The sequence below is a fragment of the Pangasianodon hypophthalmus genome, chromosome 16 (assembly GCF_027358585.1).
Source record: "Pangasianodon hypophthalmus isolate fPanHyp1 chromosome 16, fPanHyp1.pri, whole genome shotgun sequence".
NCBI lineage: Eukaryota > Metazoa > Chordata > Actinopteri > Siluriformes > Pangasiidae > Pangasianodon > Pangasianodon hypophthalmus.
This window is the reverse complement of record NC_069725.1, coordinates 19,466,442-19,610,620: the sequence shown is the minus strand read 5'-3', so window position 1 is coordinate 19,610,620 and position 144,179 is coordinate 19,466,442. Positions and strand designations below refer to the sequence as shown.

Below are 144,179 nucleotides of genomic sequence, written 5' to 3'. Positions count from 1 at the left end.
GACAGTAGGCTTATAGCTAAAGAAATAGGGTTAGTTAAATATTACACTATACTTGTTAAAATGATATTACTTTCACTGATGGAAAAACCCTGACGGTGTGTAAAGACAGATTCTCAGTTAGTTTGAGGTACCAAGACACTCCACGACTGAACAGCTCCAAGTTGGAGTAACAGAGTAAAACTCTTGTCCAAAAAGTGCATGTCACATAACCGCCAACTTTCATAAATTTTTCAGAACTGCAGCTATTTTTTTATTTATTTTTTTTTCAAAACATGATATGGTTAGAAAAGGGAATTGTGTGTGAGAAATCGCACAGCCAGAAACACACAGATGAACCATGTTCGTTGCTAACGATCTGCTATTGCAGAGAGAGAGGAACACCTAGGGGGCGGGACATATATGTTCTAGAGAGTGTGTAATTGGATGAGCGTAAATCTAGTACAGAATTAGTCATCAAAAAACTATTGTTTTCGTAGAAGTGAGGAAATATAGTTTAAACAAGACTTATAAGACTTAATTATTCTCAGTATAATATTTTTGATTTTTTTTTTCCATATACACTGTTGTACTGGCGTCCATAACACAAAGGGAAAGGTATGCATTAAACACTCATTTTAAATTTTAGGCACACTCTAAGGAAATACAAAAAAATATTTTATAAATTAATTTTTGAAATAAAATTATACCTCAGTGGTTTTAAGCTCAAAATATCACTTACTGCATGTGACAATCATGCTTGACTCATCCTAGCTATATTTAGTGTCTTACCTCTTTAACATTAAGAGAATGCTTCATTTCCATGCGCCATGCACTGCCATTAGCAGTCGCCTACTGTACAGCGCGTGCCTGCAGGAAGCCCCGCCCACCTAAAAATCCCAGTTACACGGTGACGTCAGCTACTGAACAACGCGCGTGCAGCAGCGCACGCATCTCTTCAAGCGAGCCAGCGCGGAATACTACAGCTCCCAGAAACCAGCTCGAAGTGCGCGTGCGCATTGTAGCAAGTGAGCCAGAAAGACTACAAATGAGAGGCTTGTGATAGGACGCGCGTGTTAAGGACTACATATCCCAGGTAGCACAAATCCCCCTCTTGCTGCCCCCCCCAAAAAAAAAAAAAAAAAAAAAAAGACATGCGCCGTTGACTTTTCAAAGGCTTTTAAATTTGCGTGCAAAATGGCTGCGCAGGTCGACTTGGTGCGTGTTAAAGTGGAGGAAAAGCCGAGGGACGGTGTGGAGCGAGCGAGCAAAGATAAGAAGAAGAAGAAGAAGAAACGAGAGCACTCGCCGTGCACGGAGAAGCATTCGAGGCCGGAGAAGGAGGCGAAAAAGATTAAGCTACATCACATCCAACATCAACACCACCATCACCAACATGCTGAACAACAGCGAGTACCTCAGCAGCAGCAGCAGCAGCAACAACAACAACAGCAGCAACCACCACAGCAGCAGCAGCAGAAGAAGACTTCTCACGGGATAAACTTCAGCAGCAAAGAGCTAGCGCCTGTGCAGCACCGCAACCACCACCATCACAACCACCACCACGGCCCGAAGAAGGACGCGGCTATGGTCTGGCCGCCTCGAAAGGCGACACCTCTGCCTCACAAGCTCGCTCCTGCTCCCGCTCCTGCTCCTGCTCCTTCTTCTCCCGCTCCTCTCTTCACTTTCACTCCGCTTAAAGTAGCGAAGGCCGAGAGCCGCCACAGCACCAAGCCCCAGAAACAGCCCGAGAAGGAGGTGAAGCTGAAACCTAAGAAGGAAAACGCGGAGGTTAACGTGAAAGTCGACTCCTGTAAGAAGCAGACAGGTAATACAACTCTAAACCTTAAACTCTGTCGGTGAAACTTAGTTGTATTTACACGTACAAGCCCAAGTAGCCGTGTGTGTGTGTGAACGCCCACCCGTGCGCGCGACTCGGTTAGCTTTACTTCAGCTTGTTTTCATAAACAGCACTCTTCTCTACAGCTTTATTGTTTTTTTGCAGTTAGCTGGTTGGAGTTAACTTCACAGAGGAGCAAACTGAATCACCTCAGGAAGCTAATAAACTATAATTCCTTGCTCTGAAATGTAGAAATATCACCGACCAGTGTAAACTTTGCCATGTTTTACATTTCCGTTTTAATTTTCTGTGGCTGGAAGGGATACCAAAGAAACCAGCGATAAGGATGCGTTCACAAGCACCTTCTGTTTTCTGTAAAAATAAATAAATAAACAAATCATTAATTCATATGTGTAGCTGGTACATAAGATGTTGACATGACTGACCTATACACTCACCGTCCACTTTATCAGGAACACATTCATGCAGTTATCCAGGCAGTCAGTCATGTGACAGCAGTGCAGTGGATAAAATAATGTAAAACAGATAACGAGATTCAGTTACTTTTCACATCAAACATCAGTGTTGAGGGGAAAGTGTGATTATTGACTATAGGGCTACAACAGCAGAAGACCACATCAGATTCTGCTCCTGTCAGCCAAGAACAGAAACCTGATGCTACAGTAGGCAAAGACTCATCGAATCCTAACAGTTGCTTTTCTGCTCACGGCGGTTGTAAAGAGTGGTTATTTGAGTTATTCGAGCCTTCCTGTCAGCTCGAACCAGTCTAACTGTTCTCCTCTGACGTCTGTCACATGACAATCCTCAGAGCTGCTGCTGACGGGATGCTTTTTTCGCTCCTTTCTGTGTAAACTCTAGAGATTATTGTGTGTGAAAATCCCAAGAGATTCTTACAAGTTTCTGAAATACTCATCAGCCCATCTGAAACCAACAACCATGTGATGGTCAAAGTCACTGAGCTCACGTTTCCCCCATTCTGACATTTTATGTGAGCATTAACTAAGCTCTTGACCTGTATCTGCATGATTGTATGCACTGCCACATGATTAGATATTTGTATAAATGTGCAAATGTGCAGGTGTTCCTAATAAAGTGGTCAGTGAGTGTAGATATTTTGTGCTATCAGGTTCATTTTGAGTGTTCTGAAGATTTTTAACAGCTGACGGAATGCAATTTTTCATGCTTGTGAAGACAGTGCTAGTCTCAATATATCAGAAGACCTTGCAGCTTTCCTAAAAAAGTGCAGAACCGATACACAGTTACAGCTCTTCTAGACACCTCACCAAGAGGCTTGACCAAAATCACCTTTATATTTATTTCTTTGTTAGATGAGTGGAATGTAGTCTAAGCAGAAAGCTCTAAAAGAAGTGATGTGGCAAAGCTCACCTGATTTCCCAGAAACGAGTGTGTGTCTTGGGTTGGGATGACCCGATAACACTCACGATACGATACCAAAATCTGTACGCAACCAAGTACTTGATACTGGTATTGATTTATGTGAAACATCAGTGGGGCATTTGTGCTCACTGTTCACAAGCTCTGTAACATGCCAGTCAACAAAACACATGTTCACAATAAAACACAGTGATTCACATTAGAAAATATGTCAAATCCGAGCCAGAGTTTTTGTGAAGTTGTCAGCTCTGTACCAAAACTCGCTATATTTCTAGTGCAAATAAGAACAGAGAACATCGCAGCTAAACATGATGGATGTAATAAGAGGGCTGATGCAACACTTATGGCTGCTACAAACATATTGTAGACTTGTCCCTAAGAACTGCTGCTATAACTGTAAAGGCTATTATGTTCGCACTGAACGTCCTTTTATTAACAAACTGCAAGTGATAGTTTTCTTTGATTGGTAAGACTATCTAGATAGGGTAAAACACATGATAAATGTCATTACTTACCACACATGTAACTGGAGAAATGCACTGATATATTGATTTCCTGACTCCTTTAACATCACCCCATCCAACATTTGACTTTTTCCCAGAGCCCAATAATGAGAATGGAAAGCCTCAGACCTTGGAGGAGTACCTGCTGAAAAAGAAGAAGAAAAAGAAGAGGCACCGGGAAGACGAGCAGCGTAGCAAGCGATTGCGGACGTCTGACAAGGAGATCCAGACCGATGAATGCTCTTTGTCCACCGAGTCTGACAAGACTGTCGTCGCCAACATCAAAGAGGAAAAACTCGGTCACGCTGGCTCAAACGAGGGTCCAGTCTTTCCTTTCCTCTCACATCAGGACCACTCTATTCGCAGCTCATGCCTGAAGACAAGCTCACGTTTTAGCAGGCTCATGCACGAGGAGGTGCAGCCCAATGGTGGAGCATCCATTCTGCACGCGTATGCCGATGAAATCTCTCTCTTGCAGCCTGGGGAGAAGGAGAGGTTTGCATGCGAGTTCCTCGACCTGGCTTTTAGCGAAATTTCCAAAGGAGCAGCAAGGTATGCACTTTCGGTGGTCCATGGCGCTGCTGCCTACCTCCCCGACTTCCTGGACTACTTTGCCTTCAACTTCCCCAACACGCCGGTCAAGATGGAGATTCTCGGAAAGAAGGACATCGAGACCACCACTATCTCCAAGTTTCATTCCCAGGTAAGGAGAAAGATTTTTCTTTGATGGCTGACTCTTTGCTGGGTGATTATTTGTGAAACTGTACCACTGAACTACATCTCAAATTAGAATACGGTCTAGGAATTTTGCCCTTACCCTATTTAAATGCACCACACAGAATCATTCTACTTATAGTCAGGTCTTGTATTTAGTTTGGAACAAGAATCATGCAGAAAAGACTTTCCAGGAGGATAGATGCAGAGCATCTTGTACTCAGAGACTGCCATGCTGGAAAATCTAGCTTATTCTGACCAGCTGCCAAAACAATGCTAGATGAAAACAGTTTGTGAAATGCCACTATTAATGGAACATCATAGACATTTTTAAGAAAAGAACATAACGGCATGGCAGTTAGAAAATTGCACATTTGAACAATCTAGTCAGTAATAAAGAAGCTGGAAAATAACTTACCAGTTGGTCTGCCAGCTCAGTCTGTTTTTTTTGGGAGCTGATAACTGATCCGACCAAGCTGCGTTCTTCAGGAGGGTAGGAAAAGTGCCTATAAAGAAACGGAATATCAGAAAACAAACAGAGCTAAAGCATTTTGAACCCACTAGCTAGAGGGTGAAGACTAGCACATGCTTCTTCAGTGACTCTTGACATCAGAACATCTTTTGAAACTGCTGCTCACTGCTGCTACATCACAGAGCAACTGATGAAAGTGCTGTTTGCCCTCTTCCACATACATGAGCTCATGGACCCCCGCAACTGGCTAATGTCACTGTGGATGACATGAGAGAGAGCGTATGTCATCCCTCCCACACAGAGATCAAGGCCAGTTTTGCTGTCTTCGACTCCTAGTCGTGGACGATGACCTCTGTTTTCAATATGATACCAATTACGGGTGTGAACGGGTATTTCCGGTTAATCATTTGAAGCATTTTCGAATACTGAAATCACTATTCGGTACTCCTTATACGTAATGTCTGCATGAAGTCAGAGAAACTATGAAAAAGAAAAGCCAGATCTGACAGTATACTGATGCAGAGAGCGGCACTTTCATGTTGTGGAAGTTAGATGTGTACATCTGGACTGTAAAAAGTCTCTTTTACTCTCATGCTGGTGGGAGAGGGAGGGCAGATACACTGTATGGCCAAACGTATGTGGACACCTGACCATCACACCCATATGTGGTCCTGTTGCCACAAAGTTGGGAACACAATTGTTTAGTTGTCTTTGTATGCTGTAGCATTAAAGATTTCCTTTCACTGGAGCTAAGAGGCCCAAACCTGTTCCAGCATCACAGTGCCCCTGTGCACAAAGTGAAGTCCATGGTTCTCCAAGGTTGGTTTGGAAGAACTCGATTGGCCTGCACAAAACCCTGACCCCAAAACCCTGACCCCAACCCCACTGAACACCTTTGCGATAAACTGGAACACCAACTTCATACCTGGCCTTCTTATTGGGCATCAGTGCCCAACTTCATGTGCTATTGTGGCTGAATGAGCACAAATCCCCACAGCCATGCTCCAAAATCTGCTGGAAAGCCTTTCCAGAAGGGTGGAGCCTTTTACAGCAGCAAAGGGGTAACAATTCAATATTAATGCCCATGGGTTTGGGAGTGGGGCGTCCAATACTCAGGTGTCCACCATGTTTTTGGCCATATAGTCTATGAAGCTTGTTGGATAAAAGAGATGACATTTACAACAAAGTTCAATACTACGCTATTAAAGTTATTAAACAGTATTAAAATACCTGTAACAGGCATTTACAGATGATGGAAATGATTTTGTTTTTACTGTGCTGGACTGTACCACACTGGTGTGAAAAGTACTGTAACTGTACACCATTACAGTGGACAAACACATTAGGTGTGTTTAGACAGTGCTTTAAAAACCCCAGCACACTGCTGTACAGACATGTTTTAGTTGAAGTGGTTGAGGCAGCATAGCAGAGGTTTCACATCCATCAAGTGTAATATTCCTCTCCTGCTCACTACATCACACTAGGTGCTTTTATTATTTACTTTAGTCTGGCATCCAGTGCAGTCCAAAGTGCATTAACCATCTACGGAAGTGCACAGTGCCAAATTCGCCTGCGCTGTTTGGAAGCCACACATTTTTTCCATGACGTTCTGGGCTAGACACTTAAATATTAACAAACCAGTGTTTTGAACTCCAAGTAGTGGGTCATTTGATATTTGATACTGAACATGGAAACAGCTGAGGATTTGCTGTCAGTCTGTCTAGTTTTAGCTACTTGAATTGCTGAAACAAATCCATGAGAGGGCTTGTAGAAAATCACCAACAGCACACAGCGAATTCCAGTCTCTGCCTGAGATTTTAGTGTTACACATAGATAGTTCCAGTGTCTTCTCTTCTTTGAACTCGTATGACCCGAACTTTATTTGCATTATTTGAATATGAGTTCTGACCACAGGCCGAGTTTTAAATGTGTGTGCGTGCTTGCAGGTGAGTCGAACATACTGCTCTGGGACATATCGTGCTGGCCCCATGAGACAGATCAGCCTGGTGGGGGCCGTGGATGAGGAAGTAGGGGATTATTTCCCGGAGTTCCTGGACATGCTGGAGGAGTCGCCGTTCCTCAAGGTCGGCAAACTTCCTGTTGTCAAAATACAGATCAAAGTCTTGATAAATCTACTGAATGAATCTTGCTGTTGAAGTTTGCCTCTTATGGAAGCCCTGAACCACAAGTAGTGCATGCAGATGTTAAAGCCCTTTGTCATGATTTAGAGATAATATCTTATTATTTTGACTTAACTTATTTCAAGATATTATGATTATTTCAAGTCAGTATCTTGTTATTTTAAAACATGTCATTACTTCCTCTTAATACAGTACACTGTAAATCTTTTAATGAGACTAATTTTGTGAATATTATCTTGTATTAATAATAATTTTCTAGTTTCCTAGATAGTAAATAAACTAGATGTTGCTTTAGTGGAATTCATTTGACACACACAAATCTATTGATGTATTAAGGGTTGTATTAATGGCCGTAGCTCTCATTTTTATTATTTGAGGTACTTATTTATACAATACCCGAATAAATGCAAAGGTAAAAATTGTTAGGATACTTTGTTAAAAAAGAAAAAAAAAAAAGGTCAACACAACAAATAAAATTCTGTGTTTTGATGAACATAATTAACACTGATTATCCTGATAGATGGTTAACACAATGCAGTTCTTCATACTTTGCATAGAGTATAGAATAGGAAAACTAAGATTTTATTTGATTAAAAATTGGTCTCTTTTAATGTAACGTCAAAAGCAACACAGTTCCCTCAGTAGTACTGCAGTGTTCTGAAAGAATAAGTGCCGGAAGGTTGAATTTTGTGTGTGTGTGTTTGTGTGCCTGTGCAGATGACCTTGCCATGGGGCAGCCTGTCCAGTCTGAAGCTGGACTGCCGCTCTCAGAGTGACGACGGGCCCATCATGTGGGTTAGACCAGGAGAGCAGATGGTTCCCACAGCGGATATGCCCAAATCTCCATTTAAGAGGCGCAGGTAGGCCTGTATAACTGTAGCTTCACTTTGTAGCTGTTTTTACTTACTTTAGTACAGGGGTTCTGAAAGCTTTTGTAGTAGGTGACTGTAAAATAAATTCAACAGACCCACTGATTTATATAATTATTTAAATATTCTATAAATATTTGTTAGATCCATTGAGTTTTTATTCCTGAACTTTCCACTGACAGAACACAGTAGGTCAGAGTTGTTTTTTGAGTTACTGAGGTTTGGATATAAACCTGGAAGCCCATTCAATTCAAGTGACCTGTCAAACAGGCTAATAACTATTAACTCAATAATAAATACACTATATGGCCACAGGTATGTGAACACCTGATCATCACAACCAGAAGTGCTATGAAGCTAGTTCCCCCTTTGCTGCTGTAACAGACTCTACTATTCTGTTGAGGCTTTTAACTAGATTTTGGAGTGTGGCTCTGGGGATTTGTGTCCAGTGAGCCACAAGAGCATTAGTGAGGTCAGGCACTGATGTCAGGTGGAGGCCTGGCATGCAGTCTACGTTCCAGTTCATACCAAACGTGTTCAGTGGGGTTCAGATCAGGGCTTTGTGCAGCTGATTCAAGTTCTTCCACACTAACATCAGCAAACCACGTCTTAATGGACCTCGCTTTGTGCGCAGTGGTGTTGTCGTGCTGGAATAGGTTCGGGCTAGGCCTGTTAGTTCCACTGAAGGGAAATCATGATGCTACAAAGGCAACCTATACAATTGTGTGCTTCCAAGTTTGTGGCAACAGTTTGGGGAAGACCCACATAGGGGTGTAATGGTCAGGTGTCCACAAACTTTTGGCCTTATAGTTTGCTGGTTTGTGTTTTTTTTTTTTACAACTATAACTACATTTAAAAAAAAAAAAAAAAAAGAATCACCGCCTCCCTAGCTAGGCTTCACAGATCCCTGGAGGTCCTCGGACCCCATTTGAAGAACCATTGCTTCAGTAAATGTTTATTATAACTTAGCCCATGATTTCAGAGTGAGACTGAGCAGCTCCATTTATGTAAGGTCAGATTACTGGACAGCTTTTCTGTTTAAACTGCTCTCACACGCCTTATTCATCTCCTCTCATTTTAAAGCCTTTGGTCTGTTCAGTCTTGTGTGTTATAGCAAGGTTAAAATTTAAAGCAGAACAGTTGTAGCTCAGCAGTTAAGGTTAAACTCTGTACAATGCAAGTGAGGTTAATAAAATTTGGAATAAAATCTGCCTCCATGCGGTATGTGTGTAGAACTGTACTTTAGTGAAGTTATATAAACAGACATCCCGTTTATAAGCAGCTTACGTTCTGCCTACAGGTCCATGAACGAGATCAAGAACCTGCACTACCTGCCGAGGACGAGTGAGCCACGTGAGGTTCTGTTTGAGGACCGGACGAGAGCGCACGCCGATCATGTGGGCCAGAGTTTTGACTGGCAGAGCACGGCCGCTGTAGGGGTCCTCAAAGCCGTGCAGTTTGGAGAGTGGTGAGTTTGGTTACCTGTTTGAAAATAAATTCATAGATATTTAAAAAAAGAAAGAAACCTGTTGCTTGGACCCTAGTGTAGTGGACAAATACATTTTTGGTTCTTGTCCTGATGTTGCAATAAATGACAAATTAATTTAAAAAGTAAATTAAACAAGAAAAATCAGATCAGAATCTTAAATATATACATAATAAATAGGTATAGGCAGGTCTTTTTTTATTAAGTTGCTTAGATCATGCTTGCACTATAATCCTTATAACTAGCTATCGCAAACCATTTTATACACATTCAAATCATGTAGTTATCCTTCTCGTCCTATTTACAGACTGACATTTCGCCATTCAGATGTCTTCTGGTTGTTGGATAATTCAGTAAAACCTGAAATGCAAGCAGTGTTAATTTGATCTATTTTTACATGGTGCCTGAGTGCGTAGTATTTGCTGAATGTTTCAAGGCCAGCGCTTTGGCCAGTGTGGCGCATCTGGTCAGGACTTTGTGAAAATGTCCAGGAAAAACTGGCATTGTGGTTGAGACAAAAACATTTTCCACAATAAAGTTTTTTTTGCTCTTTTTGTATATCAGATGCCTTTTGATGGGACACTGTTTAATTGGAAAACTGAGCGTTTTCTGTCATTTTTACTGGGCTGATATTAAAATCATTCTTGCTATAGGTTATTCTTAATAGTAGCATTTTTGGTCATATTATTACAGTAGACTGATTTTGCTTGAATGATATCTTGACTCGGTTGTCTGGTGTAAGCTGCTGCCAGTGCCGATGGAGAAGTTATCTGTGTGTGCTGCTTCAGTGGAAAGTGTAAAATTGAAATGAAAGCTTATCAGGTTCCAGTAAGCAAGAGAGAGTTCCAGTAAGAGGGTGAGTGTGTGTAGGCCTAGGGGCATTTTGTATTTGTATTGTAAGTGATTGTGCCTTTTTTTTTATTATTATTTTATTAAGTAGAGCTGCCACATCAAGCAATTTATTATTCAATATAGGGGGAGAAAAAAAACATATGATCTTCAAAACACCTATGGCAGGCTTATATGGTTAACTCACCGTGTAGCACTGACCCTAAATAAACCAACCCTTTTCCTCTTTATATGTCTGTTCTGTCTCACAGGAGTGAACGGCCAAGGATAACCAAAGATGTTGTGTGTTTTCATGCAGAGGATTTTAATGACGTTGTGCAGAGGCTTCAGCTCGACCTGTATGAACCTCCTGTATCTCAGGTAAGAGCAGTGTTTCTGTTCTCTATAGATGACCGCACAGTCCAGTAGCTAGTAGTGTAAATGGCTCAAAGCCTGATTTTCAGTAGTCTGAGGGCAGTGAGATAGCTGACCTGATGTAAGAAGGAGACTTGTTTTTGACTTTGCAGCTGGTTCGAGGGCCTCAGGAGGGTTCATATCTGGGTCACTGTGTCAAAATCTCTAGACTATATGTGTAGCAGTCTGGGAAAACCCATCGGATGTGCCTGTGGCTGAATTCTAGAAACCAGCCAAGATGACCAAAAAAAAAAAAGGAGCTTTGGCCAAAATTGTGTTTTTCCACCAATAATATACTTTGCCATTTTATTTTAAGAGACCATAAATACAGTATATTTAACCAAAATGACATGTTTTTGGTCAGGCTACTTTCTATGACGCCTTGGCATCTGTCTGTAAAGATCACATTGGGTTAGGAGCCAGTTTAACAAATGTAGTCATTGTGCCTAAAGAGGTCTTGCTAGCTAAGTGTGCTTTCTTCATGATTTGATGTTGTTGCATAGTTGTGGGTTGGAGTGGCAGAATGGACATATCCCTAATCAGATGCTGGCTGTCAAAACATCTGAGATGCTCCTGCACCACCACCACATCATCACCAAAACAGAAACAAGCGCTTACACGCTGTGTACTGATGACAGTTGACCACGTTTTAAAATGTTAAGTGACCAAATGAACCGATATTAATAGCAAGAATTTAGGCAGAACAAAAGTGACTGAATGAATCAGGTGGTGAGACGGAGTTTGATGACTGACTGATTTGATTCCATTGTAAACTTTATTTCTTTAAAAATTGATGGTAATGTTCTTTAGTTTAGAGCTATATATAGTAGAAAATGTGAATGATTTTTCCAGACTGACACAAGTATTGGTGTCTGTTTTATTTATATGCTTATTGGCATTGTTGCACAGATGCATTTTTTTTCCCTCTTCGTAGAAGTATTAGTCATGAGGCACGACAGAGTAGCAGAATACTATATCCTTCTGGCGCAGTTAAATAAGAGGATGGCTCACCTCTGAATTTGTTGGATAATGAGACAGTGGACTTTATCGTATGTATAATGTCATTAGAGCATTCAGAAGGTCGTAGCAGTACAAATCGCAATAGTAGCTCACCTCATTATTCATATTGCAATATTGGAATACCCATAATGCCCCCGTGCCCTACAGTGTGTGCAGTGGGTGGACGATGCGAAGCTGAACCAGCTGCGGCGCGAGGGCATCCGGTACGCGCGCTTACATCTGTGCGATGACGACATCTACTTCATCCCACGCAACGTCATCCACCAGTTTAAGACCGTGTCGGCTGTGTGCAGCTTGGCGTGGCACATCCGCCTCCAGCAGTACCATCCGGAGAAAGAGCAAAAAGAAGAAGAAGAGGAAGTACGCAAACCCAGCTCGCCCACGCCGGACAAGCCTGTTAACCAGAAGTCAGCCACGTTGCACCCATCTCACGCGGACACTTTGCACCCAGAGAGTGCGCCTTCACTTAACACCACTCCTCAAGCTCCTACAGGTCCTCAGGCTTCCCTCCACCCAGCTCCAGGTGACTCTCTGAGCAGCAGCAGCAGCAGCAGCAGCCTTCACTGATTTCTCCCAATGACCTGCAGGTGACTGAAATCAGTTTCACTTTAATCAATTTAACAAACTTGACTGACATTCCAGGAAAGGATTTGGACCGTCTGACTAAAGCAAGACTCTAAAAGTCTGACGATTATATATATATATATATATTTTTTTCTTTTTAAAAGAAAAACATTTTGTTCAAGAAACGACCCCTGTAAGTACTTTTTAATTTTTTTCACTCAGCCAAAGTATTTAATTTTAATAATATTTTTTGCTGATTGTTCAGTATTGTTTTATATTCATTTATATCTGAAATGGAGCTCTTTCGAGAGGAAATTCTTCATTATTGTCTACCAAACTGTGCATCATGTGGATCAGTTAATTGGTTTTTGCAAAAAGGAAAAAAAAAAAGTGCCTAACAGCAATCATGTCTCTAAAGAAGGAAAAAAAGGTCCTGTTCATTTCTGTGGTTATTTGTTTGAAATTTGTGTTTTATCCCAGCTGGAGAATCAATATTAGTGATTTACTTTTCATCACAGAGCAGGATTGATTTCTGATTTTGTTTTATTCTGTCTGGCATGGAAAGTAAATTTGTATCCAAATAAGTAATAAAATAACAACTGTTCCCAAAGAGTTCCCAAAGGCTGTGCAAAGCTGGATCTTGAGATGTTTAATTGACTAATTTCCTAGCAATGGCTTCTCTCTCTGGACTTTTCTTTAATATGAATTTCTCAGGGTCCCTTTTCATTTGAGGGTTTTTTTTTTTGTTTTTTTTTTAAATTGGACGTTATGGGTAAATTTGTTACAGTGCCACAACTGGATCATGTTTATGGCAGGAATACAGGTGTACTGCACAAGTCTTTCACTAAATCTTCCTCTGAATTTACTTTCAGATGCAGATCACAAGCTCGAATACATGTTAAAAAAATTTTTGTGTTTCCTCAGAAAGTTTCTAACAGTTGACTGTTTTGTGAGTTACTAGGAGATATTTTTCAGTGCAGATAAAATTCAGGCACAACATGCCTGATTAATTTACTTGATTTCTTAACTTGGAGTGTACTAATTAAATGACTTTCATGTGGTAAATCATTAAAGGGGTAATCAGGGGTGGAGAAATCACTAGCCCGGACACCTGAGACAAGCAGGTTTATTTATTGTAAGTAGCCCACGATAAGTTGAACAAGATTCAACAACCAAAAAGAAAAAAACTCTCTACTCCTCCTCCTCTTTCTTTGGTATGTAGGCTTTGTTTAAGCTTAATGTGCTTCACAGTGGTGCACCAGCATGCTTCCGAATCGCATCATCCGCACTACACACGTCACACGAGACGCGATCTGGCTGACGGTAGAAAGCCGTTTATGGATGACAGACGATCTTTTGAGAATCAGGAACATTGCTGCACACACACCTAATCATATTAGGTGTAAATATCTTTATTTTTATGTGTGTTGACAGACAGAACAAAGGACCGAACAAATCTTAATGCCCAAATGCAGGCCAGCGACTTGCTGTCTTTTCTCGTTTCCCTTCGTCTACATTAGCGATGTAAACCTCAGGCTTCCAAACGATACGGTATTTTGATTCAATATTTGACTATCAGTAATCTGCTACGATCTGACTGATATGTGAAGAACTTTTGTGCAGAACCTGGGGTAGGCCTACTGTTAATTCACGAGCGATGGTGTCGTAGAGAAGGCCAGACTTATGCGCAAATCAGTGCTAGCTAATTATATTATTTACACAAAATATGAATTAATTTTATACACCATTTGTCTGTCCTTTTTTTGAATCGATTTGTATTCAATTTGTGATTGCCTTTTAAATTGGTGTATCGATCCAAATAATCCGATTGTTCCATCATTAGTATGTATCAATGCACTTAACTAGCATAATTTTATTACCTTAGTTTAGCTACCACTTTTTGTTTGTTTGTTTGTTTGGTTGTTTGTTTGTTTGTTTTTAATAGCCTAGTCAGTTTCCAGGCAACCAGAACATAGGACTGGGCAGCACACCGGGCTAGCTAATAAGTGTATGATCTTTCCACCCCTGCATAATACTGGATCCTCATTATTGTCAGTCAGTCTGGTTACAGAGCAACAGCTCAAATTATACAAACGTGAATCTTTTTAAAACAGAGCTTCCTCACTGGCCGGTAGATTTGCCTTTTTGGTCACTGGCCAGTTTCCTATTTGTCAGAACTGATTTTCAGTGTTTCAATGTTTGCTCTATTTTTTCCAAATCATTATTTGACACGGCACTCAATTACCTCTTTGGAAACTAGCCTGAGTTTCTACAAAACGTCATATGATCAGGTGAAATTCATGAAGGAAATGATGACGAGTCTTTTAATGACAAAACATTTTGCTGTGTACTGTTTTCATCAAGACTGCTTCTGTTCTAAATCCCCTCATTTCCTAAAATGTTTTATCTTATTTATATATGTTAATAGGAGATACAGGAGGGGGAATATTATGTTTCTTCTGTGAATCTAAAGTTAGAACTGAACATTTTTAGGAAGTGTAGATTCCGAGAGCAAATAGTCGGTGCTGTTTTTTACCATTTCTGTGTTGCACATGTCGCTAAGGTCATCATATGCCTCAAAGCAGTTAGATTGGCTTTTTTTTTCTTTTCTTTTTTTTTTTAAAAACACTGAAATGACCTTTATGACTGTACAGTAAATTTTTTTGTTATCTTATATTTTAGTTTTTAAATTAAACCTAACCGTGCGTCATCTGTCAACATCCAGATTGGAATGTAATTTATTTTTACACCAGCAAGACAAATCATTAACGCTCGCTGCATCGGTCACTTACAGATACACATTTTATACATTGCTATAACTTTCTAACCTTTTCTCATAGTCTAGGAAATCAAAATGTAGGTTTTCCAAAAAGTGTACCTACACCTGGCTCATGGTTGGCATTTAAAAAAAGAAAAATCCATGTGCTTATAAACGCTAGCAAGTTCCATATGCAATATATTAAGAAGAATAATTCTCAGTCCTGAACTGAATGGAACACAGGGGTAGTGAGTTTTAAAGTTTGCACAGTAATGTGTTTTTTGAGCATTGTGATATCGTATAACTGATGATCGGTTAAACATCTGTCTTTCTCTGATGCAGTAATCACCTCCTAGATCCAAATGAGTGCCTTTTTACACGTCTAACACTCGGTGTGTGTTCTTACTCGGAGGTGTCGAACACTGCAGAGCTGCACAGAGTCGAGTCTAGCAATAATTTAATCTACTCATGGTTTAGCTAGACCTTAGTACATCAGTACCAACAGCAACTTACTTAATCTAAAAACAATGAAGGCCATTTTGTACATTATCACAAAAAGGTTGCAGGTGAGAAATGTAACTCTTGGCTGTTTAAAACGTTTCAGGCCTTTCAGGGCTTTTGGTCTCTCATGAATTCAGGCACTGAGGCGAATTTAATAATCACTTTCTATGGTGCATTTTCTGGAAATAATTCAATTCAAACCTGGCAATTTTAGCAGCCTGCCTTTTTCAATAAACCCTTCCCCTGCAAATTAGTTACATCACATGTATACATAATGTGTTACTTCTGACTACTGGCAGCTATTTTATTATTTTTTTTTGTCATTGTTGATCAAGATTCTTAACTTTTTTTTTTTTTTTTAATAATTCTTTGCACTATAGGAAAATCCGCTATGGAATCAAGGCATGCTTTGTGTGAATTACATTTAGCATCACTAATTGCTGTTGTTAATGTTTGTTTTTTAGAAGGTCTCAGTTTTCCATATTTGTTAAAGGACGTAATGTAAATAATCAGCAACGTTTTAATAGAACTGTTCTGTGTACATTCTTAATCATGTGTATAAAGACATACAATGGAATGCATAGACCTTTTTCTGTATTTTTTTAAATAAATCATTTTATGAGTGCACAAAAGTTTGATTTTTTTTTTTTTTTTTTGAAATACATTATACACATTATAAAACTCAGTGGAGGGTTTAGCGCTCTGGCTGAAAACTCACCAACCTTTCATCACCAGCACAGGAAAAAAAAAACAACAAAAAAAACAGAGCAACAAAGTTTTGTTGTAATCCAGGTACCATTTTTTTGTGCCATAAATCATGCCTTGGGATCAAAGACCCTCCAGTGTTTTTTTTTTTTTAAAATTACAATTTCTTTTCAAACATCATGATGTTCTGATATAACATTTAGTCATCATTGCATCAAGTAGTTCTGTTTATTAACTACAGATTGTAAACTTTTAATGCACAAATCTAATAGAGACCAAAATGTGCAAATTTGTTTCAGTTACTCATATTAGTCATTACTGAAAGTACAATTGTCTTGATTAGGGATACACTGATATCGATACTGATATGGAGGTCCGATTTCCCTGCTCATTTACCCGGATGTATGTACGCTGTCACGCTGTACAGCGATCTGGACGTATTTCGCATCATGGCAATAAAGGCAACGCAGACTGCACACTGTACTCGTTGAAAATATAAAGAGGAGCTTCTACAGCATCTTTCCACAATACAAGTAACCTGATTAAACATGTTATGGCATTTAAACAGTTTGTTTAACAGAGTGCGAGGGCACAGAGCATTGTCAGCGAGCGTGGTCATTAAAATGAGTGCTATGAATTGTGTACACACAAAATTTCAACAATATGCAAAGAAACTGTTGCACTCGTTTTTAATGACCATGCTCACTCTGCTATACTGTTTAAACCCGACGCCATTTTAAACATAAAACAGGTTTACTAGCAGCACACAACAGCAGCCAACATAAACAGAGCTAAATAAAATGCTTAAGGTTACGTATAGTTGCTCGTTTTGATTCGGTAATGAAGAGTACCCAAAAAAACAACAGTCTGGAAAAAAAAAATGGTCTTGATGCATCTCTAGTCTTGATCTTTAAAAAAAAAAAAAAAAAAAAAAAAAAAACCTCTACTGTAATTTCTGACCAATGTTCACTTCATACAATACTTACGTTGATGTTATCCAGAACGACAAAATACTTTCCACTGAGGATGGGAGGACATGCCTGTATAACAGCATACCGTGATTCCATGATAATATGCATCCATACCGTTACTGATGATCTACATACCTTTGTATAGATTTATAGTGATTTTTAAAAATGACAAAAAAAAATAATTCCAGGCAAATCTCATCTTGACACAATTCTTAAAACAATAGCATACTTTTTTAAAGAACAGACAAAACTGTATTTGTGCATTGTAATTAATATAATAATTTAACACTTCCTGCATTAAATTATGTTTAAATTATTCATACCATTCCACCTCTAATTTTCATATACATGTCAAAAAAGAGAACATTGCTATTTACACACACAATGAATAAAATACGAATCAACTGTATGCTTATACAGACATCAGCTAGAAATTTCTTTCCAGCTCGTACCAGTCTGGTTGTGCCCTACGAGCTAGTAGTCACTGAGACAGTCCACACTGCTACAACCCTGTCATATATAAATATACTGAAAAGTTATAAAGTTATAGTGCAAATGACTGACTAAACAGTAGCATACATGTTACAGAGCAATGCAGCAGTCCTTTGGTTGATCCTGATTGTCTAACAGAAGAGGATCAATCAGTAGTAAAGCTAAAATCACTCATTAATTTAACTTTTTTGACAAAGCAGTACCATATAGATGTAAAAAGAAGGAGACAGAAAAATGGCTGTTTGATACAACTGCAATAAAATACGCAAAAGAGTACAGATGAATGAGTGGGTAACATAAAGAAAAAAAAAACCCTAACTTGTATGCAGCGTTACTCCGTTATGGAGTTGCTAAGGTGACTGTGGTTATTTTTTAATAAGGTGTGGCCACGAATTCATACATAAGAATAAATTAAGATTTATTTCATTTCCACGAAGTATTTAATTCGTGGTAACTATTGAGACAGAGAATCTTTAAATCTAAAATTTCCTTCCTTTTCACTTTTAAAGGTACTCTAAAATGCTACAACTTGTGATTGGGATACATGCAAAAGAGAAAAATATTTCAGTTCAGGGAAGTCTATAGTTCAGCTTTCAGTACTATGTATAGAAGAACATGTCAAACTTTCGCCACATGAAGGGTTTCTCCCAGACTGGAAATCATATGTCTTAGATGCATTAAGGTTATTCTCTACTCACTATGGTACATAGTTTGGACACTACTTGTTGCAATGCTTTGTGGGATTTCACCTGAGCCCAAAAAAATCCACTATACAATAAATATAGTGATTGCAAGATTTTTTTTTTTCTTTCAGCAAGCGCCTGAGTTATTGACCAAAAAGCCAGTTTAATTAACACTTGTAGCCTCTGAGCTCCATTCATTAAGGAATCTCGTTCTCTCGTTTGTCTTCTTGTATATCAGTCATTTTTTTCATCACATGGGAACCTGATGTAGGCAGGCAGTTACTCCATCACTGACTGCTGTGAGGCACTTCCTGTTCTGTCTGATTTACACCCATGTTTCTGGCTGACTCCTGGGTCCTTTGGGTTTCCCAAAACGTGTTCCAAAACCTGCGGAAACAGAGGGAAGGTTGCCAGACTTTTTATATTTACACGTATTAATCTATCAGATGCTTTAATTTATAAATATAGTGATTTCTGAGGACCCAAGAGTAACCAAGTTATGACCAACTGACCAGAACCAGGAGCAAGTTGTGAGAAGAACAGAAGATGTCAGGAACACAGAGACAGAAGTTTATCATTGCTCTTTGGCTTTTCAATGTAATTCAATTTAATTTGTACAGTACTTTGAACAGCTTACATTTAGATCCCTAAAGAGCAAACCAGAGGCAACAATGGTGAGGAAAACCTCCTTAGATGACATGAGGAAGAAACATTCAGAGGAACCTGGCTCAAAAAGGAATCTCTTCTCAGCAACACCAGATAGAGCGATTATAAATCATTACTCTTTCATAATTGTACACCGGTCTTAGGTACAGTATCCAGGTGAGATTAAACACTGAAGCAAAGGTGAGACTTGAGCATAAACTGTTTTTTGGGAGGTGCATTCTTTAGGGTGTCCAAGCAGGACATCAGTAGCAGGTATGTTTTTGAAGAGGTTATGAACAAGCTACAGGGAATTGACAGCTAATATCATGTAAACTACTTGTTTGAAACTGAACTTTCAAACAATTTAAAATTGCAGTTGAAAAATACACTGCATGACCAAAAGTATCTGGAAACCTGACCATCACATCCATATGTGGTTCTTCCCCAAACTGTTGCAACAAAGTTAGAAGGACACAATTGTATAGGACGTCTTTGTATACTGTAGAATTACAATTTGCTTTCACTGGAATTAAGGGGCCTAAATCTGTGCCAGCATGCCAATGCCCCAGTGCACAAAGTGAGCTCCATGAAGACATGGTTTGCCAAGGTCAGAGTGGAAGCACTCGAGTGGCCTGCACAGAGCCCTGACCTCAACCCCACTGAACACCTTTGGGATGAACTGGAACGCTGACTGTACCCCAGGACTCCTCACCCGACATCAGTACCTGACCTCACCAATGCTCTTGTGGCTGAATGAGCACAAATCCCCACAGCCACGTTCCAAAGTCTAGTGGAAAGCCTTTTCAGAAGAGTGGAGGTATTTATAACAGCAAAGGGGGAACTAAATCTGGAGTAGTCAACAGTATGCTTTACTTCTTTTTCTGTACAGGGTTCTGTACAAGCTGTGGCTAGTGTCCAAAAGAATGAGGCAAAAATAAAGTTTCTTACAGGGTTGCTGGGTTTACCCCCCATGACAGGAGCATGAGGAACAATCCAGTGGACCTTACTAGGATGCCCCTATTCAGATTTCACTAGCGCAGTATCAGGTACAAACCACTAGATGGAGATCTCGAGCCAGACCCAGGACCCACTGGAGGATTATATCTCTCGTTTAGCTTGGGAACATCTGGGAATCCCCAGAAGGAGCTGGAATCTGTGGCTGGGGATAGAGACGTCTGGGCTGACCTTCTCAGCATGCTGCCACCGCGCCTCCAACAAGGAAGTGGTAGGAAAATTTAAGAGCTTGGGCAACTTTTGGTCCAAAATTGAAATTGTGTTGCACTTGTGTTGGTTGTCTTTGGACCATTTTTAGATCAGATTCCCAATGCCATAAAAAACAGAAATATAGCTGCTTTTAACTGGCCAACTTTTGGCCCAAAAATACTTTTCATTCCCAAGACTGGACTTCAACTCAACCATATTTGGGCTGGACATTTGGACCAGAAAGCAAAGTCCTCAACTCTCTGCTCAACTATATGCTTGGATTGTATCTTTGCAAGTCACCGTGAATCAAACCATCTGCCAAAAATACCTATAGTGCAAGTTGTTGAATAAGTAACAGGTCCACCTCCAAAATTCTGGGTTATTAATGCTAAAGACCATTACATCACAAACATTCCAGTAATGTAAGAAGTACATTTTGTGAGTACAGACATGAGGAAAAAGTTCTTACTAAATACGAATCCTGTAGTAGCACCATGGTTTGGAGGAACAGAAGCAGACCCAGGAGCATCTTTCACTGCAAACAATGTTTTTTTGGGGTTTTTTTTGTTAGTTAATATACAAAACATTGCAGAATGTTAGACCCGCAAGGTCTACCATTTTAAAAGTAGAATAGAAAGTTAATGATTTATTCTCACAATACTCACTTTTCTGTTTTCCTTTCCACAACCTCAAACTCTGTAAGGAACAGACAACGTCATAATACTTTATAATCATCCTGGATCATAATGACCATGCATGGTTTTGCTAATCTACAGCTTTTCATACGCTAATGACTACATTTCTCTGACATAAAACAAAAGGAAGCTGTAACAAGAGAACCTTGGTCCTGGACTTTTTGGGTAGTGATGTCTTCTCAGGCTGCTCCACTGCAGGACGTCTGCTGTCCACTGATATCTGGTCCTCTGCTCTAGGTGATACTTCAGGAAAAACAAGAAAAAAAAATATAAAAGTGTGGAGGTTGTAGTGGAGCCAGGGAGAAAATAAAATGGATTTTAGATTAAGAATTGAGGCTCGTATCAGTTACCAGACTCTGCTGTAGCCCCAACATCTGGATCAGGCTGAGGAACCACAGATAAACACTCTGCAGAAGGGAAAACAACACATACTTTAATGAAGCAGGCACTAATAAAGAGACAGAAAACATATAATCTCCTTTTCTAATGTTAAGATAAGGTGAAGCCTCAACCACCCCACCCCTATGATTGAGTTAATCATCAACAGCTCCTTCTCTTTGACCGGAATCTGTCTCGGCTATAAGTCATGTTGGAATTAACCTTGCATGTTGCTAGATATATATGTACATGTAAATGTAATGAGTCTAAAGAATAAGATAATAATAACTCAACTCGATTCTCAATTCTGATTGGTCTGAAGGTGTTGATTAAATTCCTGACTGCAGTTCCACCTGCAGGGTTTATATTAATATGGTATTGTTTCTATAGTAACAACTTACATACGGACTGGTATGGAGGATGCTCCACAAACGTATCAACACTGATATGGTGAAGTTTGCATTTGTGGAAAGAATCTCCAGTGTCAGTGCTTTGGAACAGTCAGAGATAGAGCTGTACCTTTAACTTTTTGACATGAGAAGTTCTTCAGGACAGATGGCTTTGCACTTTGTGTTTTTCTCAGTAACATGACAAGCTATATGTTTTTGTTTTATTAACTTTAAAAGAAAGGCTGGTGAGGGAAACGATTGTTTATAGATGCTGTAACATCAGTGATAACAGGAACTAACTTGTTTGGTGAACTTTCCACAACATTAAATGTAACTATAAATGGATAAAATAGTATGATGTGTCATTCTTTAATAAATAAATTATGGTAGTCATTGGCAAATTTCTGCAATATAAGAGCAATAAAACACTTCAGAACATGCTGTTATAGGAAAATAATCAACTTCAGGTTGGTAACAGTAACTCCACACCACCCTGTCATTGATTATTTTCCCAACAGCACACTCTGTCATGTTCTCCTCCTGACTTTGTGAAGACTGAGTATGTAATATGTAGTATGTAAATATGAAACCACATTATGAAACCAAGTTATGCAAATAAAGATATGACTCATGTCTAATCTTGACTTGAAGTGAATTATGACTTGTTTTGGCATTTGTTCTACAGTTGATATATTTTCTTTGCAACTTATAAAGAATAAAAGTGGAGTGGCAGTTGAAGTTTAAAAATTTTAGATAGAGTTATTTAAATACATTAATTCAATTGCTTCAGTCATGGGGCATGTGCTGTTTGAAAAATTGTATTAGCGGAAATTGTGACTCAATGGAAATGCCTACCTTGTTTTGAACTTTTCACTTTAACACTCTGTCGGAAAACAGAAGCACACACTTGTACCCTCAGAAAACATTAAACAACAGACGTATGTGAATCATTCACTGAATCATTTAGCTCATTAAGAACAAGCTGGTTTTCATCAGACTGCATTCATGGCTGCGTAGTTGGACATTCCATGAGCCAGTAGTGCCAGTGGTTATAGCTTAGTGTTTAGTTTCCCAAAAATAGTGTGAAAGGTTTATAGTTAAGATCTTAAATGGGAGAGAGGAAGCATTCAAAATGAGGCTCATTTGATGATGCTATATTGCTTTTTGGATCAAAATATTGCATAGTATATTGTATTATTTTAATTCTTGTCACCATCATTAGCAACTTTTAGGAAGTAATTAGTGTTAAAGTTGCAGAGTGTGGCACATTTCTTTAGCTGCAGCATCTCTGTGTCTGCTATTTTCTACACACAGTTGAATGTAATGGTAAAAATCCCGAAAAGACATATTAATCACCTTGCTTCTGGTCATCACCTCTAGGAATGTCCTGGGCTGGGAGTTTCCTGCCCACTCAGATGAGGTGCCCAGTCTCTGACTTTGCTGGACTGTGTCGGACTGACAGGAGGCGCTGTTGCTCTGAGCTGTAATAAAAGGAAGATTTAGTTCATTAGGATCCTGCGGAAGTATTTAAAATCCACAAGTCGATCAGAATTACACCCCAGACATGTTTGCTTCCGCTTAGCCGTGTATCTGTTGTATTTGGGTACAGGCAACTGTGTGGACATGCTACACTGGTTTTCCCTTTCTGTAGATCAGCATGAGTGATTCCACGATTGGGGTGCCATTACAAATATGTAAAGTAAGATGCATTTTAAATCCAGTTAAAGTGTCCATCAAAAGTTATAGATAAGTAACTTAAAACATTTAAAAAAATCCATCCACAGCACTTGGAAAACAGCATTTTCCATGAGCCATCCATTAAAGGTTATGAAAAATGTAAATTTTCATTCCATGACATTTAATCAACCCTGTTATCTGAACAAATTCACTCTGAGGAAATATGTGGTCACACATCTTCCTAAAGGTAGATGCATCATTCGAATTTCTTGAATATCATGAGAAGAAGAAAAATCATATCTTGTACCTTTATATTTATTCTCAGTCACTTTGAAAGTATAGCCCTGTTAATAATTCTTTTTAAATCATTAATAGAAAAATGTAAGAATCATTAGAATGTGAACATTTTGTGTGTATTTGCTAATTCTATGCTAAAGACTCAACCCTGTTTCTCATTTAAGAGCAAAATGCAGCCATTTTCCGCAAAGATACTTTGTTAAAATGAAATATTGTCTGACATGGGTTAATGTTTTCCTTAATGGTTCAATGCGTGTTTTCTTTGATTCAGTGTTGAAAAATGATTGAAGTGACAAGATCTAAGTGGCACCCCGAAGGTGGAATAGCTCGTATGACCTCATCATACCTTCTTCTGTGACTACAATATAAGATTCTGGGGTTCTTCTAGGGAGTGGAGGAGTAAGAGGAGCTGGTGTCCCTGAAGCTGAAAATGCAAAGAAAGACAAGACGTTGAAGAAGAAACATGGGTGCCGCATGTATGAAATATCTTTCATTAAATAATGAAATGTGGATTGGGACGGAGGCAGATAAAAACACACTGTACCTTCCAACAGAAAAGAATCAGGTGTGCGTTCAGGGAGAGGAGGAGTGAGACTTTTTGAAGGTTCTGGAGTCAAAAATGAAAGATAGATAAATCAGTTATTAAGAATGAATTCCATTTTATTTGTATAGCACTTTTATCAATAGACTTTGTCACAGAGCCACTTCTGGATGTATATTTGGATGACTAGTGAGCAGGCCAGAGGATAGTGGTTGGGGAAAAAAAAAACTCCGTGAGACGACATGAGGAAGAAATGGGACTCTGAAGGGAACCCACCTTTTTCTGCATGACAGTGGATAGTGGGATTATAAATCATTATTTGTACTGGTGTAGAGAGAAAATGCAGTACTAAATGTGTTGAAAGACACAATATACACAACTGGAGAAGTTTATTTTACCTTGTGATGGTATGTGAAGTGGCGCAAAAGGCGTTAACTGGTTGTTAACTGGAACTGGAGGGAAAGGAGATCATAACTTTGGTTAGGATTCTTCGAGTTGCAAAATAAAGCAAACGCTTTCACATGAATGCATTCTTCTTGTATGTGTTTTGCAACAACATATGCATTTAATGGACTCACCATTAAGTGACAGTCTATTTCTTAAACTCTGTAGGGGTGAACATATATAGGCGTGAGTCTACTGTGCGAGACATACGTTTACATTGACATTTAAGCATTTATCTGGACCTGACTCTGATACAAAAGATCACAAGACTACCATCTGATTGACCATAAATGAGAGAAAAAGTACTTATAGCCTACAGAGAGATCAACAAAAGTAGTCAGGCATACTAAAAAACACTAGTTATCACTTGGATTAATACAACCCTACATGTTAAAGAAGACCAACTTGCCCATAATTAGACCTACACATGGTTTTAATGAGAATTAGCACTACACATAGACATACAAACTGGTGATAAATTGGTAAGGTGTTGGTAACCACAAGCCAACAGAACAGCTTCAGTGCACCACTACTGGAGCGATGAACACCGTTCTTCTAAAACTGGTGTTTTAATGATGGTGGTAGACAGTGCTCTTTAACGTCAGTCCAAAATCAGAAGAACTTTGTATTGATTTGCAGTGACGCTTCCTTCTAAGGAGACCAGCGTACCCAAACCATGTTCAATAAATGTCGCCCACATTTACAGCGTAACAGTGCCACTGGGTTTTGCTGTAATTTGTCACCCACCTGTATACATACATACACTCTCAAAGTAGGACTGTATTGTACATGTATCCATAACAGAGAATGTTCAAATAGGTTTTTATTAGTCTGCATCATGTAAATCCCACTGACCTTGCTCCTGGACCAGGACCTGTTAAAGTCTGGTACATCTACGTTTGAATTCCCAGACCATTCAGAAGATTTCCCGACCCTGAGCACAGTTTTCTCGGGCTTTTCTTGTACCGCAATCCGTAATAAATCTGTTAGGAGACAAACAGTGCCTCAGGTACGTTCAGCATATATTTCACCATTCCGTTGGTTTCCATTTCAGATCTGAATGCATGGGCATGATCAGATCTACATTTACCAGCCACTTTACTAGGAACAACTGTACATTCATGCAGTTACACAATCAGCCAATTATGAGGTAGCAGCACAGTGCATAAAATAATGCAGATACAGGTCAATAGCTTCAAACATCGAACACATCAAATATCAGAATGGGGGAAAAATATGACCTCAGTGATTTGGATGGCATAGTTGCTGGTGCCAGATGGGCTAGTTTGGTATATTTCAGAAACGGATTATCTCCTGGGATTTTCATGGACAACAGTCTCTAGAATTTACACAAAATAGTGTGAAAAAAAAATCCAGTCAGTGGCAATTCTGTGAGTGGATACACCTTGATGATGAGAGAGATCAGAGGCCAGACTGGTTCAAGCTGACAGGAATGCTACCTTGATTCAAATAACCACTCTTTATAACTGTGGTGAGCAGAAAATCATCACAACCTGTCTAGGTGGATGGGCTACAAAACAGAAGACCACAATCAGGTTACACTGCTGTCAGCCATGAACAATAATCTGAGGCTACAGTGGGCACGGGCTCACTGAAACAGGACAGTTTGAAGATTGAAAAACATTTCACGTGGTCTTGAGCTGTATCTGCATGATTTTATGCATTGCACTGCTGCCGCCTGATTGGCTGCTTATATAATTGCATGCCTGACCAGGGGTACAGCTGTTCCCGTGGACATGAGTGAATGCATTCAGATCTGTGATGAAAAAAGTATAGACAGTTATCTTTGTAGGACATTCAATACATGACATGAGCTACTTTTCTACCTTCATCATTAGGCATTTCAAAAGATTCTGGAGTTCTTTCTGGCAAAGGCGGTGCAGGAGACGGAGGGCTTCCTCCTGTAAAGAAATAGCATTCTTACTAATTTAACCAGATCTACAAGGTAAAGTCTTAACTTAGTCCCAGTAATAGCAGTTTTATAAGTATTTTCAGACTCTTACCTCCATTTGCTGAAACAGTATCGGGTGGGATGACCAACGTCAAGTTCTGGTCGATGCTCATCTCGCCCATATTGCCTGTGTCACCCTTATCAGCCGTATCGCCCATATCGCCCATATCGCCCATATCTGTGGCTAAAAGACACATTGAAGGTTTATGCATAAGCTGTGACATTTGTCACCCTACTACTGGTCCATGGAAAACTACAGTGAGATGGATAAGTCTAGGGAACCAGCGACAGGAACAAATCCCACAGAGATTTTCTATGTCCTATGAAAATGTAAAAGGCACAGTAATGTAGAGGAAAAATTCACCCTGAATGACATATATATTAATCTTCATAATTAAGGTGTCCAAGTGTCATTGACTGAATTGACATTTTTAGTTTAAATTTCTTTCAACATTTTGGTCTATTTTCACTTTAACAGTTTTCTACATTATCCACAATGTCTTTTGACTGCCTGCTGATAGTCATGGCAGTGGAATTAGCCCTTGCTTCATCTCTTAAAGAGAGTGATGCAGTGGCATTTTAGTCTTTTAGTCAGTCCAGCTCTCTCAATTATTCATTAGTACACTCTGCTCAAACAGATCAGGTCCAGCACCAACCAACAAATTAGCACCAGAATCCCTAAGCACATCACAAATACCTCAATATAAACACATTTAAAGTGTTTCAGGGTGGATTTGTCCATTAAATCTAGTGTAGAGGAAGTAAAATTTAACTAACTAACAACTTTGAAAGGCTTTGTGGAGAATTAAGTGCATGCAGTTTAGTAGGAAGTTAATGCCAAACAAAATATTAGCTTAGACATTGAAATTCATTTTTAATGGAGTCATAAATATATACTGTACCATTCGGTAGAGACGAATCAGTGCACTGAAGAAGAGTAGGAGTGAGAGTTTGTGGACGTTCTGGAGTCACAAATGACAAAATGAAAAAATAAGTAACTTGAAATAATAATAAGTGATTTGATTGACTTATTGATTGATTGTAACAGTTGTAAATATGGCTGGTAAAAGCCTGGGGTTGCAAGCTTGCTTATATTTACAAGGCAGACATTAAGTAAATTAGTTATAATTCTTTAAAACCTGAATTAATAATGAGGGTTATGAGTCTTGAATTTAATGAGACTGTGTCACTCAGAGAGGATGAATCACTGATTTGATAGTAAATTTTACAGATATTTCCTGTAGTCATTGAGTTTTTAGAACACTGTCTTATTTTACAAAGTCTTTTATTTTGGTAGAAGTATTTCTTGCATATAGAACAATAATGTTGGTCACAATGAGACAAAAATTTAAGAGATAATACAAGAATGCAGCTAACCTTCATCAGCCAGAATGTAGGATTCTGGGGTTCTCTCCGGTAGAGGAGGAGGACTGTCCTCATCAGACATAGGTGTAGTCACACCTGGCCACAAACACACAAATACAAGGGTAGTATTATTAGATTATTAATCTTCTAGGCACTTATATTTCCAGTTTATAAACCTGCCTCTGCTAAACTAAGATCTTCACATACTACGTGTAATAAAACAAGTATGAAAATTAAACATCTTTGATATTAATTAGACTTTGATCATTGAAAAATCCTTGGTAGCCATGGAAATACATGACACATGAATATTCTCACCTGTACTATTGTCCTGCATTGGCAGTTCAATACTCTGACTTTTAAGATCCAAAGTGGGGCCAGTGAAACAAGGGTTCTTCATGCAGAGGGGTACTGCTCCTGTACACTCTGTAGACCCAGTGGACATAGGAGAATCTGGGCCAAAATATGGATCCTCCACTGTAAGACAAATGGAAGGAATCTTGAGAAGAGCACCATCATTGTTAATTTCTGCCTGATGCATGTGATGTGGGCTGGACTCCTGTACTGATGTTGGTCTGATGGGATTATTGGATTTCAGAGTGTCAGTGTGCTGGGTTTGGTTTGTTGTAGAAGTTTCAGGTATCTGGGGCTTATCACATCCAGGATCTGCTTTCTGAGGTCGAGGAGGTTTAGGTATCTGGTACTTTTGGTATCCAAGATCTGTTTGCTGAGTTGGTGGAGGTTCAAGTATCTGAGACTTTTGGTATCCAATATCTGTTTGCTGCAGAAGAGGAGGTTCAAGTATCTGTGATTTCTGGTAACCATGATCTGTTTCCTGACATGGAGGAAGTTCAGGTATCTGGGACTTTCTGCATCCAAGATCCGCTTTCTGAAGTCGAGGAGGTTTAGGTATCTGGGCCTTGTGGTATCCAAGATCTGTTTGCTGCAGAAGAGGAGGTCCAAGTATCTGGGATTTCTGGTGTCCAAGATCTGTTTCCTGAAGTGAAGGAGGCTTAGGTATCTGGGCAATTTTAGACTTGGCCCAGTTCTTCATGTCATTGAGCACATCTGTTGGTGTGCGTTTGGGGCCCAGTGGACTGGCAGATCGCATATGAGGTGGCAGTGGCTGCAAGACTGCACTTGGTGCAACATGGTTGGATAATTCTGTAGGAACTTCCTTTTCAGGACACCTGTGAAAACAACAGAATAATTGAACAAATTGCAATGTTCTCAATGGAACCCCCATTTATATATCTCAGAGCTGGACAAGATGGGAGCTTACAATACCTGGGGTCATAGCATGGATGCGGCCTATTCTCTTCTACAGGCTCTGGCTCATCCTCACTGAAGTCTGAAACCTTGCTGTCAATATCTACAAGGATGGGTGTAGGTGCAGCTAGAACCTGATTTATGTTAAAGGACAAATGCTCATCATTAGGCAACAATCTGACTTCTTCTGAACAATTTGAATTGCTTGAGTTTCTGAAAATTCAGGAAAAGTAATTCCAAATATTGTGATTTCATGTAATGTGTAAGTATTCCAAAGATAGCAAAATTATGTAAAAGAAACAGCACCAGTAAGACACAGTTATAATCTTATAATGCCTATCATGCCATAGGGTACTAGTTGCCACAGTCGGCTATTTTTACTCACTCCTTTTTGAAAGATAGGACACTATATGGCCAAAGGTTTGTAGACACCTGACCATCATACCCATATGTAAGCCTTCCCCAAGCTGCTGCCACAAAGTTGGAAGCAAACAATTTTGTATAGGATGTCTTTGTATGCTGTAGCATTACAATTTTCCTTCATTGGAACTAAGGAGCCCAAACATGTTCCAGCATGACAGTGCCCCTGTGCACAAAGCGAGGTCCAGGAAGACATGGTTTGCCAAGTTTGGAGTGGAAGAACCCCAATGAACCCCTTGGTATGAACTGGAATGCCATCTGCACCCCAGGCCTCATCACCCAAAATCAGTGTCTGACCTCACTAATGCTCTTGTGGCTGAATGAGCACAAATCCCTACAGCCACATTCTAGTGGAAAGCCTTCCCAGAAGAGTGAAGCTTATTACAACAGCAAAGGGGGAACTAAATCTGGAATGGGATGTTCAACAAGCACATATGGGTGGGATGGTCAGGTGTCCACAAACTCTTGGCCATATACTGTATGAACCCACATCAATTGTCAAGGTAACAATTGGTGTTTTTAAAAAGTATGTAGAACAAGTGACACGTTTCTAATGTACTATAACTTCAAAACTTCAAAAATCAAGAATGATATTTATGTTTTTTTTTTTTTTTTTGCAAAATCCTATAAGGGCTATAATGAACACAGATTAATGGTAAATCAGTATTAGGCGCTAAATCCTGTATGGGTTATCATTTGATCTGTTTAGTTAATCGGAATTATATTTGAGTTCTTCATACACCCTAAACAACTCGGTGAATTTGTGATCTCACCTCCATTCTCTTTGAGTTTGATTCTATCATCTGCAGATGCGTCTCAAACAGGAATTTAATCGTTCTGTACACCAGTACATACTGCTCCTATAGATAAAACAAAACAAGAGAAACAACTGAGGAATTTATAATACTCTATATTCTTGACCTACCAGGTTCGTTTCTTTATTCATCAGGGTTGTGCTGGATGCAGAGTTATCCTGGGAACACAGGGGCAATCCTCATGGACATGGGGAGAACACACAAAACTCCTGACAGGGAGTAATCCAAGCTCAGGAATAAACTGAGGACCCTGGAGCTGTGAGGCAGCAATGCTACTCACTGTATCATGTGGCCATCAACCAGTTTTTTTTTTTAACACAGGAAAAACAAAATGTAGCTTTACCTTAGTTTGGACTATGGAAGGCCTCTGTGTTCTCATGTCCTGAACCAGGTCATAGATGCTGAAGTCCTCTGGTATCATCTAAAATTGGTGGAAACTGACAGGTAAATATCTAGAAGATTATTGTAGATTGTTTAGGTCAATAGGTACAACATAAATGTTTGCTCATCAGCATCTTTGCTGTACATTAATAACCTATGTAGTGTGAAACAGTGTTAAGTAGACTTAAAAAAAAAACAACAAAAAAAAACACCTTACTTGTTTTTTCAGTAGGTTCCAAGTGTAGTCAATGACACACAGTGCCCCTGTCCTTCCACAGCCGGCACTGTAAATCCCCATAAACACCAAATTAGATTAAGAACACTGTCAAAATACACTATATGGCCAAAAGTTTGTGGACACCTGACCATCACACCCATATGTGTTTCTTATAATAGCTTCCACTGTTCTGGGAGGGCTTTCCACTAGATTTTGGAATGTGGCTGTGGGGATTTGCACATTCAGCCACAAGAGCATTAGTGAGGTCGGGCATTGCTGTCAGGTGAAGAGGCCTGGGGTGCAGTTGGAGTTCCAGTTCATCCCAAAGGTGTTCAGTAGGACTGAGGTCAGGGCTTTGTGTAGGCCATAGGAGTTCTTCCATTCCAACCTTGGCAAACCATATTTTCATGGACCTCACTTTGTGCACAGGGGTACTATAACGCTGGAACATGTTTGGGCCCCTTAGTTACAGTGACGGGATATTGTAATGCTACAGCATACAAACTTAAAAACAACAGTTTGGGGAAGGCCAATGTATAGGTGTGATGGTCAGGTGTCCATAAACTTTTGGCAATATAGAGTACATTAAGACACACTGCACCTTGCTCACGAGTCAGCAAAAGAGTGAAATTATCACCAATTATCACGTGAAATGTAGTTTTCCCAGCAGCCACAGAGCAACACCCAGGAGGCATGTCTTAAAGATGGAATTTGCATCTCATCAAGCCACTATAAAAGCTTTTTGCATCATTTTAACCTCAGCACTGGAAATAATGTAAATTTCTCATATAGCATAAATAAGGTCTCTAAGTCCTCTATGTTCTGTCCCTTAACTTGGTTTTAAAGCAACTGTAAGCTGTATGAGTTTTTTCTGCAGACTCGGTTCTTTTTTGCAACAAACCGTTCCATTAACTGTGACTGAAGCTAATTCTGGTAAGACGCTCCTCTGCTGCATGCAGCATGCAGTATGTGTGAAGCGCTCTGTTTTACCATGCTAATGTATCATGTCTAGACAGTTCGGAGTGTTGACAAAACACACAACCATGTATACTTGAGGTCATAACATATCAGCTGGCATGCCTGGTGTGAACTGTAAAAGAAAGTATTCATTCGTAGATGCTGCAGAGTGGATGATGAGGAACAGATATGACCATCTTTTTCATCCATCACACTGTCCAAACAGAAACAAGCGCTTACACAGACTGAACAGGTGACAGCTGACAAAGCTTTAAAATGTTTAAATGAGTCAAGAAAACAGAAGGAAAGCCAGCAGAACATAACAGGCACCGATGTGGGGAAATAACTGTTGATAATCGATGAGGCTAGTGATGAGGCTCATGCTTAAATGCTAAGAGTGACTTTTACCTAGGGTGATATGACAGAGACTGAATGATGCCGATAACCAAAGTGATAACTCATTTCCCACTGGTAACTTATAATTCTTTACAATCTGTCAGTAATGTTGTTTTTCTGTAAATATAGCAGATTTATAAATGTAGAGGTAGTTGGGGAGTTTTTCAGTGTATCTGGAATGAAATCTGTAAATGCAATTTTGTCCCTTTTTGACTTTTGGAGGTAAGCAGAGTTTAAACTGTTAGAACTTGTGATTGAGATGCATGCAAAAGAGAAACGGTGCAGTTTCCATAGCAGAATTATATATAGTAGAAAATGTAAATATTTCAAACAGTGTTATACATGCAAAATTTATTACCATTACCAGGGCATTCAAATCTTTTGGCTGGCATATGGACCTCTTAAATAAGTGAAATTAATGTGTACAAAAAATTGACCTATAATGGAAATTATATTGAGGCATTTTCTGTCTTCTCTCTTTAAAGACAAAACAACAAACTTCATAAAAAAAAAACTTTTTTTCATTACATAAGCCCTACATAACATATCCAGTATTGCTTCATAAAATAGATGCATGTGTCACAAAGCTGTAGCTGCTCCTAAAATAAATTGTCAGTGATATTCTCACAGTTTTTCATGCTGACCAGAAACTAGGGCTGGAAATTACGCAAATCATGCGAGAAACAGCTTGTTTGATTTTTTTTTTTTTTCCAGAAATGTTTTTCAGTTCACTTGAACAGTTTTATCAGACCAAGAACACACACCAGATGTCACATCAGCATGCCTGGCTTTATATTAGAAAAATCACCTAAACATCACAAGACAAAAATATTGCACTATTCTGTTGATTGTTGTATAAGTTTCAAAGCATTGCACCATGAGTTAGGCTTATGCTTCTTCTGCACCCACTGAGAACTCTAGCTTTACTGACAGACCTGTGTGTTTAATTGGCCAACCACCTGCACGCATTTCCTGTGTGACTACAGCGCACAAACCATAAAAGGGCAGACTCAGGGTCTGCTTCTTGTGTAACCTCAAAGAGGATGTTTTTTTTAAATTCTACTTTTCACTGACATTCAGCTAAGGTTCACCTGCAGTGGATGCAGATGGGGACATCATCCTGCTCCTGGAACATACGCATGTCCTGCAGCATCTCCAGAATGGGGGGGATGGAGTCTGGAACACCGTGATCAGGCCAGTTCATATAGTGCAGCTGCTTCAGTGTGCGAGATGACTGGGAGAGAAACAGGGTTGCAAATTTATGCTCATCATACTCTCTAGAGCACTTAATGCAAAAAAAAAAAAAAAGAAAAAATTACGTCAACTAATATGATGCATATTTACACAACTACTCACATTATTATAAGTCACCTTCAGGATCCTTATCAAATAGTCTCCCTTGTTCTCTTCTGATTCCTGCACAAGATTGAACAGAACATTTTTAGCACTTCTTAAAGTCTTCACCTCTGAGCACTGTACTATCCACGGCACACTTAAGCCAGCAGCTGCACTTCCTAGTCTACAAAATGTAGAAGTTCCCTGATCTTTATCTTTTAGCAGAAGTTTAGATTCATTAGCTACTCGTTATAGATGCAAAGTACTAAACATGACAGGAATTACTCATCTATGGCTGCTGCACGATGGACACACGAAGGTGTTCCTCTGCAGTTTTATTACAACTTTTAGTTTAAGATTAATTTTAGGAACTTTCCTCAAAATCATTACAATCAGTCTCATCTTGGGTTTCAGTTTTCTGGATTTTTGAGGAACGTATAATTTGGAAATATAGTTGTATCAACTACGTAAGGGCTTTGAGTTGTACTGCATTTCGTAACACCAGGACAGGAAATGTGGTGTGAGTGAAACAGGAAGTGTCACTTACACAGTATATTGTAAATGGCTCACACACAAATACATCCACCATAGTTTCAGGCCAGTAGCGCTCACACTTTTTCTAAAAGACAAGACTCATATTCAGACTTCATAGAGGTTAACCATTTATGTGAAACCAGAGCATTTACAAGTGTGCTACAATAAAGCAAAAAAGATCCTTTTTTTGTTTTTTTAATACATAATGAAGGCGAATTATAGCACAGCGTGTTACAGCAAAGCTTACCCTTCCCATTTCAAATTCCCTGCAAGCCATCACGACAACCTGAGGAGAAAGAGAGAGAGAGAGAGAGAAAGAGAGAGAATTCTCAGGTTTTAAATGACGTGGATAATGTAAAATAGTTTCTTTTTTTTTTTTTTCCTGCAAACAACTGTACCAGTAAATGGGTCCATTTAAATTTTAATAAATAACAGTGAAGCGCTCACCTGCACATTGTATTCCCAAAGCATCCTCCAGAAGTCCAGAACTGTGTGTGGCAGTGGGCCTTGAGTGGCAATATATTCCATTGGCCCCCAAACTCCCTACAGTAATTTAGAAAAAGATGCAAAGCAGATAAATGATTCATACCTGATAGAGATCATGGTTTTCACACTAAGTTTTATACTGCATTACATTCCATCTGTTCATTTGTCTTTATAATGTACAGCATAAAATCAAAACTGAAATTTCTACATCATTCGATCACCTCCCTGGTCATACTGTGAGTGATACTCATCAGTATCAGTTCACTTAAACTCAAATCAGTCCATATGTTGGTCTAGTATCAATCACTTTTTTAAAATGTAGTTTTCTATCAGATGTGGTTTTTGTCCGTATGATTTTTAATGACATCTCACACAAAAAATGTTTACCTCAGAAATATGCCACATTCAGGAAGCAAAATGTGCTCCGTTTGCTGTTTCACATTGTCTTTAACTTGACATTAGTTATTTTTTTGGTGGTAAGTCTTACTGTTTAGTCTTAAAAGAAAAAAAAAGCACTCGAATGGTAAGAGCAACACAGCTCACATACCCGGATGAAATTGGCATTGATGTAGTCCGTGTCATTTTTGGAGGTGTTCAGTGAGAGCTTCACTCTGCTGTGGTCAACTGTGGAGAAACACAATCACTGAACTCTCTTCAGCATGGCCAGGAGAGTAGATAGTGGTGATATACTCACGGGCAGTGAGAGTGACTCAGACTGAGCGTCTAAGTCAGTAATAGTCGCAAAAGAGAATTTTTCACTCACATGGAACAATGTCCTTATATCTGTTCTTCTTCGCGTTGTCCTGCCTTTCCGCAACCTTGGTGGAGTAGGTCTTCTCTGTGCGGTACTTGGTGGACTGCCTCTTCAGTTTCTGATTGAGGAAAAACAAAAACAATATTTAGTCATGTTTTACTTAACTTAGTTACGTTTTACTTAGCTTAATTATGTTTTACTTGGCCCTAGTTATGTTTTATTTAGCCTAGTTATGTTTTACTTAGATTAGTAATGTTTATGTAGTTGTTATTATTTTTATTAATTTAAATTTTATTAATGAGTTTATTAAAGTTTATTAAAAGTTTTATTTAGCTTAATTATGTTTTACTTGACTTGTTTCTGTTTTATATAGCCTAGTTATGATTTACTTAGTTTAGTTTTGTTTTACTTATCTCAGTTGTAATTCACTTTGCTTAGTTATGTTTTACTTAGTTATGTTTTATGTAGCTTAGTAAAGTTTTACTTAGTTTTGTTTTACTTAGTTTAGTTATTGTTTACTTACCTTTATGTTTAACTTAGCTTTGTTATGTTTTACATAGCTTAGTTATGGTTTATTTAGCTTCGCTATGAGTAAGTTAGTTAAGTTTTATGTAGCTTAGTAATGTTTTCCTCAGCTTAGTAATAATTTATTTCGCTTACTTATGTTTTAATTAGCTCAGTTACATTGATCAAAATCAACATGCATGGTTTACTTACCTTAGTTATGTTTTACTTAAGATTTGTTATGTTTTACATATCTTAATAATGTTTTATTTCACTTAGTTATAAGTAACTTTGTATGTTTTACAAAACATAAGTAAGATTTGGCATGTTTTCCTTAGTTATGTTTCATGTAGCTTTGTAATGTTTTACTTAGCTTAGTAAAGTTTTATGCAGCTTAGTAATGTTGCACTTAGGATAGTTATGTTTACCTTAGTTGGTTCACATAGCTTAGTAATCTTTTATTTAGCTTATTAAAGTTTTACTTTGCTTAATGTTTTAATTAGCTTAGTAATGTTTTACTTAGTAATGCTTTACTTTGCATAGTTGTGTGTTCCACAGTTATGTTTTACTTAGCTTTGTTACATTGATCAAAACTAAAATGCGTGTTTTATTTAACTTGCTTATGTTTTTACACAGTTATGTTTTAAGTAGCATGGTAAAGTTTTACATTGTAAAGTTTTACTGAGTTACATTGCTCAAAAACAACATGCATGTTTTACTTTCCTTACTTATGTTTTTACAAAGATTAATTATATTTTACTTATCTTAGTAAACTTTTACTCAATTTAGTTATGGTTTATGTAGCTTAGTTACATTGATCAAAAACATCATCCATGGTTTCATTAGCTAAATAAATTTTTCTTAGCTTAGTTATGTTTTTCTCAGCTTAGCTATGTTTTATGTAGCTTAGTTGTTTAGCAAGATTAGTTATATTTTATTCAGCTTAGTTACATTGATCAAAAACAACATGCATGTTTTACTTAGCTTAGTTATGTTTTCTTAGCTTAATTATATTTTAATTAGCTTAGTGATGTTTTGCTTAGCTTAGTTATGTTTTATTTACATTAGGAATGTTTTTTCCCTTGCTTAGTTACATTGATCAAAACATATGCATATATGAAATATGCATATGCAAATATATTTTTATGCAAATATATTTTACTTAGCTTACCTATGTTTTATGTAGCTTAGTTAATATGCATGTTTTACTTACCTTAGTTATATTTTGCATAACGTATTTATGCTTACTTAGCATAGTTATGTTAGCTTAGTTATGTTTTGCTGAATATGCATGTTTTATTTAGGTATGTTTTGCTTAACAATATGCATGTTTTGCTTACTTTAGTTATGTTTTACTTAACTTAGTTATGTTTACTAATGCTTTATTTAGCTTAGCTTAGCTACACCCTTAACTACCCCCCATCCCGCTCCAAAACCCTATGCTTGAATTATATGCTGCTGCTACTGTACATTGCGTTGGAGAAGAAAAAAAAGGGTCTCTCAAATGCATGATGTAAATGTACTGAAGAATAAGAATGCAACAAGAACTCACTAAAGTGAAGTGAAGTGGTAAGAGCAGATTTTCTGAAAAAACTAAATATTATGTTATTTTCCTATTCTGCCCCTTTTTTATTATCTGTTTTACAATCTGTACCACCAGTGTTTCATGGTTGAGGTTTGAAAGTCATGTAAGTGAGACTGTGTGTTTTGCATGCCTAAGAGTAACTGTTTCCCCTTAGTTTGTTTGTCCCACAAGAGAAAGACCATCGTAATTAGATAACTTTCCAACCACAGCTCACATCTCAGGCAGTGCAACAGAAGTACTCCTCAAGTGTGTCTTTACCAGCAGTACAAAGCTCACTTACCGACTCAAGCACCCACCACTAAACATTCAAAAAACTACTGCATTTTAAAGTTCTTCTGGTTCAAAAAAGTGGTTCTAGGCTCAGATCTGCATTTTAAAAGGTTTAATTATTTTTTTCTACGGAAATATGTTAAAGACGGCATAGATTATAGATCTGCATGTCGTCATTGCAGAATAACTCAGTGCTTCTATTAAAACAGGTTTAGTCAGGTCTTCATGAGACAGATCCAGTTTGACAGAATTGTTACCTCGTGGTTAAGGGAAGCAAATTCCTTTTTTTGCACCATGTCAGTGCATTCCAATCAGAAGACAGTGTTTGGGCAGGTAGACAGCATTTTTGGGCTGCATTTGCACACTCCAGAGAAACGTACTATCCCAATCGAAAGGAAGCTGCCCACTGAGATGCCTAGTTTTGGCCAGACTTGAAGGGAGCATAACAAGTATCCTTCTTGGCCAAAGGCAATCCCATAATTCTGTTTGCCAGATAACACACACAATGCTGTACTAGTGGTCCTAGAATGTGTTCACGATGCAGTAATACATCATATAACTGTAGCAATAAAGCAAAATGCTGGAAGTGGCACCTTAAATGAATTAAAAATTATTACTGCTTTTAACCCGCTTGTAAAATTCGATCCAGACAGCAATCAGACAGAGATCCAGGCCAGAGGACATCCTCTTAGCTCACACTACATGAATCTACTCATGTTTGATTGGCCTTCTGTTGGAGTCAGGAGGTCTGCATTTACGTTTAATGTTCATTTATTTCACAGATGTTTTTACCCAAAGTGACTATAGCCAATAACCCAGAGAGCAATCCAAGCTAGATAAGCATTAGCACAGAATTGTAACCACTGAGCCACCACTGCCAACAAAGCAGTTTCTATTTAACAGGAAGTGATTTGGATTTTAGTGACAGAAGCATGGCAATGTCATGTATGCGCACAATCTCTGTTAGCATAAACAGTACTTTGCAAAAGTCTTAAACACCCTAAATCTTTGTCCTAGAGGTTTCTCTTACCAGTTGATTTAGATTTTATGAAGCTGCCCAACTGTACCTAAGATAACTGATGTAATTCATGATAGTCAGCGTAGAAGTGATAGCCAACATTATATTTACGGATTAAAGTGGGGACTGAGACCACATTGAAAATCTGGGATATATATTTTTTTTTATTTAAAACTGGAAATAAACAGAAACCTTTGGAATTTTGAAAACTGTAAAACAAAGAAAGGTCCAAAATGTTACAAAGTGTTACACAAACTTATCCATGCCAGCTCAAGTGTACAGAGGGACAGGGACATACCAAATACTAAGAAGTTCTGGAATTTGTGTAAATACAGTCAGGTCCATAAATATTTGGACATTGACAAAGATCTTTTATCTGTCTATCACAGTAAATTGGAGTTAAAATTAAATAATTAAATAATAAGATGAGCTTAAAGTGCAAAATTTAAGCTTTAGTTTAAGGGTATTTAATTCAAAATTGAAAGAAAGGTGTAGGAATTACTGCCCTTTTTTTATGTGCTTCCCCAGCCTTTCCTTTTTTAAAGGGACCAAAAGTAATTGGACAAACTAATAATCATAAATTACATTTTCATTTTTAATACTTGGTTGCAAGTCCTTTGCAGTCAGTGTTTGCCTGAAGTCTGGAACCCACAGTTATCACCAAATGCTAGGTTTCTTCCCTGTTGATGCTCTGCCAGGCCTTGCAGCTGTCTCCAGTTCCTGCTTGTTCTTGGGGTGTTTTGCCTTCCTTTTTGCCTTCAGCACGTGAAATATATGCTCAATAGGATTCAGTTCTGGTAATTGACTTGGCCATTGCAGAATGTTCCATTTCTTTGCCTTAAAAAAGTCTTGGGTAGCTTTCAAACTATGCTTTGGGTCCATCTTCACTGTGAAGCTCTGTCCAGTGGGTTTTGAAGCATTTGTCTGAATCAGTTCCATTAGCAGCATAAATGCTCACACCATAAAATGAGGTGGTATGCTTCGGATCATGAGCACATCCTTCCCTTCTCCGTACTCTTCTCTTCCCATCATTCTGGCACAAGTTGATCTTTGGCTCATCTGTTTTTTTGAGGCTTACTAATGGTTTACATCTTGTGATAATCCCTCTGTAGTTACTTTGGTGAAGTCTTCTCTTGATTGTTGACTTTCTTACAGATATGACTGCCTTTGGAGGGTGTTCTTTATCTGGCCAACTGTTGTGAAGGGGTTTTTCTTTACCAGGGAAAGAATTCTTCTGTCATCCACCACAGTTGGTTTATGTGGTCTTCTGGGCCTTTTGGTGCTCTTGAGCTCACCAGTGTGTTCTTTCTTTTTTAAGAAGATATGAAATAGTTGTTTTGACCACACCTAATGTTTTTGCTATCTATCTGATCAGTTTTTTTTTTTATTTTTCAGTCTAATGTTGCAATGCTTCACTGTCAGAGACAGCTCTTTGGACTTCATATTGAGAGTTAACAGCAACAGATTCCAAATGCAAATGCCAAATTGAAAGCAACTCTAGAACTTTTATCTACTTGCTTGTGTAAGTGAAATAATGAAGGAATGAGGGGCTGGGCATAAAGGCACCTTATTGTACTTTTTTAGGCTCTGAAGAATCTCCATTTATACTAACAAACTGATAAGAGATAATCAGCCAAAACTTATATGTCCATTAAAATGTCGTGGTTAATAGTGCAATTTCTGAATTCAAGTCCAACAACACCAAAATAAAAACATATCAGAGGCAAGCAGTAGGTCATTGACCACAATAGCCACCACTAATTCTGTCCTAGGATGCTTCCTGAAAAGAGACAGAAATATATTCTGGTTCTTTCTTCTTGGAAGACATCACCTACTGGGCAACACTTTTCTCCAAAATCTGAGGAGATTGGACATTCTTGGTGATTGGATGGTAACTGAGAGATGAGTGGAGTCAAGATGTATTTTTTTTTGAAGAATGGTCTAACAACAGCTGTCTTTAAAACAATTTGCTGCAACAAGCTGAGGGACAAGAGACCAAAGACACTCTTTGTTGTCTGCTAGCGTACTCATGTCTGCAGTTCATGAACCATCTTTTCAAGGGTCCAGACTTGTCTCTTAGGAAGTGAAATGGCAGGAATGTGTCAAGTGATTTGTTTCTGTCCAGTACATTGCAAGAACTGACTGTCTTTTTCATTTGTGATACTTTGTGCTATCTAGAGTACAAATGCATGTCTTCAAATCCATTTTACTGCCTTTCTTCATAAGCAACAACTGATGATTCAAAAACAGGGAGCTAAGAGTAACAATGACTTAGAAAGGAGAATGGAGAAAGCGTGTCCAAGTCCATGTTAGCTTGTGCTTCATCTTATAGAAAATAATACCTGGAAATATTCTTAAGAATATATACATGCAAGTGACAAATTAAAGGAAAAAGAGTCTTAGTAGACACCACAAGCCACCAGAACAGCTTTTTTATGCCTTGGGATTGATACTGTAAATTTCTAGAACTGTACTGGAAAGATGAACACCTTCTTCCAAAAGATGGTGTTTTGATGAAGGTGGTGGAGAGGGATGTCATCCATAAGTGTTTGGTTCATTTGGTTATAGCATATAATTTATTATAATTTATTCATCCCCATTAAACCATTCAGTGAGCCCTCAAGCCCCGTGGATGGGGGAGGGGACTTCCTGGAAGAGACCACACCCATCTGAATAGAGGTAAAGGTGATCAATCAAATGAACTTCTGAGGGAACAAGCAGAACCAAACCAAGCCAGAAAAATAAAAAATAAACACACTTCATAAGAGAGCCACCAGTTTTTCCTTTCATTTGTCCATTGTCTGTATGTTGGGTCTTTTGTAATAAACTGCACAGTTTTATTGGTGTAAATTGTAAATTGGTCAGTGGGTGAGCAGTTAAGAAGGATGTGTGCGTATCAGTGTGAAATAGGCAAGAAAGAAAATATGTTTATGTATTTACCCTAAAAATGGTCTCCTGCAGTCTAATATAAATATACTTTTAATAACAATTATAGTCATTCACACATCAGCCTATCTTTTTAATTTAATAAGAAAAAAAACCAAAAAACTGTTACATAGCACTGACACTGGAGACTCCTTCCATAAATATTTAAAAAACATTTTCTTACAGAAAGGCTTAACAACAACCATAACGATGATTATATATTATTATTTGTTTAATAATATTACATTTTTAAATGCATTTATTATTAGACTAGATTAGGTGACGTGTCCGTATTACAAGTGTCCGTATTACTGTGTATATAGTTGTTACCAGAAATGATAACGTATTCAAACAAATCATGGTAAAAGTGTGTAATTACTGTCAGAGCTCCTGTTAAAGAAAATGAATCATCACCTTCTGACCAATCAGATGTGAGAATTTACATTGCTGTGGTATAAAAAAAATGAGATTTTTTTTTTTAAATCGATTTTCGGATATTTTGATATGCAGAGAATAACCCAGAACAGACGGTATACTGGTTAACATACAGTAGATTTGAGTATAATGGTGGACAGAGAAGGCGAGCTTCTAAGTTCTCTTTTTGACACACTTCCCACTCTCAGAAGAGGAAGTCTTTATTAAGAGTGTTTAGCCACACAGTTAGTCACCAGCTGGCTAGTTTAACTGAATTCTGAATATTTTTCCCTTTTGGCCGGTTATATGAGCCTGACATAACACTGTCACAACTGTCTGCTTGCCTACACACAAACACACACATGTTTATGAATTTCAAATGTCTAGTTGTAGGAAGTCAGTGCAACTCCATTAACCAGATCTAACTGGTGGTTAAGACTGGTGGTATATTTTTTTAAAATGTTGTTGTCTTGACTGCTACACAAACACAGTCACTATCTGAGAAGTTCACAATTTTAAGACAAACCACTGACTCTACTGTATATAACCTGCCTTTTTAAGGAAGCCCCAGTTGCGTGACACTATCATACCAGAAACCACTTTACAATAAACCATACTAACAGGCATTGAAATGAACTCACCAAGAACTCAACAGCATAGGCACCGTCTTCATGAGCTGATGTGGCCTCTTTGCTGGCAAACTGGGCCAGGAAGCTCCTCAGGAGCTGAGCTTGGAGTTCCATAGTGCGGCGCGTCCCCCGGCAGTGCCCTCTGTCATGTCACATGGCTTTGAAGGCCCCAGTGGCTTGTACACTCTGTTTCTCTCTCTCTCTCCCCCTCTGTCTCTCAACTTCTCTCACTCACTCTCTCTTTCTTTCTCTTTCACTCAGCCTGTCTGTCATCGCTCCCTTCAGCTGAGAAGTTGCCCAAGTTTTGAGTTTTGAGGAACCCAAGTGCAGAAGCACTAGATGGGCTGTCGTCACGGAAGCTTGTCAAGAGGTTTCTGTGGTCAGAATAAAAATACCACCACTGTTCTCATCTCTACCTCTCTCTTGCTAACTTGTTCTCTTCTCTCACTTTGCCTCTCTCACTAGTCTTTTTTCTGCTCTCTCTCTCTCTCTCTCTCTCTCTCTCTCTTTTTCTCTCTCTCTCCATTTCTCATTCTGTCCAACTGACACTCTGTGTTACTGGGTCCTAGAGCCGCCCCTGCACAGGAAGCATGCAGTGGGTGTGATTTTGTTTTTGTGTCTAAGACAGAGCGTGTAATAGAGAGAAGGAATCTTACACTGCTATGGAACTCAGCAGGCAGCTGAAGTTGCACGGCCTGTTGGACGACACAAAGGGTGCTCCGGGTGACATTCAGGGTGTAACTGAAGTAGAAACATGTCTGACAGATGGCTGCAATAGATGTCATTGTTTTCCCAGCTACCATACATTTAAAATACAAACATGCCAGTTCCATTTCAAATGGTTGGTTATATATTTGGGTACACAACAAAACCAATTTCAGGTTTACTTAGCAGAATGTTTGACTGACTAGGCCTAAAGTTTTTTAAGGCTACCAAACTCCTTTTTTTTGGCTCCATCTAGGGGGTATTTTTGGAAGTATCCCATAGATGGACATTTTAGTTCCAAGGTTGAACGCATCATTTTGCTGGAAATGCTTGTTGGTGAAACAAAAACACTATTAAGACATATCTCTCCAAACACCAGTGTACTTGTTTTCTTCACTGTTTACTTTTTTGAGATATATACTGTACATAAATCTGTACTTTATGTGAAATTAAATGCAAAGGTGTATATAATTCACTAGACAGAACTGAGCACTCAAAAATTACTGTAGAAAACTAAAATTTCTGCTAAATATGAAACAACTTGGCTTGGCTTTGCACATCAGAATCAGATTGAATTCTGGACCATTCTAACACATTCAGGTTCTTGGTGTTGAACCACTCTGGTGCAACCTTATCAGTATGCCTAGGGTTGTGTTAGAAGGTGAACTTCTACCCCAGGCTCAAATCTCTTGCAGATTGTAACAGGAACTTCTAGAAAATCCGCCTGCATTTGTCTCCATCAAACTTGAGCACAACCATGACCAGTTTCCAAGTTCAGAATGATGAAAATTATTCTCACAACATGATGCCTCCACCACCATGCTTCATTGTGGGGATGATGTTCTCAGGGTGCTGAGAAGAATTTGGTTTATGCCAAAGATAGCGCTTTGTGCCAGGGCCAAAAATGTTTTATTTTGGTTTCATCAGACAGGAAATTCCCTCTGACATTCTTGCTAATTCAAATGGCATTCATTGTTTTCCAGGCCTTTTGGTATTGCTGAGCTCATCAGTGCTTTCCTTCTTTTTAAGAATGTACCAAATTGTTGATTTGGCCACTCCTAAAGTTTCCGCTATCTCTCTGATAGGTCTGTTTTGTTTTGTTATCTCAGCCTAATGTGGGCCTCTTCACTTTCGTCGACACCTCTTTGGACCGCCTATTGAGAGATCCAATGAACAGCTACCAAATGCAAATTTAACACTTGGAATCAATTCCAGACCTTTTATCTCCTTAATTTATCATGAAATAAGGAGGAAACAGACCATACCTGGCCATGACACTGCTTATCAGTTGACTGTCCATTGTGAAAATGGAGGGACTGTAAAAAATGGCAGTAATTCTTAAACGGTTAATGCAATATTTTTGTTAAACCCCTTGAATTAAAGCTGAAAGTCTACACTTCAAATCACATTGCATCATTTCAAATCCATTGTGGTGGTGCATAGAGGCTTCTTTTTCTCTTAAAAAAAAAAACAAAACAAAAACAAAAAAACTTGGGTATCTGCAATAGACTGTCTATATGCGTAACCACAGAAAAAGAAGTGCTGTTTTGCTCAGCATGCTTAAAGGCCAGTTGAAACCTCAGGTGGGCCTGCATTACATCCTGTTTCTTAGGACTGCGTACATACAACACATTCACAATGAGGGTCCTATACCTAGTGCTTATATTTCAGGGTAAGTGCTTTATTGTTTGGTTAATTTATATTGTATTAACAGGGATGCCAGAAGGCATTTTGCATTGGGGATGCTTTAATATAAAGCAGCACATGTGACGTGCGCTATATATTATTATTATTATTATGATTTAAACAGTTGCAGTTAAAATTAACTTGAAAGTAGCAGCACACATAGCATCTCTACCCTTCTTACAACAACAACTATTTTGAAACACTTTTTTTATGCTTTGCTATCCGTTTATATTTGCTACTCATCTTTCCCAATATATGGCATTTTATACAGGAAATAGCAGCTAGCTCCGGTTTGTTAGTGGTATTTTCAACCATTTCAAACAGCAACTATCAATACTTCGTTTCAATATATACGTAAAACCTTTTGTTCTTTTTCACTGACCATTTATACATTATTTTTTTTCAGTTCATGCCCAGTTGCAGTGTGATAAATCCACCATCCATACCACAATTGGGAGAGAGATTAATGTTTTCTGCAGTTACAATGCAAAACAGTTTTTATTCAGTAAGAAATACTGGTGCCTTGGGGAGTCCAGAAGCACTTGTGAGGTATTGATGGATACAGATGGATTCACAACAGCAAGGCTCAAGAAAAAAGCAAGGATATATGAAACAAGGTTCAGAACCTTTCACATTGTCATGACAGGACTCCAGCTAGAGGACACTGGAATCTACTGGGCTGGGATTGACAAAATATATGCTGATATCATGTTTAGGATAAAAGTCGTGGTAACAGAAGGTAAGGTTTTACCTGTGTATAATATATAGCACAACTGTTGTGACTATGATTGTCCTATATATATATATATATATATATATATATATATATATATATATATATATATATATATATATATATATAATATGGGAAGCAGATCTGTTCCAAACCATGAGGGCTGAATTAATACTTCAAGTCAAACACTCATAGATGTAAATGCAATTTTACTGCATCTAAATTTCAATCTCAGCTCCACTAGACTTCTGTTGAATATTCTGTTTTTAACATTTGTACACACCTCAGGGTGTTAGCAACATGGTATGGCATTGCCAGTATAATGTGAAACTTTTTTATAACAATAAATAAATGACAAAATATATATTATTATAGTTTCATAGTTTGTTTGTTGCCTATATAACACTGAACATGTTCTTATGCACAAATCTTGTCAGGCACTTTGGCCATACCAAAATATATCGAACTAACCAGAATGCAGTTATCAATCACACATCTAATAAGGATTCTAAATACATTTTGTTTGTTTGGTTGGTTTTTTTTCCCAATTTTGGCATTTAAAAAAAGTTACATGACAAACAAAATCAATTCGAGAGGCTATCATACTTGACTTATGCTACAGGCTGCTATTTAGTGAATTTTTTGAGAAACCCTGTAATAGGTGACCACATACAGTCATGTAGCATACAGACTAGTAGCGCTGTGAGTGGGTTTTAGACATACTTTCGTTCAACTGTATTCGATACAGCAGGTGTGTTTCGCATTCCTGAAAGTGGTGTAGTGGTCCATTTTCTGTCTATTAGATTTACATGTGAAAGGTACACTTGTGCCATAATCCATCTCACAGAATCTGAAGGTCTGAAAATGTAATAGGGTACATTTGTACTTCATGTGCTCTCACTACTACGTATTTCACAATTAACAATGAATCAAAGCAAAGCAGACTTCTGACTGTGCGCTGCAAAAATATTACAGCATCTTTGTGTAATTGAAGTAACCTGATGAAACTACTTGAACTGCTCGTGCTGAGTTTTATGTTTCTCACTGGCAGCAAACTCGAGTTAGGTGAGAAAAAAATGTCTACAGACAATCCTGACTGAGTGAAAATAGCAGCTCTTAGCTGGGGCAGATTAGGGATGTTGGGGGTCCCTGGGCTTGAACAATAGCTGGGGCCCTGTACATACACCATGATGTGAATCTACAACTGCTTCAACCAAAAAAAAAATAATAATAAATAAAAAAATCAAGACTGCTATAACACAGAACAGGTATTAGCAGAAATTTTTATGATTTTACTCAGCGACTCCATTAATCCATTAATGGTACAGTATCTGGTTACCATTTTTTCTATTTCTCTATCAGTATCAATTATTACTAATTCTATTTTTATTTTTATTATTTTAATATTTATTACATGTTCATTACAAATATGAGGTTAAATATGCCCAACTAGTGGGTGCTGTAGATGCCGCTTGCTAGTTTTGGAGCTGCTGTTTTAATGATACTGTTCTAATGATTCCTTTCCAACTGAAAAATTCAGCTAAACAGTCTGTCTGTGTGGGCAGCACTTGGGTGGAGTGGTTTGATAATTTAATAGCTCCTATGCAGCAAGGCGCTACTGAAATCAAGCAGTTGGTAAAGGCGGTTGGTATATGAGGTTGGCCAATTTTCTAGAGCAAACTCTAGGTGGTCCCCATGACACAGATATTCAGAGTTGGCTCTCCTTTTGATGCCACACTCAAACCATGTAGTCTTACAATAGTTTGTCATGCCGTTGGTGCGCTATTGACTAGAAACTATCTACTGCAGTAAAAAAGACACAATGCCACTCAGCTTTGCCGAATCAAACCTCTATGAAGCAACACAACACACACACACACACGCACTCTTTCTCTCTGTTATGGATTGTTGTTAGACAGCAACATGCCCCATCAAGCAAAAGCCATGAACTTGAAAAAATGTCCAAATTAATTCCCTAAAATACAATACAAATGTAGGTCCTTACCTTTTAAAAGGTGTGTCATCAGGATATATTTTGTTTCAAAAAAGTCCTTGAAAAATTAACCTCAGTAAAATCTACCCTGAATTTTCCAATCACTGGACTGAAAACCTAAATATTTAATCAGAGCTTTTGATTAATTTGAGGGCCTCCTTTCGTCCAGGGCCCTGCCCAGGTTAGCCTGTGTATAAGTCCGGGCCTGGATCTTACCCAGTATGTTGTTCTTGACACTCAGCCACTATCGGTCATTGACAGCAAGGGATTCTTACACAATGCAAAACAGAGACATACTTTACTTGCAGCTGTACAGAAACGCTTTTCCTAAGTGACACAAAACCTTCTCCACTGCAGCCCAACTCTATCTGAAGTTACTAATGTAGCTGTCTAATGCACTTCATTTAACATCAAAATGTTCTGTAACGTCCTGCTTGATTATTAGTAAGTAGGTTATTCATTTCCGTATCAGTATTGGTATTGATGAGCACCAAAAAACATTTACCTGATCTCCAAAAATTGTATCGATGCACCCCTAGCTTTTAAATATAACTTATTAATAACTGTTTGATACTGATCTGAATTTCAGAAGCTGTGAGCAGACCCCAGGTTTGGTTAGATGGCTTGCCTATGGTGACATGCCAGGGACAGTCGGTTCTCCTGCGCTGCCGGACTGAGAGAGGCACCAATGTGAAGTACAGCTGGTCCAGAGAGGCTCAACCTCAAGAAGTTCTTTTACAAAGCTCTGCTGATCTTCTCTTCCGCTGTGCCTTTCTCACTGAAGACGCTCAGTACATCTGTTTGGCTCAGAACGCTGTGAGCAGAGAACAGAGTAAACCCATTTCCCTTCACCTTCTACAGGCTGGACAGGAGAACTGCATTTATTCACTCACGTCTGATGGTCAGTTATGCACATAACCTATAACCAATAACTTAGAACTTATGAGCTACTGGGTGTAAACAGCATAATGGTCGTAACTTCATGTTAATCCTTTTTCTTTGAATGATTCCTACTATAACTGATTCATGCCAAAACTCAAATTCTAGTGCATTTTTATGAAGTACTATTCTGGAAATCTGCCATCATATCCCCCATTTCAGAGCTTGAAACTTATGACTGCAGGACAACGACAGCATCACCAGAGATAAGCACCAGCACTTCCGTGGAAGTTTCAAGCTCAGAGTTGGTCACGCAGAGCTGTTCGGGTGGAAATCAGTCACTTTGTAGCAATCAAACGCAGAACTGGAATGAAAACTTCTGTCTCAGGTTTGAACATGATTATACATTCAGTCCTTTTGTTGTGCAGCAGGCATGAAAGCTAAAACTAACTGAATATGTGTGGTAAATGTGGAATAATTTTAGAAACTTTTCCTTGAATGCTTGCATTTTCAGGACATGGTCAGGAGTGCCGCTGTGGTACAACATTGTTCGCTGGCTTCTCTTCATTGCTATGATTACCATTTTTGGATTGTTGCGCTCATGCACGAAGACCAGCAGAGTGGCTTGCAAACATCACAACCAAATTTGATGATGGAAGGTGTTTCACAAATGTACTTAAGCCTTCTTCCTTTTTCATACGCCCTTTTCTTTTTTTACACTTATGTTGAAGTCTGGTTTACCTCTTTACTGCACAATGTTGCTGTATGGCGACATACCGTTTGTTTTCGAGCACTTAAAGACAACCTTCCCACCGATTGTGTTTTTTTTTTTTTTTGTAGACATATGACATTTAAATCTCCCATCATCCTCCCCTTTCCTATCATTTTGTGCCACCACTGCAAACGTCTGTTATTCATCAATAATCTGTACTGTATATTCAAAATAGGGACTCAGTGGTGGCTTAGCAGTCAGGACTTTGGACTACTGATTGGATGATTATGAGTTCAAATTCCAGGAATGCCAAGGACCTTAACTTTCATCTGCTCTGTTCAGCTGCAAGTTGCTTTGGATAAAAGAGTCGGCCAGATTAGATTAAACAATGCCAAAGCTCATTAAAGCTTTGTCATTGTTTAAATGTTGTTTTTGTAAAATATAAATGCTGTCATACAGCAAGACTGTGCAATGAAGGACCCACATCATCCAATTTAGCAACTGAAAAATCACAGAAAAAACAGAAAAATCATTTCATTGGTGTAAATGTGATATGATTTCCATTGATTTTGTAAGTTTTGTAAAGAAGAAATGCATTATTCCACTTTTGTTTCATGCAATGATCATAATGATGTTTACATGTACTTTGTTATGTACAGGGACGAGGAAATGTTCTATGTACTGGGTATAAAGAGGGTGGCACTGTTTAGTAAAAATGAGTTAGAGCAAGGGTATCAAACATAAGGCCCACAGGCCAGGACTGGCATGATGAAGGTTCTAATCTTGCCCATTAACTGAATTTTGAATCCGGGTTCTATATGAAAATGGTCTTGTGGACTGTAATTGAACTGAAAGATTCAAAAATACAAGCTAGTCTCCACTAGGGGGCAAAACAGAGCAATAAGGTCAGAGCCATAAACCTAGCTACTGACAAAATGTACTAATAATGTAATTCTTAATTAGCAAGCTAAACATTTGATGCTTGTAATCCTATCTCATTCCAAAAGAACTACTTATGGGGTTTCGTGGCAACAGGAGCGAATACTAATGAAATAACTACTTGTATTTTTTTTTTATTTGTAAATAATTTTGCAGACTATATTGATTTTTTTCCCCCCACTTCAATATTAGGGGATATTTCATGTAGATTGAAGACATAGAATCACAGTTAAATTAACTTCAAGGGGTTGAATAATTAAATGCAGTCAGTTCATCTGGTTTGTAGGTGATATACACTCACTGGGCACTTTTATTAGGAACACGTATACACCTGTTCATTCATGTATTTATCCAATCAGCCAATCATGTGGCAACAGCACAATGCATAAAATCATACAGATATACAGTAGGTCAAGAGCTTCAGTTAATATTCACATCAAAAATTAGAACAGCTGACAGGAAGATAAGAACTCAAATAACCACTCTTTACAACCATGGTGAGCAAAAAGGCATCTCGGAATGCACAACAGATTGAACCTGGAAAAATGTCAGATGTCCACCTGTGCCCACTGTAACCTTTACAATCCTGGTAAGCAGTTAAGCTGTTCTTTGCTGACAGGAGTGGAACCTGATGTGGTCTTCCGTTGTTGCTGCCCATCCACCTCAAGATTTGAAGTGTTGTGCGTTCTGAGATGCTTTACTGCTTAACATGGTTGTAAAGAGTGCTTATTTTAGTTACTGTAGACTTCCTGTCAGGTTGAACCAAACTCTCAATCCTCCCCTGTCCTCTCAGATTAACAAGGCATTCCTGCCCACAAAACTGGATGTTTTGTTTGTTTTTTGCACCATTCTTTGTAAACTATAGAGACTGGTGTGCATGAAAATCCCAGGAGATCAGCACTTTCTGTAATACACCCTACCTAGCACCAACAACCATGCCATATCAAGTCACTGAGATCACACTTTTCCCCATTCTGGTGTTTGATGTGAATGTTAACCCAAGCTCTTGACCTGCATTTGCATGATTATAATGCATTGTGTTGCTGAATGAATGCACAGGGGTAGAGGTATTTCTATTGAAGGGGCTGGTCAGTGTATGTTCAATCAATTTTTGACTTCGAAACACATTTAAGAACAGCTGTTGTGTTATCGGCCTGTTAAACTGTTCTTTTGTTTTTAGCCTGTTACCTAAAATGAGACACCTGAGTTAGAGCATAGACCAGTGCATGTGTGTGTATATATATATATATATATATATATATATATATATATATATATATATATATATAAGTTGTATTTACACTGTAGCTTTTCCTTGTGCTGCATGTCATATAGCATCAGTTGTTAAAGTCAAGCAGAGGTTCTCACTTTCAGTACTGAAGACCACCTGTCCTGAAGAGTTTGCCATTCTCCACACTTCCATACCCCAGCCAGCCTAACACAACTCATCAAGAGCTTTATAATTAGCTGGTGAGTTGGATTAGGTGTGCTGGCAATAGGAAAATATCAAATTTTGCAAAGCAGTGGGTCTCAGGAACTGGAGCTGAGAACCCCTGCTATAAATGATAGAAGCATGGTACTCTTTGTTAATTACAACACAAGCATGTATGTTATAACTTTATTACAGTCTACTGTAAATAATGTATTCTTTTACAAATATTGGTCTTTATTTAATTGTAAATACTACTGTATTTGGTCTCTTTCTTCTTATAGCTAGTGGGCCGACTCTCTGTATGTACTTTACTGTTTTGAGCAATACCTACTTCCTTCTTTGTGATTGCAAAATTTATTCTAACAAATTGACCAATCACCGGTCCCGTTTTCTCTTAGCCAGCCAATCACCAGCAGTCTAGCAAAACCCGGAAGTAGAAGTTACATGCACACAAACGCATATATGTCTGAACAGAACTAAACAGTTTATTAAGAAATTATTTAGGCTGTTATTGTCAATACGATTGCGAGGTGGGCAACGTGAGAAAAAACACAGTTTGTGGTGCTATACTGATCACGTGTAATGTTCACGCTAAAGGTTTTGTCCCGCCCAACAAGTACACTGATTGGCCTACATATCAGAGAGATGAGCTCTGATTGGAGCGCTGATGTTCGCTGTACAAAGGTGTCTTAAGATATTGCCTGTACAGACTGCGGGTTAAACTTTAGTTGTGGTGTAATGTTTTTAATGTACAAGTTTGTAGCAAATAATAATTTGAAATCCTTTGAAAAGACGTTTGTATTTGATGTGGCATTTTGTTTATATGTATATATGAGACCCCACACAATTGGGGTCATAAGTTTACATACGCCTTACAGTATCTGCAAAATGTTAATAATTTGTGTTAAAAGTTAATAATTTGTGTTAAAAGTTTGTGTGAGTCTGTGCCCATGACAGCCTCAGATTCCTGTTCTTGACTCACAGAGGAACTTTTACGTCAATAGAAACACTTCCGCATTGATAGACGCGAAGTCGCGAAAGCTCGGTTTGTTAGACCTCCTTAATTATGTCAGACTGCTTGGTTATGGTCTAGGCTTGAAGGATGTGAGATGCAGTAGTAGAGAAGAGTATGGGAAAATTGTACAAGGACTGTCTTTTTTTTTCAACACTGCGAAATTAGTGCTTGTGGGAGTTTAGCTTGGGTTTCCTGAGGGGCGGAACCAAGCAACCACTGGCATTTTATCCAGAAAGGGAAAAGGGAGAGTGAAATTAACGGAGCAAGCAGCTAGTAACGGTAAGATATTTACACTTCTTTAACTAGCGCTAACACGAATAGTGAGATTGTTGTTTGACGTAAGATTAAATAAAAATCTTCTACATGACGTCTTCAGTGCCTAATAACTAGCGAGCGTTTTCCCAATGTTGTTAGTAGAAACACACACGCGCGTGCGCACAAACTCCTGGGCTAAGTAAGTAAGTAACTATAAGGGGGGAGCACAAAATGGCAAAATATTAAGCTTTTAATGGTCTTAACAACAAATCACTGGTCAGGAAGTTAGGAAGTTAGGAAGAATTAAACAAATAGATAAAGGAAGTTGGTATGGGATAGCTTTTCCCTTTAAATGATTTCTTTAAATGTTTAAGCCTTGTGGCCCTTGATGTGCATTAGGTGTGGCAGATAATGACTAATCTTTTAAGAAAACACACACACACACACACACACAACCCAGAAGATATTTTTGGAAAATTTTGTATACCCAGACATGTGCTAGTTTGAATTTTACATCAAACATTTTAATCATTATGATGATTTTACCTTGGAGTACAAGAGGACTATATAAGTGAATTTCCCTGTTTCTGGCTTTTCCCCAAACAAGCAGTTCACTGCAGCAAAAGGAAACCAGCAAATAGAGGCACAGGAGCTCTCAGGAGTGCATTTGTTTAATTCTTGCTCATTTTCTGACCAATGATTTGTTGTTAAGACCATTTAAAAGCTTAATATTTGCCATTTTGGGCTTGGGCCTTTTTCTTAAATTATTTTATTTTATTTATTTTTTCTTCCCAACTCAACTTCAAACCCAATAAAGACAACACTCACTACTACAGGTAGGTGTAATCCACTCTCTTCAAGTGTAGCAGAAGAATCATAACAGAAACCGTGAAAACAACAAGGATGGAGGAACTGTTCCACTTATTCATTTCTATCCAGACGATAATCGTTACCATACCTAACTAATTTCCACTGAGGTGTCTGTGCTATCCAAAAGCCTTAAATTTATATCCCCAAGACCTACTCTCATAGAATTTACTACAATGATCGACACCAAAGATTTTTTTCTGACATTTAAAGGTGCTGTAGTTGATTTTTTTAATACTTACTTGTACAAATAGCCTAAAATATATGTAGAATATGATTAAAAAACAGTGGATTAAGCCATGGCCTTACTGAAAGTTTATAAAGTTGCCTTTGGAAAACTGAATTCTGGTCTGGAAGGCTTGTTTGTGTTTGGCACGTCCTGTGATGCACGTCCTGTCAGTCATTTTATAGACACTCTATGGGTCACTGTAAGATCTTGGGGGCGGAGCTTAACGAATATGGGCGAGAATGTGGAAGGAATGGGGGGGAAAAAAAAAAACATTCAATTGTTGAACTCACCTAACCATCTTGAAAAAAAAAAAATCTTGCCTAATGCACCTTTTAAGGCTACCTGCTCATTTTAATAAGGATGAACACACATCATTCAGAATTCCTACAGTCCATAAAAACCTTGATGACTTCTCCAAATATAATTCCAACAGATCTTTGTGGACACCTCCAACACGTGAATATGAAGCATTAGAATATGTCCTTAATTACTGCAAAAGAGTATTCAGTGCCATAAATAAAAAAAAAACAGTCCACCAAAAAACCTCAGTCTACACAAAGAAGAATAAACAGCCCTGAAATATTTCAGCAACAGGAATGCCATTGTGATCAAGCCAGCAGACAAAGGTAGGGCAGTTGCTGACTGGAGAAAAGATCAAGGAAACATCAAGGAAGCAGAGACACCAGCTTCTCTAGGTGGATTGACAATGACATGGCTCTACAGATACAGTCCTCTATCCGGTCTGTTATCACTAATGTCATTTCAGCAGGGCATCTCCTTAATGGTGGCTAACAATCCCCGCTGCAGTTGTTTCTGCCTTCTCATCAAAATACCCAAGGAAAACAATCCTGGATGTCCCATTGTTTCAGCTTGTTCTTGTCCTACAGAAATGTAGGAACATAAAAGAGATGTACAGACATCTAATTGCTCTGTTTTTACTGACCTTTGTCAAAGACTGTTCACTTTTCCTACAAATCGCTGAAGACTTCAAAGAACAATCACTAGAAAACAATCCTTTCCTTTTTCTATGGACATCAAAAGCCTGTATACAATCGTTCCTAATGTAGATGGATTGAGAAGCCCTAGAACATTTTCTAGATGTGTGACTGGACAAGGGTCCACTTACTGAAATTCTCTTAAGATTATCAAAACTTGTGCTAACACCTCACTGCTTCAACTTCAATTCCAGGGTTTACTCCCAAGTAAGAGGTGCTAAAATGGGGCCCCCTATGCAAATCTCTTCGTTGGATTTGTCAAGCAAAAGTTCTTTGAACAATTTACGGGACATGTAATCTTCTGGTAATCTTCATTCACATGTTAGAAACTTAGGCATTACTTTTGACTCTGCTTTGACTTTTGACAAACAGATCAATGCTGTGGTATGAAGTCATTCTTAACATTAAGAGACTTGGAGTCTGTAATACATGCTTTTATGATTATTGTAATGTATTGTACTTGGGTGTTTCACAGTCTCTACTGTCAAGTCTTCAACTTGTTCAAAACGTTGCTGCTAGATTCTTAACCGGAACAAGGAAGAGGGAACATATTTCACCAGTGTTGATCTCTCTCCACTGGCTCCCAGTTAAATATCGTATCCATTTTAAAACATTGTTGTTTGTTTATAAGGGTTTGCATGGACTGGCTCCTTCATATATCTCTGATCTCCTTCTGTTCCACTCTCTCTCCAGGGAACTTCGATCAACTAGTAGTCTTCAGTTGATTGTTCCAAGGACACGCTTGAAATCAAAAGCAGATCGTGCCTTCTCAGTGGCTGCGCCATAGCTCTGGAATAATTTGCCACCCTATATAAGAACTGCACCAACATGTGCTGATTTCAAGTCTCTTCTTAAAACTTATTTATTTACTGTTGCATATGGTCATAATGTTGCATGTACAGCACTTTGGCCAACAGCTGTTGTTTTTTAAATGTGCTTTATAAATAAATATGACTGACTGACTGATGTACCCACACTATTTCTTAGGTACATTGATGACATCATTGGCATCACTAACTGTACAGTTGACGAGTTTCACCTTTTTATTTCCTCCTCATCCTCCACATTTCACCCAACTGTGGGGTATTGCTTACCCTGGCATGAACATAATATTGTTAGATGTATCTTTGAAGTCAACAGATTACACTTAAAAACACCATCCATGATAGACTCTCATTTCTAATTCTTCACATCCCAAACATTGTGAAAATTCCATTCAAAATGAAGACTTTCTCCAGAAAAGTAAGGAAACGTGCAATTATTTTTACAAATGTGGATTCCCGAAGAACGTCATAGAGCATGCCATGGCCCGTGTTAGTAGTGCACTACTGAGAGAACATATGCATTGACCTCTACAGAGAGAATTTCTTTGGTGTTCACTTATCATCTCACTCATAAAACTGTGATGGATATTATACTGAAAAACTTCACAATCCTCCAGGACAATCCTGAGGAAGCTTCGCTTTTTAAGCAACCTCCACTCATTTCCTACAGACGGGACAAAAACGTAGAAGGCTAATAGAATCTGTGGCACTCTTGCATGCGACCGTTCTAGATGTTCCACATGCAGATTTAGTAACACAGATCATAAAATTGCAGGCCCTAAAGGATCATATTTATTACTCATCAGTTCCTGTGCATCACCACAGGAGTTTTTTTTTTTTTTGTATTTCCTGAAAGAGATAAAGTTGTACACTGGGGAAACCAAGTTGTTGAGCAGCTTCTTACCATCAGAATGTACGATTTCTCATTTCCAGTGACAAGACACTTCAGCAACGATGGGCTTAACATTAATTTCTGAGGAAATGGAAATGAACGTTATGTTCTGATTATTGCTATTACATGAAGCTTTCAAATATCCACTGCTTTTACTATAGCCTTTACAGTACTGTATATGGAAAAGTCTTATGATTTTAAAGAAATGCTGTAAACTAGAAAAGATGCCTTCAAAAATAATGAAATGTCTACCAAAAGAAATCATAAAGAATGGCAGTAAACTCAACTCGGAGTCAACAACCTTTTAATTTATGCTGTGTAGAGAATATTCCAAGAGGTTTAATATTTCCTCTTTCTCTCTACACAAAATGGCTGCTATTGCAAAACGCACATTTTATGGAAACAAAAAAGAGTAAGTTAAATATTTTCTAGTTATTGTTATTTTTTTACTGTAATATGATATTTTCGTAAAACGTCATAAAAAGGAATTGTGTGGTGAGGTGTGAGAGCAGTTTAATTATTTGTGAGTTAAAATAATGGCTCATTTATAAAAGTTCTTTATGGTGGACACCAAGATGATCTCAGTGTGCTTTCTTTTCCACATTGCTGTAGGAGACCGAGTAGAAGCACAAAAGATTTTATAGGATTTTGGTAGATGCAAGATGATCAGGCATGATTTACTTGGTTACAGGACGACAGTGACGACAACAAATATCTATTTTTAGTAAAATGCTAAAATGGTTGGAGTTTAATATTCATATTCTTGATTAAATGTAACTAAAAATAAACAAAGTAAAACAAATACAGTTTGTCATTGCCATTGTGTAGCTGAAATTGTCATTGAATAACTGTAATCATTACAAGCTTTATGTTTTGTCTTGTCAAGTTTGATTTTGGACATTACACACACACACACACACACACACACACACACACACCCTATATATATATTCTATTAACTCTATAGAATGTAGTATAATCTGTAATTATAATAGTATAAAGGAATATTTATTTATTTATTTATAATCTTCTCAGGAAGATATAAGCCAAGTAATAGCTATACACAGAATTCTACTACTTCCTAATCCTCCTCCTCCACCTTCTTCTTCTTCTTCATTGCTTATTGATATTATCTTATAATTATTTACTCTCCATGTGCTTCAAAAGTAAATGTAACTTATTTAGCACACATTTTATTTCAAGGTAACTTTCTTGGACAGTAGTGATCTAGGACAGAGCAACACCTAGAGCCAAGCTGGTGTCTAATATTTACAGTTGAAGATGTTGCGCTACCTGATCATCCTCTCTACGCTTCTCATGACTGCTGTAAACGTCCGAGGTGAGATCTCTGTTATACACCATTAGGTATTACAGCTGCAGCCTCACCACCTTCTATATATACCACCATATATAGATTCTATCTTATATGATTTTTATCTTAAAAGGTGGTATATATTCCATATACACCCCCCCACCCACCTTTTTATTTTGGATTATGATTTTTGGAAACAGGCAGGGTGCAGGATATATCGAGGATATTTGGATTTGAGTCAGTAACATATTCACTAATCACTAATATGTCTGGTTTGTTGTTATCGGCTCAGCACAATGTGAGAGACCTGCTGTTGGAGGAAACCGGATTTTGACTGATGATTCAGGCCAATCAGAGTTTCCTGATGGATCCACTGTAAAGTTCAGATGTTCCTCTGGTTATGTGTCTGTGAGCGCATCAGCATCCAGGTCAATCACCTGCACCGGAACCCAATGGAGCGAACTCGAACTTCAATGCAAAAGTAATTTGTCTACAAACATCTTTTTTTTGATTGAGCTTTAACTTGTCCATAGGTTGGATTACTGCTGTACGATATGACAAAAATGATCATATCACGATTCTCAAAAACATTTCTACCATACACGATATATAATATTTTTTTAAATATTTAAAAATATCATTTTTACTGAAACCAGAAGAAGATCTGTAAAAACTTTATTTTATCATTTTGAAGATTAATTTTAACACCACATCAGCTGTTTCCAGTCAGCTTGTTATTTAAAAATAAACAAAAAAATGTTTTTTTTGAAAAGATGTGATGATATCTCAAAAAAGTGTATTTTGACATACACAAAACCCTGACCTCAAACCAGCTGATCACCTTTGGGTTAAACTGGAGCACCGAATAAGTTCCCCAGACCTGCTCATCCAACATCAGTGCCTGACCTCACTAATGCTCCTATAGCTGAATGAACACAAATCCCCACAGCCACGCTCCAAAATCTAGTGGAAAACCTTCCCAGAAGAGTGGAGGTTATTATAACAGCAAAGCGTGGACTAAATCTGGAATGGGATGTTCAACAAGCACATATGGGTGTAATGGTCAGGTGTCCACAAACTTTTGGCCATATAGTGTAATTTATCGCAGTATTGATAATATATTGCCATATAATTTGGATTGATATCATTCATTTTTTTTGGACACCTTGCACTTTAATAGCAAAAGTACTTTTTTATTGCAGGCACACGTGCAACCTTATATTACACGGTGCAGTTGAATGCTCGAATCTGATTGGTCAGAAAGCTTGCATTATTTTCATATAACAGCACAGGTGTTTTCAGCTGTAACATAAACAATAGGTTTATATTAATGTGCAAGTTCTAGTGTGTTATTGTTTCTATAGTAACAGCTCATACACAGGGTCACTTCACATAATGTAAGATTAAAAATAAGCAGATTTAAAAATGTGTTGTTTAACAAAGGAAAATGTTTAATTGTTGATGTGGTGACTGGGTTGTAAGTGCTTCCAGTCTCGGTTACACTTTCCATTTTCTTCATTTTTACAGTAAAATGACAGGCTGTGCTTTGTGTGTGTGTGTGTGTGTGTGTGTGTGTGTGTGTGTGTGAGTGAGAGAGAGAGAGAGAGGGAGAAAGGCTGGTGAGTGATTGTTTATCAAGGCTATAACGTAGGTAAGAACAGGCGCTAACGTGTCTCTCAGATGTTCCACAACATATAAACCGTTAAAATGCGTGACATGTTCATTATTAAATCACTGGCAAATCACTGTGGTATAAGTGGAACAACAGACTATTTTTTATTTATTTATTTATTTTAGAAAGATCCTGTGGAAATCCTGGCAGCATTAACCATGGAAAGTATCGGTATCCACAAGGAATAGAGTTTGGTGCAACCATCATCGCAGTGTGTGATGACGGGTAAAAATTGTTTAGCTTTTTTTAAAAATTTTTTTTTAATAACTGTTTGTCCATTTTTGGTTCTGCACACATGTAGTATGTGCACAATAACAGTGAATAAACAGACTGTGAATAAACTGCAAAAGGTCTGTGAATAAGCACATAGGCAGTGTATAGAAATTACACTTGACTACTAGTCAAAATTTTGGACAATTTTAAATGAAATTGTGTCCCTAAACAAGTAGCTTTCATTTAGAACCTAGGAGAAGCAGTGTGGAGATTGACAAATTTTAATAAAAGATTTTTGAAAAAAGCCTCCTGGGTGGAGCTTCTCATGAAGCTGGTTGAGAAAATGCCAATAGTGTGCATCAGAAATACTGCTAAGAATTTAAAATAGAAAATAGTTTTTAACACTTTTTGGTCACCGCATAATTCCATATTTTAATATCATGGTGTAAAAATGTTTACTATTATTATTCTAGAATGGATGAAAATAGCAAAAAAAAAAAAAAGAGAGAGAAGTCATTCTTTCTATGAGCAGGTGTGGCCAAACTTTTACCTGCTAGTGTACACTCAAAAGTGTTGCAGATCATACGAAGTTAAGAAAGTTAAGACTTTACGTTAATACATCTAATGCAGCTTCTTGACAGCCTGACTGTCATCACTGGGAGGCCATTAAAGCTGAACAGACACGTCCTTTCATTTGATTATTAGAAAGAAAATCTAAAGAAAAATACTACTCCATATTAACTTATGTGACATGTTGCTTCAGTCTTTATTTATATTTTTTATGGTTTTTTTTCATCGCTAAAAAATGAAATGAAAAATGAAAATTAAAGTTAAAATTGAATAATTATTCAATAATTTAATAATTAAAGTTAGAATGAAAATTACTGAATTTCTTACTTTTTGTTGCTTGGCCCTTTTTTTTTTTTTTTTTTTGGCGAAATTGTATATAATAGTGTCTGTACATTTGGAATTTTGAAAGTGTTTTCAAAACAGATGTCTATTTGCAGTTATCAGCTTGTTGGCAGATCAGTGAGAAATTGCAGAGAAAACGGTTGGGATGGAAGAGCTCCTGTATGTGAAGGTAATTTTTTTTTTTCCATTTTTAATACTAGTTTATTCAGCATTTAGAAATTTAATCAGCATTCATTGACCAGCTTGACCAAGGTTTTGGAAGATGACCCAATGTTGCAAACTGACCTTTTCAATTACTTGCATGTAGTTTCTGTTATGCAGGAACATTACTGGTTTCTCCAGTGTCCAAGAGTGTTATATAGTGGTGAACACTAAATTTAAGATATGTCCTGTACCAAATCATTCAATGTTCTGTTCAAATCCTATGAAGTTTCTCATTTTAAAATGTGATGGCATGAATGTCCTTTCAGCCCGAGCTCTAGTCTTTATTTTTGTAGAGTCTGTTACAGAGATTGGATTTTCGCAGACACTATATAGGTAAAGAAAATTAATTGTGATTTGGTGCTTACGTAATTAGTGACTTTAGAGGAAGGTTTTGAAGACCGCCCTTGACGTTTAGCATTTAGTATCATACAGTGGATATAAAAGTCTACACACCCTTGTTAAAATGGCAGGTTTTTGCGAAGTAAAAGAATGAAACTAAGATAAATCATGTCAGATCTTTTCCCATTTTCAGTGTGAAATTGCAAAGTATACAAATAAAGTGAAAAACAATCAGAAACCTTTTTAGGGAAAAAAAAAAGAATAATAAAAAACGTGCAATAACTTAAGTGTGCACACCAGTAAAATCTTACTTTGCTGAAGCAGCTTTTGACTTTATTACGCCACTCAGTCGGTTTGACTAAGAGTCTATCAATGTGGCACATCTTGACTTGGCAATATTTTCCCACTCTTTCTTGCAAAAACATTGTAGATTCCTCAAATTGTAAGAGCATTTCCTGTGCACAGGCCACTTCAGGTCACCCCACAGATTTTTAGTGGAGTCAGGTCTGGGCTCTGGCTAGGTCATTCAAAAACATTGATCTTCTTTTGGTTAATCCATTCCTTTGTTGGATGTATGCGTTGGGTCACCATCGTGCTGAAAGGTGAAATTCCTTTTCATCTTCAGCTTCCTAGCAGACACCTGAAAGGTTTGCTATTCACGATTGCCTCCACCTTGATAAAAGCCCCAATTGTGGCTGAAGAAAAGCAGCCCTAAAGCGTGATGTTGCCACCACCATGCTTCACCATGGGTATGGTGTTTTTTTTAGTGATATGCTTTTATTTTGCACCAAACCTACCATTTAGAATTATGGAATTATAATACCTTTTGGAATTGGTCTCATCACACCATAACACATTTTGCCACATGGTTTGGGGTGATATAGTTGGGCTTGGATGTTTTTTGTGAGAAAGGGCTACCATCTAGTCACCCTACCTCATAGCTCAGACACGTGAAGAACAAGAGAGATTGTCACATGCAGAGAGTAATCAGTACTTGTCAGATTTTCCTGCAGCTCCTTTAATGTTGCCACAGGTTTCTTGCCAGCCTCCCTGGTAAGTTTTTGTCTCGTCTTTTTGTAAATTTTGGGGGGACGTCCTGTTCTTGGTAGCGTCACTGTGGTGTCCCATTTTCTCCACTTTAATGTTTTGGAATTTTTTTAATACCTGATTGATACGTATATGCTTTAAGCTCTTTGCAGACCCTGGCTTCAGCGGTCAAATGAAACGAAAAAGATGTGAAGAAAATCCTACAGAAACAGCTGGTCTTTATTAAGGGTTAATCAGAGTAATTTCATTGATGACAGTATTATTATGTTCAAAAGTAATTATCATACGAGTTTGAAAGTGATTGGTTCATTCTGGACACAGCCACATCCCCAATTATAAAACGATGTACACACTTATGCAACGTTTCTGCTTGTTTTTCACTTAATGTGTATAAGTTGTAATTTTACACTGAGGGTTGAAAAAGTTGACATGATTTATCTTGGTTTCATTTTTTCATCACAAAAACCTGCCATTTTAACAGGGGTGTGTAGACTTTTTATATCCACTGTTTAAGAGTACTTTAGATATTTTAGTCAGTAATTCAGATAAGTATGCAAAGTATTGGCGCTAAATAATTCAAATCCATTCATACCTTCATTCATTCATTCATTACTCTCATACTTTCTCATCTTCACTTGTGCAAACTTCTTTCAGGAAAGGCATACTAAAAGAATTATTATTAAACTGTTTATGTACTGTTTGTGGAATTTCTTCTTCTTTCTATAATAATAATAATAATAATAATAATAATAATAATAATTGAATACTTGAATTTTTATTGTGATTTTTTTTTTTCCCCCAGTGGTGAAGTGTCTAAAGGCTCCCAGTATAACAGATGGATACTTTGAACCAGAGGCGGAATCATACGATTATAGAGAAGCAGTCATATACTCTTGTAAGAGAGGTCTTGATCTTATTGGACCTTCAGAAATAACATGCTCAGGTGATGGAACTTTTCAGCCTCCTCCTCCTCGGTGTCTGGGTAAGTTCCCCTCAATTCAGTGTTTCAAACATAGTTAATTAAATATAAGAATAAAAATCCTGTTTTTACATCTTTATGTTGATCATCATGATTTTATTAGTTCTAAATTGTATTATTTAGCACAAACGTACAATGGATAAAAAAAAAGATGTGAGATTTCTTTTTATGCAGTTTTGTCCTGTGAGAGTCCGCAAATTTCAAACGCAGTTAGAATTGAAGGAAAATCACCACCTTATAAATATAACAACCTCGTCCGCTACAAGTGTAATAAAGGCTACAGAATGGAAGGTTCTGATTTCCTGACCTGTAAGGAAGATGGGTGGGATCCACCTCCTCCTCAGTGCACTGGTACCAATAATTAATGTTTCTCAATAATATACATAGTTTTTTATATATATATATATATATATATAACAGCATTAGTTGTGACTGGCTCCTGGAGATTCATGCAATCAGATGTTATGTCTGTTGGTTTTGTTTTTTAGTTTGAGATCTAGTACCTTCAGAATATTATTTCAAAAGAAAAAAACCAATCAGATTTTCTCTATTACTGTAGATGTGTAATTTCCATTCTTTTCTTCCTCAGTTATAACGTGCTTAGAACCTCCTGCTATAGACAATGGACTATTTGACCCTCTGAAGGAGTTGTATGAATACGGACAAACAGTCACATACTCTTGTCATGAAGGTTTTAGACTTAGTGGAGCTTCAACAATAGCTTGTACTGATGATGGAACATTTCAGACTTCTCCTCAGTGTCAAGGTAAGTATTTGAGAAAATCTCAATGATATTATTGTGTTGTTTTGTATGATGATCAAAAAATTTCTCCTTAGTGGTTAAACCTTTCATTGTTTTATGGTTTAAGATAAGGTGTTTTTCCTCCTGAATAGTTTTCTCACTTCTTGTGCTTGCTGCTTTGAAATGACATATGAAAGACTTGATGATTATCTGATCAGTTGGATGAAGTGTTGGCACTAGGGAACTCTACATAGTCTGTTGCATGTTTCTTATACGCAAGGTGTCAAACTAACAGAGGACTAAGAAACACCCATAGACTGTAGGATATCGCAAACACCTAAAGGTAGGCCCAGGAGATACAATAAAATGTCAGCCCTGTCCCAGATGGTACACTTGTGGCCTCGCAGTCCTTGTTTGCACGTACCTGTGAGATCCTTTAAGCACGTACTGCAGGGGGCATCCACTTGTGGACTGAGCAAATTATTTCTATAGATCAAGCCGAGCACTGAAAAATACTGCAGTTGAAGTGATCAACGGATGAAAAAACTTGCTATACTGCCATGAACCATTAACCATAACTCATTTTGTAGAAGAGTCTTTGTTGTGGCTTTTTTGCAGCCAGTCACCTGCGTGTATGTAAATTATTTTGCTGAAGGCAGCTCATTGAGAAAGGAAAAAGTATTCACTGACTTCAGAGCTCCGTATGTCTGTGGGGGCTTCCTCCAGGTTCTCCAGTATCCTCCTGCCTCCTAGAAACATGCTAGTAGGTGGTTTGTCTACTCTAAGGTGCCCCAAATGTGAATGTTCCTGGGATAAGTTCCAGTTCCACCGCGACCCTGACCAGGATAAAGCAGATACTGAATATGAATAAATTAATTTTTTATAACTTGCATATCATTTAATATGGAGCTGCTCTGACATCACCAGTGTTTTGGCGTTGGGACTGTAATGTAATGTTTATGAATTTCATTCATGGAATGGAAAACAAAGTTTGAACTTTCTATTGGTCATTGTATCGCAACCATTTGTTGTATACTCAGCGACAGTGTTTGAGTGAGTAATGACCGTGATTTCATTATTCTCCGGCAGACTCACAGGATGGCAAGCCATCGTGAAAGCACATCATGAAACATAAATAGAATATACTGAAGTCTTGGGGATTGTTCCAAATTCTGACTTTTGCACCCTTAAGCCCTCGATTGCACATATACTATAAGTCACAAAAATGCAGACTTTAAGGAGGTCTGCAGGACTTAGGCCTTCATTTGGGGTGAGATCAAACAGAAATGTTTTCAGTTCAGTGTTGAAAACATAGAGTTTAAAGGTCTACTTCTAAGGAACCACAAATAAGTCAAAAAAGTCTAAATGGTGAGCTACAAGGATGAAAGAGCTCAGCCACATGGTCAGAAAGTCAACCTGTGTGTGAACTTTTGTGCATATGAGATCTTGTTAAATTCTCTCTTGGTTTTTGCTCTTTATTTTATCCAGAGATCACCTGTGATTTACCTTTCATCACAAATGCGAATATCAGTGGAAGCTCACCAACTTACAGATACGGTGTCTCAGTCCAAATCAGGTGTAATAAAGGCTACAGAATAGTGGGCTCTGATAACCTGACCTGTACGGAACATGGCTGGAATCCATCTCCCCCACAGTGTATCGGTAAGAATAATCAACAGTTTTGAATATTGTTGAATGATGATTCCCCCCCCCCCCAATATTTAAGAGATACGCTAATAACCCAGAAAGGTTTCTTAACTTCGGTCAATGTGAAGCCTTTTTTAATTAAAAGAATAGAAATGCTAATAGCAGAATATTATAGAAACAAATAACTGATTAATGACTGATATGGTTTTTATCTCCATCGTTCTTCAGAGCAGTGTCCCAGGAAACCAAATTTAGATGAGAACTGTCTGGGCATGGTCCTACTATTCTAATTAGTGTACTTGATTGGTTTTCCTCTGTCTAAAACCCCCAGCCTGCTATGCCACCCAATGGCCCATGTGAGGTTAATTGATATTGGGCTCCCCAGTGGCGCAAGAGAAAAGTCTTCCCCCTATCATCGGGAGATCACAAGAATGAATCCTCATGTATGTGGAAAAGGGCAGATCGCGCTTTCCTCTAAGTGTGTTATGCTGCCATGTGATGCAGCATGAGCAAAAGTTTGAAAAGATGTGGGTGGCTGGCTTCACATGTCTGGGAGGAATGGTGTTAGCCTTCACCTTCTCCGGTTGGTAGCTGTTGTATGATGGGGGAGATCTGGCTGTTGAGTGGGAATTGGCAAGTGACCAAATGGGGGAGGAATATGAGGCAAAATAAAATAAATAAATACTTGCACGAACCTACAAAATTATAAAAGAATCATACTGTGCTTTTGTGCTTGCTCAGATTCGAAGAGATCCTTTAAATGTGTCGCAGGTGTAGCGACAACAGCGCGCCAGCGATGCAGTCATTGGTGAAGTCGGCACATGTAAGCAAATTAGATAGAAGACGTGATAAAAAGCAGAAGAGAAACAGGAAAAACAATATGTGCCTCTCTGGCACGTAACACCCGCCTCACACCCAGTGTTCTCAGAATAGGCTCAAGAACTACTCCCTACAGTAAGCAAAAAACAATGAAGCAGTCATGGATGGGCTTCATCCGGGTTTTAAAAGCTATTTCCTATGTCAGCCTTACTTGTTTGCTCTCTTTCCTTGAAGTTTCATTGAGAACCTGTGACCAACAGGACAGAAAAAAAGCCTTGGATAAGTGGCATTCCCCAGGAGTCAGCTCATTCTGTAACTTCAGTATTTAGTAGTGAGTCTTTAGGACATGATATTCTGCTACTTGTCCTGTCCCTTCTCATCTGTTCCACTGAGTGTCTGGAAATTTTCCTGGCATTTACACACTCCGTGTGATCTACGTCTTCGGAAATTGGTTATGTTCATAGTATAGTGAATTGTGGAGGTATGATTGATGATGTGGCAGTGTTACACACCCCCACCTCTGTTCAAAAATTGTTGTTCCAGTTTTACACCTTGGATTGAACTCCAGTTTATACATTCAGACTTTGATGTGATGTGTACAATAAAATGAACTGGAAGGCGTGCACCCAGTTGCCAGTTTATTAGGTATTCTGATGGAGTAACTAATATATTGGCAACTCAGTGTCTGTAATTTAGAGCGTCACTACAATATTAATAGTACATGAATGATGTCATAGAAATATTTTTTGCTATTTTTGTTCTAAGTGAGGACTAAAACACGACGGGGTGTGGTGTTACAGGAAAGGAAACAATGATGGGGTGGTGTGTGTGGGGTTAACAGTTATTAAAACAAAAAAAGCATCATGTTGCAAAGAAACTGCAAAACAGAGAGTCCTGTATTCTGAAGACCTTCCCCTGTAGGAAAACTTAGTTACAGCTTTACCTCCTTCTGAAAATGCTAAATAAACGTCTCCTCACAGCAGCCTCCCACATATCACAGATAATACATTTAAATTTGTTAGATAATCCTTTTTTCTGGCTTATTATTCGGCTTAGATTACATCACGTGACCCTCTGAATTACTTGCTATTGTGAGCGCTGCTATTACAGAAAATTAATCAGCACCTTCTGACTAATTCAATTTAAGAATTCAACTGCAGTAAAAACATTATAATACACTGAATACGTTTTGACCCACTAATCATGTTTTGTTAGGTTATACTAAATAAATGAATTAATCCAAGATCTGCTTTAAATAAGCAAGGAATCCATTTTTCTTAAGCATACTGTACTTGTACAAGATGCACAACTGATAGTTTGGAATCCTGATATAATGCTTTATGCTTCTGTTCATGCTTCGTTTTTTCCTAGTGTTGACCTGTGATGTACCCAACATTAGCAATGCAGTCATAGTTGGAAGAAAGGCATCATCCTATAACTATAAGATGTCCATCCAGTACCAGTGTGATAAAGGCTACAGAATGGAGGGGTCTGACCTCCTGACCTGTGAGGAAAATGGATGGAATCCACCTCCTCCAAAGTGCAACAGTAAGATTAATCAGCCCTATTCAATGATTGATTAAACCTTGTATTCACTAGAGTTTCTACCCTTTTGTAAAATTTATAAAACCTATAAACATTAGTGTTCTCAGTGTGTGTTCTGAGTGTTAATTGTGATTCGAATCTGTACATTATTCACATTCTGCTTCTTTAGCCTTAACTTTATTTGCTGTTTTGATTGACTCAAAGAGAAAAATATTTATAATTAATATAAAATATGTGCGTTTTTCATTTTGAGAAAAATGACCTACGAGAAACACTTCTCAAAACGTCACTGCAAATATCTGCTTGGTCAATTGCAATTCTTTCTTCCTCAGTTGTGACCTGTTTAAAACCTCCTGTTATAAACAATGGACACTTTAACCCCCTGAAGGAGAAATATGAATATGGACAAACAGTCACATACTCATGTGAGAAAGGGTTTAGACTTCAAGGTGCTTCAACAATATCATGTACTGATGATGGAACATTTCAGCCTTCTCCTCAGTGTCTGGGTAAAATTTTTTCAGTCTTCTATTCATGTTTAATACAAGGATCTTTGTATTTTCTCCTGATTTTCAGTCAGTTTAGATCAACTTGACTCTTCAGTATGGTTAATGACATGTGTTTTGAGTCATGTTCTTGTTAAAAGCTGAAAAATATTGTTTCCTTGAAGTGGCACATGGTTAAAACTCACATTGTTTTATGGTTTAGGGGAGGTTTTTTTTTTTTGCAGCCTGGTGAGAGGTAGTGGTTCACAGTGTTGGAAAGAGAACAAAGCACAGTGACTTCAGTAAAAGTACTGCTACAGTAGTATTGATGCAGTTCAGTAAAAGTGAAAATAGTGATCAAGAAACTTACTTTAGTAAAAGTAAAAAAAGTGTGATAAACTGCTTGAGTAATTACTTACAAATTACTTTTTTACAAGTCTACAATTGACACAGCTAGTCTGAAAATGTTCTCTATCTCAGGAATGTATTTTTGAATAGTTACATTAACTAACCAAGTGAGCTATACTAAAACACCTTAATTATAGCCAGTATATAAGGAAAGGTAACGTTAACTGGTTAGCTCGCTTTGTCAAGACCTGTTGGTGTTTCAGTAGCTTGCTAGGTTTTAGCAGGCTAGTTAGAGCATGTTAATCCATGCATGTTTCTAGCTACATGGTTAGTTCTCTAGCAGAGATTCCCCTTACACATTATCCTCACCGTTACTTATAAGCTGTAGCAGCACTTAGGTACTTATAATACAACAGGCAATCAAAACAGGGAAAAGTACTGTGATTTAATTATACTCAGAAAAGTACCATTACAGTGAACCATGTCCTCAAATACTGTAAAGACAGTACACGTAGCTAGTTTCTTTTCCATTCCTGGTGGTTTGTAATTTGAGCTCGCAGACTTGCTAAGTTAGAAGTTTTCCCTACTCTCAACAGCAGGATAATTAGCTAATCACATGGATTAAGTGTGTGTGTTTTTAATAACAGGATCTTTACTAGTACTTTGATTCTTTCTGCTTATTTTCCTCACACTTGTTATTGAGAATTCTGTGCAGTGAGATGCTCTGGAAGTAAGATGCTCACTTTGTAAAGAAGGGCTCTATATCTTAGATGTCTGGCAGTAGTGAGTCAAATCAGTTGGGCTTGTGGTATAATCAGGCAGACATTTCACTTTTCATCAGTTCTTGGAAAATCATGGTGTTTAAATATTGTGTATGAATCACGTCTTTGATTAGTTCACACTTTGACTTCTGGAGGTGTGAACTGGTGTGAAACCTTTGGGGTAAAGATGATAGTAGATAATGAGTGGTGGTTACAGACCTCCACCTCTGGGTCAAGATGACTGTTCCAGTTTGACGTAAATGGCCCGCTTTACATCTTACTTTCCTTTATTTTCCACAAATGGAAATTCGTCTTTGGCTTCACAACACATTATAACAAGACCAATACAATAAAAGACACTTACACAACAACTCTAAAAGGTAAGAGTAGAATAAAATAAAATACCATACAATACAATTGACTCAACATTTCACTTTAGCATACACATATATACATTCCCACATGTACATATATCTGCGTACATATTAATATTCATGTCTCAGCATTTAAAATTCTGACTGCAGTTGGCAAAAATGACATCTGATACACATTTTTACTTGCCCGAGGTTGTCTAAAACGTCGCCCTGATGGCAACAACTGAAACTGACAGTGCAAAGGGTGTAGTGAATCCTCTATAATAACTAAAGCTTTTTGTTTAACTTTAGCTATATAAATGTCATTTAATTGTTTTTGAGTCTTTCCTACAATCGCACTAGCTATATTAACCACCCTGAACAATGTTTGCTTTGCTTTAGCACTCACATTTCCATACCACATAACCATATTAAAAGACATAATACCCTCCACAAGGCTCTTATAAACCATCTCTAAAATATGCTTGCTCACACCAAAATGCTTCAGCCTTCTTATAAGATACAACCTCTGCATTGACTTTTTAAAAATATAGTCAACATTTTCATCAAAAGTCAGGTGATTTATCTATAAATATTCCCAAATATTTAAAACTAGTAACCATTTCCACTCAGTGTCCATTGAGTATTAAAGGTTGTAATTGTTCAGGAACTTCACTTTTATTTCTACTAATCACTAACTCCTTAGTTTTATTCACATTTATCTCAAGTGCACTCAATTGACACCAGTTTTGGAGGGAATTTATATAACTATGATACATTTCATTTCTTCCAGTTCCACCTTTAAACAAAAGGCCGACAAGTGCCATCTCATCTGCAGATTTCAGGAAACTAAAATGTGGATCTTGAATTTTAAATTCGTTTGTGTACAATGAGAATTATAAGGGTGATAATATTGTTCCCTGTGGTACTCCTGCATTTAAAATAATTGTCTTTGACACTTTACCATTAGCGAGCACTCTTTGTGGACGATTCACAAGAAAATCTCTAATCCGCCAGATAAGACCACCATTCACTCCTAAATCAAGTAGTCTCTGTAAAAGAACATCTATCTTAATTGAATTAAAAGCTGAGCTAAAATCTATAAATAGATTTCTAACATAATTTGTAGTCTGCTGAATATGTTCAGCCACTAGATTACATAGAGTTAAAGCAGCATCGTCCGTACCCCTAGCCTTTTTATATGCAAATTGGAGGGGGTCCAAGTCTTTAACGACATGAGCCTGAATATGTCTTATTAACACTCTTTCCATACATTTACCCAGGATGGACGTGAGAGCTATTGGTCTAAAATCATTTAATTGAGTGGCATTAGATGTTTTAGGTACAGGGATAATATTTGATACTTTCCATGAACTAGGGACTAACCTATTATTCAACAAGAGTTGAAACAACTGAGTGAAAACACCAGTCAATTGAAAAGCACAGTCCTTTAACACTCGACCTTTCAGTCCATCTGGGCCTGGTGCTTTATTTGGCTTGATATGAGAAAGACTAGCTGCAATTTCATACTCCTGAAAAACAATAGGCTCATATGTAGGAATATTAAGACATACTCTGTCACACTCAATATTACAGTCTCCATGATCAAACCTACCAAAGAAGACATTCAAATCCTCTACAAAAGACACACTTTGTGAGGAATACCTTGGTTTTCTCATCTGTGTCTTTCTCAAGTCCTTCCCAAGCCTGCTTTACATTACCCATATATAACTTACTTTCAATCTTATTCTTATATTTCCAACTTAGCTTTCTTAATTTGTCCCCTAAGTTCCTTTTTTTTTTACTCTAACTAGCTCATAATCACCCTTTAAAAAGGCAACTTTTTTCTCTTTAAGACACGTTTTAAAATCTCTCGTAAGCCACAACCGGTTATTTGGATATATCTGAATTGTTTTTGTTTTAACACAAAAACGTATATAAGACGTAATAGTGTCAGTAATTTCATGTACATTATCGCATGCATCAAAGAACAGTTGCCAATCAGTTCCATCAAAACAGTCTCTAAGTTCCTCTTTACTCTGATCCGTCCACAGTTGTATCTCTTTAATCACCGTGTTTTTCGCGTGTAAGCTTGGCTCGATATTTGGGTAACAACTGTATAGTATTATGATCTATAAGGCATACAGCCTTATAGCCATCTGTTATATTACCGAAACATTGTCCAAGATGCGCCCAGATCGAGTCAGACAGTCCACATACTGATAAAGTGTAGGCAAATATCTTGATAAATCACAGGCGTTCACATCTCCTAGAATTAAAATCGGTTGGTCAGAAGAACGTGCCAGTGCATTATTATAGCTATCCGCTATTTTATTTCCGGCTTCCACATCACGACATTCACGTTTATTCATACCACCAGACTTCATCGTCATACACTGTCCTTATACATATAACACAAGTCCAATTGCCTAGACGTATTACTCATATTACTAATACGGACATTGTAAATTACCAATTTTTTAAACCAAGTACGAATGAGTGTAAGTACTGTTTTTTCAGGTACATATCAATATTGATAAAGAATTGAGTAACCTACTTAGTATTAATCAGTCACACGCAGCTTGTTTGTTTCCCTGGTTTACACAGTGGCCCTGAACAGTACAAATTAATCTCATTCTTTAGTGTTAGTGAATTGATTTTAAATGAAGTGCATTAGCTAGCAACATACTGGTTATGAGCCGTTATTTTCACTCACCTAGCGTTGTCTGTAGGCATTTCTTCACAGCTAGCTAGCATTTACTACAGCGTTGGTTGCTGCAGTGTGCTGCTAGTGATGAACTCATTATGTTGATGTTTTATCAGGTTACTTGTATTGTAGGAAGATGCTGTAGTTCCTCCTCTTGATATATCTGATTGCCATCATTAATGGTGAACATATTTCATTTCGTGTCATCTGTTCAATAGTGAGCCAAAGTACACTAGCTATATATCACATACCATCACTTGGTATCGGGACATTTTCATGAGTAAATGAGCACAGTATCAGACCGATACCTGATAGTATGCATAATGAAAGTTTCCAGTAAGTGTCCAATAAACTGGATACCGAAATATTAATATTTATGTACACAGATGTACACTGAGTTGCCAGTTCATTAGGAACACCGATCCAGTGATTAAATAATTCAGTGTATGTAATTTAAAGTCTCTGCATCATTAATAGAATGTGAAAGATGTCCTTAAAAATAACTTTTTAAACTTCCTCTCAAGTGTCATACTGTCTAAATGAAAAATCCAAATGTTTGGTCCAAGCAAATAATGAACCCATTTTCCATAACACACTGATATTAGGTGTACAATTCATATGGTTTGGAATAAACAGCATTCTATTTTTCTGTTCACTCTTCTCTTTTTTCCAGAGGTGACCTGTGATGTACCCCAAATTGAACATGAAGTTGTAGTTGAAGGCATATTGACATATCACAGATATGACAAATATAAATCATCAGTGGTCATCAGGGTCCATTGTGACACTTTATACAAGATGGAAGGGTCTGAGTACCTGACCTGTGAGGAACACGGATGGAGTCCACCTCTTCAAGAGTGCAGTTTGAGTAAGATTAATCAATGTTTTGAATGATTGATATGCCTCCTCAACCAATAATAATAATAATTAAAGCTGCAAGCAGCATTTTCGGGGGCCAAGCACCCAGTCTCGGTGAGCCACACATTCACAGACATTGTTGCCTAAGCAATCACAGGAAAGCAGAGCCATAACTTTAGGCAAAGGGATTCAAGAGTGATTTGTAGATTGTAGGAGGAAAAGTCTAGATGAACAAATGGGCAGCAGGGTGAAATTGCTGCAGCATTGTTTAGACAGGTGTCAAGATTATGTGAGTCAAATTTGGTGAAGATTGGACAAAACTTGGAGTAGCAAAAATGGCAGTTAAATGTAAGCATTTTTGGCATGTTATTGTAACTTTTGATCAGTAGGTAGCACTATCACAAACTTTGTTGCATAGCCTCAGGTCATGGTCCTGAAGATGCCGACCAAGTTTTGTGTCAGTGCGCAAAGTAGTTGCTGAGACACAGCCTCATTTCCTGTTTGGCGGCTTCGCCATCAGATTCATTGGCCTATTACGGGCAAACCCTTTGGACTATTAAAAATTCTTTTGATAACTTTTGTGAGGCTTACTCTGAATGTGATGCTTGCCAAATTTGGTGATGATTGGTGAAAAGTTGTAGGAGGAGTAGCAAAAAAAATGTTTTTGACAAAATCCAAGGTAGTGGAAAATCTAATTAGGCAGAAATTGACATCATAGGGTGCATTGAACACAGTTCAAAAGTTATGACCATAAATGCACTTCCAAATAAGGCCCAAAATCGACTTGCTAGAGTGGCGCTAGAGTGTTGGCAACACTTAGCCTGGCTAAATACGCTTTTTTTTTTTTTCTTTTCCTCATCCACATTATTGTCTACAGACTAAATGCAACAGGTTTAATTTAAAGAAAATAAAATCTAATTTATATTTAATATTCATTTGCAGATTGGATTTTAATTGTCTTTTTAGCAGTACTGGGTAAGTATGGTCTCTCCCTCTCTCTCTCTCTCTCTCTCTCTTTGTGTGTGTATATATATATATATATATATATATATATATATATATATATATATATATATATATATATATATATATAATGTATGTATATATAAAAGGGAGGACTCAAATTCCTGGAATTTAAAAAAAAAAAACAAACCTAGCGTTAAAAACTTATAGCATTTCTCTTTTAATCTCCTTCAAAGTACTCTCCTTGTGATGTGATACACTTGTCCCTGCATTTCTCCCATTCCTAGAAACATTTCCTGTAGTCATCTTTTGTCATGTCTAGAGCCTCCTGCGTTTTTGTTTGTTTTTTTTTGTTTTTTTTTCCTCTAGATTTCTTCCACGGTGGCGAATCTTTTCCCCTTCAGTCTCATTTTTTTATTTCAGGAACAAAAAGAAGTCGCTTCAGTGTAGTCGCTCGGTGTGTGCACCTAAGCAATTTTACATCGACTTCTTTTTGTTCCTGAAATTTTGTTTGATGTGAACATTAACTGAAGCTCTTGACCAGTATCTGCATGATTTTATGCATTTCATGCTGCTGCCACATGATTGGCTGATTGGATAACTGCATAAATGTACAGGTGTACAGGTGTTCCTATTAAAGTGGATGGTGAGTGGTGTGTGTGTATGTATATATATATGTATGTATATAAATGTATATGTATATATATATATATATATATAAAATGTATGTGTGTGTGTAAATATGTGGGGGGTGTAAATAATTTTCCTAACAATATTGATTTGACATTTTTTATTTTTATTTTAAAATCTCAAAACTGTAACTTGTCATTTCAAATTATGTTTTTAAAGGCAAATCTTGCCCCTAGCCAGTCCCCCACCCAACACACACGCACACACACACGCACACACACCCCTGTATACTGGAATGATCCCACTATCCAGTGTCACCCAGAAGAGAACAGGTTCCCTTTTGACTCCTCTCAAGCTTATTCATGTTGTGTCACAGAGCTTTTTCTTGCCAGTGTCGCTTCTGGCTTGTTCAGTAGAGAGCTAAATCTGCACCCGGATTTCTGTAAAGCTGCTTTGTGACAGTGTCTATTGTTAAAAGTGCTATGGAAATGAAATTTAATTGAATAGTAATGTAATGCAAAAAGGTGGTGTTGCTGTTTTTTTGCAGTTTTCAAGCTATTATTTTCACCTACAGTCTTAGTAATTTGTTTTTTTCCCATTTTTTTGTCCAGGTGTTTGTCTCTGTCTAGTTTTTGTCTATTTCATCAAGAAAATGATTGAAATGATTGAGAAACACAGAAGAAATGCAGCGTAAGTGATACAACTTTACAAGTTATTTTAAACTAATAATTATGTGGCATGATTACTGTTTTTGTATGTTTTTTTAATCGTGAGTGAGCACTAACCTTTTTTTTTTGCACTTACCAGCTCCAATTAACAGCTTTTTGAACGTTTTTTTTCCAGAACATGCAGACACTATGCTCAGTGACACGTGAAAAACACTAAATACTTCTGTTACCAATAGGACATATTTTTCTTGTAAATGACTGCTGGATGGTGTGTTGTGCACGAACGTGGGAAGAAGTGCTGTCTGCGGCTGTTTAATATGAGGAAACTAAGCTAAGTTTAAACATAACTGATATTCAGCAAAGCTCAAAGTAACCAGTGGGGAACTTTTATCTTATGTTTCAGTTATCTCAGTTATGTTTAAACTTAGCTTAGTTTTCTGATATTAAACAGCTGCAGAGAGCACTTCGTCCCACATTCGTGCACAGCACACCATTCAGTATATGTATATAATATATATATATCAGTTACATTCAGTTATACACGTGGTTTCTGGGCTGATGGAACTGAAAAAGAGAAGTTACAGCCTCCTTACTATCGTTTAAAAAAAAAATCTGAATATGCATGTACTTCACTGTATAAAATTAAATGAAAGAGTTGGCTAAATAATCAGAGCAGTGGATTGGGAGTGGCTTAACTTTAGCTAATTAACTTCTTTGTTGGGCGAGACGTCTACGATTAAAATGTACTACTCGCTTGTTGTTGGCGACACGGCACCTGTTATGTCAGATTAAGGAGTCTGAATAGTTAACCTAGGAGAAGGCGTTTTTCTATTTGACCGGCCACCAACACTGCTGTGTAAAAATTCTGGATTACTGCTGTCAACTATATTTATACCACATTCTGCTGAATTCTCTAAGTAAAATGAACAATAATTCTTCAAAAAAAAAAAAAACAATATCCATCAGGAAGGGAGAAATATACAGTATATCTAAATAAGATCAAGTCAGTCTAATCATTCTAAAGGTTTGTCTAAAGGTTCATCTGCTTCATGGTTTAAATGCACAGCTCCACCTGCAATAACGTTTATCAGCATGTTCACAATGGTGTAGTTTTTAATCAACTTACTTTGCCTTTCTCTTCCAGACTTGAAGCCTATTCCAAACCTGAACACTGTTCTCTGGTCAATATGTCCTCCTGTGCTCCTACAACAGAGGAAACGTCACCAAAAAACATGTACTAATAGTGACCCATAGTCTCTCCAGCTAATTTACCTTAAGATCTGGACGAGGCAACTTGCTTCAGGGTATTGAATAACCATAGCATTTATCTGTAAACAAATCTTATGCTTGCTTTTCAAAAAGCAAAGTCTGCTGATATTCTACAAATATTCTCTATTTGTGCAAAACTATGACAGCTCAGTTATGAGTGATTTCTGTTGTTTGCCTTATTCTGTTATGTTTGCACTAAATGTATGTTGATTCAAGTTTGTGTGCACTTACCAACTTTGGGTAAGTTCACAGACTGAGCTTTAAATGAAAAATATCAACTATTAGCTTTTACTTTGCACTAGAATGCACTATAAAGATTGTATAAATTATTATGAACAAAAATTATTTCCTTATTTAATAATGTCATGATTGATCTAAGTCAGTCAGTCAGAGAAACCCTGACCTGGAGCACTCACAACTCAAAGCAGATGATAAAACATATCATGTTTTTAAAGAGCGTATTTCCATATTGCATAGACCATAGACATGGATCATGTCGATTATTCTAAAGAAAAGTGTTCTAAACATAAACATACTCTAGCACCCTGGGTCTTCAGTGAAGGTCAACGGAATGTAAAACAGGTATTTAAACACATTTTAACATTAGAATAATTAATAATATAGCTGCAAGCAGCAATTGTCAGGGTTCAAGCACTTTAAGACCTTTTAAGTCATGCGTAAAAAGACTAAGCACCTAAATCAGAAAACAAGCAAGATAATTTTAACAAATATGGGCCTTTGTTAACCTTGTCTAATAGCTTCTGAACATTGATTGGCTGATGGTGGTCATGTTTTTCAAGATTCACAACTGTCCTCATAGACACTTTGTGCAAGATTTCAAGTCGATTGAACCAGTGGTTCCATAATTACTGCCAATTTCATGTTTTTTGCTGTTATAGCACCACCACATGGCCAAGTGCCACCATTTTGTGCATGTGACCTCAGACTGAGCCTATACATAAGTCTGCCAAGTTTGGTGAAAATATCTCATTTCCTTCAAGAGTTATTGTCATTTCAATAAAAGTGGCCACACTCTCTTCAAACATTTTTGCCTGCCGTCATGGCGATGAATCAAAAGTAGGACTGGTTCGCAGTAATTAACTACATGGTAGTTTTCCCCCAAAGATTATTTTCCTATAACAGCATGTTTTATTTCTTTTATACCACAGAATTTGCCATAGATTACAATTTTTTTACTTATTGAAGAATGACATTATCCATTTACAGGTACATTTAATGTTGTGGAACATTTGTGAAACAAGTTAGTTCCTGTTATCACTGTTAACACGTTATAGCAGTTATAAACAATCGTTCCCTTAACTTCTCGTGACTTTAATAAAACGAGAAAATGTTAACGAGAAACTGCAAGTCCCAAAACTTCCTGACTGTTACAAAGAGTCTATACATGTTAAATAAACAACTTCTTCCCGAAAGCTTTTCTATATCAATAATTACGTTTTCTGTGTTTAATAAAGAAAGCTTTTTATTCATTTATTATTAGGCTTAAATTATGTGTAGAGTCTGAAATATATGTCCATGTGATAGTATAACACTTTGGTAACACTTGTAACACAAGAAAAGATGTGTTTCTTTTTCTCTGTAAATTCTTTTTGTATTTACATTCAAAATAAGAAAGCCAAAAATAATTTTTACATCACTTGAACGTCAAGCTGATGAATTACTAGAAAAGTTTGTATCTGATGTTTTTTTTTATTTTTTTAAATAAATGGTTCACTTCAGGATTGGCCTATAATTAATAATGAGTTTTTTTTTTTTTTTTTAATTACTCTGTTTTGCTGTCACGGTGCACAATAAAAAAAGAATAGTAGTTTGAAAAAAATGTGCTTGTGCTGATATTACTAAAACCCATTTTCTTCAATACGTTTGGTCTTTACAGTCTTTTTCCCTTCCTACTGTTTGCATTAAAAAAAAAAAAAAAACTTAAAAGATCATAAGAGACACAGATTATCTGCCTTAAAACACTATCTTCTGACATGACCAGCAGAGACAGTAGATTTTGGCTGCCTGATATAATTATTTTATCAACATGCAGAACCAGACACCAACAATGTGGAAGGGGATGACTCCACTACCAACAAGACTAGTCTTTCTTGTTAGTTGTATGTATTCTATCACTCGTTCTTCAGATATCGTGCTAATGAGAATCTTGGACAGATGGCTGGACGGACAGCCAGATTGCTCGACTGCAATAATCTTAGAGAGGCAGAAAACGGGAATTGAGTTCCTGAATGAGAAGATATAAGTAAAATCTCTGTAACATTCCACCAATATGGTATTTTGTCCCACAATAAATAAAAAAAAAAATAGCTAATACAAAAAAATTCCCCTCAAACAGGCTGTTTTTTTTCTCGTCCCACCTTATTGACCATCATTTTGAATGCCAAATATTGTATTAAGTTTCATTTTTTGTATGGTCAAATTGTTGTGTGTCATTTGAGGGTAAAAACATTCATTTGCATTATTAATAATAATTATACACTTCAGCCATGTCTCACAATGTATGTGAAGCCCTGTTACTGAAAACGATTTACGCAGCTAAAGGAAGAATAAAGCCAATAAATCACATAACAAACTGGAAGTTTCATCATCAAGAAACTTTCTAACAGCATGGCCAAGAGAAAAGTATTTCCCCTCAACTATTTGCCATATTTTTCAAATATTGTCAGCATTGTCTGACTTTGTCCACCTCAACAACTCAACTGAGATTACAGCTACAAAGAATATTCATTTAAAGAATTTCTTTAATTATTGTAAAAATGTGTCTGTCGTGTTGTTGAAAGTGACATTCCCTATTTCTAATTCTGTTACAGAGCACTGAGGCAGAACGTGTCTTCTGGTGAATGTTTAATTCATGTTAATAGTTGAGAGAATTACAGCTGCAACACAGTTAGTACATTTTGGATAATCACACCGACAGGCCACCTTGCAAACAGGTGTGCTTTATGTAGGAGGAACCGCAACCCCTGCCTCTTTGGCTCTGTATCCCCATCCAGGCACAAGGGTCTACCTGCCATTTGGTAGCATTTGAAGCCAGTCCTCAATTATGTCAATGCTAAGCATCCAAAAGTCTCCACCGTGCACTTTTTCAGTGACGATCCCTGTAGCCGTCATGAGCAAAGAGGATTTTTTTTTTTTTTTTTTTTTTTTTTTTTTTTTAAACCTGTGTACCACAGAGCTGTTCAAGAACTATATAAGGCACATGGATTTTTTTTTTAAGCCAGTCATGGCAAAGGAACCCCAGATGGTGTGGGTGGAACACTGAAAAGAACAGTGGTTTTTCAGTCAAGGGAAAGACATCCCTGATGCTGTTGCGTTGTTTAAAGCACTTAGTGAGTCCGAACCCTCCAGCTATTTTATGTCGATGACAAGGCTGTTGAGGATGCTGAAAAAAGAAATGCCAGAGATCATCCCTGCAATTCCAGTGACCATGAGGCACCACGCAGAAAGTCATACTCAGACCTGGACAGATAAAGCACTATGATGTCAGCTGCTTATGTTCAACCAAGAAAATTCTGGATTGGGAATGTTATAATACGAAGCGCTTTGATTTCCATCAGCTACAGACAAAGAAATGTTCACACTCTGCTCTATCAGACATCCAGTGGCAGTTCAGAGATGGTAGGAAAATGGTGTGCTGTGCTTTACGATGAAACACACTGCCAAATGTAGTGGGTATAAACAGATGAAGTGCACCAAGTGGGTGCAAAGAGATTCCTTTGGCCACTTCACTGGCACCCATTTGAAGACATAGTGTCTTTAATGCCTGCTCCACAGTCTAATCACATGGACATTGTGAAAGGTCTTCACTGGTTTCCTGTGAGAATGTCATCTAATGAGTGGCCTACAGGATGAGATCTATCATCTGTATATATTCATTTTGTTAACTGACTTCTACTGTTTTCATAGGATATTTCCTCCCATGTGTTCTTTTTTTCTTGTTGCCTATTTTACCAGTTGGTTTAGCTTTGCCAAATGGGATTTTGTTTTTAGCTCAAGTTGTAATGAATATTGATTGTACAGATATTGTGTATTGATTTCTTACATTTATATCATAATCTGTTCTGCACGTGACCATCACACCCATATTGTGGGGATTTGTGCATGTTCACTCACAAGAGCATCAGTGATATTGAGCACTGATGTTGGGTGAGGAGTATTGCTCAGCCTGGCACAAACATAATATTTTATATTTTTATTTTAGACATATCTTTGTAGTCTTTAGACATATCTTTGAAGGGCACTAATGTCAGGTGAGAAGACCTGCTGCACAGTTCATTTCCAATTCATCTCAAAAGTGTAAATCGCAAAACTATTTAATATGTTTAATAAAAGGATCTTTATATTTTCTCCTGATTTTTCCATCAATTTTCTGTACCACTTATCCTACACAGGGTCGTGGGGAGCCTGGAGCCTCTCCCAGGGGACTTGGGGTACAAGGCGGGGGACACCCTGGACGTGGTGCCAACCCATCACAGGGCACAATCATACACCCGTTCACTCACTATGGACAATTTAGAGATGTCAATCAGCCTACAATGCATGTCTTTGGACTGGGGGAAGAAACCGGAGTACCTGGAGGAAACCCCTGAGAGAGACGCGGAGAACATGCAATTTCCATGCACACAGGGCGGAGGCAGGAATCATCTCAAAGGAGTTCAATATTCTTTAAAGTTCACATCATACATCAACTTCTAGGTATGTAGTAAGCTTTAAAAGGAAATAACAGGAAACTTTTTTTTTCCCCTTGTTTACATAGCCACCAGTCCTGGTTTATCATTTATACCTCATGATTTGTTTTCAAGCAAAAAGAGAAGAAATGTTTTCTTTTATTCAAAGCCTTGGAGTTCAACCTTGCACTTCAGGACGTGCTATTATTGGAAAATAATCAACATTGGGGAGTGATACCAGTTATCTCCACTGCATGCCAGGCTACATCACACCACCACGCCTTTGATTATTTATTCTCCTATAATTCACATTTCCCCATTGTATTTTATCCTTAACTGAATTATTCAAGATTTTTTTTAAACTGAAACTTTCCCCATTTGGTTTATTCTCTCTATATTTATTTCAAAATGGTATTTTTAATTCTGACAAGACAGAAGTACTTGTACTAGGACCACATGCAGCTAGAAGTAAGCTTTCTGATTACATAATAACTCTGGATGACCTTTCTGTTTCATCATGTGCAGCAGTAAAAGACCTTGGTGTGATTATCGACTCTAGTTTTTCTTTTGAAGCTCATGTAGATAATATAGCTAGGATTGCTTTCTTTCATCTCAGAAATATTGCTAAAATAATAAATATATTGTCACTACACGATGCAGAAAAATTAGTTCATGCTTTTGTTACCTCTAGGTTGGATTATTGTAATGCCTTACTGTCTGGATGTTCCAGTAGATGCATAAACAAGCTCCAGTTAGTCCAGAATGCAGCAGCGAGAGTCCTTACTAGAACCAGAAGATATGACCACATCACCCCTATCTTATCCACACTGCATTGGGTCCCAATCAAATTTTGTATTGATTATAAAATACTACTATTGACCTATAAAGCACTAAATGGTCTCGCGCCACAGTACCTGAGCGAACTTTTGGTCTTTTATGATCCGTCACGCCTACTCAGATCAAAAGGTGCAGGCTATTTGTTGGTACCTCGAATAATGTGGGCTACAGCTGGGGGTAGAGCTTCTCTTACAAAGCCCCACAGTTATAGAACAGCCTTCTAATTAGTGTTCGTGGCTCAGACACAGTCTCAGTGTTTAAGTCTAGGCTGAAAACATATTTGTTTAGTCAAGCCTTTAGTTTTCTTAGGTACAGGGGCAGGTCTGGAGGGTTTCACAGGCATAGAGTGTTGTGGTGAACTGGGATGTTTGGATGCTGTCGCCCCCCCACTCTCACACGTTCACTCAGGTTTGTCGACGGTGGAGTGGATGGCTGCCTTATGTCCCAGGGTGCCCTCATGTCTGTGTTAGCTTCTGGCTCTCCCTTTAATTATGCTGTCATAGCTAGTCTTGCCAGAGTCCCTGCTTGCACTCTGCATGCAAAGTACATCATGCTTAACCATTAGAGGACAAAAGCTCACCCAACAATCTCTTCCTTTCTCTCCATCTCTCTCTCTCCCTCACTCTCTGTCGAGCTACACATGCTACTTCTGAGATGCCAGTGATGCCAGTGATCCTGACCCCTTCTGCTCCTCCTCGCTGCCTGACCCATCCTGATGCCCTACTTCTGGTTGGAGTTCTCATCGGTTGAGATTGCTCGCTGCTGGGGGTGGCCCCATATGGATTGCCTGAAGAACTGTTTGGATTGCTGGGGATGGCGCCACCTGGGGGCTGTGGAGATGGCATGGGGATCACATATGGGGAGCTATACTGTAATGGCTTGGGACTGCGATTGCTGTAGTGGATTTGGGTCTACAGTTGCCACGAGCAGCTTCGTACTCTGGACTCCATCAGTGGACAGTGGATAGATTTTAACCAGCCGGACTTCTTGCAAAAACTGTGATGAATTTATTGGTTGCACAATTGCACTATTTGTCCATATAGTACACAATAATAGAAGGGATTTATTTATAATCGCACTATCCTTTGCACCCAGATGAGGATGGGTTCCCTTTTGAGCCTGGTTCCTCTCAATGTTTCTTCCTCATATCATCTCAGGGAGTTTTTCCTTGCCACCGTCGCCACTGGCTTGCTCATTAGGGATAAATTCACAGTGATAATTTCAAATATTTACAATATATTTTTGTGAATCCATTTATTTCTGTAAAGCTGCTTTGTGACAATGTCCATTGTTAAAAGCGCTATACAAATAAAATTGAATTGAATATTCTCACACATTTGGCTACAAAAAAGGTATGGAGGCAAAATTAGGAAAATTGCATCAGCATCTGAAGGCAGCTGCAGTAAAGGCCTGGCAAAGCATCTCAAGGGAGGAAACTCAGCATTTGATGATTTCCATTCATCCAGTTTTCCCATTTGTCACCTTCTCTGACACTGCGCAGGTTCAGTTTGGTGAAAATCCTAGCCTCTCTTAGTTGTTCTAGGGCAGAAGGGACTAATGGCAGAGGGTAACAATACTTGCCTGAGACTTAATTTAGCCCTCTGTAATTGATGCATGGTTGGAGGCCTCCTAACTCTTTTCAATGAAAAAAAGCTGACAGATGCAGGTGAGGTGGAGAGTCCGGTGTATCCTTGGGCCAAGGCTTCAGAAATCTTGTGTGGCTTGGTTTTCTGTGGTGGAGAAGGGATATATACAGTTTCTAGGGGCGATGGTGCCAGGCTTTAGCACATTCGTAAGGTCAGTGAAGAGGTAAGCCACTGGCTTTTGCTTTACTAAAGACTTCCTGAAACTCTCTATATTCCGAGGGAATGGACAATGTGTGTAATGTCTCTGGACATTCAGTGTACGTGGATGGTCAGCAGTGCAGGCACTTGGAGACAGGACTCGAGGCAGTTGGAAGACTAGCTGATAATATCTTCCTTCTTCCAGGATATACAGTATGAGGGTTTTGTTTCTTCATCCAAGGAAAAACAAGGACAATGGGATACTTGGACATGACAGTGATTAATAGGGAGAATGTTTCTCAATGTAGGGTGCTGACTTGTAGTTGGAGGGGTTCAGTACTGTCCGTGATGGACCCTCCTGCTATGGGAGCCCCATCTAGGGCTTGGATGTAAAGGGGGTGCTGTACAGGTTGTAAACTCAGATGGAGTTGTTCTGCAATGTGTCTATCCATGAAGTTACCCACAGCATCGGAATCATTAGTGCTATAAGAATAGAAACACCTCCTGAGTGTTTTATCTGAACAGGAATCGAGAAAGCTTGAGGAGATAACATTTTGAGGGACTCACTGAATGCGGGTGTTGGCATGGACATGCTCCTTTGTGGGTGGTGGCTGTCATTAAGCTGGATGTACTAGACACTGAGAGAATCGGCGCTGGTTGTTGCCACAGTAAAAACACAGTCCAGCCCTCAGTCTTTCTTTTTCAAGAACTGTGAGCTTGGCTGATTTGCATGCTTTCCACTGGGCTTGGATCAAAGAGAGTCGGCGTGGTTGATAGCTATACGAGCTTGGCACTGAGCGTGGCAATTTGTTGTTGTTGCGATCTTGAGGTGCGATCACCTGTTGCCAGTCGAACATTCGTGCCGTCTCCATGCTGACAGCGAAGTATTTTGTCAGGTGGCAGAGACCGCAACAATTGCAGAGAATGCCTTTAATAAAATGAATTGATAATAGCAAACAAATCCAAATCACAAGGCAAAGATCAAAATCACAAAACAGGCAAAGGGTCAGGCGATGTGCAGACAGAGTAGCCGAGAACAAGGTATTAATCAAAAATCTAGGAAGCAAACTAGGGCGAAATCAGAAATAGCAAACATGGAATAAAACCTTGGTATGTCAGGAGAAAACACAGAGCTGAATGAATACTTTGCAAAGTTCTACTGTTTAACGAGTGCTTATAGCGTGTGTGGAGGTGACTGAGTCCAGGTGTGTGCAACCAGTAAGGTGGGTCCAGAAAATACAATTACATGCGAACAAGGCGGAGGCGGGTTTCAAACCCCCAACCCTGGAGGTGCGAGGCAACAGTGCACACCACTAAGCACAATTACATCAATTTGTGGAATCTTGCAGACTGTTTAAAGAGACAGGAAACGATGATAAAATATGATAGTAGAAGTGTACGTAGTGATAGTAGAACTGTAAGTTGTGTTACAGGCCTCTGTTTGAAGATGACTGTCAAGTGGTTTATTCTAGTTTGACACAAATGAACCTCTTTACATTCATACCTATTCATCCCACCAGACTTTAACAGTGTATGTTACAGTTATATTAGTTTAGCACTACAACACTGAAATAGTAACTTTGGTGTTGATTGTAGGTGTTAAAAATGGTAAGGGTGGTTTAGCACCCAACTGTAACTGTAAGTGCTAATCGTTGTGTTAGTTCTTATTTAAAGCTCTTCTGTAAATTCTCAGTAATTAGCATAAGGGCTAAATGTTGATCTGTTGTTTGTGTGAGTGTGTTTACAAATGTTTTGTTTCTTCACACTCTGCTGTTCGCTCTTCACGGCCAGCAGCTTGACTGCTTGAGCTTGTGGGGAAAAAAAAGAGTAGAAAATGTTTGGGTTAAATAGTGTATATTCTCTTCTCCTTCTTCAGACTCACAGTTTCTTGTTACTCACCAGTTGGGTCTTCAAATTGCATGTTAAAGTAAAATACTCAATATGGACATGTTTCATTACCTCAATTTATGAGGTAATATATTTATAGTACATCCAGAGCATATTCTCCATCTCTCCGTAATATAACATGGTGGACTCGAGCGGCGTTTGTCTGTCCCACATTACTTTTATCAAAACTGTATGTTCACGCCATGTTCAGAGTCGCAGGAGAAACCAAACTAGCATGCGAAACCTAACCTAGCGAGTTAATGTTAACTACTGAGTGAACGGAAATTTAGCGAGAGAAAACTAAGCTCGAGAGCAAACTAAGACAGTGAAAGTTAACTAGCTAGTAAAAAAAAAAAACTAGCAAGGGAAAATTAATTACCTTGTGAAAGCAAAGACCTACCGAGTTCAAGTTGGAATAATTGTTCATTTTAATTTTTTTTTTAAATTTCCAAATAAAATGGCCATGTGTGAACAAGCTCAGCTGGTGTTTTTCAGTGGTGTTTTTTTTTTTTTTTTTTAAACTTTGCTGAAGGTTTAATATACCACCCAAAGTTTGGTAGCATACAATTATTTTAAAATCTCTTAAAATCTCACACTCTGTTCTCTGGGACTTTAAAGTCTTTTTTATTTTTGCTAAATTTCTACAATTTCTCGATTTCTACAAACCAAACCTGACCAGTGCAGAAACAGTAGAAACAGTAGAAACAGCTACAATGATGCTGATTTTGGGAAGTGGGAAGGGAAGTGTGATTCAATTCAATTCAATTCAATTTTATTTGTATAGCGCTTTTAACAATGGACATTGTCACAAAGCAGCTTTACAGAAATAAATGGATTCACAAAAATATATTGTAAATATTTAAATTTATCACTGTGAATTTATCCCTAATGAGCAAGCCAGTGGCGACGGTGGCAAGGAAAAACTCCCCGAGATGATATGAGGAAGAAACCTTGAGAGGAACCAGGCTCAAAAGGGAACCCATCCTCATCTGGGTGCAACGGATAGTGCAATTATAAATAAATCCCTTCTATTGTGTACTATATGGACAAATAGTGCAATTGTGCAACCAATAAATTCATCACAGTATTTGCAAGAGGTCCGGCTGGTTAAAATCTATCCACTGTCCACTGATGGAGTCCTGAGTACGAAGCTGCTCGTGGCAACTGCAGCCCCAAAGCCACTACAGCAATCGCAGTCCCAAGCCATTACAGTACAGCTCCCCATATGTGATCCCCAAGCCATCTCCACAGCCCCCAGGTGGCACCATCCCCAGCAATCCAAACTGTTCTTCGTCTTACCTGCATTCTCTTTCTCCATGTTCACCAACTTCTCCTTGATCTCGGATACACAAGCTCTCGGAGCTGCTTCAGCTCAGCACACGGATCCTGGCGTGTTCCATGAGTTTCCGTTTCCTTCAGACTGCTCGGCACCGGCATCAGCAGAAACGACGAGCAAGCAGAGCACAGTTCTCTCCATCTTTACTGCTGAGATCTCTGACATTCTCTATTACACATCAATGCCATTAAATAACCCCGGCTTTACCTGGACATTCTCTCTGCTTATTAAACACAACCTACACAAACCTAACCTGTGAGATATGGGAATTTAACCTTCCAGAGCAGGGATTTCCAAAAAAAATAAGGAGAGAAGGAGAAAAATGTAGTGGTGATTGTTCATGGTGTCGCTACATTTCAATTCTGATAACGTTCAGTAACTTGGTGCAGAAATGGTTATAACATTTAATATTTATAAGTGAACTAAGTCCATAATTCTGTTGAAAATGATCCAGAAGTTGTTTGATACCTGATAATAACATAAAGTAATAATATTTCAGAAAATTAAAATGTTTCTCTTTGCTCCAGTCAAACTAAACAGTTCATAAAGCTAATCTTGTAGCTGCCATTTTACAATTACTGTAATGCTGTAGCTACCAACTTACAAGTAATGCTTAATTTAAAAAATATTATTCAATTGAATTAAGAAAACAAATGTGAAACAAAACTCAAAACTTAATTTTCAAATTTTTTGTCATCTTTTTTTTTTTAAGCATCTTTCTTCTGTAGGATCTTTGTTTCTAGGCCTTATTTAGATAATACACATAATACTCACATAAGACTTTTCTAGAAAATATAAAACACACACTCTATCTATCTATCTATCTATCTATCTATCTATATATATATATATATATATACACACACATACACATATATTCAATTCATTTCAATTTTATTTGTATAGTGCATTTAACAATGGATAATGTCACATAGCAGCTTTACAGAAATCCATAAACAGGATAGAAATAGTACATGTATAAATTTAACCCTAATGAGCAAGCCAGAGGTGATGGTGGTGAGGAAAAACTCCCTGAGATGATATGAGGAAGAAACTTTGAGAGGAACCAGACTCAGAAAGGAACCCATCCTCATCTGGGTGACACTGGATAGTACGTTTATAAATAATTCCCTTCTATAACTGTGTACTACATGGTCAAATAGTGCAATTGTGTAACCAGGAAATCCATTGTAGTTTTCGCATTAAGTCTATTTTGTCTTTATAAATTATCAACCGTTCACTAATGGAGATGATACATATCATGTATATATGTATCGTGTATATATGGTGTGATTATATATATATATATATATATATATATATATATATATATATATATATATATATATATATATATATATATATATATATATATATATATATATATATATATATATATATATATATATATATATATATATATATATATATATATATATATATATATATATATGAAGGTGAAAAGGCCTATAAACGAAGTTGCTTTCGTGAGTTCCTGTGGCTCATGTGGATGAGTCTCGCCTCTGGGTTGTGAGGTTGCTGGTTCGAACCCCAGCTAGGACTCCAGGATATCAATCTGTGGCAGTGTGAGTGAAGCTGAAGGTGCCTCCTGGTGGAGCAGGAGGCATGACTGGAGAGGGAAGTGGTTATGGTGCATGGCAAGGGAGTGTCGACTTAGTTTTGCATAATGGGGGGCCCCTGTGAAAACTAAGTCGACACTCCCTTGCCAAGCACCATAACTCCTACCTTCTCCAGTCTGGACCCAGGGGGGGCAGCTGCCCGGATATTACCCCCCCTCCTCCACACGGAGGCACTCTCGGGCCATCCCATACCTCCAGCATCCCTCACACTGCCACTGATTCACATCCTAGAGTCCTGGCTGGGGTTCGAACCAGCAACCTCACAACCCAGAGGCGAGACTCATCCACATGAGCCACAGGATCTCATGCAAGTAGCCTCCTTTGTAGACCTTTTCACCTTCATATAACTAAGTAACCTGCACAGAACTGAACCAGTGACGTCACACACCATCTTGGTATAATTAATTTTTTTTTCTTTTTACATCACAAAAGCCTATAACTTTAACTCCTCCTTCTACTCAACATACCAAGTACAGGCACGAGCTGGATTCAAACAAGCAGCTATCGAGTCTAGAGGCAAGGTTTTTACCGCAAAGCCAGTTGATTGCTAGAGGCCTAGAGGCCTAGAGGCCTAGAGTATGCACGTGATCAGGAGCGCGGAGAGAGGCTGTTCACGCGCTTATAGACGAGCTCTCCGTGTCCCTTTGTCTGCTCTGTCATCAAGATTGCAGCTTCTATCTTTTCTGTTTGTGTTTTATGATTGTGATTGTTAATTAAACGATGTATAGTCCACCCACATGCTCGTGTGTGTTTATTGGGACTGATAATTTTAATTACTTTTTGTGTCTTTTACCATTGTGATTGTTATTTATGTAATTTCTTTTTTTTAATATTAACTATTATTAATATTATATTACAAAATAATGTTGATCTTATTAATATTATTTTTATTTGAAATAATAGTTTATATATATAACGTATATATGATGTGTATTAATAATAATAGAAATAATAACAATATACTTTTATAATTAATATCTGATTTGTCTAAACACATCTTTATTGTTCACCAGATTCACTCTGGTATTGTCTATAATGTCTATAGTTGGTGATAAATAAATAAATATATTGTATACTTACAAATATATATTATTTTTATTTATATATTTATTTATATAATTACTTATATAATTAAATATATAACATTTACTATATAGTCTTTAATGCACATCACTAAAATCTCAGTTTATTACTGGTAGTCCTGCCTCAAAATCATGCCACTGGTTGACAAAACTTTGAGATAGTTATATGCAACATCCTGTGCATGCATCGCTCTGTAGTGTAGGCCTACTTTTTAGCAGGGGTCACATTTCAGCATGTTCATTTCCAAGTGTGTGAATTTTAAAGAGTGAAAAAAATGAATACTAATGATAGAGAATGGACCCTGACAGCTATAAAGAAATTGTCGACTTTATCTCCAAAAATGAGTATCTCCAATCTGCAACAAAGTCACAAAGGTTTGTAATTTGAAGAAGAGCCTCCAGTTATGTCGTTCAAGGTGAGATGCTAATAGTGTTTTACATATATGTTTAAAAGAACACAGAAATTGTACAAGTCGTACGTCTGTGTCAAAATGTGTCTCAGTTAAAAGCCAAAACACCTTAGACATACCTGAGTATAATGTTTATAAATTCTATACATATATAACACATAAAACACACATGACAACTCACATTTTACATGACAATTTACATAAACTAGTCTAATTTATAAAGGATTTGAATGAGGTGTTTTAAACCAAAATCCCCACCCCAGATTTTGAACAACTCACTCCTCTATATGTGAATAGTGTTATAAAAATAGGTAAAACATCTAAGGTCTCCCTATTAGTTATTTTAGTTGGATTTGCCTGCAGGGAAGTTATTAAAATTTGTTAAAACCATTTTAATATATTATAAATTAGTTAAAAGTAATCATACATCATAAATTAATTGTATTAATCATAAAACTAATGACAGCAGGCAACTGTGTGTGGAGTGGCATTTGTTTTAAAATGAGTATTTTTATCTGTTCTGTTTGTTGCTTCTTGTCATGTAAAGGAGGCAAAGTGCACGGTGTAAAATAAGCAACTACAGTGGTGAGTAAACACAAAACAACAAAACATACAGTCTATGAGCAAGACTATGGCAGGCAAAGTAACAACAGAAGCAACAGCAACAGAAGCTTGACAAAGAGACACAGAAAAACTTGAACTTAAATAGTGGTGCTCATTTGGGTGAAACAAGAAACAGGTGTGAATGAACAGTGGCACATGTGATGTGGTCATGTGATGTGCAGTGGCTCATGGGTACTGTAGTACCTGTAACCTGACAGAGCCCCCCTCTTAGTGCGCAGCTCCTGAAGTGCACAAGTGGGGCCTGGACAGTCCTCTGAGAAGGGACGGGGGCCCTTAGGCCGACAAAGTTTCTCGGGAGAGACACCCTTAGCGTAGCTGGAAGGAAGCACAACGTCCTCCACAAGGCGGTGGGGTGGCATGATGTCCAAGGCTGAGCACAAAAATGGAGCAATGGCCACCGCAAAGCTAGCAGGGGAAGCAAAGTCCAAGGCAGAACGAGAGGGGGGAGCGATGCCCTCCACGATGCCAGAGAGGGGAGTGACATCCTCCTCTGAGCCAGACAGGGGGGAGCGATGTCCTCCGCGGAGCCAGACAGGGGGGAGCGATGTCCTCCGCGGAGCCAGACAGGGGGGAGCGATGTCCTCCGCGGAGCCAGACAGGGGGGAGCGATGTCCTCCGCGGAGCCAGACAGGGGGGAGCGATGTCCTCCGCGGAGCCAGACGGGGGGAGCGACGTACACCACGAAGCAAGGGGGAGGAGCAGCATCCTTAGTGGAGCAAGGACACAGAGTGATGTCCTCAGCTGAGCAAGGAGGCGGAGTGACAACCTCAGCGTATTAGGAAGGTGGAGCGAAGTCAGAAGATGACCCAGGTGGTGTAGCGACATCCATGGCGGAGCAGAGAGATGGAGTGACACCCATGGAGAGGCCGAGATCTGTAATAAAGTCCTCTGCAAGGCAAAGAGGTCGGGGAACTCCCTCAGCGGAGTGGGGAGGCAGAGCGACGTCCTCAATGGAGCGGGGAGGCAGAGCAACATCCTCGTTGGAGCAGGGAGGCAGACCGATGTCCTCAGTGGAGCAGGGAGGCAGACTGATGTCCTCAACGAAGCTAGGCAGCATGGTCACGTCATTAACAGCGCCAGGAGGCTGAGCGAAGTGGGGCAGGAAGGGTGGGAGTTGGTTCCAGCCTGATTGGAAGCCCCTTCTTGATATAATTCCTGAGGGAGTACCTCATGTCGAGCCAATCCCAAGTGGCTTTATTCAGGGATCCTTTCCCCTCTTGCTCCCACCTCAGTCTATTCTTCTCCAAAAGGGCCTCCTGGATGCTGAAAAATCTGCTGCATCCATTTTATACGGTCAAGCTTTCTGTCATGTAAAGGAGGCAAAGGCAGATGCAAGTGCAGCATTTTATTGTGCACGGTGTAAAATATGCAACTACAGTGGTGAGTAAACACAAAAAAACAAAACATACAGACTATGAGCAAGACTATGGCAGGCAAAGTAACAACAGCCACAGCATCAGCAGCAACAGAAACAGCTTGATAAACAGACACAGAAAAACTTGAACTGAAATAGTGGTGCTCATTTGGGTGAAACAAGAACCAGGTGTGAATGAACAGTGGAACATGTGGTGTGGCCATGTGATGTGCAGTGGCTGATGGGTACTGTAGTTCAGCGCCCTTTATGCGCTAACCTGACACTTCTCTCTTAAAACTAATCATTTATTTAAAAGTAGTCATTTCACACTATGCCAATCAGCCCCACATCTTAGCCATAAATAAAAAAAGGACATCTGTCATTATTCTATACAGACATAAGTGATATTTGGGCTGGGAAGCGTGTACATGTACTACTGTCTAGGATTGTTCCCTATAGAATATTTTATTTTATTTTATTCACCATCCTGGACAGCACCATTACAACCATGGAGTCCTTCAGGTTGCTGGGCTCTATAATCTCACAGGACCTGAAGTGGGAGACCCACATAGACTCCATCTTCAAAAAAAAGGCCCAGCAGAGATTGTACTTCCTTCGCCAACTGAGGAACTTCAACCTGCCACAGGAGCTACTGACCCAGTTCTACTCAGCTGTCATCAAGTCTGTTCTGTGCACTTCAATTACTACAAACTGCAGTTACCAAATTGCAAAGTGCAGCTACCAAATCAGATATAAGAAGACTTCAATGGATAGTCCGCACTGCTGAGAGGATTATTGGTGCTCCTCTGCCCACCCTACAGGACCTATACTCATTCAGAGTGAGGAAGCGGGCAGGTAAAATCAATCAAAGCTTTCATACCAGGACGAATTCCTTGTGTGTGTGAGCACACTTGGCAGTAAAAGCTCTTTCTGATTCTGATTTATTCCCTTTTTATTGCAAGGTTGCCAATGCCTGTTTATTGTTACTGGTGAGGAAGTATAACAAGCTCCATCGGGAAAAGGCCCTTTTTGTTGATTCATATGAAATTACACAGATCTGGAATTGTGGGAAGTCCAAATTAAAGGTATGTGAACAGATGTATAAGATTGTATTTAATAGGAGAAACTCCAACATCATATTATAATATTAGAACATTATGGAAACTAATAGTGCAGCTTAATTATTGTTTATTGTTTTATATTTCAGCATGACTCTGAAAAGTTTGAAGTAATTTTGGGTGTTGTTAATGACAACCATCACTGAATGCTCCTGGTGAGACTTGAAAACTGCTATAGCATTATATTTTATAGCAGCAACCTTGAATGTGATGGTGTAAGCAAGAAAGTTCTTTAAATTTTTTAGATAGTCTACCCAAAACAGCAGATGACCGTACTGCTGGTACCTTTGAAAGCAACAGTTTTCAAACTTGCAAGTTGCCTGGAGTCCACATGTTACATTGTAGTATCTTGATATTTTACTTGATACTGTACTTAATATGTCGATACTTGATATTTTCCTGACAATGATTGGTTTGATATGACTTAGAGTGATTGAGTGTTTATGAGAAGAGCATTCATGCAGAGCCGAAGTCGTGCAGTTGGAAGATGGACCTCTGAGACGCTCCCTCACCTAGTACAAACAGATGGAACGTCGTGTGGTGTAATAGCTGCTGAACATTGATCGGCCGATTGCAGCCATGTTTTTCAAGATTCCCAACTATCCTCATAAACATTGATGGAACCTTGGACAAAGACACTTTCTGCAAGATTTCAAGTCGATTGGACCAGTGGCTCCATATTTAGCACCAATTTCATGTTTTGTCCTGTTATACCACCACCATGTGGCCAAGCACTGCCATTTTGTGCATGTGATGTCAGATTGAGCCCAAACATAAGTTTGCCAAGTTTGGTGAAAATATCTCATTCTGTTCAAGAGTTATAGCCATTCAGTAAAAGTGGCCACACCTTCTTCAAACGTTTTTGCCTGGTGTGGCCACACCTTCTTCAAACATTTTTATTTTGGTTGGGCGAAAAACCTAGGACTAGTTCACAAAAGTATATTTTTTATGTAATTATTTAACAAACAATTTGACTGACTCCAATGGTTCTTGTGGCAAAGTTGTTCAAAATGAGGTGCTCCATCAAATGTATATAAAACCATTTATGTGCATGAAAAACTTGATAGCGCCCCCAGTGGCTGATTAGTTTCAAAACACCGCTGGGGCCAAGAGTCATGCAAGTCTACTAAGTCCAATCGGCCTTTGTTACCCTTATCTAATAGCTGCTGAAAATGAATTGGTTGATGGCAGCCATGTTTTTCGAGATATGTGACTGTCCTCATAAATTTTGATTCGACCTTTGACAAAGACACTGCATGCAAAATTTCAAGTCAATTGGACCAATGGTTCCATAGTTAGAGCCAGATTCATGTTTTTCCTGTCAACAATCATGAATCAAGATGTAATCGAAGTGTAGACTTTCAGCTTTATTTTAAGAGGTTCCACAAAAATATGACATTCATCATTTAGGAATTGCAGCCATGGAATTACATGACTCAGGGGCTCAAAGGTATTTGGACAATTGACTGACAAGATGTTAATTGTTTCTAGTGAGAGAGAGAGAGAGAGAGAGAGAGTGTGAGAGAGAGAGAGAGAGAGAGAGAGCACAAATAGTGATTAGTAGAGAGTCATTGCCATTTATGTTCCTTGGGAAGTGAAAGAAACTGTATTTGTGTTTGTTAGGTTAGTTAATGTATTAATTTCTGCTGAATGTTAAAGAGGACATCCTGGGCGTTCCTATGTTACCCCATTCATCAAGGTGAGAGAACTATTTCCTCTTTCTGTCTGCATAAAATGAAACATTTGCATGAAGCACAGTTTATGGAAACAGAAAACTGTAAGTTAAATATTGTTTAGCTATTGTTATATTTGCTATAATATTATTATTATATTTTTGTGTTTTTTAACAATAATAGCCCATTTAAAATGTCCTTTGTTGTGGACACCAAGATGACCTTAATGTATTTTTTTATCCACATTGTTGTAGGAGACATTTTACTTATGACCATGTATGTTTTAATTATTTACAGGGAGCCAAATGAAGAATGTCCCCAGTAAAATGTTAAAATTGTTGCATTTAGGTTAATGTTCATATCCTTAATTAAATTTAATTGAAAAGAAATTAAGCATATACAGAATGAAAGAAAGTTAAATTGGTTGAATGGTTGACTGGTTTTGCAAATTTTAAGATGAATTTTAAGACACTTTTCATTAACCTCAGTTCTAAGGAGAATATATTTATATACAGAAGTAGAATTCTGTAGAATTCTTTAAATGTAAATGTAACTAATTTAGCCCATGTATTTTAATTTGCAGGTAAGCTTGCTGGATGAATGGTCCTGCTCCTCTTTACTGCATGGTCAAAAGTAGTGATAATCTAGGACAGAGCCTAGCTGGTGTCTAATATTTACAGTTGAAGATGTTGCGCTATCTGATCATTCTCTTTACGCTTCTCATGACTGCTGTAAACGTCCGAGGTGAGGTCTCTTTTATACGCCATTAGGTATTACAGCTGCAGCCTCACCACCTTATATAAATATATAATTCTGCTATTTATGAAGAAAAAAATGTAAGAAAGATTCTTTTCCTACGTTTTTAAATGGAGAGATCTCGTTTTAAAGGCATTAAACTGGCAATTTTAGTCTTAATGAGTGATTTTAAGGTTATGAACTTGAGATCAAGCAAAGTGCAGGATATATAGAGGATATCTGGAATCAAATCAGTAACACCTTCCTTAATCACTAATATGTCTGATTTCAGCACAATGTGAGAGACCTGCTGTTGGAGGAAACCGGATTTTGACTGATGATTCAGACCAACAAACTTTTCCTGATGGATCCACTGTAAAGTTCAGATGTTCCTCTGGTTATGTGCCTGTGAGAATATCAGCATCCAGGTCAATCACCTGCACCGGAACCCAATGGAGCAAACTCGAATTTCTATGCAAAAGTAATTTGTCTACAAACATCTTTTTAGATTGAGCTTTAATTTGTGCGTCGTTTGAATTACTGATGGCCGATATGACAAAAACATCATATCACGATTCTCGAAAACATTTTTTGTGTTTCTATTTTCCAAGCAAGTCGAAATGAGAGAAAAATGTGTTTACTGCATGTGTGTATTTTTATCCAGAAAAATCCTGTGGAAATCCTGGCGAGATCCACCATGGAAAGTATTTATTTCCAGAAGGAATTCTGTTTGGTGCAACAATCACAGCACAATGTAATGAAGGGTAAAGTTTAGCCTTTTCTCTTTTAAATATTTGGCCATATTTGTTTATGCACACATGTATCTGCTTGAACACACTATGTAATGTAACTATATACAAATTACACAACTAGTCCAATGTTTGAACATACTAGATTAAGTTAATTCCTAGTTAAGTTAATTCCTATGTATACATGTATTTCTGAATCAAAATCAGTATTATGGGAATTGGACAAGACTAATTGGAAAAGGAAATCGGGAACTAAATTTCATGCACTTTTTTATTTTTTTGCTTGGCCAATGTTTTTTTGTCCCAAAGTGCATATAATGGTGCTTGTGAACATTGGAAAGCATATTTTAAAACAAATGTCTATTTGTAGTTTTTGGCTTGTTGGACAACCAAGCAGAAATTGCAGAGAAACAGGTTGGGATGGGAGAGCTCCTGTATGCAAAGGTAATGTTATTTTGTTACTGTAAAAAAAATTGTACATTTCATCCTTAAAAATTGTTTTTAACTGGGGCAGTTTTGTTATGTAAAAAGTCTACACACCCCTATTAAAAATGCAGGGTTGTTTTGATGTAAAAAAAAAAAATCTTTTTCCACGTTTACTGTGATATTGCATTCAAACAAAGTTCATATGAAAAATATGAAATGTTTTGAGGGGAAAAAAAAGAAAAACCTTATAATCTGGTTGCACAAGTGTGAACACCCCTTTACTAATACATTATTAAAGCACCTTTTGCTTGTAATACACCAATCAGTGTTTTTGGCCAAGCGACTTCTACATCTCCATTTGGGATTTTAGTTTATTCCTCAAAATTGCTCCAGATCTATCACATTGTGAGGGTCATTTCACAGGTTTTTGATAGGATTTTAGATCTGGGCTCTGACTCGGCCATTCCAAAGTGCTTATCTTCTTCTTCTGAAACCATTCCTTTCTTGATGTAGATTTGTGCTTTGGGTTGTTATCGTGCTGGAAGATGAATGTTTTCTTCAGGAGTCTAACAGAGGTTTTTTAACTACAGGTTTTGTGCCAAAATAGACTGGTATTTGGAGCTATCCGTGATTCCCTCTATCTTGACTAGAGCCCCAGTCCCAGCTGAAATTATGTTTCTACTGGGAACTGTTCTAGAAAAATTGAACAATCCTTTTTTTTTTCCAGTGGCGAAGTGTCTAAAGCCTCCCAGTATAACAAATGGTATCTTTGATCCTGTGGAAGACTCATATGATTATAGAGAAGCAGTCATATACTCTTGTAAGAGAGGTCTTGATCTTATTGGACCTTCAGAAATAACATGCTCCGGTGATGGAACTTTTCAGCCTCCTCCTCCTCGGTGTCTATGTGAGTTCCGCTAGATTCAATATTTTAAAAAATATGTTATTAAAAATGAGGACAAAAATCCTGTTTTTACACTTTTATGAGGATCATCTTTTTTTTTTTTTGCTATATGTGTAATTTTCTAGAATAAACAGGTACAAGGAATAAAAAAGATGACATTTTTTTTTTTTTTTTTTTTTTTTTTTTGCAGTTGTGTCCTGTGAGAGTCCAAAAATCCCAAACGCAGTTCGAATTGAAGGAAGAGGGCCACCTTATAAATATAACAATTTTATCCGCTACCAGTGTAATAAAGGCTACAGAATGGAAGGGTCCGATTTCCTGACCTGTAAGGAAGATGGGTGGAATCCACCTCCTCCTCAGTGCACTGGTACCAATAATTAATGTTTCTCAATAATATACACAATTTTCTACATTACCGTGTGAAAGTCTTACGCACCCTATTTTTTTTAGTACAAACTTTGTTATAGATTTTTATTTTATGACATTATCCAGTTAGTACAAACGCATTTTACATTTCCAAACATTAGTTTTCCAGCACAAAATTAAATATTACAGAAAAATGTCAGTAAAGAAAGCAGCATTTTACATAAGAGACACTTTTCAGATAAAAAAACATAATGAAGGCTGCTGGGTTTTGCTGCAAAAATAAGAAGCAAGTGCGACAGTCAAAGTCTCCAGAAGAACTGTGGCTGCTTCTGCAAGATGCTCAGTAACACTTACAGCTCATTTCCTTATAAAACTGCACACACTGTACCTGAGACTAGAGCATTTTTTTTTAAAGCAAAGGGTCTTCACACCAAATATTGACTTTGTTTCATTTATTACTGTTTACTGCTCTTTACAGTATTTTTTAATGTAGAAACATTTAATTTCATTATTTTTGAAGGCATCTTTCCCTACAGCATTTCTTTGCATGTGCCTATGACTTTTGCACAGTACTGTATTTACTCCATTCATGCAATCAAAAGTTTTTTTTTTTTTTTTTGAGATCTAGTACCTTCAGAATATGATTACATAGGAAAAAGGACATGCATCTCAAAATATTAATGCAAATATATAATTGCAATTCTTTTCTTCCTCAGTTATAACGTGCTTAGAACCTCCTGCTATAGACAATGGACTATTTGACCCTCTGAAGGAGTTGTATGAATACGGACAAACAGTCACATACTCTTGTAATGAAGGTTTTAGACTTCGTGGAGCTTCAACAATAGCTTGTACTGATGATGGAACATTTCAGACTTCTCCTCAGTGTCAAGGTAAGTATTCGAAAAAAAAAAAAAAAAAAAAAAAGATATGATTGTGTTGTTTGTTTGTGTTGTGTGTGATGTTGAAATTTGCCTGGTCTCTTTAGTGGTCAAAACTTTCTTTGTTTTTTTTGGTTTTAAGATGAAGTGTTTTTATCCTAAATAGTTTTCTCACTTCTTGTGCTTAGTGTTCGAAATGACACATGAAAGACTTGATAATTTTCTGAGCAGATGGATGAGGTGTGTTGGCACTGGAGAAAACACCAAACTCTGCAGTTGCAAAATTCTCATATGCAGGGTATATAGCAAAAACCTAAAAGTAGGCCCAGAAGAGATAAATGTCCTAAATGGCACCTTTGTGGTCCTCGTTAGTGCACAAATGTGCAGACTTGAAGAAGTTTTGCAGGATTTAGGGCATCATTTGATACAGGGCCAAAGAGTAAAGGCCTGAATCTGAGGAACCACAAGTAAGCTAGGTCAAAATTCTACATGGAGGACTGCAAGGATAATGGAGCTCAGCCACGTGGCTGTAAATGGATTTTAGTGAGTGTAGCAGACAGAAAATATAGGACTGTTACTCTGGCTATGAACTAACGTGCATATGAGGACAAAGTCTCATCAAAGGTTTCTGCTCTTTTTTTCATCCAGAGATCTCCTGTGATCCACCAGCCATCCCAAACGCAGTTATCGATGAAAGCTTACCACGTTACAGATACGGTGTATCAGTCCAAATCAGGTGTAATAAAGGCTACAGAATAGTGGGGTCTGATGAACTGATGTGTTGGAAATATGGATGGATTCCACCTCTCCCGAAGTGTATCGGTAAAAATAATCAATGGTTTTGAACATTGTGGAACGTTGTTTTGTTTTGTTTTGAAGATATGCTCATTAGCTGAGGTAGGTTCCAAGTTTCTATTAAAGTTCTGCCTTTTACAGTTAGAAGAGCAGAAGATTGAATAGCAGAATCTCACAGAAACAAAGAACAGAATAATGACTGTTATGATGTTTTCAATTTTATTTTCAACATTCTTCAGCAGTGTCCCCGGGAACACAACATATCTGATAACTGTCTGGATGTGGTTCTAATATTGTAGTTAAGAGGTGAATATGTAACTTTGATCAAAGCTATCTTAGAGGAACAAAAGGCGTCATCAGTTTTACGCAGGCTTTACTCAAGATTAGGGTTAAAGCAATAAATTGGATACTGTAAATTAATGAATGAACGAATGAATGAATTTCTAAGTCACCATTTTTCATTTGCATATAACTTAAGACTTTAGTAGTGAGTCTAAGAGACTGGAATGATATTATGCAACTTCTCCTATCGCTTCTCAGCTGTTCCACTGAGCGAAAATTTCCTGGTATTTAAACACTGAATGTGAGTCACATGTATGACTTCAGAATTTTTTTAGGTTCACATACTGAATTCTGGTGGTGTGAATGAGCGTTGGTTAGATGACAGCTGATAAGTGGTCGGTATCAATGGATCCCTGGTTTTACCCTAGTTATAACTAAGTTTAAATAAAAAAAATACAAGATTGATGTAAGCTATGAATCCATTTCCCATAAGCACGCTGATGCAAGATCATGATATAATGCTATAAGCTTCCGTTCACTCCTCTTTTTTCCCCAGAGGTGACCTGTGATGTACCCAACATTAGCAATGCAGTCGTAGTTGGAAGAAAGGCATCATCCTATAACTATAACATGTCCATCCGGTACCAGTGTGATAAAGGCTACAGAATGGAGGGGTCTGACCTCCTGACCTGTGAGGAAAAGGGATGGAATCCACCTCCTCCAAAGTGCAACAGTAAGATTAATCAGCCCTATTCAATGATTGATTAAACCTTGTATTCACTACAGTTGTGATTCTTACAATGTTATGTTTATTCACAGATTCTGCTTCTTTAGCCTTAACTTTATTTGCTCTTTTGATTGACTCAAAGAGAAAAATATTTATAATTAATATAAAATATGTGCGTTTTTCATTTTGAGAAAAATGACCTACCGAGAAACACTTCTCAAAACGTCACTGCAAATATCTGCTTGGTCAATTGCAATTCTTTCTTCCTCAGTTGTGACCTGTTTAAAACCTCCTGTTATAAACAATGGACACTTTAACCCCCTGAAGGAGAAATATGAATATGGACAAACAGTCACATACTTGTGTAAGAAAGGGTTTAGACTTCAAGGTGCTTCAACAATATCATGTAGTGACGAAGGAACATTTCAGCCTTCTCCTCAGTGTCTGGGTAAGTCGTTGAGAAAATCCCAAACATCTTTTGAGTCTTGATTCTATTCATGTTTAATACAAGGATCTTTGTATTGTCTCCTAACTTTGTTTTTGTTCAGCTATCACCAACTTGCACCCGCTTGACTTTGCAATATGGTTAATGACTTGTGTTTTGAGTCACTGTCATGTTGAAATCCAACTGAAAAATATTGCAGTTCCCATTTATTGGTTACATAGTCGAAGCTTTCATTGTTTTATGGTTTAGAGAAAGGAGTTTTTTGTTTTGATCAAAGCAAACTGGAGTTTAGTGAGTTTAGCAGACAGAAAATATAGGAATGTTACTTTGTCTCTGAACTAATGTGGATATGAGGAAAGGCTCATGAAAAGTTTTTTCATGTACAAAAAACATGGATGGATTCCAACTCTCTCACTGTGTATCGGTAAAAATAATCAATGGTTTTGAACATTCCTGAACAATGTTTTGTTTTTTCAGTTTTTTGAAGATATTCTCATTAGCCTAGATTGGTTCCCAATTTCCATTAAAGTGTTGCCTTTTTTAATTCGAAGAGCAGAAATGCAAATAGCAGAGCCTCACAGATAGAAATAACAGAGGAATGAATGATATGGGTTTTTTTTTTTTGGTTCTTCTTTTTTTTAAACATTCTTCAGAGCAGTGTCCCCAGGAATAAAGTTTATCTGATGACTGTCTGGGCATGGTCCTAATATTCTAGTTAGTGTGCTTGATTGGTTTCCTTCTGTCCAAGACTCCCAGCCTGATAAGCCAACCAATTGCTCTAGTGAAGTTAATTGATATTGTTCAAATACACTTGTACGAACGTACCAAATTAAAAAAGAATCACATTATTCTTCTCTAAGTGTCTCACACTTGAAGAGGTTAATATCTATCTTTGATAAAAGCTATGTTAGAGGAACAAAAGACATCATCAGTTTATACAGGTTTTACTCAAGATTAAGACTGCCCAGTTAACAAATTAGAAACTATTTAATTAAAAGCAGTTACTTTAGATGAATGAATGAAGATATTTAGAAGTCACCAATTATTCTTACTTTGTGCATATTGAGGCCCACATGGCCAATGCTGACCTGCAGTAATTATAAAGCAGTCATTGATTTGGGTTTCCCTGTGTTTCAAAAGCTATCTTTCCTAACACCTAATTTTCTCCTTACTACTAGAATATGAAAAATTATTTTAGATGAGCACACTGATGCAACTTTGTTTTTGTTCAGCTATCATCAACTTGCACCTGCTTGACTTTGCAATATGGTTAATGACTGGTTTGAGTCACTGTCATGTTGAAATCCGACTGAAAAATATTGCAGTTCCTTTTAGTGGTTACATGGTCGAAGCTTTCGTTGCTTTAAAGTTTAGAGAAAGGAGTTTTTTGCACACTGACTTTAGTAAAAGTACTGCTACTGTAGCAATGATTCACTTAAGTAAATGTAAAAGTAATGATCAGGAAAATAACTCAAGTAAGAGTAAATAAGTTGTCTGGTAAAAAACAAATTGAGTAATTACTTTACAAATTACGTTTGGTATGTTTGGTATGTTGGCTGTGAAATGCCGATATCTTCATGGGTATTGGCTTTCATAATTTGCAGATCTTTATCATGCTGTTTCCTTTAAAGCATTTAAAACTGATGACACCTGATAAATTAGGCCAGGGATGCTAAACTGTCTCCACTGTCAAAAACATGACTAAGCATTTGGTGTTTGAAGAGTAAACTGCTTTCTTTTGATTGGGTCTTGAAATTGAATTATTTAAAATTTGCACATACTATAATTTTTTATAGTTCCCCATGTTCTCTGCAATTTAGTCTTGCCAAATCCCACCCACTAGCTAACTCTCCACTATCAGACAACAACTACCAACCGGCTACTTCCGAGACACGCAAAGCCAACCTCTGCATTTTTTTTCAAACTACTGCTCACACTGTGTTACAGGGCAGTGCAGCACACTCAGAGGAAGTGCTATCTGCTTGCAGATACCTGCCATTGCTTTGTGTCTCTCTGACAGGGGAGAGACAGTAATGCTATCCCTCCTATTGTGAGACCTGGCTTTGCTCTCTTGACTCCTGAATGTAGGATATAGCAAACACCAAAAGGCAGGCCCAGAAGAAAAGGCAGGCCTTGTCCCAAATGGCACACTTGCAGTCCTTGTTTGTGCACAAAGACACAGATAGATTTATTTCAGTATATATTTACTATATCAGATTTTAATGGGTGAAAAGTTCACATACACTTTGTCAGTATTTGTTGTCATTGCCTTTTAATTGCTTAACTTGAATCATCTTGGGGAATCCCTCCACAAGCTTCTCACAATATTTTGTTATAATTTTTACACATTCCTCCTGACAGAACTGGTGTAACTCTGTCAGGTTTGTGGGCTTCCTTGCTCTGTCATGCTTTTTCAGGTCGGTCCACAAATTTCAGTTCGGCCACTCCAATACTCTCACTTTGTTTATAAGCCATTTTGGTACAACTTTGGAGGTATGCTTAGGATCACAATCCTTTTAGATGATCCAGTTGAGACCAAGTTTTAATATTCTGACAGATGTCTTGAGGTGTTGCTTCAGTACTTCTAGATAATTCCCCTTCCTCATGATGCCATCTATTTTCTGAAGTGCACCAGTCCCTTTTCCAGAAAAAACCCACAACATGATGCTGTCACCCCCATGCTTCACAGTTGGGATGGTGCTCTTTTGATTAAAAAAACCTACCTTTTTTTCCTCCATACTTAGCACTGATCATTATGGCCATACAGTTTAGATTTTGTTTATCTGACCAGAGAACACTTCTCCAAAAGGCTAGTTCTTCATCCTGGTGATCACCTGCAAACTTCTGGCTTTTTTATGCTGGCCTTGGAGTAGGGGCTTCTTCATTGTGTGACAGCCATACAGGCCATGGCAAAATAGGACTCTTTTCATGATGGACATACATATTTTGGCACCTGTTGCCTGAGTACCTGAGTCTTGGGGCTCAGTTGAACCTTTTTGACCTAAGTTTGTTTATCCCTGGCAGTTGTTTAGTTATTTGTGTTATTCTGGGAGTTATTTGGGCCTCCTTCCTGAAAAAAAAAGCAGTGTCTGTATGGTCCCAAGATTTTTATATTTGCATACAATTGTTTGTACAGGTGCTCATGGTACCTTCAGTTGTTTGAAATTGCTCCTAAGGATGAACCGTTTTGTTGGGGTCCACAGATTTTTTTCTGAGGTGTTGGCTGAGTTGTTTGGATTTTCCCAATGGTATAACGGGCAGAAAGACACTGGTTCTAAAGGTAGACCCTTTTACAACCACATTTGCACTCAGAATTGACTCCTAATTATGACAGTTGGCCAATTAGAATGTAACAAAGGAGACTCAACAGGATGGTGCAAGGCAAGCTCATACACCAAAGTCAGACAGAAGATACATGGCTCAGAACTCATACGAATGAACAGGCAAATGGTAAAGCTTCATATTAAGTCCCAAGTGTGAACAGGATTTTGAAACAACCAAGGAAGAAGTGATGCAAAATTCAGGGGAGGGTTCCCTCTAGAGGTGTGACACAAGCTTTTAAATGTCATTACGTCAATGCCTGGAATCTTCCAGATTGTTTAAAAAAGACAGGCTACTTGGTGTATGTAAACTTTTGACTGAAGGAATAATAAAAGCTGAAATAAATCTCATAGCGACCTTTTTAAAATGTCCTCTGATGTGAACAAAGTAGATACCCTAATTGACTTGCCAGAAGAAAGGTATGGTAACATGAAATGTGTGGAGTTGTGAAAAATTGAGTTTGAGTGTCTTTAGCCTAGGTGTATGTAAACCTTTGGCCACATCTATGGAGATTAAAGGCCTAAATCTGAGGGACCACAAGTAGTCTTGGCAAATGTCTACATGGACGGCTACAGAAGAGAGGGATTACTTGACCTGTGAGGAACATTGTATTGGTGAAGCTACACATTACGATGTTTTTGAATATTGTGATGTTACAATGTTTTCGAACATTGTTGAACAATGTTTTTTTTTTGTTGATTTTTTTTTCATTGTTTTGAAGATCTTTGCCAGTGTCGGTTCTTAATTTCCATTAATGTGATACATTATTTAATTCAAAGAATTAAAAGAATAGAAATGCTAAATGAATGACAGATTAATGATTGATATGATTTGTTTTTAATTTATCAACATTTTTTTTTCTTATTTTTAACATTCTTCCAAGCAGTGTCTCAGGGAATAGACTGTATCTGAAATTTTTTTTTTTTCCTAATATGAAGTGCATTAGCTAGCTGTATTAGTTACTTTGGATCGAGTAAGGGTTGCAGTGGAGAACAGCAGGTTTTATTTACTTCAGAAAAGCACTTCAAGTATGTTTTTGTATTGTGTTGGAATTCCTTGTTATCAGTAAGGGATAGTGGCTGATTTTCACAAACAATATACTGGTTACAAGCTGATATTTTTACTCACTTAGTGTTGTCTGTAGACAGTTCTTCTCACCTAGCTAGTGTTTGCTGCATCCCATGCCTGTGAATAATAAAGTGTATGTGTGTGAAAGTCACTGGATAATCATACCTAATAAACTGACTACTAGAATATGAATATTTATATACACAGATACACACTGAGTTGCCAGTTTATTAGGAACACTGATCCAGTGTCTAAAAAAACTGGAAACTCAGTGTACGTAATTTTTAGTCTCTGCAACATTAATGGAATGTGAAAGATGTCCTTAAAAAAATAACTTTTCAAACTTCCTCTCAGTATCATACTGTCTAAACACATACCGTGAACAACGAACCCATTTTCTATTAGCACACTGATATTAGATGTATAGTTGATGTGGTTTGAAATAAACAGCGTTCTATGTTTCTGTTCACTCTTCTATATTTCCAGAGGTGACCTGTGATGAACCCCAAATTAAACATGCATATATAATTGAAGGCAAATCGACATATTACGGATATAAATCATCGGTCAGGGTCCAGTGTAAGACTCTATACAAGATGGAAGGGTCTGAATACCTGACCTGTGAGGAAGACGGATGGAATCCACCTCCTCCACGGTGCCATTTCAGTAAGATTAATACATGTTTTGAAATCTTTTAGCCTGAAATTCAGAAGAAATCCTATACTAGGCAATTGTCGTGGTACAAAAACAATGGCTATGTTTACATGCACGTCAATATTCCGATATTAATTGGAATTTGACAATATTCTAATTACTATTGAGTCATGTAAACGCCGCAATCCGATTGCCCGATTCAGATTAAGACAATATTCTGATTTCCCAAATTCCAATTCCCATTCCTGGAATATGCCTGTTTTAATCAGAAATTTGTTGCATGTAAACACCTTATTCAGAAAATCCACTGAAAGGAGATCCATGTGCTCAATCTGCAAGGAATTGTGGGTGCTAACAGTTGGCGTAGCTGTTGGCTAGGTATTACGGAATACTTACATACTTACAACAACCATGTATACAGGAATATTCTGATACCTGTATGCATGTAAACATCATATTCAGAATATGGCTAATAATAATAATAATAATAATAATAATAATAATAATCACCTTCCATATATTTAAAATGCAAAGTGCTTTACATTGCAAGTAAAAAAAAATGGGAGTCAAAAATAAAATAGTAAAATAGACAAATAATAACTAATGATTAAAATAAGATGAGGCAAGCTGCTATAGTATTTTAGTGCATGCTGCTAAATAATGTACACCACGTTGGTGTGATGCGGCCCAACATGAAGCCCTCTTTAAGTTAATAAGATGAAAAATGCAGCTTGTCATGGTACCAAGAAACCAGAAAGCACAATGTCTTCTGTCCTGAAGACTTTCCTGTATTTCCTTTCATATATTTGAAATAAATATTACCTTAGACAAAGCTTCAGCATATTATTTATTCTACATTTTTCTTTGTTCAATACCAACATGTTTAGTATGAATGCATGTGTGAATGCATTATTATTATAGAAACAGTAACCTATTAGAAACCAGCGCATTAGTACAAACCTCTGATTTAAATTGCAGCCGGAACTATTGTTAGATCTACTGTTATAGAGAATTAATCAATACCTTCTGTCCAATCGAGAATCAAGAATTCAACAATATAATTCTATTATATACAATATAATATATAATTCTATGATAAAAAAATGCAATAAACAGTAGCTGTGATAGAAAGATGAAGATAATTCCAATATAAAATATTTAACAAAAATACAATAATGTCAGATTAATATGCCAGTAAAATAAGATAAATAGTTAAATGTAGTTTAATGCTAAGGTGAAAAAATTATTTTTTTTTTTCAATCAGAGATAGATGGACATATGTTTGTTTGTGCAGGAAAAGTCTGCTTCAACACGATTAATACGTGGAAATTGGAGATTCCGAGATGTTTGAAGGCACTATATCATTAATAGATTTATAAACTAGTAATAAAATTTTCTCTCTTTAATATTGCTTTTGTAAACATAAAGGCACAGTCAGATAATCACAATGACAAATACGTTTATATATTATATTGCATTATAAATACAATTATAAATACTCGTCTATTTGGGGAAAAAAGAAAAGAAAGAAAGAAATGACTTGGATTCAGTTCCATGGTGGAGTTTTATTCAGTCCAGGTGCTTTTGTAGGTTTAGTACATGAACATTGCAGTGTTGCTCATTACAGTGAGAATGATTATGAAATTAGAATCCAAGTTCATAAAATTAAAATAGTCTTCTGAATTGCCATTTTCAAAAGCAGAGTCTCTGTTGTTACACTAGACGGCAAAATGGAGCAATAAACTCTTATGTAGTACAGCATTAATAGCATTTACTTAGAATTAATTTTGCCCCTACATCAATATTTTTTATGTAGATTCATGACATATTCATTTTCATATTTTCATATTAATATCCTGACATTTAATTGAGCTTGGAAGCAAAAGTATTTGAATATGAATTGAATTGAAAATTCGTTTCTCTGTTGACGAGTGCCAGTCAAAAACCCCCAACTTTTTTTCATCACTTTCTAATCATCCTCATCATTAACATTATTCGTAAAGTGTGGCCTTTCTTGTAGACCTCTTTAAACTTTTCGGGTCAAAATATTCGTTCGTTTTTTCTCTTTTTGCCGAAGTTGTTTGGTGACATCTCTAATAAATCTAATAAACATATACTATAAATATACTAAATATTAAAAATATACTATAGTTTGATGTTAGCTAAGTTGAACATATACTGATAGATTTTATTTCACATTAACAAATTTATAACGTTCTCCATTTACCTTGCCAGAAAGAAAGCGAGGAAATCAAGCGAAATGAGAGCATGAGATGGGGGAAGGGGGGAAGGGGGCGGGGCGAGGAAGTGTCTGTTAATATCGGAGAGTTCACAGCACCTGCACAGATCATTCCAGAGTCACCTGTCGATTGGCTCATCTCTCATTTTATTGGGGAGGAAAAGACTGTTCTTTTGGCGTATTTTTGTGTGATAAATCACACAAGTACATCGTGCAGCAGAGTGCCATTACCGGCCCAAAGTGCATTATTCTCGTTTACACCACAACACGACGTTTAAACAACAATATGTTTCTTAAATCTGTTTATTTTAGTCTTAGTTTATGTGGTGCATCCACTGTAAAGGCCCTGTATATGAGCTGTTAGAGCAGCTCTGACCATTCAGACCAGTGGGTTGGCAGTGACTGAACTTCTTTAGCTAATTAACTACGTTGTTGGCTTAGACAATTCGAAGCAAGGACTGGTGGGACAACATCGTCTTGCACCACTTCACAGACGAGGAGTGGAAGGAGAATTTTAGGATGACACGACAGTCATTGATGACACTATGCTCAATGGTGGAGGGGTACATAGCACCTGGTGAGGCTACGGTCAGAGCCCCAATACCGCTGACAGCCGTGCGTCATACGTCATTACGTGATTAGTACGTCATTGCACATGCGCAGAACTATCTGGTTTCATTTTCAATCCGATGAAGTGTTTACATGTCCTCTCCATCGGATTAGAAAAGGTTTAAACCACCCCTTACGATACGAATGAAATTTTAATCGGTTTTGGCCAGTTCATTCTGATTGACGTGTTTACATGTGACTTTTTAAATCTGATTGTGCTTCTAGTCCAATTACGATCGGATTATTAGTGTCCATGTAAACGTAGCTATTGATCACACAAAGTAAGCAGAAATTAGTCTTGTATACACCAGAAAGTTTGCACAGAAAAAAATAACCATGAGGGATGGAGAAATGTACAGTATGTCCAAATAGTCAGTTTAATAATAGTCTATTTTTATCAACTTATTTTGCTTTTCTGTTCCAGATCTCAAGTTTTTACTAAACCAGAAAATTTGTTCTCTGGTCAATATGTGCTCCAGCGCTCTTACAACAGAGGAAACTTCACCAAAAAGCATGTACTGAAAGTGACCCATACAGATCGTCCCAGACTCTCTCCGGCTAATTTAAACATTTGGAGACTTTCATTCATCAGTGTAATTTGGTCAAGATTTGGACGAGTGTCCAGACATCTTGCTTTAGGGTACTGAATAACCTTAGCATTTATCTATAAAGACAATGTATGCTTGCTTTTCAAATCAAAGTCTGCTCTATTCTCTATTTTTGCAAATCACATAATTGTACAACTACCACACCAATTATGAGTGACTTCTAATGTTTGCCTTTTCTGTGTTACGTGAATTTTTTACAGAATGTTGAATCAAGTTTGTGTAACTTTGGGTAAGTTCACAGACTGAGCTGGATATGAAACACATCAACTATTAGCATTTTCTTTGCATTAAAATATGCTATAAAAAATTCTATTTTGTGACTGTCTTATGCTTTACACGTTTTTTGTTTTAAACACATTCAGTCAGTGTGACATGATTTCTGAAATGCATGCATCATTTTGACCAAAATTATTTCCTTATTTATTTACGCCGTGATTCATCTCAGTCAGTCAGAGAAACTGTCACCTGGAGCACCCAGAATAATGCTGAAACATTAAAGGGCATATTTCCATATTGCACATGCCACTTGACACGGATCATGTCAATTATTCTGAAGAAACCTGTTCTAAACATAAACAGACTCTAGCACCCTGGGTCTTGAGTGAAGGTCAAAAAAAAGCCAAAAGAATATTTTCTCATATTTTAATACCAAAATGTTTGTGCACCTTATGGTTAAAATAATAATTAATATTAATGAACTGAAAGATACATAACAATGGTTATGTTAAATTAACAGTTTAACGGTTAATTCTATTAAAGCAATACGTAATGACGTAATGAGAGTCTTTGTGGACACACACACACAGATATATATATTTATATATATATATATATATATATATACATATATATATACACACATATTTCTGTTAAAGGTCTGATTTTGTATGACATTCAGAAAGGGTAATTCAGAGGGCCATTTTTCCCTCCATTTTTGTAAAATATAATGTCACACCCCACCCCCTCTTAGATTCATATTTTGATTCAGTATACAGACCTCTGCTGAAAATGGAGAAACGGGTAAAGAAGGAAAGAAACTCCTCATTTTTAGTTTTATATATATATATATATATATATATATATATATATATATATATATATATATATATACACTTCTATTAAAGGTCTGATAGTACTGCTGGGAACGAAAATCATAATTCACTTCAAACCTCCGAAATGTAAAATTTCATACAAGACTTCACCAAAATAACAAGGTTTATGATAAATGAGTGGTTTCACAAGTAGAAGATTTTAATTTTATTGAATTCAGAACAAGCAAAAATATTGTTGTAGTAGTAGATACTGTATTGTACTGGAACTGCTATGATCCCTCTAATTCACACATTTCACCCTGTGAGCTTTAAAACTATCTGTAATAGATTATCTATTTATTAACAGAAGCTCTTTCATCACTGACATACTCTTTACACTACTCTTTACTTTACAAAACACAATGGTCTTTACTCAGTGGTTTATTTTGTTGCCTATTTCCTGCTGCACCTTTCATACTGCAGTGTGGAGGAAATGATTCACTGACCAGTGGCTATGTAAACAATAAAACTGGTTCTTGTCATTTCTTTTTATAAAAGCTTACTACATACAAGTATGTATGTTGTAATGATATGAGCTTTTAAAAATTATTTTTATATACTGCATATTTGTATATGCAGTTTTACACTGTAGACATGTAAGTGCTTGGTCTTTTAAAACTAATACAATAGAGAAATACAACATAGCCCTTTTTATTTACCATATTATTTACCACATCAAATTCTGTGTAAATAAATCTTATTTATAAATGAAAAAACAATATTCTGAACAGCGTTATTGTCTTTATTCAGGCAAAACAGATGTTTACAGCTGAAATCTTTAGGAAAAATTTGTCTAGGGCAAAGTTCTTGTCTTGATGGTGTGTGTGTGTGTGTGTGTGTGTGTGTGTGTGTGTTTAATTGGTAATATAATACACCTATAAATGCCAGTCACTTCCTGCTGATCAGTCATGTGGGTGTTTACATGGTTCCAGCGAATTTGGCTATGGCTCAACAAGTCATGGTTTTGATAAGGGTGAAGCACTTGTAAGCCACTGTAAACATTAATTTTAGCTTATCATAGACTGTTAAATTAATGTTTACAGTGGCCTACAAGGTGTGTGCTTTGAATAAAAAAATCACACTTTTTTATATCAAGACAGAAATGTTAGTGACCACTAGGCTGTTCATCCCTGTGAGAGGTTTTGTTTCTTTGAGTAAGAAGCTCCTGTAATAAAACATTTATCACTACTATCATCACCCAGCTATAATGTCAAAACATTGAAAAGTCAAATTCCACTAAGGTGGTAAGGTAAAAATACAGTAAGTATGTAAGAAACGAAACATGGTCAGGTGCAGTGCGGTCGATGCTAAGTGGAGGGCCCATCATCATTCAATTTATCTCTTTATAGTTCCATTTAATTTTGTGGAATGTCCACAAAACAAATTAGTTCCTGTTATCACTTACATTATAGCAGTTGTTCTTGTACCAGTCTCTTTTCTCTGTCTCAGAAATAAGAAAGCACAAACTGTTGCGGAAATTATGCTATTATACTATTACAAAGAGCTGACACTGAAGACTCCTTCCATAAATATTACATAAATGTCTCCTTACAGAAAAATTCACCAAGTAAACGATCATAAGTTTTTCTTATTACATTTATCAGCACATTTTTAAAAATTATTATTATTTAATTTAATTATTATTATCATTAGATTATGTGGAATATCTGCCATACAACTGTCTGTGAATTAGCTATTACTATAGAAACAATACTGTATTAGAATTAACATTAACCTTTTATTTGCCTTGCAGCTGAAACCACTTTCAAAGATGGCGTTATAGGAAATTAATCAACACCTTCTGACCAAACAGGTTTGTGAATATGTTTATATGGTTGTAACAACATGCCCCATTGCAGTATTCCTTATTCATGGATGACACAAGGTAGTTGGTGTGTGTGTGTGGCACTTGTATGATTCAGCAGCATTGCTGGGATTTTTAAACATTGTGTAAACTTTCTGTTCACTTTTTTAGACACACCTTACATTGTAAGTATACTATGTGTACAGTTAGGGACTGTAGCTTATCTTTTTGTTCATTAATTTGTATTGAAGGAAAAAACTTGCATATCAATATTCATAATCAATATGTGATCTTCAATGGTGTGAAATATTTATTTTATTTTATTATTAAATTCCTAATTGACCATTTTTAGTCTATTTTCATTATTGTTTTTTTCCCTACATTACCCGCAATCTCATTCTATTTAAAGATGGCCCACATCTCTACTTAAAGAGTGTGATACAGCGGCACTTTAGACCTTTAGTCTGGCCAGCTCTCTCGTCTCATTATCTATACACTCTGCTTAAACAGATCAGTTTCCAAAGCTTCAAAGCTTTAATACTGCCATCACCGCCATTGCACTCATCATCTCATAGAGCCGTTTCTTTGTGAAACGATTTTTTGTCTCCACTACTTCTATGCTGGATTTCTCCTGACTGAGAAAGTTTATGAAAGCCCTTGCTGTTTTTTTTTTTCTTTTTGGGGTAACAGCAAAAACTGACCTTTATCCGTTACATCTGAAGTGTGTTCTCCTTTTAAACTCCATTGTAACAGCGCTAGCACTAACAATCTGATATCAATTCGGAACAAACCTCTAACTTCTCACAGGAACAATGGAAACACAACAACCAACACATTAGCACCAGAATCATGAACACATCACAAATATTTCAGTCTGAACATATTTAATGTGTTTCTGGGTGGACTTTTCCTTTAACCTATTCCTATTATGTTATGGGTCAATTCGACCCATTTTCACTTTTCTCGCCCTCTCTTTTTCTATCTTAAATTCTTTTCGTCATTTAGGGTCATGAACTTACAAGGTCTGATCACACTGATCACGCTGATGTGTTGTGGAAGGTCTGTTCAATATCTGTATACAAAGATGGTGCTGTGAGTCATTTTGACTCGGACACTTTCATGTTCAGAGATGGTTTCACAGACCTAAAATAAAAAAGTCTTTGATGTATATAGTTATGACTGGTTCTGATTGGCCTGGGAGGGTAAAAAGGAGCTTCCCTACATTGCTTGACAGTACTGCAACAGACTTTGTCAGACATAGGTGCTAAAAATGAGCTCCAGAAGAACGACAGTCCAAGAAGTCTTTTCACAGTTTTTGCTCTGTGATACTGAAATAGAGGATGAGGTTTCAGAGACAGAAGACGCTCCAGATGTAGAGGACAATACACTTGAAGATCCAGATGTTGAATTTTCTTCAGGTGAAGAAGACTCAGAGGACGAGCCTGCCATAGATTCCCCTCCATTAGAAACAATGGAACACAGCCACAATCAAGAGGAGTTGGAGCATGGAAATCTAAAGACGGTAGTATAGAATAGTCACCTTCACCACAACAAAGACAAGGCGCAAAGACAAAGACTATCAGCTTCCAGTGTAATCAAAATGGTTCCAGGGACTACAAGATTTGCTGTCATTCGAGTATATAAGCAGCTACTGAAGGCGGCTGCAGTAAAGGCCTGGCAAAGCATCGCAAGGGAGGAACCTCAGCATTTGGTGATGTCCATGAGTACCAGACTTCAGTCAGTCATTGACCGCAAAGGATTTGCATCCAAGTATTAAAAGTAATCATAGTATTTATGATTATTAGTTTGTCCAAATACTTTGAGCCCGTGATATTTTTTTTTAAATATTTTTGTTAAATCCCTTGAATTAAAGCTGAACATCTGCACTTCAATCACATCTTGATTGCTTCATTTCAAGTCCATTGTGGTGGTGTACAGAGGCAAAATTATGAAAAGTGTGTCACTGTCCAAATACTTATGGACCTGACTGTAGCAGTCAGCACATGACTGCTCATTGGCTTCTGGTGATTTTCTACAACACTGTACATGTATCTGTTTACAATGCCTATATCCTCAGGACTGAAATAAACCAACAATAGAAGGAGGACAAATTACACAGACGTCAGATTCCCAAGATCCGGAGGCGAACCCAGCCACCTCAAACCCTGGCAGCTGCAACCATTGTCCAGAAATTTCAAGCTGTAATATCCAAACCTGCAGCCAATCAGCAAGCAAAGAATGCGGTGGGTACGGGGGATGGCAAGAAGTGGAAAAGGTGTCAGGTCTGCCACCCTCAACAAGACTGTAAAACCAGCAACACGTGGTATTTCCAGTGCAGGAAATACATCTGCAGAAAGAACACACTTCCACTGTGCTCACCATGTGGGCAGAAATGAAAAAGCCAGAGAATTATTTTGAATTTTGAAATCTTTGCGTCATGTTAATTAACAGCGTTATCAGAAAGCCACAGTTTGTGAAGAACTTTGTTAAATATGTTAAATATGGTGCATTGTATATACTATATGCTGTCCTTTTTTTTTTTTTTTTTTTTATTTCTGACAATGCATAATACAGTTTTAATATTTTGACCTGACTCTTTGCTTGTTTTTGTGTGCATTTAAACAGCGTGGCTCAGTTTGACCCATAATTATGGATGTCTTTTTTTTTCCAACATAATACAAGGATTAAACATCTCATTAAATAATCTCATTGTTCCCTCATGGTAGGGGAGTGTCTCAGTTTCTCAGCACACAATCATATCAGGTGTCATATATGGCTTTCATGGTAGAGGGCTGAGAAATTGTGAGAATAGTGTGCAAAGAAATGAGCTACAGTGTTTCTACAAAGTGTCTAATAAAAAAAAAATGGCAAGCTATAATGTAGGAAATACAGGGTTTACCAGCATCATAAAATATGCATGACTGAGATGCCTATCTCCATACAGCGTCATTGTTGAGTCAGCAGTGAAGCCTGTGATGATTAAAGCTACACGATACTGCCCACCTCCTGACTCAAGTACAGCTCTGTCTACACTTCCTACCTTTCTTCCAGTCTCACTACACCGTCTAACAGTTCAGCTGAGCGAAAAAGGTAAGACACAAAACGTTTTTGTGTTTTGTCTGCTTGTTGAATGAACTCTTGTTAGAGAAATACCGCAGTACGCATGCACCTGTGTAGCAAAGTTAGCAGCACTACTGTAGACTTGGTAAACATGGACAAATCTCTGTTTATTCCTGCTTAAATTACTTCTTCCTTTCTTTCTTTCTTTGCCACATAGACACCTGACACTAAAAGCTTTCTAAATGTAGTTAATGTCAGGAAAAAAAACGAATATATAGCCTTTTCAGGTGACTAAACAAAACTATACTACTAATTCATCCCTGCTGAAAAAAAACAACAGAAACCATCATAGACTCTGTAATGGTTTTAATGGCTGTAATAGGAATTGTATTGGTTTTTAATGGAAACTGTAATGGTCCTTGTGGGTCTCTACTGGTAATCTGTTGCCTTCTATTGGTGGCATGTTAAGTCTAGCCATTACCACTAAGGACCGGTAATGGTAGTTGTTTAAAAACCATTAAAACAACCAATACTGGTCCAACCTTTACTGTTTTATATATATATATATATATATATATATATATATATATATATATATATATATATGTATATATATAAACCATTACTGGTCCTTAATGGTAATGGCTAGACTTAACATGCCACCAACAGAAGGCAACATTATATATATATATATATATATATATATATGTATATACACATATACATTTATATATATTTTACCCTTTTTACACCTGGCTAATTCAGTTCAGGAGTAAATAAAAGTTGATTTTTGTTTATTTTTCTTTTAGGGAATCCAAGCTAGTTAAGTAGCTGAACCCTATGTCCCTGCTGTAATGGGAATTACTGGTCCTATATATATATATATATATATAATGTTATCCACTTAATGTTATCCACTAACATGCCACCAATAGAAGTCGTCATTTTATGGCTAATTCAGTTTAGGAGTAAAGAAAAGTTGTTTTTTGTTAGTTTGTTTCTTTTTTTGTTTTTGTTTTTTTAGGGAATCCAAGCTAGTTATGTAGCTGAACCCTCTATCCCTTGGAAAAAGAAAAAAAAAAACAATAAAAACATCATGGAAATTCTAATGGTTTCCAGAAAAAATGCCATTAAAAAATACCATTAAAACCATTACCATTACTGGTCCTTTAATGGTGTTCACTATTCATAACTACCAGTAGAGACCAACGGGGACCATTAACAGTTTCCATTAAAACCAATACAATTCCCATTATAACCATTAAACCACTGCAAATTCTATGAGAGTTTCTATTGGTTTTTTTCAGCAGGGATGAACCAGTAGTTTAGTTTTGTTTAGTCACCTGAATGGGCTAGCTAGTTAAATTATAAACCTGAGAGTTATGTAATCCCATACAGTTAATATTAAACCTGCAAATAATATCCTGTGTTGCTGTGTGTGTGTGTGTTTGTGCATGTGTGTGTCACCAACTGATTTGTGTTTAGAACAGCTGAACAGGTTTAGCTAGCTAACCGCTAGTTTTTTTATGTACTCAGGTGACCAAACAACGTTATTGATCCTTCTACTGGCTTAAACAGAAAAGATGCGCAAGACTCCGTGGAACAGTCTGATCATTCTCCTAACATGTCTCATGAAGGTTGCAGAAATCCAAGGTGAGATCTGGTTATTTTTTTTTAGCACCCCACTGACATGAATTAGTAATTGGTGCTTCCCCCTTTCGTTTACTATAAACCTGAGTATAGTCATTTAAATGTCTTTAAAGATTTTCTTTCAGCTCACTTTCAATTTATAGACAGCTCTTCATGGTAGGTTTATATAACAACAGATATTACAAATATAAACATAAAAATATTATGTACAATTCACTAGTTTTTAAGAATATTTATAATTTATAGTACCACAGCTCTGTTGAAGTCTGTTAATCTGATTGGCTAGAAAGTGTTATGCTTGTTTTTTTTCTTGTTAACTTCGAGAGAGAGAGAGAGAGAGAGAGAGAGAGAGAGAGAGAGAGAAGAGAAGCAGGTTAAAGACTGACTATGTATATCTGTTACAATGTAAGTGAGAAAGGAACTTGTTTAACAGACAGTCCACAACATTAAATGTAACTATAAGTGGATAAAAAATATGTCTTGTTCTTTAATAAGTCAAAACATTGTAATTGTTGGAAAATTGCTGGTATAAGAGGAATGCAGTGCTTCTGGTTGTTCTGTTGGAGGAAAATAAAACTTTGAAGTGGTAAGAGTAACGGTACACCTCTGAGTGTTTTATTCTATACAAATCTGAGGTCATGGCTCACTTTGCATCGGGGATTGACACAGTTTCGGTTGATATTTCCATGCAGTGAATTGTCAATAGCTGACTTATTAACATGGGCAACGTTTTTGTCAAAGAGAGAAAGATAGAAAGAAAGATTTCTATGGCATTTGGGTTGGGTTCTCATATTTCTGACAAAACCTGCTTGAAATTGATGATACGGAACACATTCAACATTTCTTCTGAAATCTACCGTAATAGGGATAGTGCTGAATAAAGGTCTGTAATCTGTTAGCAAAGCAAACAGTTCGGTCCATCAACTTCCTTCTTTAAATGCCCTTCTTCAAGTAGGCTGCAAAAATCAGGTGTTCTGTTTAAGGCACCTCAGTAGGAAACAATAGGGTTTAATGTCTGTAAATATGATATCATATATTATATAATTTGTAAATATGAGATGCTGTCATGGATCAGCTTATTAGTCCTTTAATTGTGTAACAGGTGCATTTGTGTAAAGAAGCACCACAGGTCTTACCTGGATATCGTTATAGGTTTTTTTTTTTTAATGGTTATTACATAATTTCAACACAAGTACATCAACACAAGCATGTCAGATGTGCTTTTATTCCTTTCAGCTTGATAAATGTCTTTCAGTGATTTGTTTATATGAACTAAGGATTTGTTCAGGATTTTAACTTCTTTCACCTACATTTATGACTGAAGATTTAATTAAAGCTGACCTCAAGTTCTAACACATATAAAAAAAAAAAAAAAAAACGACATAGCACACTTCTACAACTGTCACTTCCTCAACTGTGTAGCGGACTCTTACTCAGCTTCACTGACTTTTTTTTATGCAACCTTGGCGAATAAGGGCCAGTGTGCCTAATGTCACATAACTATTCTTGGTATCAGGAAGTCAAAATTCTTGTCTCATGAATTTAATAGGGAGTTTCTCTTCCTTTTGTTGCAATAACAGCCTTGAATCTTCTGGACAGGATTTTCCTCAATAGGAACATTACTGTGGAATTTGATTCCACAATGGTTTGATTCAGTCACAAGAATATTACTGTCAGGTGAATATGTATGACTCACAATCACTCGCAATGTGCAACCTTGCCGTTGTGGACACGATTATTTACTCTATGAATGTTTTTCCCCAAAATGTCTTCAGAGGAGCTAAACGTAGATAGACTGAACACACAATGTCAAAAGATAAATTACACAAATGTTTGAACAAAAGGGTTAGAACATTTCTGATTACCATGTTTGGTAGTCGGCGATAACATGGGATGGACAAGTTTGCCCCATATAGTTTGCCCTTTGTGATATATTGTCGAGCTAGTGTTGAGATAGTGTCGATCTGTTGATTAATATTAGATTAGCTCACATCTAAAATCATAACCAGCCATCAAACTTAGCATTCTATCATTGACTTGTAAGAGAGCTACGTTCCAAGAGAAAGATTATGAAATACAAAATCCAACAGGGTTGAAGTGAAGGTTCTTTAGCAGGGTCCTTAACCCTTATCTGCTCAACAGTACTTCACTTTGGATAAATGTGTCTATCAAATGAATAAATGTAAATGTATTGGGATAATATGCTCCCACTGTTCCAAGAGTCCAATGACTTGACACCAGTCACAAATGGGTTCTACAATAGCTTTTTTATCCAGTGAGTATTTTCATAAAACACACTTCACTTGTGTCTCTTTTAAGTTCTGGAATGGCGCGTGTCCCATTGGTATATTGTGAAATGGCCAATTAGAGATTTTTCCCACGCTCTTTCTTCTGTGTTAATGCTATATTCCATTTTACTATATATACTATCTATATATACTATATTCTATTTTACCTTCTCAGCACAATGTGAGAGACCTAATGTTGGAGAAAACATGGTTATGATCGATGACTCGGGCCAGCAGACATTCCCAAATGGTTCCACTGTAACGTTCAAGTGTTCTACTGGTTATCAGCCTGTGGTTTCATCAGCTTCAAGGACAATCACCTGTGTTGGAACCAATTGGACCAACCTGGAGCTTACCTGCACAAGTAATTATCCTTATAGATATTTTCTCATTCCTCACAACTTCTCAAGTTTTCTTTCCGAATGTCTGTGTACCTGATTGTTTGATGTTTAGAGTTGAATTAAATAATTAATTTATATTGTTCTTCTTTTTCTAGTTTCATAGCTTATGAGTAACATAAAAGCCACATAAAACAAAACTTGCACATCACTTTTAAATGAACAAATGGCCTAAACCTAAACGAAAGGTGATAAATGATAAAATATAAATTATACATACGTATAAATGGTTGCAGATATTAATAGTGGAACTCACGTCTATACAGTATGACTGAGAATAAAGATCCCATCTAACAGTCGTAGTCATGTAATTATTCTATAAAATATAAGATAGGAATTTTTCTGTAGCATGACCATGTAAGAATTGTTGTGGTCAATCTTGTAATATTTGTTTACTTTTAGAAAAGTCCTGTGGAACTCTTTCTGAGCTTCCCAATGGGAAGTATACTTATCCAGATGGAATTCTGTTTGGTGCGACAGCCGTCGCACAATGTAATGAAGGGTAAAGTTATTCTAACCTTTTATTTTTTAAGTCTTTATGCACACACATATACACATGTAAATGCATAAAAGTCTATTGTAACATATAACACAATAAGATATTGTAAATATGTGTATTTAGAACCTGTCAATTGTGTATTTGTAGATATCTGCTTGTTGGAGGAAAAACTAGAAATTGTCGTGACAGTGGATGGGATGGGAGAGATCCTGTGTGTGAAGGTAATGAAAGATTTCCTTTTATAAAACTGTAAAGAAAAAAATATTACAAACTGTTTGAAACAGCACGTTTTAACAAATCGTCTTTTTTCTTTTTAGCGGTGAAATGTTTACCACCTCCCACTATACAGAATGGAACGTTTGATCCCGTGCAAGAATCTTATAATTATAATGAAGCAGTCACATACTCTTGTAGTGTAGGTTTCACTCTTATTGGAGAAGAAACAATAACCTGTTCTGATAATGGAACCTTTCATCCTTCTCCTCCTCAGTGTTTGGGTGAGTTACGCTGGAGGTTTTTGTTCTCAGTTAAGAATCAGTATTTTCCCTGAAACCTGTTATTTGATATTTTTATAATTCATGTTCCTGTTTTGCTTTTGCAGTGGTAGTGTGTGAGACACCTAACATTACGAATGCAGTTAGAGTTGAAGGAAAATCACCACCCTACGGATATAAAAATTTTGTCCGATACCAATGTAATGAAGGGTACATGATGAATGGAACTGGTTACCTGGTCTGTGAAGTCAATGGATGGAATCCACCTCCCCCTGAGTGCATCTGTAAGATTAATAAGTGTTTTATAACCTTGAGATTCCGACTTGTCAATGACAGGGTTACTCTGTGGTCAAAACTATGTGATTGTAAACTTATATTGTATACAGTCCCCTTTTGTTGCCGAACTGATGGTGATGGTATGCATTACCAAAAAGTTTGATTCTGGTCTCATCTGAACACAACACACAGTGTGAATTGTAGTTTTAATGATGCATGGTGAAGTTCAGGCACTGCATTTAGTGAGATGTTCTCAGGAAAGGCTTCTTTCTTGCAACACTTCCAGTCAGCTTGTTATGACAGTGGTGTAACAGTTGAGTTTAAAACTTGTCAAGTATGGCAATCAGCTAAACCATGCAATTCTGAAACTGTGGGATCTTTCTTCTTCCCCTCCATCACCATGCTTTCCACTGTGTGCTTATGGTTCCAATTTCTGACAAGTTTCCCACTGTTTCAGACATCAGCTTTTTTTTTGTTATGGCCCTAATCGTGCTTAAAGGATAATGCTTTATGAGCTCTGCATCAATTGCAATTCAATCTTACGAATGCGTCAGCCAGTGTGTGTCTTTACAATTGTATCATTCTTCAACTTTCTTACAGTTTTGCAAACAGAATTGACATGCACAAAAGACGCTAGTTAGAAAGGCTTGTGCGTGTTGCAGGCAGGCATGTTATGTCCCATAATCTTTATGCTGTGCTTCTTTTTCTTCTAGCTAATCGAATTCCAGTTCCACCCACCACATCTCCACCATCAGATGGTAAGTGATACATTGTTCTTTCCTGAAATTAGTAGTGTCAGAGCTAACTGATGGGCGGATTTGTTATCTTTTTGTACATTGTTAAATCTTCAAAAGGAATTTTTTTTAAAAAAGTGTCCAAACACAGACTCATAATTAATATATTCCTAAATTTCTTTTGCAGTATGTTTTGAAATTAAAGCTATTTCTTGTTAACTTCCTAGAGACTGGACTCATTTTGATTGAGTAGCTTTTCATAAATAGGAAAAGCTTCATGTCCATAAAGCTCACATCTAATATCACAACCAGCCATCAGTTAGCATTCTGTCTTTCACTTGTAAGAGGGATAAACTGTAAGAGAAAGATTATAAATGATCCAACAAACACGGTTGACGTGAAGGTTCTTTAGCAAGGTCCTTAACCCTTATCTGCTCAACAGTACTTCACTTTGGATAAAAATATCTATCAAATGAGTAAATGTAAATGTATTCGGATAATATGCTCCCACTGTTCCAAGAGTCCAGTGACTTTACACCAGTCTCACCAATGTTTGGTTTGCACAAATGAGTTCCACAACAGCTTTGGAATATAATGAATATTTTAAACTAAACACACTACACGTGCCTCTTTTAATGTAGTCACAAGTTCCATAATGGCGCGTGTCCCATTGGTATATTGTGAAATGGCCAATTAGAGATTTTTCCCACGCTGTTTCATCAGTGTTAATGCTATATTCCATTTTACTATATATACTATATTCTATTTTACCTTCTCAGCACAATGTGAGAGACCTAACGTTGGGGAAAACATGGTTATGATCGATGACTCGGGCCAGCAGACATTCCCAAATGGTTCCACTGTAACGTTCAAGTGTTCTACTGGTTATCAGCCTGTGGTTTCATCAGCTTCAAGGACAATCACCTGTGTTGGAACCAATTGGACCAACCTGGAGCTTACTTGCACAAGTAATTATCCTTATAGATATTTTCTCATTCCTCACAACTTCTCAAGTTTTCTTTCCGAATGTCTGTGTACCTGAATTTTTTTTGTCATTTACTTCTTTGATGTTTAGAGTTGAATTAAATAATTCATTTATTTGTGTTTGCTTCTTTGTTCCGGTTTTATTTCTTGGGTAATGGAATTACAAATGCATAGCTTATGAGTAACATAAAAACCACGTAATACAAAACTTGCACATCACTTTTAAATGGACAAATAGCCTAAACCAAAACAAAAAGGTAATAAGTGATAAAATTTACATGTAAATTATACATACGTATAAATGGTTGCAGACATTAATAGTGGAACTCACGTCTATACAGTATGACTGAGAATAAAGATCCCATCTAACAGTTGTAATCATGTAATTATTCTATAAAATATAAATATAGGAATTTTTCTGTAGCATGACCATGTAAGAATTGTTGTGGTCAATCTTGTAATATTTGTTTACTTTTAGAAAAGTCCTGTGGAACTCTTTCTGATCTTCCCAATGGGAAGTATACTTATCCAGATGGAATTCTGTTTGGTGCGACAGCCGTCGCACAATGTAATGAAGGGTAAAGTTATTCTAACCTTTTGTTTTTTAAGTCTTTATGCACACCCATATACACATGTAAATGCATAAAAGTCTACATATTGTAAATATGTGTATTTAGAACCTATCAATTGTGTATTTGTAGATATCTGCTTGTTGGAGGAAAAACTAGAAATTGTCGTGACAATGGATGGGATGGGAGAGATCCTGTGTGTGAAGGTAATGAAAGATTTCCTTTTATAAAACTGTAAAGAAAAAAAATATTACAAACTGTTTGAAACAGCACGTTTTAACAAATCGTCTTTTTTCTTTTTAGCGGTGAAATGTTTACCACCTCCCACTATACAGAATGGAACGTTTGATCCCGTGCAAGAATCTTATAATTATAATGAAGCAGTCACATACTCTTGTAGTGTAGGTTTCACTCTTATTGGAGAAGAAACAATAACCTGTTCTGATAATGGAACCTTTCATCCTTCTCCTCCTCAGTGTTTGGGTGAGTTACGCTGGAGGTTTTTGTTCTCAGTTAAGAATCAGTATTTTCCCTGAAACCTGTTATTTGATATTTTTTATAATTCATGTTCCTGTTTTGCTTTTGCAGTGGTAGTGTGTGAGACACCTAACATTACGAACGCAGTTAGAGTTGAAGGAAAACCACCACCCTACGGATATAAAAATTTTGTCCGATACCAATGTAATGAAGGGTACATGATGAATGGAACTGGTTACCTGGTCTGTGAAGTCAATGGATGGAATCCACCTCCCCCTGAGTGCATCTGTAAGATTAATAAGTGTTTTATAACCTTGAGATTCCGACTTGTCAATGACAGGGTTACTCTGTGGTCAAAACTATGTGATTGTAAACATTTCATAAATGGGATCTTCATGTCCATAATGAATTTGTGCATAGGTTGCACTTATAGTAAAAATGGAATAATCTCAACACAAACAATAGTTTTACATGTAACGTTTTCGAACCAGTTTTCTTCTTGTTTACTCAAGCTAGACAGCTGTAGCAGTTAGTCATAACTGGTGACTGATTTCTGGGGAAGTGCTTCTATTACTGCTGTAATAAAAATACAGCAAGTTATACTTACTTTACGACCATTGAAATTATATAGTTTCATGTATTCTGTATGAACATACTGTTAAATGTGTTCCATGCAATCATAAATTTTATCATTGCAAGCTAGAGTAAGGATTTTGTTGGCATATATATAATTAAAGCCTGTGCCTGGTAAGATACTAATAGCTGTCACTACACCCTGACAAGTCTTAGTGAGACATTGATAATATGTAATGCCACAACATTTATGTTTTGAGAGTTATATAGTTGTATGATGGAGTGTAACACTGCTGTACTGTGGCCAGTTTTTTGCAGTTGGTCATGTAAAAAGCCTCTTCTTGTTGTTGTTCTTTCGGCTGCTCTCGTTAGGGGCTGCCACACCGGATCGTTGGTCCGCATGTTTGATTTGGCACAGGTTTTACGCCGGATGCCCTTCGTAAAAAGCCTCTTGTCCTTGTCTTAATTTTTCCTCAATAACAGCACTGGGTATCTGAAATGTTTAACAAGATTGGCAACACTTGTAGAGGAATCTTGGTCCACTCCTCCATACGGGGTATTTTAAGGTCTTTTACAGTGGGGAAAATAAATTTTTGATCCCTTGCTGATTTTGTACGTTTGCCCACTCACAAAGAAATTAAGGGTCTATAATTTTTATGATAGGTTTATTTTAACAGATAGAGACAGAATATCAACCAAAAATTGAGAAAAAACACATGAAACAAATGTTATAAATTGAGTTGCATTTCAGTAAGTAAAATAAGTATTTGATCCCTTACCAACCAACAATAATTCTGGCTCCCACAGACTGGTTATGTGCTCATGTAGTACACAGATTAGTCCTGTCAGTTTAAGAAAGTGCTCCTAATGACAACGTTATGTGTATAAAAGACACCTGTCCACAGAACCTCTATCTTCCATTCAAACCTCACCACCACCTTGGGCAAGACCAACCATTTCTGTGTGGATTTGGAAGTATGCTTAACTCATCATCTTGCCAAAAGCAACCAGGTTATAGGTTGAAATGTCCTGATACTTGCCATTAATCTTCACAAGAGCCCCTGATCTACCAGCCACAAAATAGCTCCAAAGTGCCTGTACCTCCAAAGCTGTCAGACTGGCCCTCTTCAAAACAGTCAGGGTTAAATTCGACCGTCCCGTACACCACTCTCGGGAGGCAGACAAATTTGGCTATGCTTCCGAGGCCCATGGTTCCCATGGCAACCAGGAGCTACGCCCACTGGCGGGCTCGGCCAGTGAGCCAGGACAACAAAAACCTCAGCCACTGCTTCTCTTCGGGCTTGGGGACTCAAAATATATTTGGCACTGCAGCAGGTTTACTTGCCATTAATCTGATCCGCCAGCCACAAAATAGCTCCAAAGCGTCACTGATCGACCTCTATATTGTATACAGTCCCCTTTTGTTGCCGAACTGATGGTGACGGTATGCATTACCAAAAAGTTTGATTCTGGTCTCATCTGAACACAACACACAGTGTGAATTGTAGTTTTAATGATGCATGGTGAAGTTCAGGCACTGCATTTAGTGAGATGTTCTCAGGAAAGGCTTCTTTCTTGCAACACTTCCAGTCAGCTTGTTATGACAGTGGTGTAACAGTTGAGTTTAAAACTTGTCAAGTACGGCAATCAGCTAAACCATGCAATTCTGAAACTGTGGGATCTTTTTTCTTCCCCTCCATCACCATGCTTTCCACTTTGTGCTTATGGTTCCAATTTCTGACAAGTTTCCCACTGTTTCAGACATCAGCTTTTTTTTTTTGTTATGGCCCTAATCGTGCTTAAAGGATAATGCTTTATGAGCTCTGCATCAATTGCAATTCAATCTTACGAATGCGTCAGCCAGTGTGTGTCTTTACAATTGTATAATTCTTCAACTTTCTTACAGTTCTGCAAACAGAATTGACATGCACAAAAGACGCTAGTTAGAAAGGCTTGTGCGTGTTGCAGGCAGGCATGTTATGTCCCATAATCTTTATGCTGTGCTTCTTTTTCTTCTAGCTAATCGAATTCCAGTTCCACCCACCACATCTCCACCATCAGATGGTAAGTGATACATTGTTCTTTCCTGAAATTAGTAGTGTCAGAGCTAACTGATGGGCGGATTTGTTATCTTTTTGTACATTGTTAAATCTTCAAAAGGAATTTTTTTTTAAAAAAGTGTCCAAACACAGACTCATAATTAATATATGTCTAAATTTGTTTTGCAAGATGTTTTGAAATTAAAGCTATTTCTTGTTAACGTCGTAGAGACTGGACTCATTTTGATTGCGTAACTGTTTATTATTCACAGGCAACCGTGTGAAGCCCAGTGTATTAATAATAGCTGTTGCTGTATCCATTGTTGTCCTTCTAGGTAAGTGTATAGTCACTCAGCATTTGTATGATTTCTCCTGGAAAATTAAAGCTGTTGTCTTAATTTATTTAAACAGTCACTATAGAAGATTTATTATTACCAAACCACTTAGTGAAACGTATTTGTCATATATGAATACATGACATGATCAGGAACAATAAAGTGTAATTGTAAGGTTGACCACAAACCTGTAGCATTTATTGTTGTCAAAATATAAAAATGCTTCAGCCTAGAACAACAACGAAATGATAAAAGCAAGATTTAATTGATTGCCCTTGTTAGCTCCAATGCATTGAAATATTGGGAACTGCTGTTCTTGAATTGTACATGTGGAACTACATTTTTGTTGTAGGTCAAGAAGCATTTTAACTCACGAATAAGAGCTGTGAGATGGATCGATACATAGCTAGACACATGGATAGACAGATACATAGACAGAAAGGCCAAAAGTACCCGAAAATGTCACCCAATAAGAAAATGAGAACAATAATACAAATATATTATCCAAATATATATATAAAGCTTTTTATAGACCTAGTTTGAAATTAGCATCAAATGTACTTAAATGTGCATCTGTACTGGCCATAGGAGTATTGAAATTATTAATGGCATGAGTTAAAAATGCTGAATGACTGCCTTTTATAGGTGAACCCGGAAAGTCCTGTGTCCTAAAGGCTTAAAATGTAAAGTTAAGCTTAAACTCTAACTGCTACAAAGTGCTGACACTGGAGACTCCATCCAAAAATGCTACAATAAAGTCTCCTCACAGAAAACATTTTTAGTCCATTTATGTCAACTATCCACCATGAAAGTCCCAGTATTAGAAGCGCATTAATGTTAACCTCTGATTTGTCTTGAGACTGGAACTACTGTGAACTGCTGTTATAGAAACTTAACAAGACCTTCTGACCAATCAGATTCGAGAATTCAACAGCACTGCAGTATAACACATTTTAACAAATATAACACATTTAACAAACTTGTTAAACTTTTGAGAGTAAATGTTGGTAAAACCTGGACAGGCTTCGCCAAAACAAATAAGTAAGCAAATATTTCATGTCGAGGATAATCCGTATCAGAATATCTCTAAGGGTGGAGTGAGTTGCCTGCGATATATTTGCATCTATGAAAATTTTTCTACATTCACGCACACAAAGATGACGCTTGGTCTGTATAACACTTCTGTTTGTCTCTGGTGCCAGTAACTGGAATGTAACCTGTTTAATGGTACTGATTTACATCACTTCCTAGAAGCATGCATGTTAACATCTTGCTTTTTAAAAGGTCACTTTTTTTTCTAGGACCAAAGAACTTTCATTCTGGCTGATGCCAACCAGTTTTGATAAGATGAGGAACTCTTATACAAGTGATATCCATCAATCTCAGCGGCATCTCTGCATCTCTATCTGTGCTTTTCAGGAAAGTTGTTTAGACTAGTTTTTCCTGATTTTCACAAATTAGGAATGAATTTGCACTTTGTTTTAGATTTTCTTAAGCTGTCATAATCTTGTCCTTGTTGAGCGTCCAAACAAATCTGAACTGTAGTCACTAATTTATAAAGATAGGAGGTACGAGTGTGTTTTAAGTTATTTATTATTTGTGATCATCAAATTTAGTGTTTCTGCTTTTCACATTTTTGACTGCACAAGTGTAAGTGAATACGGACATTATAGCCCTGCCAGAGTCACTGCCTTTTGTAAAATAATCGGTACAGAAATCAACAGCCAATGCAGAGGAAAAAGTATTTAAAAGGTCACCTTAGAAGTGGTTATTTAATGGAGCACCAAAATGATTTTTTTTTAAAACTTTGATTAGTGTGTATTTACATTTTAAATGTTGTATAAATAGACTAGGAATTAGGTGTGTTTCTACCAGTTGGACTTAAACAAATGAACAAAAACTGCCATCCTGCTTTTCTTATAATTAGCTAATGTGCATAAAAGTGCTTAGAATGGAAGAATGTCATTGCGTTTCTCTGTTGTATTTTAACGTTTGGAAATCTAAATCTAAATGTTCGAAATTAATTGAGTCTTGGATTGCTATACAATCCAATATCAAGCCATGGTATCTAATTTCAATCAAAGTACAGTAGTGCAAGATTTGTTTCAAATTGCTTACTATTATTAGAACATTATACACTTGTACACTAAATGGCCAAAAGTATGTGGACACCTGACCATGTGGACTATATGAGCTTGTTGGACATCCAATTCTAAAACCATGAGCATTAATATGGAGTTAGCATTAATATGGGTGTGGCTGAAACACCTCAACTCAGTAATTAGGAGGGGTGTCCACATACTTTTGGCCATATAGGGAACTTTGGCTCTGGAAAGTCCACCCCTTTGTCCCACAACGCACCTGAGAACTAACTAGATTGCAAATCTGACCAAAAGAAATCAAAATGGGAGTTGGGATTTTGGTCATTTTCCATATAGTTTCTACAAAGTCTTAGGAAGATCTTTGCATATTTGTATGGTATAGAATCAAGTGCCTTAGTGTAATATAAAAAGGATCGATTATGACCCCTTTCTGGCATGGCTCTGTGGCTGTATATGTTTTTATGTTTTATACTATTTATGACTACTGGTACATTTGTTCCTTAATGTAATATTAAGTTATACCAATAGCACAATATTTTGAATAAAGATACTCCAAGTTCTCAATTCTTGTTTATATGAAGTGTGTATGTATATATATATAATAAAATCTACGTTTGCATTAAATATACATTTTTGCAATGATTATGGTATGAATTGGTTATTCCAAATCTTTCCAGGTGTGTTATAATAATGTTGTGGATTTTTTTATTCAGATAACGTTTTAATACTTAGAAAGACATGTCCTATCATCTATGTTCGAGTCTCTAAGGTCTGCTCCTCCCTTACTGTATTTTTTATATTTGCAACGTTGTACTACCTACCTTCTTCTGGCTAGAAACAATGGCAAAAACCACAATTTCAGAAAAAGTCTAAAAAGGTCATAAAATGCAAAGCTGTTCCAGTGTTTCAAAGTGACTTACAGAGTCTGACAAGACCTTTCGAACATGACATTGTCAAATAAGTTGATCTTCCCAGAATTATGAAACACAGTCAATACATTTTTGTCAACAGATTTAGCATTTTGATCTGTAAAAATGACTGCTGTAGAAGTAATATACTTAGAGCATACACTGGTTACAGTTCCTAGTACCTAGATTTTTGTAGGGTATTTGCATCTTGACTGAAACGCTACCAGCTTGCACAAAACATAAATGACATTCATTCATGTGTGGTACATCTAATTTGCATATGTGGTACAGTTGGAGTTTCAGCCAACCAAATGGCGATACTGTAGCTTATCCCATTCCATTTCATTCTCATTCTAGGCTTTAAAACGGTTCTCATGAGTGCCATTTTTGTGCACACTTACTTCTACCCTTTGGTGAAGCCCTCATGATGTGGACTCCGTAGTGGTTTCTGATCCAAAACCCCTTGCAACTGTTTGTGAGGACCAGTCATAGTGGACAGGTTTGTCGAGAGCAAGGCAAGGTAGATGCAGCAATGCTAAAGCCAGCGAGGCTGAAAAATATATGAAATAAAGTTAGATAAAGTCCTAAAGTGTCTTTCAAAACAGTTTATTCTGGAAAAAAATAATTCAAGATTCTGCCACAGTATATCATTTAAATTTGTCAATGTGATCTTATGCACATTGTATTTTGGTGAAGGGATTCGTGAAATATATTTGTCTCCGGAAGGAAGACTGGCTGTCGCATTGCGAAAAAATATTTATTTCAATATTTAATTTTTTAAAAAATTATTTCTAATTCTTTCCTGCTCGGAGCTTGTAGAAACAACGTGCAGCATTTGAGCGAGTAATGACTACATTAATAATACTACAGAATTGTTGGTGTGAACTGGAGGTGTGCACTGAGACCAATGACTGTATACTGTATATGAGTGGACGACATGGTGCCATTCACTCGCACTGAGCGTTTTTGAAGCCTTTTTTGGAACTCAATGGGAATTGCCATCTTCCAAAAATTGGAATCTGTGCAGTCGATACAGCCAGACAGGCAGTGGGTCTACCTCTTACCCTCCCATATTATTGATGGACAATTGTACATATGTGCGAACACTATTACCTAAATTGAAACTTAAGATGGCGCATCAGCTAACTCCAAGTGGCAAATACAACATTATTGATTAATATGTAAAATGCTAAATTGTAGTCATATAATTTTTGTAGGTATATTGAATTTTGTTGTTAGGAAAAGATTTCAGGACGTTGAGTCATGACCGACTGAGCTACCATTTGCTAAGGCGTGAAAAGGAGTGACTGGCTAAACTTACAAGAGATATTTCAAGTGTTTGCTAAGGTCATATAGTAAATCTTAGATTATTATGAAATTGAGCTAGTGTTAGATATCCCCATATGAAAAACTCTCCGCTGAGAACAGATAGAACAGTTCACAGCAGAACAAGGCATGGCTTTGCTACAGAACTGTCAAGAACTTCAGGTCCATGTTGGAAAGTGTGTGCACAATCATGAGATGTCCAAACCTGTCACCTCATGAACCACACGCTATTATTTATCGTCAAATCACTCTTATAAAATACAAACACATTTATCATAGGGAAAAATATTGGGGGATATATCAAGGTTTCTGAACTTGTAAAAATGACAAAAACACCATTCCGGAAAATAATTTGTGGAGCTGGAACTTAAAATGAAATTTTGCCATCTGTCCCATTCACTAACATGGGAATGGGTGGGGATAAAGATTGTACTGCAGTCAGCCACTAGAGAAACAATTTGGCTTCCCATTTTACTTCCTGTTACATGTCCACTCTTATGCACAGTCATTGAATGGGACCCAAGAGAGCCAACAAAAAACGTCACAGGAGCAGACGTATCTTCTTTAACGCAGGTGAGAGCAAAGAAAGGACACATCACAGCTTCAGTAAGTGCTTTAACCAGGTTAGGGTCAGAGTTGTTTAAACGACTGATTTTCTTTGTATTTTGGGAAACAGATCCAGTAAAGTGTGTCAGGAAATATCACAGGCAGGTGCAAATAAAGAGAACTGTGGGAGTAGATGGAACTGGGAAGACATTTTGTAGAAGCAGGCAGGCTTGGCCAGAATTTTTTCACGAGCTGGTGGGTCAAAGTCAAAGCAAGTCATCTGAAATGCAGATTTCAAGGGATTGGCAAATACAGGGCATTATCCGATTCTTTTGTTTGCATCTTTCTGAACACAGTCGACAGTAGTGGCCTATATATACTAAAAATCGTTCAGGTGTGCATTAAGTCGATCGCGACAGACCAGTCGATCACATGACAACCACTGGTCGATCTTCTTAATAGGTCAATGTAGAACCCTGGTGTGTGAGAGTGTGGAGGAAGACTCGGGAGACAGGCGACATTTTTTGCTGAGTTCCGGGCTTGCGTTTATTCAGTCTTTTTCTTCTTTTTCAGCACACTTTCAAATACTCAACAAGCCCACAAAGAGACACAAATAATTGAACAAACCCACAAAGAGAAACAAATAATTGGACTGGTGATAATAAGATACAGGTGAGAATCATCACATGTTACCTGCTGGTTCGACCCGCCTCCTCTCCATCCACCGCTGACGCTCGGCCACGCCCCCGATGCTGTATATTACTCTTGCGATTTCTTTGAATGAAAATTGATTGCATAACATTATTTGAAATAAAATCAAATGTCACAAAATAATTTCTCAAACTCCATTTTAGAGTTATGTAGAATGTGCATATTCTACATGGTGGATCTTACCATAAAAATAATATGAAAAAGTAGATCTCTTGTCATGGAAGTGTGAGCACTCCTGGTCTGAGACGCATTGTACGTGTTTGTGTGTTTTGACCCTTTCGGCTTTCCATAGCACTTCCTCCTACAAACAACAGTTACGTAACGCGCGTTCAAGTGCTCCTGGGAAGTCGTATTTACCAGTTGGGAAGTCGTAATTACGGCCTCAGGTTCGTTCAAGTCACTTTTTATTCGGAGCAAAATAGCGGTGTACCTTCTCTTAATTAACTACAAAAAAATACATAAAGTTTTTTAACTCTATTGCTAGAAAATGAAGAACAAACAATGCGCAGCAGGTGTGTTTTGCTCTTTTTATGATTTTAATCAATTTATGAAGCCACTGTAAACTTTATCGTTACATATTATATCGTAACTGTATAATGCTATCGTATTCTGTGCAGGCAATTAGCTTGTTTTATTGTAAATAAAAATCTCTGACAAAGACAAGGCACTGCTAAATACTCATTAATGCTACTTAATACTAACTAATTTACCCTCAACTACAGACGTCGCATCCACTGATTCCGCCATGTTTCCTTACTGAAACAACACCCCAACTCGGAAACTCAGAGCTCAAACAACATCCCGAGTTTCCCCACTCGTAATTACGACTTTGTGGTGGCGTTCATGGGCGTTCAACTCGGAAACACAACCTTTCCCACATGACTTGAACGCACCATCAGCCACGCCTAAAAAACAAAACAAAACAAAAAACAAACCAAAACAAAAAAAATTAAGTATAAACTACAGGTAAATGAACACAAAAACGAGTTTACGCTAAACACATGAGCTCATGGGCTTTAACCAGCTGTTTATTTACTGTAAATGGAGTCATCACGGAAGCTTGGCTCGCTTTCAGTGGGTGAAGCCGCGGGTTCGCAGGGGTGTGACCACACTTCCCGTCATTCCCGCAGAAAATAGTGCTAAGTAACAGGATGTCCTTAGCGTAACAGATTCAGAAGCGCTGTTCAGGCTCTCAACTGGAAGGTGAGATTTATTTTTGTGTGTTAATAGTAAATTAATTCCTCTGTGCAAAAGCTAAAGTAGCTAGCTTAACATTAATACTCGCTTCAAGCTTTTCTGTTGCCATTTTGGTTTCTTTGAGCTGCGTTATCTCCGCTAATGTTTAGCTAACACGCACATTTCGGACAGCTCCTGTTTAAATAAACTAAATGACATTTCTTTAAACTGTCTAGCACGTTAGCTAGCGCTAGGTATCCTGGTACATAACATTAACGTTATTTTTTTATTATAGTTAGTTAGAAGACGGATCCGGAAACGAATCTGCGACAGGTTTATCTCCGCTACTTGAACGTTAGCTTGTAATGACGGTAAATTTATTATTAAGACCGTATAAAGCTAGCTTAAATGATTAAAAAAAGATACAACTCACTCAGAATTTAGGTTAACCGTTTCTTTTTTTGTTTGCTTAAAAATGAAACAAGTCGCTTAAATTCGTTTTTAAAGACCTTTTTTAGTTCAAAACAAATTACCACCGTTAGCAAAGCTAGATAGCTAAACTAACTGGTTTGGAGCCAGTATCAAAAAAGACAACACTTTTTCAAAATGAGTTGAAGTGAGTTTTTTTTTCCCTTTCAGTAAGCAAACAAAATGGCTGACTAGCTGATTAGCTATTTTGTTTTAAGCGAGTGCTTTTTTTCAGTAAGGAAACAGATATAACCTAGTTAGCAAGCTATCTAGTTAACTCGGATTTTTTTCCCCTCAACTAGGCAACTATACAATATTACTGCACTGTATTGCAGCTTTGAATTGAAGAAGTCGGAGTGAAAATAAGATTAACGAGTAAAACGATGTGGGCGACACCGAGCTACAGTCTGATCATCCTTCTCATATGTCTCACAAAGGTTGTGGAAATCCGAGGTACAGTCTGATTGAATTCATTTTTCGTCATTCATAGCTTGTTATTCTATATGCTTAGAGATTGTATTTATCCCACTTTTCACTTTTTTTAAAGGTGCAATAGTTGATTAAAAAATCCTACTAGTATAAATATTCTGGAAGATGATAAAAATGAATTGATGATATAAGCTCAAGTGTATTATGTGCCAGAGTTTTTCAGGGGAAAGTAGCTAATTAACGCACAGGAAGCTGAAGTCACCAGATGATGTCATGGAGTTATCTGAACCACGCTGATGATATATAAAATCAGTTCACACCAGGGGTGTATCCTGGTCTGGGCATTCAGGGCTGTAGACATGAAGATTTTTTCTTTAGCCCTGTATAATTCTCGGTTTGTCACTACATAAGTGATCGTCAGTAAAAGAAGACAGCGGTGGTGTAATTTTATATCTTCAGTGAACGGAGTGTTGTATTTTTGTATCTTCAGTGAAAGGAGGCAAAACCAATCAGACAGTGTTTCCTGGAAAATACGTGGAAATACTCGTGTCTTATTGGCTGACAGATCTCAATTCTGTCAAACGCTAGCTCACACAGTCAGTTAGGGTGAGGGGAAAATGGATATACACTAAGGCTACACGATACTGAAGAAAAATGTGATGTGGTAACTCGTTAAATAATGCGATATGCGATACAATAATGCCATAAGTGGGTAAAATCAATTTAAATTATATTTATATATTTAAAAACTGAAAATGACATACCCAACATACATGTTTCATGTTCTTTTGAGGAAAAGAAAGCATTCTCTGCTATCTGCATCGCCCTAAAACGTTGACGTTTTGTAACTTTTTGAAGTATTAAAATCATTCAAGCCCTTGCGATTTGTACATTTGCGGTATTTCGATAATTTCAATATATTGTGCAGGCATAATATACGTCTTTTTTTTTTCTCAAACCAGTAAAGGTGTTGAAACTGAAACACTAACATCCTCTCATGCTGAGCTAGGAAAACAAGTGTAAATGTCTATATGAGTTCCAAGTTACGTGAACATAAGGATAGCTAACGTACTTTGCATGGCACTGTAGCTAGCTAAACCTTCACAATGATAGCTTAGTTATTCCTGCGCTTGGCTAGCCACACAAGCCTAGTCTCGTGTTAGATAGCCAAAAAGTTTTTTCTAGTCTGGTACTAGGTATCTGATATGATGCTGGTTTGAGACATTCGAGTGGCTGCATTATCCATGTGCAGATTATATGGTGAATCAAATCCCAACCCTTCCTTCCTTCCCCAATTTTGACATTTTTAAGCAATTAGTCCTCACATGCAAAAAAAAAAAAATGCATGGAAACAGTCTATTTAGAAGTATGTTTCTAAAAGTGTTTTGATGGAGAAGAATCTGGGCTCAGCCCCGGATGATAAACAGTCTAGCTAACTGGTTCACACAAAGAAGGAAGATTTTCTGAATGAATAAAATAATCTAATTTCAAAAAGAAGCAATGTCATTGAGTATTTGGGATGTAGACACAACAGAACTGGTTGTGGAAGGACTATCCCGCTTTTGTTACCTGTAAATATATCCATGAAGAGCAACGAGGCGTTCAGTTGAGAAGTGATTGGGAGCATAGGCTCATGTAAGCGCAGCTCAGTCACACTTTACATGCTGGTGGTGAGTTGACCGATCCCCCTCTCTCAATTCATAACCAGAAACTGTGGCGTGAACTTGAGAGCCGTATTGAGTGCAGGACAGTGGCTAAAGTCTGCTCTAAAAGGCTCTTTAAATAAATAAAAATAACGTCACTAAAGGGGTCTAAAAGTTTGCCAAATCTAGCGCAGAGTTGCTATACTGATGACATGGTCAGTCTTTTCATAGACACTCCTCACAGTACCCCTTGACTCTGCCCCATCTTAGTCTGTTTGGAAAATACATCACGGCAAAATCTGGTAAGCGCACAAAAACTTAATGCCAAGAAACGTAGTGAAAGTACAGCAGTACAAGTAGGAGGAGTAACATCAGAACAGAATTTCTATAAATACCTATACAATAGAAACAATAAAATAGATGTGTGCGTATGTACATATGCTAGAGTTCATGTATGTAAATGCAATCTGTATGAAGCGTTCACGTTTTCGTGGCTGGCTTTACACAAACGAATCAAGTAGCTAGATGGATGTATATAATGCTTTTGATGAGCCACCTTCATAGAAATGTATGTAATGCTAACTCACTCCTGTACAGCTATCAATGCTAATTATCTAACAGTGGTAGTGATGGCCAGCTGAAAAACCATGGGCGCTCATTACAAAGAAAAACAGTTGAAGGCACTGTGAGGTGGGTTCAAGGAGTAAATTGAAAAAAGAAAAAGAAAAAATTACCTTCTCCACCCACTTAAAATTTAGAGCTCCAGTCTTGACTAATCTTGACTAGTGCACCTTTAAATCTTTGTTGATGATGAAGCTTCTGGTATAAACATTTAATTTTGATGGTTATAAAATGGAGATCATGATTTTTTTTATTATTATTATTATTGTTACTATCTTCCTAGATACTGTAATGCACCATTGTAATATGGAATTACTCTTTGCATATTTATCCTGATTTGTTTCAACTGTGCTAATATTGTATTAATATCACATTCATTTATCTGTTATCTTCTCAGCACAATGTGAGAGACCCCTTGGTGGGGAAAACATGGTTCTCACTGATGAATCAGGCAAAAACACTTTCCCTGAGGGATCCAGTTTAACATTCAGATGTTCCACTGGTTATCAGCCTGATCAGTCAGGAGGTTCCAGGTCCATCACCTGCACTGGACAACAGTGGAGCAAACTAGGACTTCAGTGCAAAAGTAATTCTCCTTATAGACATTTTCTTATTCCGGCTTTTTTACAGAATATCCATGTATCTGTATTGTTGGTGTTTTTAAACATTGTTTATTTTTGTCTTGTCAATCGCGCAAAGCAAGAATATTAAGACATTATTATATTTTTAGAAAAGTCCTGTGGAAGTCCGGGGGCGTTGACCCATGGAAGGTATTTAACTCCAGATGGAATTCTGTTTGGTGCAATAACCACTGCAGAGTGTGACGAAGGGTTAGTAAAGCTGTGGTCTTTTCCTCTACTTAGTCTTTAGCCTTTGTTTAAATTTATACATGCACAAAACATGGTTGTGTACATTGTATTGTATGATTCATCTCTGTTTGTAGATATTTGCTTGTTGGACCTAAAACTAGAAGTTGTCTAGATAATGGTTGGGATCAGAGAGCCGCAGTGTGTGAAGGTAATGAATTTTATGGTCATTTTGTGTTAATTTGGAGCAGATTTGTTTGAAGCAACTTAACATGTCCTTTTCTTTTTAGCGGTGAAATGTTTACCACCTCCCACTATACAGAATGGAAATTTCGATCCCAGTAAAGACTCCTATGATTATAATGAAGCAGTCACATACTCTTGTACTGGAGATTACACTCTTATTGGAAAAGAAACAATAACCTGTTTGGCGGATGGAACCTTTCAACAGCCTCTTCCTCAGTGTTTGGGTGAGTTATGTACAATTACCTGTAAACATATAAACATTAGGTCCCCAGTGATATTTAGGTTCCACAGATTTTTTTTGGACGTTGTTGGAAGTAATGCTTATGAAGGACTGATATAATGTCGGATGATGTGTTTTTGACCATATATATATTATTTCATTTGATAATACCGGTTATCAGAATGTTTTGATCATTGAAATTATAAGTGGTGGTTATCATATTGTTTACTTGCTAATAACGGGGTTTTCTTATGCCTTTATGTTTATAAATTTTAAATAGGATTATTAACATATATTGTGTCTTCCTTAGAAATGTTCACAAATTGTCCCTTTAAATGTTCACAGCTTTTGTATTATTGTATTATGTTTTTTTTGGAGTTATAAACACATTTGTTTTCCTGTTCTAAAATTCACAACAGGGCAAACCACCCTTTTATCATTTCTATTTCTGTCTGCACTCTTTTTACAGTAATCAGGTGTGATGGACCTAGAATTGATAATGCAGTAAGAATTGAAGGCAAAGCACCACCATACAAATATAAAGACATTGTCCGGTACCGGTGTAATGACGGCTACAGAATGATTGGGTTGGCCTTCCTGACCTGTGAAGTAAACGAATGGAACCCTTCTCCTCCAGTGTGCACTGGTATTGAACCATGTTTTTAAATGCTTGACATCACTATGAATCACACACTTTTAACAAAAAGGAATTGTAGTTATTATTTTGTTAAAAGACAAATTATTAACTGTCTTGTTCTAAAGAACAATAAGGTAGGAAATGAGCCCCAAAAGCAATTTTTTTTTTTTAACTGAAGAGGCCATAGTTGTGGTGGCTGTTTATCTGAAAACACTCTCATATTGTCATCAGATATTTATCTAACATTTTAACACCACAGTGGTCAACACGTCAAGTGGTGCTATGTTTTAAAAGGTTAAACATATCCTAGCCTGCTACCGTTAATCTCTCTCTCTTATTTTTTTTATATTATATATATATATATATATATATATATATATATATATATATAATTAGAAAATCCTTTGGGTGCAGTGCATAAAATCATGTAGATACAGCTCAAGAGCTTAAGTTAATGTTCACATCAAACATCAGAATGAAGAAAAAGTGTGATCTGACCATGGCTTGAATGTTGGTATCATGAGGGCTGGTTTGAGTATTTCAAAGAAGTCTCTCATCTCCTGGAAATTTCACACAAAACAGTCTCTAGAGTTTGTACACAGAACGGTGCAAAAAAAAAAAAAGAAAAGAAAACACTGGTTTACTAACAACCAGACGGCCAAGGAAAACAACAGCAGTTGATGACAAACATTGTGAAAAAAACCCAAAAACAACAGGCAGTGACATCAACAACCTCCCCAGGGCAGGGATGAAAGTATCACAATCCACTGTTGAAAGAAGACTTTGAGACCAGAAATAAAGAGACCATACCATAAGATGCAATCCACTCATCAGCAGAAAGAATCGGAAGGCAAGATTGGAATTCACAAAGAAAGATGAGCCACAAAACTACTGGAACCAAGATTAACCTCCACCGAAGTGATGGAAAGGCCAAAGTGTGGAAAAAGAAAGGATCTGCTCATGATCCAAAACATATGACCTCATTGGTCAAGCAAGGTGGAAGCAATATCATGACTTGGGCTTGCATGGCTGCTTCTGGAACAGGCTCACTAATCTTTACTGATGCTGTAACTCATGAAGGTAGCAGCAGAATGAATTCAGAAGTCTACAGAAACATTCCGTCTTCAGAGAAATGCATCCTATCTAATTGGGAAGAACATCAGATGCAGCAAGACAATGACCTAAATCACATTACCAACACAACAGTGGACTTCATCTTGGGGGGAAAAAAGTGGAAGGTTTTACATTGGCCAAGGCAATCATCAGCTCTTAACCCAGCTGAGCATGCATTTCACCTCCTGAAGAGGAGACTGAAGACAGAAACCCCCTTACTTTCAGACAGTCTGTTCCTATACTTTTGCCCACCTAAAATTTGAGTGGCAAAGGTGCCATGTTCTAAGTTGTCAAACACATCTAGATGTAAATATCAGGAATTGGAAGCTGAAATTCTGATCTGTTATCTTATATTTATCGTTTTGATCTCAAACCCAAATGTCTTTAATGTATATCAAAAACAAAAGAATAGACATATCATGATGTATAGCTGAGTATGATATTTTTTTTTTCCCCCCCGTCTTTTTTTTTTTTTTTTTTTTAAATATAGCTGAAATAGGTCCGAACCCAGATCCGAACCCAGATCCAAAACCAGGTCCAAACCCAGATCCGAACCCAGATCCAAACCCAGGTGAAGGAGGTAAAACGGGTAAGTTGTATTTTCCAAATGAACCAATTCTAATAATGATACTCATTGCTTAGGGATTTATTAAATGTGGAAGAGTTGTCCATAGTCTTTTTTTTAACGCGTCAGTAGATGCACAGTCTAAATAGAAAAGCTGTGCCTATATTATGGTTGATTGTATACAGTTTTGCCATGTTTAAAGCACACTTTAAAAACTTGAACAGCGTCTTTGTGTTTTACTAGCTACCACTGAGCTAGACTGCTAACCTGCTTTAGTGTTCATGAATGTAGATGATAAATAGATTTTCCCCCTGAACAGGTTGCAAGTAATCAGACTTGTTTGTTGAAGTAATACCCTGTAATATTTTTTTATTCACAGACCACAGTCGTAACATTGGAATTGGGATTGGGGTTGGGATCTTGGTCGGTAAGTGTACACTGACTGAACGGCTGTGTTTGCACCTGGAAAATAAATATATTTTTATAAAATAAAATAAAATATAGATTGTTTTTGGTAAACAGTCATGACATACAGACACTGTGTGATGATATTCAAATATAATATCAGGATTAGGGTTAAGACATAACCCTTTGGGGGTTTAAGTAAGACGATTTTAAGCATCTATGAACTATTTACAGTATCAGTACTGTCTGGATGCTGTTTCAAGCAAAGGAAAAAAAATGGGGTTAATGAAGTTAGCGATGATATATTATGTAAAGAATTAAACACGCAATGGGGCATGCTGTTAGAGGACAGTATTCAGCAATGAGGTGGTGTGCAGCGGCCTAAAGCAACATGGCGTTACGATTACCACTCCAGAGTTGACTGTTTTCTATAACAGCTTGCCCCGAAGTGTTATTCCTCTTATGTAACACAGCAATTTGCACATTGGTGTTAGAGAATTTATTGTTTTGGAATAAAAATACTGTGTTCTATATAGTCTATAGAACACAGTATTTTTATTCCAAAACAATAAAATGTACAGTATTTAAACAGTCTGTAGTATATTTGTATTGTTTTCCATTTTAAATGATGTCATGTTAAATTGACCTTTCAGCACTGATAGCTGGAATCGGAGTGTGTTATGCGAAGAAACGGTAAGTGTAACACCATTTTCTTTACAGTGTATGAACACATTATTGTCCAAAACTTTGAAGTTTTTTTTTTTTTCTTCACCCAAAAGCTAATGCAGTTTGTCCATGTTCACAGCTTGCAGCTTATTTTAACAAGAATATCTTATGTTTATTTGCATGTCATCTTTTTCTCATGCTAATGTGCTCCACACAGATTCAGTAACTGCTGTTGGTTTTCTGCAGTTGAGTCAGATGTTATGGTCATACACATTTTTTATATATCTCTAAAAATAAATAAATAAAAATAAATTTATTATATTATATACACACATTTTTATATATACACACACACACACACACACACACACAGTATACAACAGATGTGAATACATCCCTGTGCATTATCGTATGTCAAATGATTTAAAATTGTATCTCCCTACAGTAATTGCATTACTTCTAAGTTAATTACTTAGTTAGTTTAGTTTAGATAAGATAACTTAGTTAGTTTAGATTTACTATAATAAAAATACAGGCCCCACAGTAGGAATTCAATGCAACAAAAGTCAGTACACCTTTCATTACTGAGATTCAGATCTTTTAATTTTTCAGTACTTCAAATGTCTATCGTTATTTTTGATGACAATCCTCCTCGGCATGGAGGATACCAGCATTGCACAAATGTTCTGCCATTCTTCACAGACAATTTTTTTAAGCTGCTGTTTGCTGGAGAGGTAGTGTTGCTCTTACCTTTCTCTTTAAAATACCCCAGAGGTGTTCTGTTGGATTCAAGTTGAGCAACTTTCACTTTTTTTTCTTCTTTAGAAACTCTTGTGTTATTTTTGGCAGTGTGTTTTGGATTGTTATCATGCTGGACTACTCCTGTTCTGCCAAGCTTCTGGAGACTGGGTGCCATCTTCATGTTCAAGCAGTCAGGCTAATTGGAAATCACAGGTGTACTCAGTTTTGTTTCAATGATCACAGGTTTTCTAGCTTGTGGGTCAGTGATCACAGGTGTATTCACTTTTGTTGCATTGAGTTTCTGTTTTGGGGCCTGTATTTTCAATATAGTCTCTCTAAAGTATTTGTTTTTGATTGTAAGGAAGTACTCTACTTGTCAGCTTAAAAATAATGCCGTTATTGAGAAGTGATACAGTTTTGAATCACTTGACTTTTAAGTGATCTTGCACGGGGTGTACTCACTTCTGCTGTGTGTGTATGTGTGTGTTTATATGTATATAATATAAGATTTTGTTAAAATTTTTTTGTGAAATTCACTGAAGTTGCTCTTAAATATCAGATAAATAGGATGAGTTTTAACAGGCCAATGCTGGACTTTTGGCTTTCAGCACTGGTTGGGGAAAGGTGCCCACTAGAAATGAAGGGGGCGCGTAACACCGTCACTGTCCTGGTAAGAATATCAGATTGTCTCATATTAGATGAAATTGCTTAAATCGTTAGAGCAGTGGTCTGAGAGGAACTTTATTTATAGTAGAAATGAAGGGGGAACCTCATTCTTTATAAACTTAGACATTGCAAAATCAAATACAGATCAATTACAAAAATTCAAATACAAAAGCA

General features: G+C 37.4%; 5 protein-coding genes across 6 annotated transcripts; 4 read left to right on the top strand and 1 right to left on the bottom strand.

The window, feature by feature from the left end:
- Window positions 1–1,130: 1,130 nt before the first annotated feature.
- LOC113530319 (lysine-specific demethylase 9) lies at window positions 1,131–15,860 on the top strand. Its single transcript, XM_026920190.3, has 7 exons — window positions 1,131–1,804; window positions 3,834–4,438; window positions 6,868–7,005; window positions 7,780–7,922; window positions 9,232–9,399; window positions 10,518–10,626; window positions 11,827–15,860. Exons 1-7 carry the CDS (start codon window positions 1,174–1,176, stop codon window positions 12,244–12,246), a joined length of 2,214 nt encoding a protein of 737 aa, XP_026775991.3. The 5' UTR covers window positions 1,131–1,173; the 3' UTR covers window positions 12,247–15,860.
- Window positions 15,861–17,123: 1,263 nt separating this feature from the next.
- ptpn22 (protein tyrosine phosphatase non-receptor type 22) lies at window positions 17,124–43,409 on the bottom strand. Its single transcript, XM_053240950.1, has 29 exons — window positions 42,881–43,409; window positions 35,533–35,641; window positions 35,317–35,393; window positions 34,731–34,826; window positions 34,531–34,569; window positions 34,297–34,368; window positions 33,771–33,830; window positions 33,506–33,648; window positions 31,062–31,128; window positions 30,807–30,884; window positions 30,422–30,508; window positions 29,247–29,362; window positions 28,278–29,149; window positions 27,972–28,055; window positions 27,497–27,556; window positions 26,647–26,778; window positions 26,470–26,544; window positions 25,478–25,605; window positions 24,757–24,784; window positions 24,577–24,630; window positions 24,182–24,244; window positions 23,984–24,061; window positions 23,020–23,144; window positions 22,519–22,546; window positions 21,247–21,303; window positions 21,042–21,139; window positions 20,867–20,897; window positions 20,671–20,736; window positions 17,124–18,740 (listed from the first exon to the last, which is right to left on the bottom strand). Exons 1-29 carry the CDS (start codon window positions 42,980–42,982, stop codon window positions 18,679–18,681), a joined length of 3,087 nt encoding a protein of 1,028 aa, XP_053096925.1. The 5' UTR covers window positions 42,983–43,409; the 3' UTR covers window positions 17,124–18,678.
- A 9,469-nt stretch (window positions 43,410–52,878) lies between these two features.
- On the top strand, window positions 52,879–79,378 carry LOC113530320 (complement receptor type 1). 2 transcript variants are annotated; one of them, XM_026920192.3, is made up of 15 exons: window positions 52,902–53,241; window positions 58,228–58,363; window positions 58,629–58,817; window positions 60,134–60,233; window positions 61,229–61,302; window positions 63,526–63,705; window positions 63,877–64,053; window positions 64,292–64,468; window positions 65,933–66,106; window positions 68,282–68,458; window positions 68,788–68,964; window positions 73,783–73,977; window positions 74,910–74,942; window positions 76,172–76,250; window positions 77,373–79,378. In XM_026920192.3, the coding sequence occupies exons 2-15, from the start codon at window positions 58,306–58,308 to the stop codon at window positions 77,467–77,469; spliced, it is 1,887 nt and encodes a 628-aa protein (XP_026775993.2). In that variant the 5' UTR covers window positions 52,902–53,241; window positions 58,228–58,305; the 3' UTR covers window positions 77,470–79,378. The 2 variants fall into 2 exon arrangements, with proteins under 2 accessions (XP_026775994.2, XP_026775993.2); XM_026920193.3 differs by lacking the exon at window positions 65,933–66,106 and having other exon boundaries at window positions 52,879–53,241.
- A 16,813-nt stretch (window positions 79,379–96,191) lies between these two features.
- On the top strand, window positions 96,192–111,506 carry LOC113530570 (C4b-binding protein alpha chain). The gene is made up of 12 exons (XM_034311656.2): window positions 96,192–96,674; window positions 96,958–97,146; window positions 97,330–97,429; window positions 97,785–97,858; window positions 98,568–98,747; window positions 98,935–99,111; window positions 99,827–100,003; window positions 100,640–100,813; window positions 101,625–101,801; window positions 102,067–102,243; window positions 107,116–107,295; window positions 110,556–111,506. The coding sequence occupies exons 1-12, from the start codon at window positions 96,617–96,619 to the stop codon at window positions 110,651–110,653; spliced, it is 1,761 nt and encodes a 586-aa protein (XP_034167547.2). The 5' UTR covers window positions 96,192–96,616; the 3' UTR covers window positions 110,654–111,506.
- A 5,091-nt stretch (window positions 111,507–116,597) lies between these two features.
- Window positions 116,598–143,941, top strand: LOC113530330 (C4b-binding protein alpha chain). The gene is made up of 25 exons (XM_053240710.1): window positions 116,598–116,724; window positions 118,231–118,347; window positions 120,808–120,996; window positions 121,433–121,532; window positions 121,677–121,750; window positions 121,847–122,026; window positions 122,131–122,307; window positions 123,013–123,057; window positions 123,813–124,001; window positions 124,496–124,595; window positions 124,719–124,792; window positions 124,890–125,069; window positions 125,175–125,351; window positions 127,656–127,700; window positions 127,948–128,010; window positions 135,587–135,700; window positions 138,338–138,526; window positions 138,671–138,770; window positions 138,884–138,957; window positions 139,037–139,216; window positions 139,682–139,858; window positions 141,453–141,551; window positions 141,907–141,954; window positions 142,586–142,625; window positions 142,816–143,941. The coding sequence occupies exons 2-25, from the start codon at window positions 118,278–118,280 to the stop codon at window positions 142,901–142,903; spliced, it is 2,772 nt and encodes a 923-aa protein (XP_053096685.1). The 5' UTR covers window positions 116,598–116,724; window positions 118,231–118,277; the 3' UTR covers window positions 142,904–143,941.
- Window positions 143,942–144,179: the final 238 nt, after the last annotated feature.

What these genes read in the sequence shown, in the direction of transcription:
- LOC113530570 (XM_034311656.2), top strand. Translation starts at nt 96,617, where the DNA reads ATGTTGCGCTATCTGATCATTCTCTTTACGCTTCTCATGACTGCTGTA. An exon ending in ACCTCCTCCTCAGTGCACTG is followed by an intron (nt 99,112 to 99,826) that starts GTACCAATAATT and finishes TTTCTTCCTCAG; the next exon opens with TTATAACGTGCTTAGAACCT. An exon ending in GACTTCTCCTCAGTGTCAAG is followed by an intron (nt 100,004 to 100,639) that starts GTAAGTATTCGA and finishes TTTTTCATCCAG; the next exon opens with AGATCTCCTGTGATCCACCA.
- LOC113530320 (XM_026920192.3), top strand. Translation starts at nt 58,306, where the DNA reads ATGTTGCGCTACCTGATCATCCTCTCTACGCTTCTCATGACTGCTGTA. An exon ending in AAGAGCTCCTGTATGTGAAG is followed by an intron (nt 61,303 to 63,525) that starts GTAATTTTTTTT and finishes TTTTTCCCCCAG; the next exon opens with TGGTGAAGTGTCTAAAGGCT. An exon ending in GCCTTCTCCTCAGTGTCTGG is followed by an intron (nt 68,965 to 73,782) that starts GTAAAATTTTTT and finishes TCTTTTTTCCAG; the next exon opens with AGGTGACCTGTGATGTACCC.
- LOC113530330 (XM_053240710.1), top strand. Translation starts at nt 118,278, where the DNA reads ATGCGCAAGACTCCGTGGAACAGTCTGATCATTCTCCTAACATGTCTC. An exon ending in GAGAGATCCTGTGTGTGAAG is followed by an intron (nt 121,751 to 121,846) that starts GTAATGAAAGAT and finishes TTTTCTTTTTAG; the next exon opens with CGGTGAAATGTTTACCACCT. An exon ending in ACTAGGACTTCAGTGCAAAA is followed by an intron (nt 138,527 to 138,670) that starts GTAATTCTCCTT and finishes TTATATTTTTAG; the next exon opens with AAAAGTCCTGTGGAAGTCCG.
- ptpn22 (XM_053240950.1), bottom strand. Translation starts at nt 42,982, where the DNA reads ATGGAACTCCAAGCTCAGCTCCTGAGGAGCTTCCTGGCCCAGTTTGCC. An exon ending in CAAACTCAAAGAGAATGGAG is followed by an intron (nt 29,363 to 30,421) that starts GTGAGATCACAA and finishes AACATAAATCAG; the next exon opens with GTTCTAGCTGCACCTACACC. An exon ending in TGGGGCTACAGCAGAGTCTG is followed by an intron (nt 21,140 to 21,246) that starts GTAACTGATACG and finishes TTTTTCCTGAAG; the next exon opens with TATCACCTAGAGCAGAGGAC.
- LOC113530319 (XM_026920190.3), top strand. Translation starts at nt 1,174, where the DNA reads ATGGCTGCGCAGGTCGACTTGGTGCGTGTTAAAGTGGAGGAAAAGCCG. An exon ending in CTCCTGTAAGAAGCAGACAG is followed by an intron (nt 1,805 to 3,833) that starts GTAATACAACTC and finishes ACTTTTTCCCAG; the next exon opens with AGCCCAATAATGAGAATGGA. An exon ending in TCTCCAAGTTTCATTCCCAG is followed by an intron (nt 4,439 to 6,867) that starts GTAAGGAGAAAG and finishes GCGTGCTTGCAG; the next exon opens with GTGAGTCGAACATACTGCTC.